We start from the raw sequence: 144,179 nt of genomic DNA on the forward strand, positions 1-144,179 counted from the left end.
AATTATTCCACAAAAGAAAGCTGCATGGACTTTCCCTTGAGTAAATCAATACAAGTATACTATTCACAATAGAATATGCTTTGAGAAATACTAGGCAAGTTTTCAAAAGCAAAAGGAAGTGATAAACTGAAAGGGATAGTCGGACGTTCCGAGAAAATATAGTGCATTTCGTTGAAAAAGAAAAGTATAAACAGAAAATAACTTGGTTTTACACTAGTTGTGATATCTTTATTTCAAAAGTTCTGACAAAAATAAAATCAAGGATAACATTTTTCAAAAAGATGTCAGTTTATTTTTGAAGTATTTTTTTTTCCTTGTTTAATATTTATTTTATTGTGCCACTAAATATATTTATTTTCATTATACATATATTCATTTTAGTTACTAGTTAATGACAATTTATATGAAATCTATTAAAAACAGTTATCTATACTGGTAGCCCCATTTCAAATAAAATTAAAATAAACTCAACCACAAATTTCCGTGCTGTCCCTTAATGGCCAACAAACTTAGATGTGCGTTGGGACATTTTTGTCCTATTTTCTCAATTACAATAATTGATAAAGAGATTGCATGAAGAAATAAATCAATAAAAAATTATATAAAGAATTTTAAAGATTTCTTTTCAAAAAATATTTTCCTGGAAAATCATTTTTCAGCATTACAAATAACGAAAGAATTTCATCTCAAGCATAAACTTAAAATTATTTTTAAGGTAGTATAATTTTTATTGCTGTTGTAATTTTCTTAAATTACGGAAACATTCAAATGTCCAATAAATAATTTATGTGGTAAAATTACAAGGAAAATTTAAAAAAATCTTATAAAATGTGTGATAGATACTCTCCCACCACCTCTAAAAGGGAACCTTAACTTGCTACTCCGAATCGCCGATAAATCTGAATGACCAAACCTCATCGACAGAAACACTGGCTGCAACTATGATCGAGTTTTAAGGGCCATCACCGGCCACTGTACAATTCTTCCCGTGGTATGTAGGTCGCGTCATCGAAAGGAGGTAGCCTACCCCAACCATTTTTGTACCCACTCGGGTAACTTCCATACAGGAGGCTTCTCATCCCCATTTCTGAGGTGCCTTCCGATGGAATACCTCTAAAAAAGGAAGTGATTTTTGTACTTTTTTAAGAATTTTTTAGAAATAAGATGTTTGGTTCCAATAAAAGTAGTGATGTAATCATTTTAAATTCGCGAACGAATTATAATGGTTTCCTTGAATGGTTTATAATGATGGTTTACAGTGATTTAATTATTTTATAATGACTTTTGATGTTTTTTTCCTAAGCAATTAAAAAAAAGTAACTAAAAGGTCATTTCAAATAAATCTAGATTATGCATATGTCACACCAGTTTGATTGTTTATCAAATACTTTTTCTTATGACTTTCGGTATCCATTTGTCTAAGATTGGGAAGAGAGGAGTGTTTCCATTGTTTCTATGATATTCAGTTCTTTTCCCTTATGTCAAATGTGACAAAATGAATTACTGTCAAAAAGGATTCGTGTAACTTGAAATCCGTATTCAATCCATCTAAATACATTGTCATCGCCCTTTGCACAATTTTTTCCGTTCTCGGGTTCCCTTTCCGAATTCGGAAATCGTTTTATTCTCAGTCATTTTAAAAGATGGACCCTCTGACGGTGCAATGGAAAATTGACGAACATTGACGGTGAATTTTCTATCTAGGAATTGAATTTTCTTTTTTAAAACTTTGAAAATGTTATAGTCTCGAAAATATTATTTTCCAAAATAAGAGGTATTTCACGTATTTTTCTGCCAGTGTTTTTTTTCAATCTCTTCTTAGTTTTTATTCAAAGAGAGTAGATCTGAGAAACTTGTATTAAAATAAAGGTAGTAGTTTTCAGTTTATTGTTGTTGTAAAATAATTTGCATATTCACTTACACGATTTTGATTTTGAAAAATAATTGATCATATTTTTAATAAAGAGTTAAAATTTAAATTTTTAAAGAGTAGAAAATGAATAAAATAAACTAGTACTAAATAAAACTAGTGATCAATACTCAATTTAAAATTCCTATTTATAAAAGCGTGTATGTAAAAACTTTTATTTACCAGATTTATTTTAATTAAGAGTTTCACTTTTATAACACACACACACACACACACACACACACACACACACACACACACACACACACACACACACACACACACACACACACACACACACACACACACACACACACACCATTCGAATTATATGTATTTGGGTGGGAGATTACATATAGAATCAATGTCACTATTGCTGCTTTAAAGGTAAAATATAATATCTTGGTAGAGCATGGAGTAATTTTGTTATTTTTATTAAAACTCGGAGTAAATCAAAACTCCAAATTATCAAAGATTACATTAGAAATTTCTATATGTTCCTCTCTATCTTGGTATATTTTTAACATCTTGTGATATCTGCCACTAGTTAGCAAGCATACATTTCAAAATTTTAACTATGGTGATATTATGTATTTAAAACATTATACAAAAATCAACAAGCATTGTTGGCTCTTAACTTACAGCAAACAGTGCGGCAATATTTTTTAACTAATTTTATCAAAAACTGTCTCAGAAAGCAAATGTTTAGAGACTGTTTCATAAAACAAATGCAGTGTAAATTGCTGAAACGAAATCTTTTTATAAAGAAAAAAAAATATTTTCTTTTGAAATTTAAGTATCTTAGTTAAGCACAATAGAATTGTCAACATCAGATACCACTATAATAAATTTAAGTAATAAAAGCGTGAAACTTCGAAACCTTTTAGGAAGATATAATCAGAAGTTTCCGTTCAATCTTAATTTGATTTCGAAATTTTTGCATTAACTAATCCTCCGCTAAGTCGTATTACATTTAACTCGGAAGAAAAGTAAAAATCTAGCAACCCCAACTGGAATTCCTTTTAAAAATCCTTTGTTATCTGGATCATTAAGAATTTCCAGACGACGAAGAAGGAATTTTTCCATTTGTATTCCGCCTTCTTCGTTCTCATAGGCGAGAGAAAGTTTTTTAATCATTGAAATTACTTCTCCCCCGATTCTTTTTAAACGCCTTCATTTAATACAAGCGCATCATTACGAAACTCTGACACTTGGCTGCCAAACATTCCTCTCAAACAACAGTAAGACGATCATGTGCTATTCTAATCGCAAGATATTTCCTTTGAACTTTTAATCAGGATTTTTATTGGGAGGGTAAATTAAATGGTTAGAAATCAAATGAAAGGCTGAAATGACGAATGTTTTCTCTTGGATAATTGGTTGAATAGTAGTGTTTCAAGACGGCAAAATGTGCTGAGAAATGAATTTTACCATTTAATGTAAGAATTTAATCTCATTTGTTACAGCATATCCATCCTGCTGCAAGAATTAAGGACTCGTGATGAATGGGAAGTTTTGATTGAGGAATCCTCCGTTTGTTCGAAATGACCTTGTAGCTCTTTGGTATCACCTAAGGTAATTGCTTTGCGTATCCATAATAATATGGAGTAGGTTGCCGTCTTAGAAAACTTTAAAGGAGAACTGGTCCGAATTTGTGTTTCGTTCGGAGAAAACAGAAAAACCTCGATCAATAAATTCGACCCTAATGAGAGATTTGCTACCAAAATGCACATTAAGAATTTTGGAATAATACTTGTTATGAGTACCATCAAAGAATAGAACTTATAACTTCCAATTCACTTTTTTCTGCAGTAGCACGTCATGTCTTAACTTACTAATCACTGACGAACAATTCAATACAAGAAGTTATAAGAAGAACCAGAAAAATTTTAAGAGAATGCTGCGTTTGTCATGGCGTGCATAGAATTTTATTGAAAATTTTACACATTTATTTTAATTAAAAATCTATTAACATATTCAAGGACAACATTATATTTTACATTTGGAGTGACTGTCAAAAATTTCAGAACTGATAAAAAAAAAAGATTCAAGATGTCAAAGTACAAATTCATTTATGTTTTGTCAGATCAGACGATTTTATAGAATAATGGCTAGCATAAAACGTCCTAAATTATTTCAACGCAAGTATAAAAATTGGAAGTGTGATTTAAAATTATCTGGAACTTACAATACATTTTATATTTTATAGATGATAAAAAATTTCAACGTAGTTAAAAGGATGATATCTCTACTATCGAAGTATTATAGTAAGCTCATTTTTGAAGCTTGCCCACTTATATATTCTTACTACTGACGGCAATTTGAGGGTTATAGGCAATAACTATGCTAATTTCAACTTAATTAAACAATGAAGACTTTCTGGGAGACAGTGCTTCGTTTAAAAAAACTATCTCACCGTATTGACCAATACGTGAGAACTTATACTTGTTTAAAGACTCCTTAGCAACACAAGATCAACTTTTGATAGAATAGAATAACATTTCCCACATAAAGATTAGATTCGGTTGAAAAATCGCAGCTATTTAGAATGGGTTTTTTTTTGGAATTTTTCAGATATGAATTTAATTAAATATAATTTTTAGCCTTCAGTTAAAACGGATATTCTCTTTTTTTTGTGAACTAATTTTTTTTTCTCTTCTGAGATCTTTAAATTTATAACATCATGTGACAGTTCAGTTTCAAACCATTTCAGTACTCACAAAATCTAAAACAAGCATCTAAGATCATTCTGAATCTATGTTACATCATAGATAGACATAGCTCTATGAAGTTTTAGTACATTTCCTTAAAAACAAATGGCGTTAGCTTCTAGGTTAATTTGAAATTCACTCACTTTAAAACTGGTGAGGACGACCGTGTGAAAAAATTAAGAAAATAAAAATACATTTCGTCATTCTATCTAGTACAGTTAATTGTTTCACGACTAGTAGATAGTGTAATTTTCATTGTTTTGAGCAAGGGTTACTTAGTAAATTTAATAGTTCTGGCATAAGAAGCAAATTATTATTTGTATCATTTTTTTCATTTTATTACTAAAATTTCGAAAATATCAGATAAGCATATTTTATTTGATTATTAGATTTATTATCAAGATAGCCGGTATAAGTGACTTTTAAAAGGTTGAGAAAATGTTTCCTATTTAAAATTATTCTAGATTTTACTTAATTTTTTATACTTTAATTTATTTTATACGGAATTTATGGCAATATTTAAAAGTTTAAACTTCAGAGATCTTGCATAAAATGATCCGACATATGCAATAAAATCAAAAGTAAGTCTTACAACTGATGCCAGCGTTGGACACTCCAAAAAAATATTACTGTAATCATTGGCAAAAAATAATTCAAGATTATAAATTCAATTTTTTTTGTTCATAATATTCTGCTTTTGTTTAAATTACTTTTTAACATGCTTGAGTTATTATCAGCATTTCTTATACATATCTGTCTTAAAATATAGGGTGTTCATCAATTATTGTCGGGGTTTCCATACCTCATAACTTTCGAATAAAAAATATTACGCAAAACCCGATTACGTATTCGTAAATTACAACTCAAAGAATTTTATTAATGATATTAAAAAGATTAATGAATTTGCACTTGGCTGCCCTTCGTGGCTCGTAACACATCGAGACGAAATTCGATTTCCCTCCAAGTGTTCTCCAGCATTTGTGGGGTAACATTTTGTATCGCAGTAACAATTCTGCGCTTCAATTCATCAAAGGAGGGCACAAGGGTCTTGTACACAATGTTCTTGACAAACCCTCATAGAAAGAAGTCCAGCGGTGTTAGATCTGGTGATCTTGGAGTCTATGGGATTGGTCCACCTCTTCGCATTGTTGCCACGTAAAATTCTTTGAGTTGTAATTTACGAATACATAATCGCCTTCAGCTGAATGCCTACAAAGTGCAAATTGTGCAAGCTTTACACTTTAATATCATTAATAAAATTCTTTGAGTTGTAATTTGCGAATACGTAATCGGTTTTTGCGTAATATTTTTTATTCGAAAGTTATGAGGTACGGAAACCCCGACAATAATTAATGAACACCCTGTATTACACTTCTTCTCTCATTTAATGACTGATTATGACGTGTTTAATTTTTTAAAAGCCGATACCTTCGAAAATAATTACCTCACCTGAAAGCTCTAAAATTTCTTTTATCGCAAACTAAAATCTAATCTCTTCCTTCCAAAAATGTATCCTGTTAAAATGCGTAAATGTAGAACAAGTTTAATTACAATTTTTCTTTTCCTTTTTTGAATTTCAAGTTATTTTTAGCAAAAATCCTATAGTTTCAGATTTTTTTTCTATGTATATGTTATTACGACGATGAGTACATGTAATAAAATAAAGTAAAAAGAAAATACATTCTTCTATCCAGCCCAACTGTGTAGTGTTGTTTGGATTTCAAATGAATTTTAAAAATAAAATAAATAGAAAAGAAAAAATATCGTATTTCGAATTCAAGTAATTTAAAAGTTTATTTAACTTTCAATCAGAGGTGCCTTAAAGGTCAGAGATATCCTTTTTCATATCATGTCATTAAAATCAGTTTTCATCAATCGAGTGGAATTGCAATTTATTCATATGCAAATGACTTTTCTTATTCATTTCCCATCTCAAGTACGATGAGTTTAAATGTTGTAATTTCATACAACAATTGATTCACGTTGAGAATTTGTATTTCTAGTTTTCTGTTTCGTAAATGGGGGTATAAGCGATAATATATAGTTGATATGTTTTTCTGATAGCTTATTGGTTAGCTTATTGATTGTTTAAGAACAATTTTAAAATGAAATTGTCCTCTTTACATTCGAGTTATTGAAAGTTTAACAGTTATTAATAAAAGAAATCAAAAATTTTACTAAAAATATTGTTTTTAGTATAATTTTGACTAGTGAATCAAATATCAGTTAAAGGTATAATATTGATTTTTGTAATTTATTATAGTACTTAAAAGTACCTTGATAAAAAAAAATCTATTTGAATCTCATCAGTTATGATATTAAGTATGAAATAGAAGAATTTTAATGTAAAAAGAAATCACTAGTTTATTTTTCAGTTTTCATCAGCAATTTCTTTGAGTCCCTAAATTTAATTGCTGATTATTTTTGTAATTGAAAAACTTAAACTTCATTTAAAATAATTTATGTATAGCTTTTTGAAGAATAAAATTCGGAATTATTTTTACATTTTCGTGTTCGGTTTTTTTCCTTCAATTCAAAATCATGCTCCACAAAGCATTCTTTTTCTGCATTAAAATAATTTTTATTCAAAATTTAGAAAGAGTTTATTTGTTTGTATTGTTTATTGGTGCAGCAGGCATGTTGTTTGGCTATTCTGTGCGAGATTGCTGAAAAAAAAATGAATAAGTTTTACTTGCGTTTGTTTTTTGAAAAATTCCTATGAAGAAAAAAAATCATATTAATTAAAATTCATATTGTTTATTAAAGGGCGTATTAATAAAAATAGTTCTTATTAATAAAAATTTGCATCATTATTTCTAAAAATTCATATTAACAATTATCTATTAAATCCTATGGCTGCTATATATAACTATCAAATGAAAGCAATCAAATTTCTGAAACTGAACAATCTATTCTTGTTAAAGGTTAGCCTAATTAAACATTTTGAAAAGTATTATTTAAGAAAGTTCTTTATTAGTTTATTCTAGATAAGAAATCTTTTAATATTTCCTAGTTATCAGAATTTCAACTTCGAGATAGAACACTCATAAGTTCGATACTAGTTGCTACCGAAGAAACGTTGGGAGCGCATAAAAATTGTCGTCTTTAGTCAAATATGCTGACGTGGATGAAGCATGCATGTCTGAAGAAAGTACTTCTGGTCCAAGGGTCACCATCGTCTGACCTTGATTATTTATGAAGTCCGTTCCTAAATACTCGTGTTACTTTTTTTGTTTTGAGGTGTTGTGATAATATTAAATAAACAACGGCAATCTAATTTTAGAATCCATTGCGGATTTTGTAAAATGGGGAAGAGACATCTAATGTGACTCTGAAATTAGATGCTAGACGACATACGTAGTTACACTTATTATGTAATTGTAATATCACTCCGGCATGCACGACACAGAAAAAATAAACAAACATGTTACTTTGAAGGAGTACATTAAATATATGTAAAGGAATATGATTTAGTATGAAAAGAAGAATTTGAAGCAAATAAAGGTAAAATTTGATGTTCTTTTAATTTTATTCATTATTTTAATTTCAATTAAAAATCAAGTGTCATTAATAATCTTAAAAAATAAATTCTCCAACAAACAAAACAATAAATCGTTAATATATATGATATATAATATATATATTATTATTATATTAATATATTATATATTAATTATTAATTTATTAATATATACGCTTTGATATAATCTTGAAAATCTTAAGAAGCTATAAAACACTTTATAAAAACCTAGTTATCCTTCAACTTTAAAATCGTAGTTCACAAAGACCAACTATCATACTTAAATGGACTCGAATGAGTTTTGCAATCAGTAATCTGAATTAGTGGTTGTTTATTATTTACTGATATGCGAGATGAAAATTTCTTACACCTCAGCTAACATTTTATAATTTTTACACAAAATACATATTATAAAAATTTCACCTATTACTATAATACTATTATAAATGTGAAAGTTTGGATGGATGGATGGATGGAAGGATGGATGTTTGTTAGTCAATCACTTATGTTGTAAACATTCGACAAATAACAATCATTCGAAATAAATAAAAATAGCTTGGTTTTGGTTTACTTATTAAAATAATTTAAAATCGTGTAATAAAGATCAGAATTGGATGAAATTTAGCTGAGAGATAGATTATAGTCTGGAATAGGACATAGGCTACTATTTATTCTGTTTAATTGAGTGGTTAATTGTTTATTAATTAAAAACTAACTTTCCCGCCAAAAATCTGCCAAAAATCGCCAAATGAGTAAAGTTTCAGTTTTTTTTTTCCCACGCCAATGAGATTAGGCGTAACATGATTTTGACTATTATTTCAAACGATTTTGTTTATTTTCTTAGTGTTCGATACATTTAAAATTAAACATCATTAATTAATCGATCATTCGGATTCATTCTGAAGTACTTTTGAATTAAAATAAAACAGCATAAAGGAAATTAAAAATTTATAATCTATATTGCGTTACCCCAAATGGCGTAGAAAATTCACGTATTTGTGTTGCCCCAATTGGCGTTGAAAATTCAAGCATGCATAGGAGTAACAAAAGATAAAGCCATTGATGCTATAAATTCCGAACTATTTCCAAGCGTACGAGTCGCGGGTAAAGGCTAGTATTTAATAAAATATTGATCATAAAAATAATTTTATAAGCTTAAGATCTTTTTAAATAAAATCCTAAATGAATCAGGTTGGAATAAATCAAATTTCATAATAAAGTATAGAATGCATTGATTGAAAAGTGTTCATACAAAGAATCTAATTTATATGTATGAATCGAAACACGTTTTATATCGTGGTATCAAAATATCCATCTTTTGTGAACATTGGAAAATTTCTATTTCAATGTGTCGAAGGGCATGAATCTTTTCGTATGCAATTCCATTAATATCTTACGGTGGTGGAATCTTTCGAATTAAAGTGAAGTCTAAGTTCTCTATATTTTTCTTTAACATTCAGCGAAAATCAGAGCAATACGTTAACATTGGGAATGACTTTTACAACACTTCGAAATAACAAAGCCCGGAGAAACGTGATGTGAAAACGAGATGTTTTGGATGTGATGAGAATTCCTTAAAAACTCGCAACCTTTTAAAATTTCATTGAAAGAAATGTTCATTGTAAGAAATCCATCTGTCAATTCCAACTGAGAGGAAATTTTGAAAAATATACGAATAGAAATTGGAGTAAATGATACTTTATCTCCTTTTTTTTTCTTCATATTTTACAAAACTTTTACTTTGGGAACTCATCATAAAAGCTATAGTTTCTCGGTGGTAAGATTTCGGCTTTGGATTTGAGGTGACAAGAAGGATTGATTTTAAGAATCAATTTCTGTTTTTATCAGTGTATCATGAATTGGCTTTGTAGATGATAATTTGTCACAGAGAGTAGTTTCCCGGTCAAATGCTATTCTTTTCATCCGTCCGCTGACATAAAATCCTTTGCGCTTTTGCGCATGCGTCAGGACGTGTTTATTTAGTCAAAGGGGTGAGAGGAAAAATGAAAGAAGATATTTACATTTAACAATAAGGTGAAGTCGGATACTACGCAGGCCTATTAATTGCAGGTAACTAATAATTTTGTCAGAAACAAAGATACTAATTCACAATAAAATACTTTAGAGCAATTTTTATTTACTATGAAGGGTCTAGATGTTAAATTATGAAGAATAAATGGAAGATTTTTGTTTTTAAAATTTAATTCACCTTTTTACAAAGTAATAATTTTTTAGGTTAAAACACTTTTAAAAAGAAAATGTTATTGAATTTTTTTGATATCATTTTTAGATAAACCATGATAGATAATCTCAATCACATTTAAAGACAGCATATAAATTTTGGTTGTCCCATTCTGACATTTTTTTTATCGTTTGAACTAGCCATATAAGCAATGAATATGCAATTTTGCGTTACAACAAAATGCGATCAGAAACGATTCCATTCTTGCATGCACATGGAAAAAAATAGAACAGAAAAGTATCTAAACAGGTCGAAATAGAGATCGAAGAACTGCGAAAATACATTAATCCGTCCGCATCTCACTCTTTAGAGAGGTAGTATCGAAAAGTAGTCGAAAAGAGGTAGTCTCTGGATACTGAAACCTACAGTAAAAATACATCCCTCCCCCTAAAAAAAAAACCTTTGGAAAATGCTGGCCTAATGCTAACATATCAGCTGGAGTTAGTTTACTGTACATTTATATAATCTATTATATAAATGTACTAAATAAAATGTACTAAAATAAAAATACTATGAATTTATATTTTTCTTTAAAATTACGAATTACAGATATTGCAATACATTTCAGATGATTTTAATCCAACACAACTCGTTGAGATATATTTGAATCAGATATAATTTTAATTTTTTATAATTATAGTGGAATTTTTTATAGTTAAAAAATGAAATAATTTACTTATCAAGTGTGACTAGATGTAGTATTCCCACAGTTCACTCATTTAGACTCATTTACTCATTAACAGGTTGAAAATAAAATTAAAATCTTGTAGTTTGGAATCAATATGACACATCTTTCCCAGTTTCAGTTTTAATTACCTTATATATTTAAGTTTTGAGAAAATTAGTAATTAGTTAGTTAGTTTTAGTAATTTAATTATTTAATTCATTAATTAACTATTCTAAATAAATTTTGAAAATGAAGGTGATGTAAATGAATAATGCTTATAATGTGAGATTACACATTTTTATTAGATTTGATTTGTTTCATGCTTGTAAAGAGAAAACTTGTAATAATTTTCCTCTCATTTCTGGATGAACTAGAATTTCGAAATTTTACATAAGTGCGTGTTCTCGACGAAAATGCATTGATAATATTTTCAAAACTTAATTATGATTTAATCGATTGTTAAATTATACACAGAAACCATATTTTGAATTCCGAGAAATCTACAAAACCATTCCAAACGCATTGTATCGTTTTTAGATTGAATTCGAATTAGTTTCTCACATTTTCAATAAACAGTTCGTTTCTTCAAAATCGCCCTTCACTAGAACGAAAAATAATTACAATGTATGAAAATAATGAATTGAAAATAATTCAGCGTAGTTCAGTTACTCCATACCATTCAAAAAGCATTTCAGTAAATGTAATATATTTTTTCTTTTCATATGTATGGCTTTGAAAAAATTTCAAAATGTCCTTCCTACAGCTTTCCATTTAAGCGTTTTCAAATGAGTTTTGGAGGATTTATCTCATATTTTTCATAAAAAGGAAAAAACAAAAAGATGAACAAATATTGGAATGAATTGAAATTGTTTCGAATATCCATTAGTTAAAATTTTCTAGGATATTTGTTCTATATTCACTTTTATTGACTTTAAAGCTCAAAACAATTTAAAAGTTACTGTGGAATTGAATTTATACAGTTTTGATTTATAAATATCTCATCACTGTTCTTTTTTTTCAGTTTGAAATTGTTTTGAGATGGACAACCCGATTATTTAAATGAAACTGAAGTTTATTTATTTTTATTGATATATTTAAAAATTCTTACGATTTTAATAGTCTGTCAATATATCTATTATGATACATTTTTATCAAAATTAAATAATTTCGTGTTTTTGGAAACAGAATTTTTAAATCGATTTTGCGTTTATTTAATGGTAAGCTATAGCTTTGAAGTTTTATATATTTGGATTTAAGAAATAATTTAATTCAAAACTTCATCTATTCTGTAATAATGAATTATGAATTAAGATTCTAAAGGAAGAGAATAATTAAAGTATAATCCTTTTCAATTTTCAGTATACTAATAAAAACTATTTTATGAAAATAAATTTATTTCCATAACATTTCTCAAGCCACAAAATTGTTGATTTTTTTTTCTATTTTTTTTAGAAAAAATCACCTGAGATTAGTGTAAATCAAGATATTTTTATTGCACTGTCCACAACAGACATTTTTTTCGAGTAAGTAATAAAAATTCAAATTCTAATCTAATTTAAGCAATGATATAGCATTAAACTATAGTTGGATAAATTTGAAATTTCTTAACGAAATGGTATCCTTGTTGACTCAACTGCAACAATAGAATGTTGGATTTCTTAAAACTAATGCCAGCGTGTATACAGGATATCTGAAAACAAAGGGTTTCAGAAACAATGGCCTACACAGAGTGATACACATGATTAGTTATGAATTCCAGTTGCACTGAAGAGAGAAACTTCTCACTTTCCTTTGCAGTCTAATGAGGCTCACTAGAGCACCATTAGTGGCTCTGCAGATCCTTCAAAGTTAATTAATCGCTTGCTCTTTTGAAACCAAAATTCGCTTCTAAGTGTTATCATACTATAAACTGGATGCGAGGCGAGGAAACCTTCAAACATTCAACTCGGCTTGTACACGGGATTTAACGCATATCAGCGATTAAAAATCAACCTCCTAAAGTATGTACTGATCCTTAGATTTTGATATCCAATTACTAGTTAGTCTGAGTGTGACTATTGCATGGAGAATTAAAGCGTGCTTTACTGGTGCAGACAACTGCTAAAAATTCGTTTTATGCATTGGATAAAAAATAACTTAAAATAGGGCCATATCAATGAAGTAGCAATTTAATAACTATATATGCTGGGAGTCCACTTTTAAAGAGGCGTATACGTTTTCCTGGAAAAATGTTCTAAATGATATAAAGGATTGTGTTTTATGATGTTCGAATCTATAAATTACAGATAAATTAATATGTCTAATTTTTTATCTTGTTGCCCTGACAATACATTGCAAAATGTATACTAGAACACAACAATCTTAATATACAAGCAGTGGAAGAAAGTTTCAGTTGTTTGAGAATAAAACTGACCGAGTTGTGAAGCTACGAGTTTCATTATTTTACGACAATAAATGGCATCTCCGAGACAGAATTGGAGATCTTTGAGGTGGCTATTGAAAGGGTTTAAAGCAATCTGAAATAATGATATTCTTTGCTTCAAAACTCGGTTAGTACTAGTACCAGAAAAGTGGAATTTATTTTTTTTATAATGATATATATTTATTTTTAAGTATTAGCGCATCAAAAATATTTTACTAAATATTATGAAAAAGACTGAGAAACAGTCTAAAAATTTAGAAATTATAATATTTTCAATATTATACCTATTGATTCAAACAACATTAAATATAATTTTTAGAATCATTAAGAGATTTTTTTCCCAATTGAAAGTACATATTCATCTTTAATGGTGTAGATATTAGATATCAAACAACAATTAGATTGTACATCCTTGTGTAGTCATGTTTAGTGCAATTTTCTCTGTATAAAATAAGTGTTATATATATATAATATTTTCTATAATGAGAATACTATAGGACTTTGAAACATATTTTAGTTCTGTCCAAAGTACAATGAAAAGAAATGTTGACATTTATAAGAAACTTTTACTTTTTCTCCACTAAGTACTACTTTATTACACTTCATAATGAAATAAGTTTAATATATAATAAAACGATTCTTTAATATTTTATTTAAATATTTAAATAATCTTGGAGGAAAATTAAATTATTTTCAGACAGAAAAAGCTAGGAATAATGAAATTACGAATAAGAAAATAAACTTGTATTTTTACTTCACAAAATTATTAGAACATTCAATGTTATTTAATTTATTATAGGTTCATTTGAAATTTATTTTAAAAATTTATTTAACATTTTCTTTTCTTTATCGTTTTTTTTGTGTGTATGAAACAAGATCTAAGATAAAAGCTGTAAGATGTTGTTTTCGCTATTCGCTTACGTTTGAAAATGTGATGTCAGGATTTTCCTTTAATTTTAAGATGAATGAAATTGCAAAAAATACTGCTCTTCAGATAATCAGCTATATGTTATTGTGTGCAGAAAGTAACATGTAATGAAAAATAAAAGGAAATATTTTTCCTTATTACACAAAGAAAAATTTTCTATTATTAAAAAGCAGAAAAAACTATTTTTCATTCAAAGAAGTCAATTAATATTACTTTTAAAACCATTCTCAGAATCTTTTCGCTAAATAAACGAATTCATGAAACTTAATTAATATTGAATTATATTAAAATTTTTAAAAAAATCTTGATTTACTAAAATAAATTTCCTTTTCTATCACAAATCATAAGATGCTAATTAATTCTTACAAATTTTAAAGATTCAAAATTTATTAATTTTTTAAGGTTTTATAAATTTTATATATAATTTCTTAAGTTTAATTAGCCGAGATAGTAGTAAATTAATATGCTTTTTATACATTTGTGTTAGATGTTTTAATGGTTTGATTTTGTATAATGTTATAACATATAAACTTATAATTCCCCATACGTTTAAGTCTCTTTAGTAAAAATTTAATAATTTATCATTCAAAAGAAATCACATTCTTATATATATTCAGACATTTCGATTTAAATTCTGACGTATTAAAAATTGTCGTACATTAATTAATGAGACTGATTCCTATAAAAAGTGATATTATTAAATGAGGTTTGTAAAATTTTCTGTTTCCTTAATTAAATAACTCTGTTTAATTATAAATCTATTTATAGAAATCTCTATTTAGCTCCGTTTATATTTTTAGTTCAAAATGACTTTTAATTTTTAAAGTCATAATTTTACTAGCTTGAATTTTACAAAATGCTTCTCAATAATATATGGGTGAAGAAATTTTATTTTAGTCATACTTGAAGCATTTATTTAGTTTGTTAATTATAGTTTTTGTTTAGTGATTGATTCCTTGTTTCACCGGAAAACATTGTACTTTGTAATTCTTTATAAAATATATTACGTTATATTATATAATAAATTATAATACCTTACTTTTAAACCTTAGTTTTCTGAACTAAAAATTGTACTGCATTAAAAGCATACATTTGCTTTATACAGTTGTATTATAAAAAGCATACATTTGCTTTATACAGTTGTATTATAGAAAGCATACATTTGCTTTATACAGTTGTATTATAGAAAGCATACATTTGCTTTATACAGTTGTATTATAGAAAGCACACATTTGCTTTATACAGTTGTATTATAGAAAGCACACATTTGCTTTATGCAGTTGTATTATAGAAAGCATACATCTGCTTTATACAGTTGTATTATAAAGTAATATTGTAAAAACCGTTTATTGTGTAGAATATTAAGATAATCAAGTTAGCAAATGATTTTTTATAGATTCAAAATAATATTTAATGTAATTAAATTATTAATTATATTAATTAAATATTTAAAATAATTAAATTATCTATAATTAAATTATTTCGATATTGCTCACTAATGAGTATATGAACTGAAATAATCATCGTATAGTGCTTTGTAAGCAATGAGTTCCTGTTTATTACTTTTACATTAGAACGCATTATAAATTGAAAATATATTTTGCTTAGATGTTACTACGGATAACTACTAAAAATAAGACACTTAGAATAATTAATTACTTAATCCTTGAAGAAATAGAACTTAAACTATTTTTATAGATATTTTAGATTTTGTAGCTGCTATACCCAGCATTGCTCAGATTAAAATATTTTCATGTTTTTTTTACTAGTAAAAGTTATTGTCTTCAAACCTTTATTATGCCTGAGTATTTATGAAGGAAATTTCTAGTATTAAAATTTTAGTATGATATACTTATCAGATGTTGACGGTTAAGTGATGTAAAATTCATATTCAAGATAGTAAAAATATATTTAATACTACCATTTGACGGAATGTCAACATGCACGGTAATAAAAGTGCATTTTAAAAATGCGTGCAATTTTTAAGTTAAGTTTTTAATAAAAGTGCAATTTTTATTTAATATATTATTATAGAGAAACTTTGTTATTGTCTTCCACTTTAAGAAATATCAGTTGCAACAAGCAATTTTGAAATCTCGCAGTTTCTCGAAAAATTTCAAATAAATAAACCCAAACAAACAGTTTTTTAAATCTGTCAAAAACTAATCTTTTCCGTAAGTTGTTGAAAATTTTTAATGAATGATACGAAATTTTGCTAAACATATAGAAAACAATCCGGACTCAAATAAACAGGTTTAAGATTATTCAAATTTATTTGACAATCATGTCAAAATCATTGCGGTTTGCCTTATGGCATGCAGTAATTCCCCGAGTATTGCTATATCCTTCCATATATGCTAATGGGAAGCTCTCATTATGATGGTTATTTATTGCTCGATGGAGGGCTCAATAATAGTGTGGTGCTCGCTATTCCCACTCCGATGATGAGACGCACCTGTGAATAAGAGACGAACGTATCAGCCGGGCAGTAAAGGGGACTGAAATGAGCTGACACCGTCCCGCGATTCGGTCACTCAAATTATTTTGAATGCTAAAGCAGAGAGGCTTGGCTCCTTAAGGCAACAGTAAGCTCATTTCCTTATGGCTATAGTGTGCAAGAGTGAGCTGATTTCCTTATGGCTATAGTGTGCAAGAGTGAGCTGATTTCCTTATGGCTATAGTGTGCAAGAGTGAGCTGATTTCCTTATGGCTATAGTGTGCAAGAGTGAGCTGATTTCCTTATGGCTATAGTGTGCAAGAGTGAGCTGATTTCCTTATCGCAATAGTGTGCAAGAGTGAGCTGATTTCCTTATCGCAATAGTGAGCAACAGTGAGTTCATTTCCTTATCGCAATAGTGAGCAACAGTGAGTTCATTTCCTTATCGCAATAGTGAGCAACAGTGAGTTCATTTCCTTATCGCAATAGTGTGCAATGGTGAGTTCATTTCCTTATGGCTATAGTTTGCAACAGTGCGCTTAGCTGTTATATCATTATTACAAATAAGCAAAACATGAAAGCTTGATCTAAGTTTGTCCTTCCTTATAATGTATGACTTAATGTTTATAATAGTACAGACACATTTTTGGAAAATCTTCTCATAGAATCTTGCGCAAATGCTAATTATGGGGATTTTATGATAATTATTTCGTTTTAAATTACTGGTAAATTTATTACCAACAAAATTAGAAGCATAATTTTTGCAGATACGCGCAATATTTTGTGAAGACATTCGATTATAATCTAGCAAAATATGCACAATATGTCTAACCTGCAACTGCTTCTCTCCTTTTCCTAAAGTATTTGTTATGAAACATTTATTTTATCAATTTCTTATATGATGGCTGTTATTCATGGCGAGCTTCAAACTACCTTTGCATCTGTTATGGTGATTTCATCTTAATCAGCCACATAATACTCGTTGTGTTTTTTCTAGCAGAAGGCATATTTTCAAAATATCAGCACTAGTGCATCTAGTGATAAATTTTTAAATTGATTTTACACAGCTGGAAAAATTCAGCGATTAATCCACCCAAATATTTTCGGGAAATGATTGATTCAGATTTTTGAGTAGATACCGAATTTAAAGTTCAACTAAAAGGTTAATTCTGATAATAATTGTAAAAATAATAGAATTAGGATCCTAATGGTCTACAATAAAATTGTTAACATTTATATTAATCTTTATAAGCATATATCGGGCCCCTTTTATCTCTGTTAAGTATTAGCATTAATAGAGATAAAAGGATAATAAGTATCTAGTATAATCCTTATAAATTGGTTGATTAAAATCTTTATTACACGATTTTAAATTATTTTAATAAGTAAACCAAAACCAAGCTATTTTTATTTATTTCGAATGATTGTTATTTGTCGAATGTTTACAACATAAGTGATTAAAGATTCTCGAATAAATGTATTTAAAATTTAGATGTATTCATAAAATTATTGGCGAAAGTAAGGAAAGTGTTTTTTCACATTTTATGCATCGTTGTAGCAAAGATGATACATTCCTCTGTATTCAATTGCCTCTTTTCATTCAAATTATCTCAGATCAAGTTGAAAATGAATTTATTTGAAAAAAAAATTAAAACACATTTCTAGTAATATTCTAAAGAGCAGAAATTATTTTATATTTTAATTATTTTCTATTTATTGTTAACTTTCAAAAATTCAATATCAGGTGGAATTAATGTGGAATTTAATTTATTTATTAAATGATAAATTAATAAATAAGTATTGAAAATAATAAAATAAGCATTATCATTTAGAACACAAAATTCTAGCCCACCAGCAAGTAAATGAAAAATGGCATATAAAATTATTTTGACAAATATGAAACAAGCAAAATTATTCAGTGTTTAAAATGATAATAAATATAAATTAACAAACAAGATTTTCCTGATCAACACTTCCATAAAATTTTATTTAGAAATTCATACGATAAAAATTCGAAAAAGCTGTTAAAAAAGCCAATTATAGTGTTCCTAAAAACTCATTATATGTGCTACGACAAATTGAACAAAATAAATAAAATTTACTGAAAGAATACTCTTAACATTTCCTTTGAATTATCAATGTGTGAATGCAATTCAAAGCCTCGTTTAATGAAAAAACTAAATTAATTTTTTTCGATCTAGGCTCTTTATTTTTGCTTTCAATTCTTTGCTTATAACAGTGAGAAGGACAAAATACATTCATAAAAAATATTAAAGGATTTTACTGTTTCATTTTTTATACACTTCAATTAATGAAACATAAAATGTGTAAAAAGAAACACATTCTTGGAAATGAGCGTCGAGGCAACAACTAAAATGCAATTTGATAAAAAAAAATATGTATATAAATAAAATATTCTCTCACCTTTTATAATTGAATGGAAATAATTTCTTGCGAATAAATTTTGTTTAGTGTTTTTTTACCTGTGTTTCTCTTATGCATATTGAGGAAATTTTCTGCAAAATAAGTTTCAAAAACATAAATAGTTGAATTCTTGTTAGAATGAAATATAATTGGAAAAATAAATTTTCAAATAAGCTTAGAGTGTATTTGTTTCAAAGTGCTCTAGAATTTGAAAAAATCTACTTATTTTTTGTATTCAGAGAGTTTTAATATTATTTGAAGGAAATATCTATTACTTTATATTCTTTAATTTTCATATAAAGGATATACACTCTGATTGTGCTTGAAAATTTTTTTTTTTAAAACCGTTAGGGATAAACGCTTTGTTCCTGTTGGAAAAATGCTTTAAATGACGAAAAAAAATTGTATTTTATATCGTTTCAATTAATAAATGTACGAAACAATGCAAATATAAATAAATTTTATATTTTGCGTTGTTCCGTACATTTAGACCGTAGTCGTTGTTTCTGAAATTTAATGAATTAATTTCTAAATTTAAATTTTTAGACTATCCCTGAACCTATTAATTATATTAAATATACTTTTGGTGTACTAACATTTTAAATATAAATATACCACTCTTAAGCTGTCAAAATTGGCCAAGTTATGAAACATAGACTCTTTATTTTAAGCCAGTCAAAGGCAATTTTTGTTAGCGCCACCATTAAATGGTGGATTTTCTTCGAGGAAGCAGATGAAAATGTTCTAAAATTGTCAAGAATAGTGATATTCAGAGTTTCATAATTTGGTCAGTTGAAATCGTATAAGAGTGGAACTTTTTTACTTTCTGGTATGCGAATCATGCAAAGAGAAAGTATTGTAATAGTCATAAAATTTGAACACGAGATTTTGACGAATCTCCATCTTTCTGACTTTCTTGAGTAAGAAAAACACATTTTTTTTTCATGACATCTGTCTGTTTGTGAACACCATAACTAAAAAAAAATTTGAGCTAGACGAATGAAATGTGGTTTATGGTCTCTCCACCAATTTTGTAGAATTTCTCTCAATTTTTGAACGAAATCCATTCCAAAGAAGTATGTCTAAGCAGCTGTCCAAATATAAGTTAACGATAACTAGGAAATTAAGAGAGCTAAATGGATAAAATTTGGTACGCACAGTTAACATTTGAATGCCTAGTTATGTATTAAATTTGGAACCAAATATGTCAAGGAGTTGTCCGCTTATCAGTCTGCTTTTTTGCATGTATATAAATGCAATGATTCAAAAATTTAAATATTTAAGTAAATGAAATTTGTTTCACAGTTTTAGTATCTAAAGTGAAGAATTGTCAATTTTTGAACGCCACTTGTCAGGGGGATGACTATCTGTCGGTCTGTACTTTCATAATAATCTAAACGTGGTAATCTCACTATATAAAAACGTAAATGAATGAAATCTGAGATGTGATCTTATGATTTTAATTGTACTTCTGTGCCAAAATTTGGTTTCAATTTGTTGAAAAAAAAAAGCGTTCCAAATACATATTCAAGTTTCTGGTACTTGTGTTTTAACCACATCCCAGTGATTAATTGCCACAAGAATCGTCAATGATCGCCAGCTATTAGGTTCTTTACCATCTATTGTTCGCCAACGATACTCTGTTAATTATAAATAAGTATATTTATTAGAGATTATTCGATAAAGTTCCGGAGAGATGACTTCCTTGATTTGTTTGAATTCTTATCCTGTACAGAATATTTAATAAAAATAATTAATAGGAAATAGGGATTGTATAAACATTAAAGTCTTGAATTTTTTTCAGCAATACTTTTATGAACTCGAATAGCATAAGATATAATTTACTATATCACTTAAAGCATTTTTTGAATTGTTAATATATGCCCAAATCTGAAGTTTTTGAAATTATCTGTTGGACTATAATTTGATTGGCACTCTGTGTCTGGTTGTTCTAGAAAACAACAAATCTCAAATTTTACCAGATATATTAATCGAGAATCGGAAGCATATAACAAGATTTTCTTTATCAGAAAGATAATTTCTTTCAATATAAGAGACTTTTCTTAGTTGGAATGGTTCTGCTCATGCAATTCAAACCATATACCAATATGTACTTTTCAAATAAAATCTCATACAGGTCTTAAAAACATAAGCCAAGTCAATACCAAAATTTATATTCTAATATTTGTCTAATATATCCAGAATATATTCTACATTTACATGCCAAACTTCTCTTCCTTTCTGAAAGTTTATCAGATCCTAATAAATAAATTGTTTCATACCCGTATATTTAATCAAAATTATAGTGTAAGTTTAAACCATGCTTTCAATGCTTAGTAATGTAAAACAAATAGAAGTGTGCACTCTGTTTTTTCGCCCATTGAAATTTTGAATTAAGGAAAATTCCCACTCCTGCTTTCATAATATTTTTTATTTTATTAGAACTTTCATTATCGAATTAAATATTGTATTGTGTGGTAGAAAAAAGAATCCTGGGGAAATTTCTATGCTTGGGGAAAATTGTGTAATATTGGATAATTGGATAAAATCCCGATAACATTGAATATATAAAATTTCACATAATACAAATATTTTATATATTCACAGAATGTAAATTTATATATCAAGAATTTAAGCATATTTCATTTATCAAAATTCCATAGAATGCATCTGAAATGCTTTAAGATATCACTTGATGCACTTTTTTTTGAAAAATGCTTGATTTTTTTTTTATTCAAGCGATTAGCTATTAAAAAGACATTTCACCGTAAGAAAAAACTAAAAGAACATCTAAAGATATATTTAAAAATCGCTTTATTTTCTCCTGTGTTTTTTCTAAAGGATACTCAGACAGCATAATCGATTATCAGGAGCAATAGTGATGAAAACAATTAATAATGTTAATTAAGCTTATGTGTATCTACGACGTTTGTAAAAATGAAATAACAACAAATTACCTAATTAATTGGAGTTAAGGGGACTATAAAATGGTTTTTATAACGCTACAATTAATATATGCAATTACGAGGAAATTATCAAAGAAAGAAGTTAATTCTAGTGAAATCTGGAAAAAATTTACTTTGAAAATATCTACTGAAATGAGGTAACTTTAATAAAAATTATTATTAAAATTGCATATATTAGCGTAATAAAGATATAATTATATATATTTTAGAATTTATTTTATAAGTCATTATTATAAATATTACAGAACTTTTCGTCAATGATTTGAGTAATTCACTGCCAGATGACACCTCTAGTATGGAATAAGAATTTAATTAAACCAAGCGATTAATTATAATATCATCGAGAAGTGTACAAAATTTGAAAACTCTAGAAAATAAAGAAATGAAAAAAATTGATTATAATATTCATCTTTTGAAAATTTGAATTAAGTGAATAAAATTGGGCAAAAGTATCAAAAGGGCATCTCTTAAAAATTTAATTTTAAATTAAAATGAAGAACAATAAAACGCCGACACTTTATTAGTCTAACAGAATGCCTTATCTGAAAAATAAAAATAGTCTAATGCATTATATGTAATATTTACTGTAATAATTCATGGTTTTGCTAGAAAACTACAGGATTAATCAACAAAACTTATTTTTTATTTTAATATTTTTACTTTCAGTGCATTCCTGTGCTCGATCCCTACGCCACCCCATACAGTTTTTTCATTAACCAAAAAATGCTTCAAGTCATTTGCTGAACGCCCTTTCATAATCTCTGCCATTTTTGCCTTCACTTTTCCAATTTCCATCTAGTTCCTTTTAATACTGACTTGGCAATGAAGAATAAAAATGTTATACAGTGTGAGAAAGTCATTAGGTCTCTACGATAACAATTCGGTATTTGATCAATAATATCTTGACAGACATTGAATTATGGGATGGAGCATTGCCCTGCCCTTGTGTGAGAAACCATGATGTGCTTCTTCCATAGATCGGACCTCTTCCTTCGTATTCAAATAATTAATGTTAATTAAGCTGCCTGCCTCTCGTATTCTTCGTAATAGCAAGGGCATTTGTTGCCTACCTGTTTAATCTTTAGTACTCACTCAATATGCATGAGTCTTCTAAAGAACCTCTTGTCGAATTTTTTCAATTAGGGCACAGGCCGTCATCAAATCTCTTTTTAATTTTCTTTGCAACTTTTAAACCAATCAAAAATTTACGAGGGAAACAAGAACGCATTCATGTGCCCTTGCTGCAATAGCAAACTAGTTTTGTCGCAGATTTTCCGAATAGAAGCTTCGAAAACACTGCTAATTTAGAACACTTAACATTTATATTAAACGTGGTATATGCGAACAATTCCCTTCTAATCAGTATTAGAAACGAACACAGTGATACGTGGGGTTTAACTTTGAAGGTGGCTACCCAAAGGATATGGCACAGTCATTGCTGTTTGATCCTGACTTGCTTGTGGCTCTACTGTAATGCGAACATTCCAGTTATTTTATAGCAACATCCCGTATGTTCAAAGAGTGAAAAATTTAGTTATCATAAAGAAATTTGTTACACTGGTTTTTGAAATAGCATACAGGCACATTTAAATTTATTCTATATCAATTTTGGAACATGTAATCGAAAAAATTATCTGTATAAAATATTTCGTATACACATAAAAATCCAATTATTATTTCTGTTTCTTTTAGAATTACGCGCTGGAGAAATACAATATTGCATCATTTGAATCTTCGAACCTGCATCTTTTTAAATATCACTCTGTATTCTATAAACTATATAATTCTATCGAAATCATTTATTTGAGTTCTATCAGAATTCTGATATTCTGATAGAACTAATAATCCGACAAAGGGTTTTACTAAGAATTTTTTAAATATTTCATTTCAAAAGTCAATGCAAAGAATTTGTGACAAAATATAATAGAGTAAAAATATATATTTTAGTGATAAAAGTTTCTTTTTCTGAGTCAAATGTGAATTTTCGAAATCCAAAGAAGGCATATTGATTCTTTTTAAAAAAATTTTTTATGCTATACTCATTGTTATATTGAAAAGATTTAGGATAATGATGCTATTATTTCGTAGACTTTTAAAAATATGTTTCAGTTTCATGCTTTTTGTTCCAATGGTTGTTTTTAAAATAGTATCCTTTACGAAATTATTATTGTTCTGCATTAAAGAATTTTGAGAAAACATTCTCATTAAATAGCAATAAAAGACTGGCCTGTCTGTAAAAATTGCTGGTTGATATTTGAAGGAGCTAAACTGTTATGATGATAGCTGTAAATAGGTGTTGTAAGTTTACTCAAATTGCATTTAGATTATGAAATTTCTGTAGGTGTTTTAATATTATGCAGCCTACATCTTCCTTTTACTAATATACTTCATAACTATTTCTTTCTTCAGCTAATAATTTGAAATACACGAATATATCATTATCTCAGTGTGTTTAGAATGCGAATTGCATTGAAATTTATTCATGACCAGAGTATATGTATTTTTCTATTTTTCTGTCTCATCGATTTTTCTTATTCGGAACTCTGAATCAGTTTTTGAAAAAAAAATGTGATCAAAAACTAAATTAATGATGGCTTGGAATCGAAATACTTAATTCATATTTAGGAAATTCTTTATTTTGTTCTGAATGTTGTCCCCTGTTATTCAAAATAAAACTAATGAAAAGGTGATATCAAAATAGTATCTTTAAATGATTTTGATGTGTAATTATAATACACACTTTCGATGTCACAAGAGATGCATGAAAATCTACGTGTGTAATGGTTGAACAAATGGGTATTAACCAATTATAAAAACTTAGGTTACCAGGTCAGATCCTATCTAAAATACTACTTCGATTCATGATTCATACCATATAGGCTGTCCTAAAAAAACAGACCTAGTGCCTATTTGCTTAAATATTGAAACTAGACGATTACTTTCAGTTACAAAGTTTCATTAAATAAGAATTAATTGTATTAATATTTAATTAACTACGTGTGTAATGGCCAATTTGTCCTTCCATTATAAAGTAGATTTCCATGTATCTCCTGTGATATATATTGATTCAATATTGGATTCTTTGGAGGTTGCTGATAAAATGTTGAAAAAATTAATATTTTATACAGCTTCCACAATGTAAAAGTGTCATTAGCAAAATATTTTTTTTAGATTCATCTATGTACACACAAGGTTAAAATACATACTATATAATCTACAAAGATATTAAAAGGAAAATTTATTTATTAAGACCATTTTTTCGTATTTCTGATTGGTTAAACGAATCTTCTGTTATTCTTTTCTGGTATAATACATATATAAATTATTAAGAAGGCGGAATCAAGGAATGATAAAACACTTATTAACTCTTCTTAAAATTCAAGAAAATGTCAATAATGATATATTAATGGAAATGTTTACAAAAAAGTTGTCCCTACATTTTCGATATCTCTATACAATTGCATTGTTCTAACAATACTTGGCACATGCTCTCTTCTTCATCGTTTGTGACGGGTTTCTTAAATTTCTTGGTTGATTGACCCATTATTTCAGACACAGTGTTATAAAAAAAACTAACTAATCGCTGCGTACTTCTGTACAAAAGGGGGCTATTCAACGAGTTCTTGAAAATACTATACTACATAATACATTCTGCATATGAAGAATTTCTTGTACAAAGAATGGATTTAAATTCTGATAACAAGCATTTTGATGACTAATGCTAACATCTAAATTATAGCAACATTCGTGTGCCCAAATTTCATTTCTGAGAACAGAAGGATATTATTCTGGGCCAATTTTAAAAATTTAGACTTTGATAAAGATGTGCGATAGCTGTCCATGGAGTCCATAAATGCTGTATGGATGCCAGTTAGTTCATTGAAATATTCTCTGCACTATCATTTTTGGAATGTTGAGTTCTGAATTGACTGTTCATATGCTAGTATGAGAATAATTCGAAAAATAATCCAAAATGTCAATTTCTGTATAACTTGTATAAAGCCTCATCCACTCTGTTTCCACCTGGGGAAGTTAAGGATCCTATAGTTAAACCGTTTTCTTAATACACCCCCTAGAAGAATGCCAGAAATTTGGTAAAGAACTCTTCACACAGCTTCAGCAACATAGGTGGTATATAATTTAGAATTTACTGAGCAATGTTCCAGAAGAAACATTTTCTTTATCAAATGGCCAACACAGAGTACGACGTAGTACATTTCTAGTTCGCTGTTGCATAATTTTAAATGGCTTGTAAATCTTATAATGAATAAGTTCTTTGAAAATGCTATTTGTTACCTGTTCCTGGGTAATAAATCGATATACATATGGTAAATACAAGTGTCGAAAAGAATATCAACAAATGAGTGGTTCTTACTGCCGATGAAACAGCATCATACTGTATATGAGTAATTACAAACAGGAAAAATTCCGCTCGAAACAAGCCTATTGTATCAGAAGAATTTCGAAAGTTTTTGAAAATACAAAATTTCACTCCCTCAACCAGTTTTGGCAGATATATAGATCGATAATATCTGGAGCAAAAAATCATCGATGGGAAATGCATTTTTAAATGCTTCATTCCCTTTTAGTTTCTAGTATACAAAGTAAAGAGGAAGTATTGTAATCGTCAATAAAATTCGAACTATTCGAGGGTATACCACCTAAAAATATATACTTTTAACCGACATCTGTCTAAAAGATCACCATCTATTGCTCTGTATTAACACATGCATGTAAATGCAATGATGTAAATCTGTGAAATTTGGTATGTGATCTTGTGATTACAACTGTAATTCGGTGTCAAATTTTGGTTACAATTCGGTCAGGAAAAAGGCATCGAAAATGCATATTCGATGCTAGATTCATATCAAAAATCTATAATTTGTATTGTTTGCCGAAGCCTTGGAAGGCATTTGTGACCTTGCCAAAATCTATGATTTTATGCTGGAGAGAGGGATAAGAGGTTTATTGGAGAATAAGCGAGAAAGTTTTGGACGAAAACTTCCGCTGGTTTACTTGGATGAAATTTTCTGAGGATGACTTTAACGTGATTTAGTGAAGGAAAATTTTGAAAACATGTTTTTTCCTATCAAAGGAAATATCACCGACTGTCATTTTTTCTTCATTTTTTTTAAATTATAGATTTGTTTCAAAACTTCATTGGAATTCTAATGAAGTTTTGAGATCTGGGTTCATGATGGAGCTGAAAAAATGGAAAAATAGGCACATCAGCTTTGCGCAATTAAACTGTTCATGAATAAATTTCGTTAAATTTTTTTTAACAAATAATAAATGTTTTTTAACGAATTTTTTTTTTTATTTCTCCCAATTGTTTTTGGTGAAGTAACAATGTCATCGTCTATTCAATCATTTAGATGTAACTTGTGTCAAAATTAAGCGTCTTCTATATCTTTTAAGCAGAAATAAATTATTTCATAAGAAATTCGCACTATTATGATATTAGAATCGAATCATTGTTTTTTTTATTAGATTAACAAGTGTCAAATTATTCAGTTTCATAATTTAAGGAACATTAAATATTGCAAAGTTTTTATGGTGTTAGAGAGAAATGTGTTATTAATCTTATAATTTTAAACGAGCATTTCTTGTATAATTTATTTCGTGCATATCGGAAAACGGCACTACCGATTTGAATGAAATGTTATATTTCGATAAGGTTTTGCTTTTTAGGCTTATCTGTTTAAGTGTCCTTCCGGAAAAAAACCCCGCGATTTTACACACGGACGCAAGCGCACACACAAAACTTTTTTTATAGCTAACTTTTAGAGCCTTTATCTATTTGCTTTCATGATGACGATGTTACATAATGCCATCTTGGACCGGATTTCATCATGGTAAAACTGAATGTAAGTTTAAAAATATTAGTAATGATAGATAAACTGTAAAATGAATACTGTAATATAGCAGATTGTTTCGAATAATATGTTAAACTAAGTACATTTACGTTTTTTTTTTAATTTAAAGGACCAGTTCATATGTAAGTAAGATAGAAAAATATTCATATGCAATCAGTATGGGATTCGTATCTAAATATTTTCTCCAAAAAAAAATCTGAACGCAATTTTACAAAAAAAAAAAAATAAATAAATAAATCTGAACGCAATTTTACAAAAATAAATAAATAAACAAATAAATCTGAACGCAATTTTACAAAAAATAAATAAATAAATCTGAACGCAATTTTACAAAAAAAAAAAAAAAAACTGCCGAGGGAAGCTTGATTTTTCAGATATTTGGTTGTAAAGTAAATTAATATTTATCAAAATCACATAGAGTATAAAAACATTAAAAGTTTCGAACTGAACAGAAAGCAAATTTAAAATTTAAGGAAATTATAATGCTTTATAAGCATTCTTGTATTGCCATTGAAAAGAAATTATGTATTATTTTGATGGTGTTTATTCAGATTGTTATAGACAATTTATTATTGCAGCTGTACAAATAATACTATTTTAATGAAGTTTTCATGCAACAAAATGAAATGTAAACATTTCATCAAAGTTGTGCTAAATTTAGAATGCACAATCCTGCTTATTTTCGAATACGAATGCCTAACACAATTAAATTTAATGTAAGTAGTATTCTCTATTTGTATACTATGTTTTCTGAAAGTAATATTCTCTGATTTTAACATTCTTTCATTAACATTTATATACCAACGTTTTATTTCAATAAAAAATATAAATTTCACTGAAACAATTTAAATACACTATACCATTATAATAATACTTTGTTTATCAATCCTTTTAAAATTGATTCTCCTATTTATAGACCAACGTTTTATTTTAATAAGTAATATAAAATGTACTGAAACAATCTAAATGCATTATACGTTTATTATAATGCTTTGTTTATCAATCCTTTTAAAATTTCATCTTAAATTCTTATAAACTGCATTTGCATTGTTTTTCAAGTCCTCATAGCTAATAAACAAGTTGTTTATATGAGAATTTCGATTAAATGCGCTTTTAATAGAATAAGCGATAAAGTGTTTTTAAGAAAATATTGTAATCAGTATATGTTTGAAATAAAAATTTAAAATGAAGTGCGCTTCTAATTCATTTTTAAAATCTTTTCATTTTATCTGCAAGATAAATAATCGTATCGATGAAAAATAAATTCTCGGAATTAAAGTAGATACTAAAATTTGTGGAATTGTGAAAATATTTTAAAATATTTCATTTTTCAAAGATACAAATTTTCAAAATTAGTTTCTGCTTTCAATAAACAGTTCTTATTGCCAAAATCCTTTCACTAGAAAGAAGATGTGCAAGAATATTAAGAAAATAATTTAACTGTTCAAAATTACAATCAGTAACAACGTTCAAAGTAGATGTCAATAAATATAGCATTTGCCTAGTACTTGTAGCGTGTTTTCCTCTTGAACAAATTTCGAAGACCCCCTCCTTCAGTTTCTAGGAATATTTTCTTCATTTTCATTTACCTAGGGTGATTTATATAAATGTTTTCAAAAAATATGTTGCTCTAGAGATATGGAGATGTTTTTCTATAAAAGTAGTAACTTTATTGTTATTCGCTGTCTTTGTGTCGATTTTTGATAATGTAACTGCTAAAGAGCTAAACAATTAATTTAAACTCTCATAATATAAATAAAGTAAAATATAAAAAAAATTATCTTGTTGTAATAGTTGAATAAATATTTTTTGAAATTTTTCAGTAGATTTAATGCATCTTGCACTTTGTCCTAGACGTGAGGAAATTGCGTAAAATGATTAATCAAAAGATAATTGCTTATTTTACTTGTCGATATCATATCCTAAATTATTTGCATTGCCTATTATACTTTTACAAGAATATTACTCCTTCTTAATTTATCTTGAGTTTTTTCATTATGATTAAAAATTGTGAATAAGCCATTAATCAAACTTTTTAATCTAGAAGCCATTTAATGCTTCAACTGGTGATCTGAAGAATTTTGCGCGAATTTGCGTCAGGCATATTACTTCCACTTTTATGAGTATTTTTCAACTTTAAGCCTCATATACATTTAATAAGCCCTTAATACATTTATAGATTTACCGATGTGATATATTTATTTACAAAAATTTACGAAAATGGGCCTTGATAAAAATCATAAGTTTTTATTTTATATCTTTATACCACAGTTATTCATTAATTATTTTCATAATTTTTTAATACTATTTCTCATTATGTATTATCGCAACTCATTCTCGTTAAAACTTATTATGCTAACCGACCAATGGCAATGATCTTTTCCCCTTTTTTATTCTATAATTATATGGTTATTTAAAGTATTATTTAATATATGTGAAGCTTGTGAGGTAAATCAAATATTTTTTAGAAAAACGAATTGCTATGGACTTTGATGCGCTATGCTGTTATAACATTTCACAAATTGTATAGAATAGTTGAAACGCTTTTTCGTGATCAGAGGCAAAAGGGCCCTGTAAGATTTAGGGCTCGTTGGAACCCACGAGGCTAAGTACGATTTATGACTACCTTACTCGCGCTATTTCTCCTAATTACATAGCTTCATTGCTGGAGGTAAACATTTTAGTATCTAGCATACAATTTATATAATTTGAAAGATTCAACGTGTTTTTCTGTGTGAGAACAAACAATATATCTGTAATATGATAAATATTACACTTGATACGCTTAAATAAAATTACAATCTGTGAAGCATTCTTATTGAAATACCTATTTTCTCTTGATATTAAAGAAAGATCAAAATTTCTCTCCTGCTCATCCACCTCAGGGATTATCAATAGTAAATAATGATTTGAGCATAATATAAAATACAGATGATTTTTATAAATAACAGTTTATAAAAAATCATCTGTATATAATCTAAAATCATCACATAGATAGCTTCTAGTAGAGTACTTTTAAAGAGAAAAGAAACTTTCGAAAACTTTCATAAATAGGAAACAGCTTCCTAGAAGCTTCCCTGTTATTCTCAAATTATCAGGAATTCAAGCTCTTATGATGTATTATCTTGTTTGAATTAGCTATCCCATTCTTATCCTTAAGTAGGATAATTCTAATAGTTACAGGCACAAAATTATGGGGTGACGGTTTGTTTAAGTAAAGTTAAAGCAGCGATTTAATGTAACGTAAGGATCATGAAGGTTTCTGTCAGACCTGAGCATGAATTCGAGCATCACAGCGGAGCATAGTACACCAAAAACGAATTAAGCAAAGCTTGGAAAAATAGGGTTTTGTTACACCCGAGCATGAATCCGAGCATCACAGCGAAGCATAGCACATCAAAGAATGAATTAAGTAAAACTTGGAAGAATATTTAAAGAGTAAATTAATCTTTTATAAACAATGCTAAAATCCAGAATTGTAGTATTTTAATTAAAAGTAATTGAAATTCGAAAATTATTGTGCTTATTTAAATTAATTAGATTTTATAGCAAGAAATACCACTTAAGAAAAAACAAATCTTAGTCTTTTTATAGAAATTAAAAAAAAAATCAAATGAAACTAGACTAGCTGCTATTATTAAATAGTTTAGACTCGAAATATTGCATTTCAAACTTTTTTCAATGCTCCATTACCCTGAGGGAACGAATTCATCATTTTTATAATTATCTAAAACTTTCTTAATGATGATTAATAAATGATGATAAAATCATGGAATTCATAATTTTGTGAAATATATTTTCTGCCATACCATACAATTTTAATTGAAAAGCTTTAAAGGTTTAATGCTTAAACGATTATTAATTTTGCTGAAACTTCATATGAATATTTTCAAAATCTTTCTTTTTTGTTTTTAGTTACTGACAGCTGAACATTCTTTTTATGTACCGTTGCTAGTATAACGTATTTTATTGTTTTTTTTAATGAGAAGAATATAATAATATCATAGAAATTCATTTTTCATAACATTCTTTTTTTTTCTGCTTTCGACAGCGAAGAATAATTAAAATTTTTCTGCAAGCAATTCATAAGATTAATATGTTAAACACCATTTCAGGTAGCAATTTATTGAACAACGCTATATTTTAATCATTTCGAGTAGTAATTAAAATATATGCTTATTTTAAAGTAAATGCTAATTAAAGATATGTATTCGTTGTAAAAGTTTCAAATCTTTCTGATTACAAATGAAGTATTTATTTATTTTTACTGATAAGATATTTTCATTTCATGCAAAGTTTATCAAAAACAAAATTACATGGAGCTAAATTTTGTAAAGTTGTGATTGAAAATTTTGTTAAGAATTCATTTATCGTTCTCAAAGATCTTTTAATTGTTACTGGAAAATCATTTTCCTTAAAATCATTTCATCATTCCGTTGCTATAATACAGCAGCAAATGAAATGATTGCCTCAGGAGTTTAAAAAATGTTTAGTAGTAGTATTTAGTTTTTTACAAGTACTTGTAAATAATCTGCACATTTTCACTGTCTTCGGCTGTCAATAATATATATAGAGTATTACAGGGTAGCATTATGCCCAGTTATTCACGTGAACGAAATAAAATAATAAAACGGATCCTTACAAACATTAAAGTTAATTTGAAGTGAATATTATCGTAACACACACCTTTCAAACTAGGTGAAATATAAGTAATCTATAAAACACAATAAATTGAGATGACAGCATTGACAAGCAATCGAAACAGAATTTCTCACCCTTCTTTCGATTTCTAATAAAAACGCAGTTCACCATTTTGCAGTATGTCCAAGAGATAATTTCCATAGAATCATTTTAATATAAAATGGCAAGGTCACGGCTTCCGAGCTGGAGGGTTTCAGGTCCGATACCAGATTCCACCGAAGAACCGAAGTGTAAGCTGGCCTGGTGCACTTTAAATCCGCCGGGTTCAAACTTCCTTCTGCAGGTTTGGTACGGAAGTTCGAAGAGTTCGGTGCCAGCTCTGGTGTCGTTCTCGTCACCTGACAACGGTTCAAAGTTACGAGGTTCGTTCCAAAATAGTCCTAGAGTTGCTTTAAAACGAGACATTAATGTAATTGTGCTGAACTGTAGATATTAACAACATACATGCAAACAACAAACCTTTATTAAACAGCCGCAACAGCACAGTAGCTCATTGAATGCAGCTAGAGAGCAAGAGCCATGATTGACTATTCAGACAAATTTCATGCTTTTGTGTGAGATTCCACTTGTATAATATCGGTGACGGGTACTGAATCTTTTAGGAGGATGTATAAAACTCAGTACCTGATAGAGATATGGCCATACTTCTTGTATTTTTTATAACCGTCATTTTTGTCTCCAATTTCAGGGTTGTTGACCTGGCATTCATTAAGAATAAATGTATATCCTTTTTAGCTGTTAGACTAACATTGCAGAAAAGCAATATTAGAATTTCACAACAATGTATGTTTATTAATTGATAATTGCGTAAATAATAGTTTATAATTTGTCACTTTTTAGGACAATACTACATAAGAAAATTGATTTAAGCTCCTTTACGTTTCAGGTTCTGAAAAAACAGATGATTTACTTATTTTTGCTTAATCTTCTCTTTTCTTTCTAGGCTGTTTGAAATCGTGTATAAATAACAATAAATGCACTTAAAACACGGAAATAACATCTTTTTGAAGAATTCCGTGAGACTTAATTAAATAAGGCATATGATAAATATTTGGAATTGTAGTTGAAAGAAGTCAGTTGTGACGACACTAAAAAATCTAAATTCGTGTTATAACAACTAAACAAAAACAGCAACAAAAATCCCTCTCTCACAAGGAATTAACAACCAATACTTCCCCGAAGTTATGAATATCATGAATTACTTCAATGTAATTCATAATATTTATAATGAGAAAAACTGCATTCAGCTTCTTAAGTCAACGTTTTCAGTTCGAGGATTACATTCACTTATTTTTTTGCATTTCAAAGTCAATGTATGATGTCAGTTTCATAAAAAAAAATCACACAATTTTATTTGAGTCGCTTTCTATGCTTTTCGATTAATGAAAGCGATTTGAAAGAAAATATGCTTTGGAAAGAGCACGAAAGCAACAATAAAAACAAAAGTGGTGTTTTGCAGAGAAAAATTCATTCTCATCTCTTATAATTAAAAACAAACATTGCGACTAAATTTCATTTCACAAACATATCTTATTTCGCATCGTTTTTTCCACTTAAATTTAAAGGAGGAAAAAAGAATATGACAATTTTTTTTTGCGTGAGAAAAAACTCTAAAAAGAGCTTAGAGAGATTTATGTTTCAAAACGTACTAAACATTAAGAAATCTTCATATTTTTTTATAGTTTAAAGTTTCATATGTGCATTATGTCTTGAATTTAATTTGCATTCGTTACTTTTCAAATTTAAATATATTCCTTCTGGAAATAGATGAATTTCATACTCCACGAAATATATTTATTAATATCCTAAAACATATCATCTATTATATTTAAAAAAATGATCCATCTGTCCCTTTTAAAACATATGCAATTGTAATATTGATGATAACCAGGATAAGTCTGTTTTCAAGTAATTTAGAAATGTATAACCGATTTGCTTATAAAAATAAAAATTTATATGCAACACAATGAAGCAAACTCTAACTACTGATAAATTTATATTCAAATATTTGCTACATCTAAATATTTTTGAAAATTGTTTCGTCAAAAATTAGCGTGTCTTGTTAACAAAGTTGTTCTTGAACAACCTTGTTAACAAGACACAATTTTCAATGAAATTTACTGGGATAAGTTTCAGATTCAGAAGTTTATATATGAAGTGCAGTGTTATCGATCATCATCTAATCTTTTTTCAGCATCTTGAAAGTACCATTTCGCTTTCAAAAGTCTTAATGAATTCAAATTTAAATATTAATGATTTTCAATATGAATAATGGAATCATTCAATGCCGTATATAACGCTGAGCAGAGTTTGAAAATATACCCTCCCCTTTTATCTGCATCATTATCGAATGAACATTTCCCAGGTATCAAGCAATACAGAAAGTTTTTTTTTATATTTAAAGTGGTTGATTTAACAATATGTAAATAAGAATAAGCATGAATAAAAATTAGCTAAGGGATAGTAAAATTCACGTTTTATTTATATTTTTTATGATGGATTGTTAAACAGGACAATAAGCAGAAATCTGCAAATTTTATTATTTTATATTGTTACGAATCTGTGATGCGGCTTCCCAGCATAATTGGTTCCATAGCAGGTCCCAGAGCTTCGACCATTTGGCGACTTGGCGACGAATTTGGCGACTTTGGCGCCAAAATAGATTATACCCGAAACATCGAGAATTTTCCCGATCCGTCCATTAGGAGCCGAGATACGCCTCGAACGTTCGTGATTGGTTGAGAGGCTTCTAACCTCGCCTCCTGAGACCTATAAAAGGAGCTGTAGCTGCCGGGTCGTAGTCGTGAACCAGATCGGAGAGTAGTCGGAAGCGCCAGAGAATAGTAGTCGGAATCGAAAGAAAAGTAAAGAACTGGCCTTCCAGAGATAAGCGGAGCAGCGACGGAGTGAAGCTAGTGCTGAACTAAGGTGTGCGCTACTGTCTGCAGTAGTCTGGTTGTATGCTGCACGTCTCGGCTGAATATAATCGTCTTTTGTGCTGTATATAGTTGTCGTCTTTGTGCTGTCCTGTGTGTCTTGTAAATAAACGTCGTTGTTTCATTTTCTACTGCCGCTTGCTGATTGAGTGTTCTCCACACCATATAAATCTCACTATCCAAACGAACCCCGGAAAATTTAGTAACATTTGGTGTCAGAAATGGGGTATTTCGTAACGATATTTTTGCTAATTCATTATATGATCCCCTTTGCTGATCAGTTGAAGTTATTATTAATATTTTTTCAGCATATTTTTAATTTTGCATTTCATAATCTATTTTTTATATTATAGGATAATTTTTTTGTTTCGATTCGTGATTAGTTTTGATGTGAGCGCTCTTGAAGTATTTTAATTTACAGAATTCAGGACTTTCATTTTTTCTTTTAATGTTGCTATAAATTCACATCTAAAATGCACTATAAATTATAATTTTTAATTTTTTTTAAGCACTCTGCCAGTTGCAGGAGATTCTTTAATTCAGATCTAACACTTCGTTTCCCATCTTTAATTTTGATTTATTGTATGTAGAAAGCTCTTTCTGTTTATGGAAATGATAGAAATGTGTATTATTTTATATAAAAAAGAATTTATTGAAAAATATTTCTGTTGTTTTCCAAATGCGGAAGTTATTTCGGAGATTTATCCAATCCTTTTGTTTGAAATTGCATTTTTATCGACGAGGCAGATATTTGGAAATAACGTCAAGATTTGTCCGCAGGCGATCTGCCGTAAAAATGTTGGCCTCAATAGCAATGCTAGGTAAACTATTGGAAAACGATCAGATCTACCAACTCGTTACGTTAAGTACGATGGGTGATGAATTTCACTGTATGAAAAGAGTATTACAGATTTGTAATTTAGCTGAAGTTCCTCTGTGACTCCTAAACAATTACTTTTTTATTGTCTAAAACTGATATTTCATTAATATTTCTTATTGTGAGTCTTTATTTTATCTCGTATAAACCCAAACGCAATTTTTCAGTTAAATTGTTACAATCTTCTGGTCTTTAAACTTATTTATGTCTTCAAACTGAATTCCAAAGTAAAGTAGATTTTATGGATTAAAAGCTATTTTAAGTTCTTTTCTTGTGTCCTCAATTTCCTTCAAATTTTCTTTAGTCTTTATTGTTTTGCCGATTTCGGAGAAATGCTCTATAGGAAACGATCATGGATAATTCACTGTACTCTTAATAACGCATATTTTGTTTCTTAACCCTTTCTAGGGTCGTGGGAAGTATGCTTCCCACCAAATTTATCAATCTTTGTATGAAATTATGTAGGTTGGCATAAGTTCTGACAATTTTTTTTACAAAGACGGAAACTTAGATGCTTCAGTTCTTTATCTTACACAAAATGATGTGCCTTGATTTGTTATTTAATTATTAATTAACCAAATTAATTAATTAATCAAATTAAATTTATCTAATAAGTTAAATGAATTCCTTTTCTTATTTTAATTTCAAGCCTAAAAATATTTAAACATAATATGACTAGAAAAAAATGGCCCTTTAGAGGGTTAAAGTGGCGAAAATTAATAGTTTATTTGTATTAAAATTTTTCGTTTTGGAAGTAGGCATTAATGTAAATTATTTTCTTTTTTTTAGTAAGTTTTCTTCTTTTTCTCATAAAAAAAAATCTAGAAGTATTTATTTAAAATCGAAATTTAGAAGTTTCAATTTAAAATTATCAACCGGTCGCTGTTTTTCCTTATGTGCGATAATTTCAAGACATCGAAAATCTGGAAGAGACATTTCAGAAAAAAAAATAATCCAGAGTTCTAGAAGAAAAAGGAGAAACAACCAGAACAAAAATTATTTTTGTTCACACTTTACAATAATTTGTACTCTTTTCCTCTTTCATTTATCATTGATTTTATAGCGCAAGAAGAAAAAAATTCATGAATTGTTATATAATCTAGACAATATTTATCAAATACAATCACACTTCGCTTAACGAACACATCTCATAACGAGCGATTCATAGAACTAGCAAAATAAAACATTAAAAAAAAATGACTCTCTTAACGAAAGTTGTTTCACAGAATGAGTGAAAATCACATAATTCGTATGATCTTGAGTATTAATGGCTAATTTGAGGAGAGAACTTATTTCTGGATGGAAGAAGCTTCAACCGGATAGCGTTGTCGATTGCGACTCTGGGGGGTTTGAGAAAATGTCTGTAACGCCTTCACCGATTAAGTTGCATCTATGAACAAGATCAAAGGGCCGGAGGTGGATAGAGATAACGTCGATGAGCTGGTGATAGAACATAGTCAGAACTATTGAAGAGTTTTCGGAGAGCAGTGTTACAACAAAAAGTTGTGGATGAGATTTAGTCAGAAATAATAGCCTCAGCAGAGCAGCAACTGTTTAGTAAAATCAGGGAGATGCTGCAAACATGGAAAATTATTGCATCGTACGCTGCGAAGCATCTTCCTAATCAGGCAGTAATGCCAAATTTTAAGGCGCAGCAAATGTAAATAAAACAAATGTCTTTAGAAAATTCCCTTTATAAAAAATGTGCTTTATAACAATAAATTAAAAATTAACAGTTTGTTTCACGATTTTTTTCGGAATGGAGGGCATTGTCCTAATTTACCTTTATTTGTAAAGAACTAATTGTTTTGTTAATCGAGTATTTCGCATCGCGAATAAGAAGGAAAGAACGAATTATGCTCGTTGAGTTTTCATTATACTGTTTAAATAGCAAAAATAATCTGATAATCTGTCTACTAACATCTGAAAAACAAAAAAACTCAAAATTATCCTATTAAAATTAGATTTTTCATCATATTATTACAAAAATAGAAGATTGTTTTCAAATTTTCATCTTTATCCTCTTTTAAAGAAAGATTTTAGCATTTCCCATATCAGTTATAATTTTTATATTGCGATTTTTTGTTAAATTCATCATTAGAAGACAAACATTATAAATTCGCTTTTTTTCCATTTCAAATTTTAATACTGTTCTAACTATACAATTTATACAGGTTTCGAATCTTTTATCCCACGCAATTTCTAATATTTCAAAAAGCAAACTGCGTTAGAATATGTTTTGGGAAGTTCTTGGAAATTTGTGACTTCTTTTCATGATTTCCCAAAATATGAATTATCTTTTGTAAAAATATTGACATTTTCTTAAAAATCATGCATGAGAGCACAAACAAGTGAGAATAGGAAGAGAAATGACGTGGGGCAAGTAAGAGAGCGATTTCTCAGACATGATTTTTTTTTTTTTTTTGGAACTGAATTTTTTGAAGCATTTTAAACATTTCAATTTCTGGAATCAACTTTGTTTGTGAAGGATTATCTTGCAAAATAAATCGAAAGTTGATTTTCTTAAACAAAGCTGTTAAACTTTCACTAAGAGATTTTTACAAGAAAATAAATTTGTAGAGATTTTGCTAAGAAAATAAATTTAACCTGACAAAAGAAAGTATAATGAGTAAGGCTGTATAGGACATTTTCTCATGAGATTAATCTCCTGTTTGTTTCTCTTAATATCTCTTTCAATATTGATTCTCTTAGTATTAATTTTCCTTTGTGAAGTTTTTTTTTTATTTAGTCTTGTAGTGAAAGATCGGAGACACTTGGTAAACACATCTTTTCTTAAACTGTTTTAAAAGCCTTGTTCTAAATAAATATTTTATCTTTATTAGAATATTTAGCCTCTTGCAAATTTACCTGCTGAATAAGAGAAGTCTTATCTATTTTAATTAATTAGTAATCACATTGTCTCAACCGTTGGTGAGAATTATTGAATGAAGTCCAGTTCGTTTTAACTTCCTTGAATTTACCCACATTCTAATTATCGTTGTTTCTATCTCTCCGTGTGTGTCTACCATCAGAGCTTGAGCCCCAGGGGGGGGGCACCTCGAAAAGAGGATGAGATGCCTCCGGTATGGTGGTTGGTGGTACCCCTGGTGGGTACAAAAAAAGTTGGGGATCTAGCTCCTCCCATCGATGACAGGACGTATTTCTTTCGGGAAGGGTTGTATCGTGGCTGGTGATGGCCCTTAGGACTCAATCACAGTTCTCGCCAGTGTTGCTGTTGTGGCGGTCCCGTCATTCAATTTTCTTTATCCGTGTGCCTTCGGGCAGGTCGGAGAGTCAGTGATATGACTACCATCAGAGCTTTTCGTTTAGAATGAACTTTTCCTTCTCCTGAGGATTACCTAATATTTCTCTTTGGCTAATCTTCTGTTTATGTATTTGGACCAAGCTCTTATTTTTCACGAAGGAAGGAAGGTATGTGCTTTAATGGTGAACCATAAACAAATCCTTCTCAACCTGTTACAATTCAATTGGCGCAGGCCATTTACCATATGTTGCTTAAAAGAAAGCACTCTCCCGTACAATCTATGATCTCTGGGACTTTTCATCATCAAACCAAATGGTTAAAAAAACCTAGAAATGCAACAATCGTGAATAATTTTTGAAACATTCATGGATTATACTGCTTAGTTCTCAAGAGTCATTTACCATATTTTGCTTATAAAGAAATTTCCCTTTCAGGCAATCTATAACTTATGTGGCTGCCTATCACCAAGTCAGGTGATTAAGAACTCTTAAATGCAACAATCATGAAGTTATAATTTTTGAAATAACACATTCATGGATTATAAACTATCTATATTTGTTAAATTGTGTTGCATATTCATGTTTGCTTATGAAATTTTGGCAAAAGTGTTTTGAAAGATTTTATTTAATTCCTTAGTTAAGCACTATTCAAAAATGAAAAAAAAAAGGTTTAAAAAATAGTAGTATTCCTCTTATTTACGAAAAAAGTTTAAGGGGCCAAATTATTAATCAAAACTATCCAAAAAAAATCCAGAGTGCTAGTATGCTTATAAATGTAAAATCTTGTAAATTTTCAGACTATTTTTGATGAATTCAAAACAAATCTACTTATTATTCCATAATTTCTTCGTCGGTTATAAGAGAATCATAGTATGATCTCTGTTTCTGAACCGGAAGGTCATCAGTTCAATGATCGATAATATTAATATAAACGAGGGCCAAGCGCCTTCCAAACGGTGTAGAAGTTGTATACAGCTCTTGAACTGTCAGAAGGTGTTTTCGTGCCCTGTCCATGATTCAAAATTATGATATTTTCTCCAGAATAAAACCGGTTATGAACTCCTTTGAACTTTGATATTTTGTAGCACCGTGTTGTGGGACTTTGACCTATGAGCTTCCAATGTCACACGCCGAAGCGTACCTTGGGAAATGTTTCGGAGGTTGTTAGTCTTTTACATTAAATATAAGAAAGAGTCAAACAATTGTAACAAATTAATCATTTATATGAGTGTATGGCTACATTTTGCGAATTACTTTGCTGACGTTAATCATGTAAATAAAAATTTTTATATCTCAATTTTTTTTTAAAATTAAAAAGTGGGATAAGATTATACGAAACAGCAGCACGAAAAAAAATGTAACTTAATCCACTAACAACTGACGCATTCAAACCATAAAATGTTAGATCAAATTTAATTACATTAATCATTCACTACACCGTGTAGAACTGTGCTTCTACTAGTGATAAATCATTTAAATCAAACGTTTGAATTGTTGACGCATTGTTGTAGCACTGGCTTAACCTTCGTGTAGATTAAAAAAAAGGGATGCTCCTCTGCTTTACTTTACCTTTCTGTGTTTACCATTTTTTAACTTAGTTTAAACAGCTCCGCATTTGCATTAAATTTTTTATTCCTTTAAGCTTTCCATTTTATCCCTTTCTTCTGAAATTTCTGACTTTATTCAATTAATTCTACGCTATAAAATCACGAAAGTCTACTTTCTTATTTACTTTTATTCAGCAGTATTTTGTTCCTATCAAGCCTACATTACGTAAACTGGAAGTTAAAAGGCTTGAGCTAGGAAAAGCAACGAACGACTTCAAGGCCTCTTGCAACACTCGAGTCGTAATTCAGTTTTATTACCCGGTATTTTCAAGCTGCGATCTATTTTTAAGAGCTGTCGTCAAGAAAAGAGCGTTAGAAACATTTCTGGACGAAAAGCGGAGAGATTGACCTTTTGATTATTGGAAGCAGGAGAGATATCCCGTCCTCTGAGAATTGACTGAGAAAGAGCTACTTGTCTAGGATAAATTTTCCTTCACTTTTTCTTATCTCTCTGTCATGGCTTGTTGCTGCTGTTGGATAAGAAAAAAAAAAGAATTTGAGACTAAAAATTTGTAGAATACTGTGAAAAAGAAGCTAGCGTGTTTGGGCTTATTACTTTTTAGATGATTTTTTGGACAATTTTTGATGCCCTCCGATCAGGAACAAAATCTGGCTGCAAATCGGGACAGGCATTAACAGAACATAAACAAAAAGAATTGAGAAAATGTAATGTATACTAAATGTAACTATACAGAAAAACTGACAAAGAAATTCAAACGAATTTAGAAAAAATCGTAGATTATAGCCCATATTAAACATTTAAAAAATAATGCATTTAAACGTAATGAGAATTGAAAACGGACCCATTTCATATCCATGTAAATAAATGTATTGAAAAATGACAAGAGGCAGAATTATTTATTTTACTGAAATAGATTTGAAAATGTCCCTTTCTTTTAGAAAAGAATTCATAATAAAAATGGCATATAAAATATATCAATATATGTGTTAATGGGACCATCAGTAAAATTGTTTATTTATCTGTTTTAAGTTTTAAATGGCTCTTTGTTTTATTAAGTTGGCGAACCCAGATGAAAGTAAAACTGTTGCAATGGCGATGAAACTTTCAGATTTCTCTAGTGGAAAGTTGCATTAATTAGGAAACAATCTGTCAAATAATCAAAAGGAATAAAATAATTAAAACCCCAAAATATTGTTATTACTGAATTGTGAGAAATTAGCTGGAGTTATTCTGGATTTAACCGAAATTTAATAATCTGCAATATTTAGGCAAAAATTGCATGCTAAAATTTCTCTACCTAGCCAACAAACAATTAACCAGTTGAAGGATTTTGTCAAAAATTTGACAAGGATGTATATTTTAGGTTAACAAACTATATAAAATTTTTTATCCCCTTTGTAGGATCCATCAATGTGCGGACGGATAGAGAGACAGTCTTTCCACTGACAAAATTCATGCTGTAGAATCATCTAGAGTAACTGGGAAAGATTTATCCATAAGTTTAATGATAGTATTAGATCGAAAATATAATTTATATGAAGCATATTCATGTTCTGCAGCGCTATTAAACGATGTTATTTTTTACAAATTAAGTTATTAATAAATCGAACTCTGTTTTGGAGGCGTTCATAATTACCCCGGTGTATTCCCAAGTAACACAGATACTATGGTTTAATCGGGAATGTTTGTTTTTTCTTCTAATCACGATAACGAGCTGAGTTGAAGAGAATATACTTTAAAATGATGAGAAACAACGGCATACTGCATCAGAATTCCTTTCAATGTTCTTTTTCCATTGTTCCAAATAACTGTTTTTCAATAAAAATGTTTTCAATCTCATTGATTATAGCGTAAAAGCTATTCAATCTTTTCAATGTGGAATTATTGATAATCGCTTATTTTGTCGGGGAAAATCTGAATATTTCGATACAGGGTAAGGGAATTTAAAATTTAGAAAGACCCTTTAAAACGTTTATGAACAGTTTAGTGGAAGAAAGTAGATCTCCCACTTCAATCACAGTATCCTGTCTCCGATGTAACTCTTTTTATGTTGATATTCACACACTCTAAAAAAAAATGTTTGCAATGAAATTTACTTGAGCAATGAGATCGGGTATAGTATAGTTTTTATCTGACTATTAGAAATAAGGAAGTAAAAACAAATTTTGATGTAATCAAATTGATGCTCTTTAACCCTTTATTTACCGATTGTACTTTAAAGTGCAGTTTAAATAGGGCTGATATCTTCACAATATCACTTTTTTCTAACAGCATTTGAAAGAACACGAAGAACGTATTTCTAATAGAAAGTAGTAGATATCAACTAAAAATAACATTAAAAATCTTAACATTAAAATTAATTAAATTAATTTAATAAATACAAATTTTTTTTCTTCTTTCTAGGTTTATTCTGTACGAAAACTTAACTAATGATTCAAAAATAAATTTGAAAAATTGATTTTAAAATAATTTTGTAAATAAAGGGTTAAGCCAATCGCATTTAAGTTCACCATAGTCGATTCCATCAATTCTGGAGATTCGAACTGACGCATTCGAACGTAATCGATTGTAACGATTCGAACGTAATCGACATATATTGTTGAAAAATTAACCATGGATAAGTCGAGATAAGCCCCTTTTTACATCTTCATAGTCTTAGTTTCTTGTAGAAACGAGTAGTCATTATCTTGAGATTTCCTCTCCGCATCATGCTTTCTTCTTCTTTGACCCAACTTTCCTGTAACCAAACCAAATTTCATATGTGAAAAGTAATATTTATGTAGGTCGCATGCTATATTGTTTAAAGATGTCAATTGTTAATTTGTCATAAATAATATATATTATTGGTGGGATAGAACGCTACCGCATTTCTTGTTTTCATATTATTTCTTGTCAAAAATTATTCCAAATGTATGTAAAATGTAATTTTTTATTACATTCGAAGCCTATTCCCATTTACCCGTGATGGAAAAATTACCAGGAGTAATAGGGAATACTAACCTGTTTCTCAAGAGGAAATCCAAAATGGAAAATTGAATTTTATTTCTAACCGTCATATCCTGCAGATCTAAGAAATATATAACTTAACAATATACTGATATACTTGCATATAACTGACGTAGAAAACGAATAATGTTTGCTATTCATTCTCCTGCTCATTTATAGAAAATAACACAGAAAAATAACATTCTCTAGGAAAGTTTTAGTTTCACTTTCTTTTAGCACGTTTGGAACTAATGTAAACAAGCGTTAGAAAATAAAATTGAAAAAAAAAGCGTGAGTGTTTTTCATCATACTCTAGAGTGTTTTGAACAAGGCACATGTTTTCCAGCTCTCTGAGGCCTTGCTGATGCATATTATTGCTACTATTCCCAAATAGTCTTGGTTCACAATTAATTTTCCCGATCCTATTTGATATAGATTACGAACACGGTGTTAAAATATACATACAAATATAATACATCTGCTTTGTTGAGTGTTTGAGTTTCCATGTTTTGGTGGACATGATAATAAAAATGATTTTTTCTTACGATGAAGCAGTTATTAGATGTCATCACTTTTAATAGGAAACATATTCACAAATATTAAGAAATTAAGAAAACTCTGGCAAATTATTTTCAAGTACTAGTTGTTAAGCGACTTCAGTGTTGTGAATTATCGCAATTCATATCATTCGATAATACTGTTTACTAACTCACATCAAATCTTAAAAACTGCAATTTTTAATTTAGTTTGTAACAATGTACATAACTGTAAAATGATCTGCAAAAAGCAAATGCCCTGGAAGATATGTAACCAAGTATATAAAAATAACTTGAAAAAATAGTATTATAAGGAGATTAAGAAAAACAAGTAAATATTTGCCGATATGCCTTTTTAAAAGTCAAATCTGTTTGACGGTATTTTTAAACAATTATAAGAATACTGTGAAGAAGCACCCAGTAAAAAATAAGCTCTAGCATAAATAATATTCTCTTATTTTTACTGATTTTTAGCAAAATGTGTAGTTAAATATGTAAAACTGAACACTTTCTTGATTCTTAACTAAAAATTATGCAAGTTATCAACTCTATAGTCAGTGTATTTTCTGTAAGCGGTTCAAGGTCAAATTTTTTACCACGTTATTAGTTGTCTGGTACTAGTAACTCGGTAGAAAATGTGACCTTGAACCGTCCACAGAAAATACAGACTATAATCATGTCTGAATTGCTGATTTCTAATCCGTTAAAGGCAGTCACATACTTTCGTTTGAAAAAAGGCTCTAGATGATGCGAATAATTAAATTTTATGTTGTTTGAGACAGTAAATGTATATTTGAAAAACTAAGAAATTGAAATTCTTATATAGCTACAGTCCTATTAATCTATTTAATAAAATATTTTCGACATATTACCATTTTAAGCAAAAAAAAAAAAAAATCTTCTGCATTGGAAATGAACCGAGCTATAAAGTTTTATTTCTTTGTTTTTTTAAAGGCAAGTCAGCCGTTGTAGTGAAGAAGCTCCGTGTGTTGATAGCGGATATGCCTAGTGGCAGCTATTGCAATTCTCGTTACTGGTATTCAGTCTCATTATTCTGTCAGTTTTAGTTGAAGAAAATTGAACTTTTATTGTTTAAAATATTATTCTGTGGAGGATATTTACTAATTACAACGGTTAGAACCATGGATATAAAACAATTTAAGTATCATGATTTTTATCAGTTCATTTACTGACTAAAGCAACATAAAATTATTCATTCAAAAATATATAATTATTTGAGTCATTTATATCAGTTTTCCAATTTGAACTTTGTCTATTTCGAACATGTTGAAATTAGCTGTTAAGTCCACGGTTAGAGTGTACATTATACCAATATTACAAAGATATTAAACATCTTGATCAATATTTTTTTACAATACAATCAATACAATAAAGAATGTTTAAAATCTGTTAGGCATTGTGCACTTTTATGGAATTATTTTTGAGTCTGATGAATTGTAAGATTTCGTTTGTTTTATTCATTATTTGAAAACGGTTGAAGGTAGTGAAATATATAATTTTACACATCTGCGGAAAATTCAGTTAAAAATATTTTAGAGTCCCTATTATAAGTTATAACCATTTTCTTAGTATATTTCAAGACATATAAAATATGTTATTTATAAGTTACTCAAATGTTACAAAGAAAAAAAAAAGAAAGTACATGTACAAGCAATTAGCTTTAAAGTTGGATTGGTTAAACTCCCCATCTCTGTGTTTAATTCTCTCGCAAGAAAATAAAATGTGCAGTAAGGAATTGCCATTACAATTTTTTTTCTTTCGAACAGATCAATACAGTTCTGTATTACATTTATCTTTAAGCGTGAAGAAAGAATTTACCACATACATTCATGGAATCTTGCTTCTCTGTTGCCAGAGATGAGAATATCATTAAAAATGGATCGACTTGAATAACCTTACGATGATTCAAGAATAAAAAAAAACTTCTGAAGTAATTCTTAAATCTTTGTTCTGAATGAAATCTGCAGCTATGTTAATATGTCTCAATGTCTGATTATATTTTATTTAGTTAAACCGCTTGATCTTTTAAAACTTTTATGATGTCTTCATTATTTTTTTTTAGATACTTAAGTTTAATAATATCTAACTTTAGTGTTTTAAATTTATTCGCATTTTTCCTTTGCGCTTGTTTACATTCTAGATATATGTTAATGTAGTTTAAGACTATTAAAATTGATAACGTCTAAATGCATTTTAACATAGCCACACAATTTCTCATAAATTAACTTGAATTTATTATCTGTAAAATTTATTTTTAAAAGTCCACTGTTCTATATATGTCATGCAACGTCACAGTTATATCATAAACATAGATAAATGCGCATGTCGTCTAAACATGCATGCAATATATGACATATACGTTTTGTTTAAACTTTTGTTCTACAAAGAAGTTATTATTCAAATTTTGGATTTTATATCGCAGGAAAATAAGAAGACTATAGTATAAAAACGTTTACAAAGTTTTTAATTAAGAATCTTGAATTACTGAAAGTATGATTCAGGAAAATTGGCACCGAAGTGTTTAAGGTCGCATCATACTGTTAATTAATATATGTTATTTAAGCATAAAGGGTTTCTCACTATTCTGATCTAAATATTTGTTAATTAATTTATAAAAATAACAAAGTATGAACAACCAAAGCCAAATTAATTAAGCCAGCAAAAAAAAAAAAGGAAAGAAATATGAAAAATATTTTTGCGCTGTATATGTACTTTCATACAGACTCTCCTTGTTGGTTGTAAAACAAGAGCGAACATCAGAAAGTAAGTTATTAATGTAAAGAATCTCATAAAATGTTTGGTTAAGAAAATAAAATAGTTAAGAAAATTGGGGAAACATTTTTTCTTCTATTTCCCCCAGAGAACTGATTTTCGATTCGTTCATTTCTTCAAACTGCTGAATCAATTATTTATCCAATGTTTTTATGAAACACTTGTAGAATTTCGATTAACCTCTTCTGAGATTTTTTTTTACATGGAAATGCGATTTGATTTTTTGTTTCATTATATTATTTTTATTTTATATCAGCGAAGCAGCAGAAAATCGAATTTATTGTTCTGAATTTTTATCCAACAGATTTATACTTTTCTTCTCAGAATAATTTCAAGAAAAACTAAACATGCAAGCCGGTGTTAATATCCTTTATGAGGTTAAGTAACTTATAAAAGTAAGAATCTAAGTTTAATTCCGAAAAAAAAACATTTAATTAAATTTTATTGCCACAGAAAACATTAAAAAATGAATGATTATGGGAAAAAAAAAAGATAATTTTACAGATGGCAAGAAATAATTACAAGACCCACGATAAATTCCAAGCTTGAAATGGCGGGGTGCAATGCTATTTTATCAGTTGAACAAGAATAGAATCTGCTAAATCTGGATAATGCTCATAGCTCTACACAGGGGGTAATAATTAATTTGTTTATTGAAACAGAAGAATCCAAGAAGAATATTCTGTTGAAGCATCCAGATGATGTATTAAATCAAAATAAATTGATCTTTCTATAAAAGTGCAAATAAAACCGGTAATAAAGTGAGGCTAATACTCTATTACATTGATTTTGACTTTTTACGTAACATATAAATTCGTCAAATGCATTTTAATAAATTGATTAAAATCATAGTTCTTTTTTGTCGTTCAAAAGTATGTTTTTACGATTCAGAGAAATCCAATTAAAAAAGATTCATATAATTTCGATGTATCGCAGGTTTTCAAATTTATGTGTCCATTTATTTTATCTTTTGAATATTTTTTTATCAGCAATAATGAAGATTATAAAAGGAAAACGATTACATTTTTTTCTAATTCCCCTGAATTTTCCAGAACAGTTTTGTCTAGAATATGTAATTAAAAATGAATAATTTTTAAGAGGCTAAATATATAATTTTTGTAGATTTTTACCTTTTATATTCTCAAAAAATTTCTGATATTTCAAACCAAATATCTTCTTGAATTTGCAAAATTCAAAGTTTCTGTTTTTTTTTCGTTGCAAGGACGATACTTTTTTGAAATTCATTGTGCATCTTTTCAACTGGATATATATATTTTGCATATTTCTAGAAAATGAGACTTTATTGTTAATAAATTTCAATTAACTGTAAAATTTTCTATGAAGGATTTTATTTAAATAAATCAAATGAAAGTTAATATTTTCAATACATCGTAAGTGCTTTTATTTAAACACATGCACGAAAAATTATGAATTTTAATGCAGAAAAGACTAAATTAATTTCAGAATAGTAATTAATATAGTTTATTTCTGATTTTTGAGGATAATTTAGGAATTTTTTCATATACATTAAGCGCAGTTTGTAATAATATGCTTTCGTAATAAAATTTGTAATTGTAATAACATTTTTCGAAAATTTCCAGGAACAATACGTTTTTTGAAAAGATTATTATTAATAATTATACTAAAGAAATACTAATAGATTATGAGTATTAGTATTTATTTAGTATATTCTTTGAATATTCAAAGATTATAAGTACTTCATGCGATAATTTCTTTTATCATTTCTCGAAAAGTACATCTGAAAATAGTGACATTAATTATTTGAGGAAATAATTTTTGATTAATTCTATGTATAAAAGTAACAAATTTAATTTGTTCATTCAATTAATTCTTAATATAACTGTAAGAAGAAACACATTAAAAGTATTTTAAATATTTAAAAATGAACAAGAACTTCCTAAAGTTCTAATTTTGCTTTTCCCATTAGAAATTTTCTCACCAGATTGGATATGGAATTATTTTTGAATTTTTTTTAAATAAGCCTTTTACTTTAAGACTTAAACTTTTAAGAGCATTATTAACGCTCAGTTAAGTAAAGTTTATTGTTGAGTTTTCTTTAAGAATTAATATAGAAATATTCTGGATTCATTTTTTTCAGCATTTGAATATTTTTATTAGTTCAAAATTCTGAAAAAATCTTGAATAGTTTTTCTTTTCTTTTTTTTATGTACAATCCATTTATTAAATAAAGGTAAACTGTGGAAATAAAAAGTGCCTTAAAATGATTTAAATTGCATATATTTTTTAATAATATACTTTTAATCACATAGATTTTAGAAATGTTCGAATATTAATCCGATACTATTGAAATTTCTCAAAATGCCATCAGAAAACAAAATATTTATTGTTTCTTGCCAATTGGGGAGTCGGACTAAATAATTAAACTGAATATTTCTTTCGAATGCTGATACAAATACTATGCATACAGGATATGAAAACGTTTATCATGTACTTTATAAGGTGTAGGTCTTACCTTTCTTATGGATTTTAAAATATGATACAGATATCGCATTTCACTTGCATATTAATATGAGGCACAAGTGTCATATTTCGCAAATACACTGGTGTAAGAAATTAAGAGAATTTGCATATTTTATCGAATTGCAGCAAAAGAACTGAAGGAAAAACCACTGCTTCTAGATGCAAATGTTGTACGGCTAATACGTAAGCGTACAAGTGTGTGCAGGTGGAGCCAGCAGAAAAACAGGCTTTATAAGAGCGTGGATGGTAAGACGAATTTCGTTCGCTAGCACACATCGGCGAATTTCTCGGTGTTATCTTGCAGAAATCGGTGAAATTCACATAGGAACAGTAAAAGTGAGTAACCACCAACGGTTAGATGATGGAATGAGGTGGAGAGTTGTGGGCAGGTTAGAGGCAGGCCAATCGCAAGTCCAGATATGCAGAGAGTTTAATTTAACGCCCAGCGTCGTGTTTAACCTATGGAAACAGTTCCAGGATACTGTATCTATCGGGAGAAAACTCGGGCAAGGTCATCAAAGAGCCACGACGGCCAGATAAAATCGCCATTTGTCCATTTCAGCGAGGCGTAACAGAGGGGCTACAGCTTCTCAGCTCTCTCGGGACCTGCATGCAGCCACAGGAACTTGTGTATCAAGGGTGACTTGTTCCAAGAGACTGAATGAAAGAGGATTGTTTGCCAGAAGACCGGCTGTTTGAGTCCCACTCACGTCTACGAACAGAAGAGTCCGATTAGCATGGTGCATGCAACATAGTGATTGGAGTATGGAACAATGGGCAGCTGTTCTGTTCACCGACGAGTCCCATTTTAGCCTAAACACGGATTCTCGCCGTACTTTCATATGGAGAGATGCAGGGACCCGCTACCTACCCTCCAATGTCCGTGAAATCGATAGTTATGGCGGTGGCTGTGTAATGGTCTGGGAAGGCATCATGTTAGATGGCCGCACACCTCTCTATATCTTTGACAGAGGCTCTGTGACTGGTGTGAAGTATAGGGATAAGGTCTTGGAGCGCTATGTTCGCCTTTTCCGGAGTGCACTGGGCCCGAGTTCATCTTAATGGACGATTACGCGAGGCCACATAGATCTCTTCTGGTCGACGAATTTCTCGAGAGTTAGGATATTCGCTGGATGGATTGGCCATCCAGGTTTCAAGACCTGAACCCTATAGATCATGTCCGAGACGCTCTGGGGAGGGCAATTGCAACTCGCAACCCGCCTCCGAAAACCATCCAGGAACTGAAAACAGCGTTGGTGAATGAGTGGGACCAATTGCCACCTGCACTGATAAACTGCCTTATTTCTAGTATGTCATCACGTTGCAAGGCGTGTATAGCTGTAAGAGGGGACCATACCCCCTATTAACCCATCTCTTTTGTGTATTCTGCAACCGCTGTTTCAGACCTTCAGACTTCCATGAGTGTTCCGCACAAACATGTGCGTCTATTATAACTGTTGAATGTTTATTTTGTTTGCATTATATCAACCTATGTTCACACCAAATTTTATTAAAATCTGTCCAGTAGTTCTGGAGATCGTAGATCAAAAATGAAAATTCTCTTAATTTCTTACACCAGTGTATCTTAAGGCATGGCACAGGCGTTTCAAGTGACTTTGTTCGTATCCCCTAGTAAAAACAAGAATAAAGTTTGGTGATGTAATTTCCCCCCAGTGTCAATTGTGTAGCCATGCCAAAATTGCTTTGCATTTCAATTTCATCAGCATCTGGGGGGGTTGTTTTCCTCAGAGTTTGTAATTTATGTGGCACTGTTTTTTTGGATTCCATCTCGGCAAACGATGCACAGAGTATAAAACTACATTTTTATATGAAATTTGTAGTTTTGAACTCTGTGCACCCTCCCTTTATTCATAATTTCACCTCTAGTAATGAACCTAAATATTAATGAATCGAGGAATATCAATAAATAAGGATAGTTTGCAATTAAGATAAATTTTGAGTCTTGAATTAATTAATAAAACTTGAATACCTCAATAAATAACATTTGCGAGCGACTCTGCACATTTAAAAGAGAAGATCAAAATCAGAATAAAGCAATAAAAATAGCGCTATTATGAAATCTTAATAAACATGTGGGATATTACATTCATTAATAGCATTTTAATATCCAAAATTACAATAAAGTTCATCAAGTGTAAACTATTACAATGAAATATCTGAATTTGTGAATCATAGCTGCAATATATTCGGCAAGTTAAGATGCCGAAACAATGTGAATGCAAAGATGCAAATAAACAAAGTTACAAGAGATATCATTATCTCTTGTTTGTAACATCTCTCGCAAAATCAAAGGAATACCATTAACTGTTAATTTTGAAAAGCATAGAACTTTAAATAAGCCATTTCTAGTGTTATTATATGGCATATAAATAAATTTTTAATGCCATGTCTATAAATTAATATTTTATGGTATACATTATTAAATTTGAAAAAGTATGGAAATGCGTTTTTGCTGTGTTCTTTCTAAATGTTTTAAATATTAATAAGAAAGGAAAGGCACACAATTATATTAATATTTTCCCTATATGTATAATTAGTTAATGTACTTATTTTGCTATACACAACCTCTAGACTTTAGTGCCATTTATGCTAATAGATTATCATATGAGATCAATAGTTTGCACCGTTATTAATAGTGCATGATGAGATTAGGACGGATTAAAATTAATTAGGCTTAAATTTCCCCTCGAATCTCAGTTAATGTAGCCTAACGCGTTTCATATCCAGAACATTAAAGGAATATAGAACTGAAGCATTAAACATTTTTATGACTGGCATCGTAAAGAATGCCATAAAATATAATTAAATAAATTATATGATTTTAAAGCATTTTCTATTTTTTTCTGTTTTGTTATCATTTTTCAGAATATCTGCTGCTCCAAATTCTCTGCGAAGAAAAGAAAATAACGCTATCATAAAAGTATATATCCAACGTTTTCGGTTCGGGCATTGATGATTGATTCTTTCTTATGCTCTTGGATTATAGTACTAAAGGTCGTTTCCTCTGCTATTATTTTTCCTGTATTATTTTGAAAGGAAAACTAGAATAATTGCGGTTAAAATCTTTTTTGTAATTGATCGTTTCAAAATGTTCTTTTAATTTTTTTAACGATTATTTATTTTTCCAAAACGATATTTTAAAGCTGAAAGATACTTTTACTTCAAAATTCAGTTTTCGCTCATAAACAGAATGTAAAAAGCAACGGATGTACTTAAAGAATACATCTGGAACAGACATACCCGTGAGCTACGTCCACTTGTTAGACTTGCTGAAACACAAAAGATTGGATTTGCAGATAATTCTTGAAAATACCTAAGTTTGTTTTCGATCAAATATCGCGGCATTTTCCATTTGTCAGATTTAAATTTCATAAAAAGGCTTTTTACTTTTTCGAACACCAAGTATGCAATAAATTGAAAGTATTCCTGAAAGTAACTCGGGATTTTTAGGAATCGCAACGTTTCACACTTTCCTCAGTCCGCAAAATACATCTTTGTAATTATGTCTGTCTGTCTGTGTGTAAATATGATAACGGCTTTGAGCAAGACAGATGAAATGCGGTATATGGGCTATGAAGTGAAATTTTAGATTTCGGTCAAATTTTTAACGAAATATGTTCGAGGAAGTGTGTTCGTGCAAGTGAATATGATTACTACAAAACGGAAAAGCACACGGCAGATAAAATGTGATACATTGATTTATCATTTGAAATGTAGATCTGTGTAAAATTTGGAAGCAAATTTGTCAAACAGTTACAGTTCGTGGAGCCTGGTGGTAAGGTTTCGGCTTCGGGACAGGAGGGTTTCTAGTTCAAGACCCTATTAAACCAAAGAACCACGAATACGATACACATTAAATCCATCGGGGTTGAATGTACTCCCTCTGCTGTGGTGCAGAAGTTTGGGAGGAGGTGCCAGCTCAGGTATCATCCTCATCATCTAACCGTGGTTGAAAATTACTTAGTTCCCCCTAAAATATCCCATGTATTGCATTAAATTGGACATTAACATAATTAAACTAAATTATCAAATTGTTAACCTTCTGTTGGTATGTACTTTTACATGTATGTAAACGCAATAACTCATAAACATACTGACTTAAATCAATGAAATTTTCATGAATACAACTGCATTTTTATGTCAAATTTTTATTTCAATCGGTAGGAAAAAAGATTTCTAAACACATCTTAGATTTTCTGCACGTTAGATGCAATAAAAATGTTGTATTCACGTCAAAATTGGATAGTTTGCAATTATTGGTCATCGGTATCATGCAGGTAATGCACAAGTATCTGCTTTCTTTACTATACTATGAAACACACAACTCTCGTGTATGAAATCTATACGCTTATGCGATTTACGGCAATGTCCAAGGTCCACAATTTTTTTGCAGAGGAAGAGGGATAACTTAGAGGGTATGCAAGGAAGTTATAAGAAGACCATTATGGCTGGTTCCTTAATGAGTTTATAATATGGCACATAAAATTTGAAAATTGAATTGTTAGTGAAATTGCTCTCTAAATTTTTAGAATGTGAATTGAAACATTTAATTTTGATTAACGAAAAAAAAAAATGTTGCTTTGTTTTGCAATTGTTTGCTTTTTACTGTTAAAAGTTTTAACACACAAAAAGTAAACGCTGAAAATGCCAAAGGAAAAATGCTGTAAATTAGTACAGTCATTTTTGCAGCCTTTTTGAAAGTTCACACTGCTCTTTTGAACTATTTAAAAGTCTAACAGATGTTTTCCAGGTTTATAACGTCACAAAAACGTTGCTCATTTGAGGCTTAAATGTGAAAAAAGACGCTTATACTTTCCGATTCTTGCATTAATCCTCATTATATTTTTATGTTTATAAATTATGAACAAGTATATGTATTGGCTAATAAAGAAAGTTAAAGAGAATTTGAAAAGGAATAGTTGACTGTTTTACAATATTTTATATATACATATGCGTATGTGTCTTTGATTGAAGCGGAAAACTATCTTTTCTCTATTTAAAAAACTCCATTCCCCCCTCCAACCGAACCTATATACTCATATTAGTGTGTAATAATTATAATATAAAGATCCGAATAAAGTTGATCTTGTATTTAAATCCATTTGTTTGCATTCTAGGCAGATATGTTAAGAAACATGATCTTGTAAGATTTGGAACAGTTTTATGAAATTAATAAAAAAGTGCAGATAATTACTCTTAAAAAAATTAAAAATATAATTTTATACCTTTACTGTGTTCAAGAGCTTCCAATAAGTAAAATGTTCAACTTTTATTTCAAAGAAAACCTTTTAAACAAATGAATGGTAAATGTTCTTCAAAAGATTGCTGTAGTGATCTGGTGGTCAGGTCTGGTGAGGTTGGAGGGTTGCAGGCTCAAAACCCGATTTTACCAAAGAATTGCCATGTATATGTGTCTGGCGCACATTAGTTCTTGCCAGCAAAGTAAAACTTTCGCTTGCTGATGAGTTACATAAGGGACAGGATGCTGGCCCTAGGACCATTATTGTTATCTGACCGTTGTTCAATATTATGAGGTTAATTCCGAAACAGCTATTATTCTAGTTTTATCAGAAAAGGTCACTAATGTAACCAAACAAACTACAAGGTTTATTTACGTTAGTAACAAAGGATGACAGTATTATAATTTCTTTGAATAACTTATTAGTTACCTTTGTCCTACTTAAGTATTAGTGTTAATTCACTACTCCTTGTTTTGACAGCATGTGGCAAGAAATAGAAGTTGTAATCCTAAGGGCTATCACTCGCTACATCGAAGCTCCTTCCGTAAGAAGTGCGTTCCACCATTAGAGTTGTTACAATATCCTTCAGGAAAATGACAACTAAGCCACTATATCAGTAACTTCTCATCCGCATCATGTTATGACTCTGTAGCTACATTTCTTCATATAAGTATTGTTTAACATTTGACATTGGTGTGTTCTCTGAAATAGAGACCTTGCTTCGAGATAAATTATTTTCTCATGGTTGCAAGTGATTGTCAAAGGCTAAAGATAATTGGATGCATAATTTTCTTACTTTTTATTGAATCAAACTCTTTCTAGAATAAACATTTCTGAAAATATTTCTTTAGATTCCTAGTCTGAAGCATCATACCATGATAATGCTTTAGATTTGATTTGCCTGTTTTCGCTGCAATTTGTGTGAAATTTTTTTTTACATAAGTAATTTACAGAAAGACCATCACTTTGAAGATATTACCATGTTAAAATGAAAACTCTGCTTTGAAGCTGATATCAAAAGAAAGCAATTTATTTATTATAATACTAACATTGATAAAAGCATTCGGTTCAAAGATTCCAAACAACAATAAAATTGATTTGAATTTTATTACAAGAATAATAACCATCAGTAAAACTTATTTTAAAAATATTAACTTTACCAAAAATTATTAAAATTAAAGAAAAAATATATATTCATAAATTTGGTAGTTTTAAAAAGCTTATTTTGGAATTTTAAAATTTTGATAAATAATTTTTGAACAGAAATCTGTTCCTAAATTACGAAAGAAGGACATTAAAATTTCGGTTAAATTTTGATAGTTAAAAATCTAACGAAAACTTTGAAAATATGTCTTATTGAGCATCTGCTATAGAAGAAGCAACTATGTGGTATATTTCGCAGCTCTAGATTTATCGATCTGCTCTATAAAGTGTCGCATTCTATTCAATGTGCATCCGTTTGTACGAATTTTGTATTACATAAATTACAGATATGTTAAGAGAGGGTATAAAATCATGTGATGTTAAAAGGTAAAAGGGATTATAGTAGAAAATCATGTCGTCATGTTTAAAGAGCATAGAAAAGATTGCTACATTTTTATGAGTTGCTTAGTATTGTTCTAGCTACACTGGGCTCACTGCAAAATAATTATATTACAGAGTAAAAGACCTGCTTTATATGAAGCCAGAATGCTAGTTAGCTGGGCCGCATAAAGATAAACTTTCACCGATAATTCTCATGCTAAATTGAATATAAAATGTATTTTAGATTACAAATATATGAAAAAAAAGCTGATAAATTTCAAATACTGTTTCAGTAACAAGCCAGTTCCCCGGAATTGGCTTTTCCGTTTTAACTTCAGTCGCATCTACTATCCTTTCTCCTCTGCTCTGTTAAACTGTGATATATCATATTCAAAAAACGTTTCTGACACATCTACTGTCTAGAGCTATCCAAAATAAACTTCCTAAGTGATTCTAAAATCAGAGAAAGTAGTTTCAATAATGTGACGAGCCATGTTCGCATAGCTCGAGATGGAAAAGTTGAGTCTAGAAAAAGAAAGATTTGGAAGGGAGGAAAAAAAGCAAAGAAATGTGACAAGTTGCTTTTTTAGAATTGACTTGCAACTCGATACCTGCATTATTGACTTAGTTTGTCAGTCAGTTAGTGGCATCATAAGAAGGTAGAATAAGATAAATCGAGGTTTAGTTTAATGCATTTTTGATTCCTGAAGAATTTCCAGTTGTTTTCTACAAAGGATTTCTATAATATTATCACTGATCGACTTGCAACAAATTGTAACTCTAAGGTATTTTTTGTGTCTTGATGTAATTTTCTACATTTGTAGATGTTTCTCGCTAATGCTCTTAATTTTCAAAATTAAGTGTGAGGATTGTATTAAGGTAGTATCTTTAAAATTTTATTTCTGGGTATTTTATACTTCCTCAGGATTAGAATTTTATAAAAAAATGACACAAAGAAATATTTTTGGCATTATAAACTGTATTGCATTATTTTACTTCGAAAATGTTGATTAAAACTTGGAATGTTTCCCGAAAAAGAAAGATTCAAAACAACGATAAAGATGGTTTCTTTACTTAAACTTACCGAATATTAGTACTGAATACAAATTATTATTACGATTGAATTAAAATTTATAAAGGTTGCAAAAAAGTTTTAAAATTATCTTTCTTTTAATATGAGATGAATGTTTCAGTTTTTTCCTAAAACAAAAAGTTCTTTTCGACCAAAGTTTGATTTAAATAAGGGGCATTAACGCAGAAGCAAAAACATAATTGTTTTGGGAAGGACCTCAGAATTTTGAACGGTGCGTAGATGACGAGGACGATAATTAAGATGACCCCCCCCCCCTGCTAAAATTCAGACACACACCAGAGGGATATTTGATTTTTTTATGTCAGTATTAACATGTACCAAGCCCATAAATATTTATTAAATATACATGGATATTTATTAAAGTCGGATTTTGAACCTAGCTTTTTCGATCTCGAAATCACCGCCTTATGATTAGGCCTCAGTGAAGCCTAATCATAAGGCGGTGAAACTAAAAGATTTGTGTCATATTAATCATTTCTTATAAGAGCTTCTCAGCTTTGTATTAAATTTCAATATACGTGTTATGCCACTTGTATAGTATTGAATTTTATATATTTTATCTCATATATTACATTTATACTTGTTATATTTTAGGATACAATATTAGTATAGAATCAAGGGCTTAAAAATCTTAACTAATGTATGAATAATATATATCTCTGTAATAATTTATGTAATATGACAATCTAATGTATGAATACATTAGAAGATGTGTCCATTTATACGTAACTAATGTATGAATACATTAGAAGATGTGTCCATTTATACGTAACTAATGTATGAATACATTAGAAGATGTGTCCATTTATACGTAACTAATGTATGAATACATTAGAAGATGTGTCCATTTATACGTAACTAATGTATGAATACATTAGAAGATGTGTCCATTTATACGTAACTAATGTATGAATACATTAGAAGATGTGTCCATTTATACGTAACTAATGTATGAATACATTAGAAGATGTGTCCATTTATACGTAACTAATGTATGAATACATTAGAAGATGTGTCCATTTATACGTAACTAATGTATGAAAAACATAAACCCTTTTGCATACAGAAACGTGTGACACGCTCTTCGAATTACTGTATTTTAGTTTTGTCTGCAATTGAGCGGCAGAATTAAGTATTAAAAAATGCAAAAATCACTTAGAAACGCTTTAATATCTCAAATGCTCCTGATATTATTATAAGAACAAAATCATAATAAATGCCCAAAGTAGGATGTGTCATCTAATTAGGGAGTTAAATAAATTAGTATGTCAAGGGGTTAACACTCTAAAAGATCTCCCCGTCTAGACGGACCAGTCAACAGTATCTTGGATATAATCATTACTGATTAATTAATGAAAGTTGCAATAGAAAATATCATGTAAATTAGCGAAGCGCTTAAGAATTTTGGGATTTTTTTACGAGTTATTTAAATTGCTCATGGTCTTCCATTATCACGAATGATTTGCCACTTCAATATATTTTTGATTACTTTATCTAATTTCGCTAATTATTTTTAATAAAAAAATCGAATTCACAAAAAATAGGCAATATCTTAGTAACTCCACCAAATTATGACGTTATATCGCGTTGCAGAATTTCAGATTTTGATTCGAAATTATAGTTTTACCATATAAGTTGTATTATCTTTTAAACTGAATTTATGATGAGTATTATTCTTTTAAAAATTAGATCGTTGAAGTTCTGTTTATCATTGATCATGCCCACAAGAATACCAAGAAGATTTTTTAAACTGTAATTGATAATATCCAGTATTGCCTGTCGTATATTTAAATAAGTTGTAGACGTCAGTATTCCTTATTGTAACCTTTTATGTCATTGCAGAATTCACTTTTCAAACTGTCGGCGTCCTGGCATAGAGGTAGCGCGTCTTCCCCGTCATCTGGGCTTCCCGGGTTCGAGTCCCGGTTCGGACATGGTTGTTCTTCTTCTGTGTTCTATCTGTGAGGTGTGTGAATGTCCCCCCCCCTCTGTAAAAAGGGGTTGTGCAAGCGAATGTGACGTATGAAGTAGCACTTGGCCCTAGTTGGCGCTACTGGAAAAACAAGAGACACTCACTCGCCTTAAATCGCTGACAGATAACTGTCAGCGGACTTTTAAAGTGCCATAAGTCACAACACAACACACTTTTCAAATTTATTGAATAAAGAGTGAAATGACGAATGAAAGCAATACATAACTGAAAAATGTAGTTTAAGCTATCAATGATATCTTTATAGGATTTGTAAATCAAGTTGAGCTTTTATAAAAGAACTACTTAAACCTTTTATACATTTGTAAATTCTTTATTTAGTAAGCTGCAAAGGAATGAAATCAATATTTGACATTCGGCCTTTTCTCTTTTTAAATAAATATATAAAGATGTGATATTGTTAGCCGATGTACAGTGATTCTATGTTGATTAAACCTTCATTCACTTCGACTCGATGCGATTATATTGATGAATAAAAAAAGATGAAAATGCAGATTAATTTTTTCAAGCACAATTAGCTGAAGTTTTTAAAATACTTACTCATTTATTTCAGGATCATTATACGTAAAAATATATTTCCTTTTTATAGAGGAAATAACCTCTTAGTTAACGTCTTACTAAGTATATGTTTTTGAGTAAAGATAGTTTTAAGGGTATAACTTAAGTAATTAGCAATCACATGAATCGGTTTTCTCAGTGGAATTGAAGAAATTATTTATGTAAGAAAGTTGCAGACAGTTTTTTTCAGGTATAAAAAAATATCATGATATACTTTTTTTTTACCTTGCAAAGTTTGCAATGTAATGTTTAAATAAGCATACGACAAAAAAATCGGAAAATAATTATTGAAACTATCTATTTATAGGTTGGCGTAGATTACTAAATATACGAGATAATATTTTTTTTATCATTAGCCTGCAGCTTTAATAATTTTTTGATATTAGCGATTTTTTTAATTAAAAAAAGACTGATCAAAGCTTAATTTTAAAAATCTTCTACCATTATATTAAAAATCCTTTAATATACTGAATATGGTTTACAGGGTATCATAAAAATAAAGAAAATGTTCAGAGCCCGATTATTAATAAAAAGTTATCGCTAAAGGAATCAAAATAGGGAAGCACCCTTATTTTGTCTCTGGAATTAGATAATTATATATATAAAAAAAGCAGCGGGAAATGTCTCTCCGAAACTTTCTCAGATACTTCATAATAAAAGTGCTATACCTCCCCCTGCATAAAGGCCGTGCTGGCCTGGTGGTAAGATCTCGGCTTGTAGCCGTAGGGCTCCAGGTTCGAGATCCCATTCCACCGAAGAACCGTCGTGCAAGGTGGTCTGTTGCACGATAAATCCGTCAAGGCCAAACGTCCTCCTGTTGGTATGGTGTGGTGTGAAGAGGGGGGGTGCCAGTTCAGGTGTCGTCCTCGTCATCTGACCGCGGTTCAAAATTACGAGGTGCGTCCCAAAAATAGCCCTAGTGTTGCTTTAAACTGGACGTTAATATAACTAAACTAAACTAAACCAAACCAAACCCCTGCATAAAAATTGTAAACGTTGAGCAAAACACAAATGACACGAGTGCTCAGATTTTTATTTTTGGAATCCCACATATGAGCTTTCGGAAATTCTTAAAATGGTAATGAAAATCAAATATGTGCTTTGTAAGCCCTTTTTTTCGATTTATTGAATCTAAAATTTGGCAAGAACTATGATTTTGGTATCAAGATCATATGTTAAATTTTATTTGTCGCTGCTAAAATATCACGTTTACATGATTGCAAATATACAGTAATATAATACAGCAGTAACTAGTAATATATAGTAATACAGTAGCAAATATACAATAGTAATCTACAAATCTGGTTTAAAGATCACATACGAAATTTCATTTGTCTAGCTCAAAACATTCTTTAGACAAAATACAGTTACAAAAATGTATTTTTTGGACTCAGGGAGTTCTAAAACTGGGAGATTCGTTAAAATGTCGTTGTCAAATATGTACGATTACAATACTTCCTCTTTGTATACATTATATATCAGAAAGTTATTATTAGTTCCAAATGAAAATTAGAGATATTTTGTTAATCATCATATTTATACATCGAAATAAAAAAAAATACAATTTTTAATAGCTGGAAATATTCGTATCGTAGATATAATGTGAAAAGAATACTACCTGTTTTGAATTCCTTGCTCAACATTTTTCTTGTGTGCTTCTTCATACTTAATGCTCCTTTGAGATGAAAAAAAACATGAGAACAAGTGTATGAAAATGCCTGCCTTTAAAGAAATGTTAAATAAATTCATTCATGCACGAGAATAAAAGAATGCTAACATTTGGTAACATTATAAATTATATTTTGGTCGAGATGATATGGAGAAGTGGAGGTCGATTCTTGGGTTTAGATTCAGGCAACTGTATGCAGTATTGCGATTCCGTTCTATCGTATATGAATACCTGATGCATTAAAAATCTGCCTAAAAATGTAACAATATGTGTGAAGCTTTGGAAAAGATGATATCGAATCAATTGCCGCCCTCATCATCAGAAAAGGGTTCAAAATAATATAGTGAGGTCCATTCCAAAAAATTATTCTACGCAGTATATTTATACTGCCAGTTTCTAAGCAGTATATTCATATCGCTTATTAAACATCATAGTGTACAAGATTTATCATTTGGAGGAATTAGATTTTCTCTCACAAGTAATTATGTTTTTTGCATATGTAGCCCTTTGGAAACAAATCTTTTCACCTTTTTTGCAAGTGAAAAAACTTCATTTGGTGGTATCGGAATTCTATTTTTTGGAGTTTCAACTCTTTTATCTTCTGACAGACGATATGACCGATCAATTTTGAGATGAGTTGTTAAATAAAAGTTGGACATTTTTTTGTGCGTTCAGCAGCATGAATGCTTTCAATTATTGTATTACTTGAAAATATTTTTCATTTAGGGGATAACAAAAAGTTACTACTCCTACCCAAAGTCACACAGAAAATTTAAATAATAGCAACATCTTAAAGCATAGGCTAAAGATAAATTGGGACCTAAGGGTCATCACCGGCTACAGTACTACCTCTCCCGTAGGAGGCGAATCTCTTTATCTTAGGGTCAACCGATCCCCCACCATTTATGTACTCTCTAGAGTAACAAGAACCATTCACCATACCGGAAGCTGCTCATCCCCATTTCTTAAATGCTCTCCGGAAGCTATGACTCAGGGGAAAGGAGAAATGTTTTTAAAATTTCTGTTAATTATTAAAATAAATGTTAAATATTTAAATAATTTTTGGTTTTAATCTTTTTGAAAATGTAAGTCTAAAAAATCAATTTTTTTTTTTCAAATTATAAGCAATATTGTTTGCTTAGTGGGTACTTTTTCTTTGGTTTCTACAACAATTCCTCAATAGTGAACAAACTACAAGGAAATAAATTTATTTTATTGTGATAGATTTATATGTATTTTGAATAATTTTTTTAACATAAGAAGTATATAATTTTTTTTTTATAAAATCTTCCAAATATGTTCTGCATAATATTTTACTTTTCACTTCATTGTCTTGAAAATATAACATGAAAGTCAAAACGAGACTTTTAAAATATCACTATAGAAATAACATATCATATATTTAATTTAATATTTCAGTATGTTTCATATATAGGTTTATATTTCATACTGAATCAAGTATAACTAAATTTATTTCTGAACTCCTAAAAATATTAGTAAGTAAAATCTAATGATTCAACTTAATGAAAGGGACTAAATAAGATACAATGTATTAAGACGAAGAAGCTAATGAAATTAGACAGATACAGTTTTTATACTTCGCCTATTTTAAATAATGCGCCTGGAAACTGAACGAAAAATCCTAAGACTTCATTTCATGTTTATTTACACAGTAAGGAATTAAATTATTCATCGACTGATGTTTCTAAATAAAGTGTATATAAGATTGCATATAATTAAAAGGAATTCTCTAATTAAGGCGCACCAGTCTCCTTGTCTTTAAACTTCTAAAAATCCTTTGATATGAGATAAATATTTTTATTTTACAAGAATAGTTAGATTATGTTTCAGAAATAGCAGAAAATGTGAATATAGGCTAATTTTAGCAGTCTCTTATCTTGTCACAAAGGAATGCTGAAAAATACAACATATTTTATATATATCATTCATTAAATTCATTTATATATATCATTCATTTTATATATATCATTAAAATATCATTTCTGAAATATATTTTATCCGATGAATGCATTTCTTAAGAATGAGATGATCGCAATGTTAGAATTTAAAACTTCTTATACTATAAAAAAACACAGCAAATACAGGGCTATGCAAAACGATTTCTCCAATTGGATATAGTTATTACTTCTTTGTAAACTATGGTAGACCGAAAAATTTTGAACATTATACATGAAAGGAAACCTAACACAAATTCACTTCAAAATAAGAATCAGAGGACTGACATCTACCCGATGTCGTGTGATTGCTAATTAATTACATACCGAAAAGTAGGCATATGACATATAAAAGCATATTTAATATTCACGAACACAAAAGCAATACAAGGTTTCATGATCACATCGCAAGCAAGAAGGAGAGACATAGGAAAACATAATCACCAGTTACGTCAATTTCTACTGCTCTGCAATTGGAGAAGGAAAGATGCCTTTTGCAAGCCTTTCGCAACATCCTACCCCCTTTTTGAGAAGCTGAATAGCTGCTCAAAAACTAAGTTTAAGAGTCTCTAAAATTAACTCTATTGGGTCTCTTCATTTCACAGTCGAATCTCGACACCTGAGGTAAGTTCACATCGTTGACAAAAGTTTCCATAGATGAGTCAGCAGGTGGATCTAGCTGTTTATGAAAATCACTACCACTCACCTCAAGAGAGAATATTCGTTGTATGGGACGAACTAATGCAGAATGTTGAGTTTTTACTCTTACTGTTCTCACATGTCCATCTTTTCCAGGTATCAACTCTATGACCCTGGCTAAAGGCCATTGAAGACGCTTTTTCACATCATCACCAATTAATACAATATCTCCTATCTGCATTAAAATGCAGAAGACTGTGGATGTTATCGATGGCGCTGAACCAACTGGCCAAGATATTCTTTTCAAAAGCGCTCTCTCAGCACTTGGATCATTTTTTCTCTAAATCTCAATCTTTTACGAAGATGATTACCATTCAGCACATCTAAGTTTGTTGTTTCAGATGGTGGGTTATCGCATGAAAACATAGCTGGAGTGATTGGTGTAAGATCCTGTAAATCCTTTGATTAATAAGTCAATGAACGTGAATTAACTACTTTTTCGTATTCACATAAGATTGTTATCAATTCTTCAAATGTGAATATAGCTTTACCAAGTGTTAGTCTCAGAAGCTCTTTTAACGTTCTAACAATTCTTTCCCAAAATCCACCCCACCAAGCTGCAGTAGGGGGAATAAACTTCCAAGTTATACGTTGTACTCCGGCATATCGTGAACTTCATTCCAATCAACAGCCGCTAACTCGTTATAAGCACCTCGGCAATTTGTTCCGTTATCGGAATATATTATGCGAGGACTACCTCTTCTGGCTACAAAATGTCGAAATAACAAGAATGAATCAGTAGAAAGTGAAGAAACTAGTTCATAATGCACAGCTCCAAAAAGGGCACATGTATAGATTACAATCTAAGACTTATCAGCTCACTTTAAGTACAGAGGACCAGCTAAGTCCACACCGACCACTTCAAATACTGGTGCATCTTTAACACGGTCAGCAGGTAAGGAAGATGGTTCAGCAACAAATGATTTACTTTTAAATCGACGACACTTGACACTATTATTCCATACTTTTCGAACTGTTCGTCTTCCACCTAATATACTGTATTTCTCTCTAATTAAGCTTAGGAGCAATTGAGTTCCAGCATGGTAATTTTCAATATGAAAATGTACAATAAGTCGTATTATGAAAATACAATCGCCAGGCAAGAGAATAGGTGATAAAAAGTTAGGAGTATCTATACGTTCAGCAATTCGGGTTTTTACTCGAATTATACCTTTCTCATCTTTTAAAAACACATAAATTTGATATCGATTTCAAATCAAGAAAATTTAGAATTTGTGTAGATTGAATAAGTTGGATCTCAGCCTTCTTTGTCTCATCTAAGGATAAATTTTTGTCTAAGTTTCTCTTTTCATAACTGTTTTTGGTATTATTGATAAATCTTAAGACCCATGCTACTAATCGAATAATAGAATAAAATTTTGAAAATTTTCTAGCATACCAAAGTATCTCCTTTTCTGACAAGTTTAAATTGCATAATCTAACCTTTCTTCCGTCTAACAAAATTTCGGAAGTCTCACAATCAATTAATTCATTTACAGGCCAAGTATGGGGGGGGGCTAGTAACCAAGAAGCAGCTTTCCACCAACTTGATTCAATCAAATGACTGGGGGGACACCCTCGAGAAATAAGATCGGCAGGATTCCTTTTTCCGGGTACATGATGCCAATCACTTCTAGAAAAAAGGATTTTTATTTCTTTAATTCTATTTGAAACGAAAATAACCATTCCCCTTCATCCCTCAACCAAAACAAAGCTACCATAGAATCACTCCAAAATATTGTTTCTACGTCAGTAATATTAAGGATAAGTTGCACAGAATGTGATAATCTGGCACCAATACAGCATGCCATTAATTCTAATCTAGGGATAATTACTGTTTTAAGGGGATCTACCCTCGATTTAGCTCTCACAAGAAAAATCTTTACACCTTTCGAAGCTTTGTTCTTAAAAATATACATGTAGCATATGCATCTTTGCAAGCATCGACAAATACATGCATCCGAGTTGTATCATTGATTTCAAAATAACGAAGAATTTCTATATCATTTAAAACATTAAATTCTTTTAGCCACTTTTTATAAGAGTTAATAATATCATCTGGCAAAATAGAATTCCAATTTAAATTGAGATTCCAAGTTTTTATGCAATAAAATTTTAGGGAGCAAAGTTATAGAACTTAGGAGAACAATCGGATCAAAAATTTTCTGTATACCACTCAATAGATGCTTTTTAGTAAATGCTTGCTGCTCTTCTATAAAATTGTCTAGATTTAAAGTATCTTTATCCAGATCTCGCAAAATTCCTAAAAGTTTAGTAACCTCACTACTTTTAGAAATATTATTATTCTTAACGTTGCTTTTCCAGTTTCTCAAATTAAAGCAACCACATAATAAAACTCCTTTAGCCCTTTAAATAAATTCTTCCTGTTGTTTTACATTATTAACCCCTGTAACACAATTGTCTACATAAAATGAAAGTTTCAATTTATCAACAATTACAGAATATTCTATAGGTGCATTTGCTAGCAAGTGTGACAAAACCGCATCAAATAGAAAAGGACTTGATGATACCCCAAAAACTACACGGCAATGTCGGTAAATAATTTCTTCGTCTTCTTAAGGATAAAAGAAACTCAAATAAAAATCGATCATCGAAAGCAATCCCTAATTGAATAAAAACGTTTTCTATGTCTGCAGATATTCCAATAGGGTAAATTCTAAACCTTTCTATAATATCCGGTATTTGTTCAATTAAATTTGGACTTGTATACAATAATTGACTCAAACTTTTCCCACTTTCTCAAGCGGACGCGTCAAAAACTGGTCTAATTTTTGTAGTAATATTATCATTTTTAATCACTGGTCGATGCGGCAAAAAAATAAGCTTTTGTTTTACTTCCAGCCTTTTCTATTATTTTGAAATCTTCCCACTCATTAAATACCGCTTGGTAATCATCGTGAAGACACATTTGTTTAGTGCGTTCACACATTCATTTATGCCTCTTCAAGGTCAGCTCTTTATTCGAAAGCAATTCACTCGCGTTTTCTCTCACGGGTAAACTAACTTTGTAACTGCCATCCGATAAAATTTTCATATTGTTTTGAAAATACTCTTAAGGCTTTCAACTGCTCTTTACTTTTATTTATTTTCTCAATTGGGTCATTAATTCCAATAGTTTGAAGATCCCATAATTCGCTTATCGAAGTATTTTTAACATACAAAGAAAGAGCACGTAAGGTCATATCGTAGTTTACATAACATCTGTTACATAATTTCCTTCTTCCTGTTATAACATTTCCGAACCGCGTATTAATTATAGACAAACCGGAGTCTATTTGGACAAATCCATTCATAAACAATCTTCCGATTACATCTGCACCCAGTAATAAGTTGATTTCGCATCGCTATTTCTCAAGTCAGCTAAAATAATCCCTTTATGATTTAGCTGGTTTATGAGGTTATGATCAATTAATTTTGGCACACTGCCACAAATCTTACTTTCTACATAGAAACTATTAGAAAAAGAAAATGAATCATCGAGTGATGAAATTTGAAATTCGATCATACCATGAAATTGAGTTTGTTTTCCTTTCCTCCAAACAACACATGTTGCACTTTTATTTTCTTATTTGATTTAATACCTAAGTTTTCTATTGCTTGTTTAGATATATAAGAATACTGAGATCCGCTATCAATCATAGCTCTAAGCGTAATTGATTTACCGTCCGCTTGTATTTTCAAAAATAAAGACATTAAATATACAATATCTACATTACATTTATTAGACAATGAAGTAGTTTCTATTACAGTAGTTTTACTCTTAACACTATTTCTTTAGGATTAGCATACATTAAATAATGATGGGGTTTTTTACTATATACACATTGATTCTTAATTTTACAAAATTTAGAAAAATGACCAATAGTGAAACAGGCAAAACAAGCTTTTTTGCTTAGCAAAATGTTCTTTTTTTTTTCTTCTAAAGGCATAGTTCTAACTTCAAAACAATCAACAATCCTTGGAGGAGTGTTTTTACCGCAAAAATACAAAGTAAATTGATGAGTGATATGTTACAAATAGCAAGAATGCTAGATTTGGAAGAGCTTAAAAAGTACTAGTTCAGACTGTTCAAAGAAATTAGGCTATTTCGTAAGAACATATAGACAAGAATGGCATGCGTATCTGCCAGAAGGAGTTATTTAGACTGAAGTGAAATGCGCAAGGCGACTTCTCATTGCTCAAATCAATGATATTATTAAGTAGGATAGAATTATACTATACAAAAATGGCATGTATATTTTAATGTGTGAATCAGCCTATGAAGTTGAATAAGCAGCATCGTGAAAGATTTCCAAACAGAAACTTGTCTTGTCATGAAATGCTTGTGAGTTTCACTTCAAAAAGTTGTGTATATTCATTCGCTTCAGAAAGCTCTAAAAGCTATGTATAGGTCAATATTTCACAATAAGTACTCTATATAAGGAATAGCAATGTGTTTTGAGCATTTGCACCAAGATTATGAAAGATGAATATATTACCGTATACGATTTGGTTGCATTCTGCCTAGCTATGCAAGATGAGAGACTAATAAAAATTTTGGACACAATGGCTGATTTCTAATTCATCCATGATTTAAAATCCATGGCATCCATTGCGAACAGCAAATGCGATGATCCCTCAAGTTGAAATGCACCTGTCATCAGCGATGGATCTGTTAACCAGGCAGCAAAACTATTTCTACATTCTGCAGGAAAGGGAGAACTTGCTCACTTATTCGAAAGTTTCTCATCCCTAAATATGAAGTGTCCCCCCCCCAGAGGGGTTAAATAAGTTATAAATAAAACCAAACCAAAACAAATAAATAAAATAAAACATCATTTTGATCGTTAAAATTGTTGAAACTTGTGTCTTGGAAAAATTTGGAAACCTACTAAAAATGTTTTAATAATGAAAACAGCAATGAAATAATGAAATATATTTGTAGAAAAATAGCGACAATATAAACAGCTACAATGGCAATACATGCATTATCAATTTAATATAAATTCTGAATTTGTAATTTTAAATGGAAAAACTTGATTATTTTTAGCATAGAGAGAATTATGAAAAATACAATTTTTTTTAAATCGACTTGTTAATTTTACATATTAAACCTAATTAGCAAAAAAAAAAAAATATTTAAAGGCCCTAATTATGATTTTGTAAGGCTGTTTGAAAAATTCAAAGAAAAGAAAAACAGACATGAGAAAAAGCGAAAGGTAACCAATTTATGTTTTTGACGATCATCCAAATGAGAGCATTTGACTAAAAAAAGTATCAATTATTGTTTGAAAAGAATAGAAATAGACTGATTTAAAGTTAAAATGATAATTGAAATCAAACACAATACACAGATTCTTTGTTTAACAATTCTGTCTGTAGAATAATCCCAAAAAATATTTACGTCCTCTGAGATCTTAATACGTCATTCTATCTCACAAAAGCAGTCGAAGCGGAATAATTAATTTTCTAATTATCTTGAAATCTGAGGAAAGTGATGCACAATGATTAATAATTTCAGTGTAGAAATGAAACAGCATAAACGACACCGTAAATATTTGAAACTCGAGATGCATGCTTAATACAATCATTCGAATATTTGATTAAAGGAAACGTTACAATTTCGAATATGACAGTTTCCGATTCTATTGTAACTTCGTCGGGGTCTGAAACAAAGCAATTTGATCTTGTCCATATCAATTATTGATGAAGAGTCAAATATTTGATACGATGGTTATGGAAGGGAGTTTGTTATTTAAGTTGATTACAGTTGTATTCTTGAGACCTTAACGACAGAGAACGTCAACAAATTTATCAAATTTTCTTTTGTGAGTAACAGATTTAAATCATTACAATAATAGTCGAAAATATAGTTTTATAAAATCAGGTGGACGTATAAAATAAATTTATTCTTCAAAGTTTCTTTTTAAATGATTTTATATCTGTCAATTATGGTTTATTAAGCTTATATTTATATAGTATATTTTTTCTTTGATTATATTTTTTCAAATATATATAAGTTTTTTTTCTTTTGATTACACGTAATAAAACTTAAATATTGATTTATTCCACCGATATAAGTGTTGCAATCACTGTCAGTAACAGATGGTTGCAATTGAATTAATGATATTGCACGGAGAATTATCAAAAATCCGAATTCCGGTGAGTGTGTGCAATGAACAGAGTCCAACAGGCTCAATAATATTTAATTTTAAACGAAAACAAGATACATAGGCAACAAAGCACAGAAAAAGAGTTCACAAAAACAACACTTTCAGTAAACAGCAGAACATCTTCAGCAGACTTGTAATAGCACAAAGCACTTAGAAAGAACTCGCTGGAGAGAGATTTTTCTCAAATATTCAAGTATCTTTATTCGTATGTTAATTTCAACTGATTACTCACTTGAGCTGAATTTAATTGCCATTTCATTACTGACACGATTTCAGCTCTACCTCCAAGCTATTTATAGTTTCCATGAAAAGACGAAGGAGCTTCTACATAGTCAAAACTCGTATCGTAATGGAGCTATCGTCAAGATGCTTGTAGTTTCTAGAACCGTTTTTTTTTCCGCTAAAATCGCAAAATTTATTACCAAAACCGAAAGCCATTGACTCAGCAACCATCCAGCATTCGACAGAGCTACTTGCAGAACTTTTTTTCTTAGCAGGAGGCTTATTACGCTGGAACACAATATTACAAATCAGTAATATTATATATCTAAAGGCAAAGTCATATTTTAAGGGTTCATTTCTGTCCATTCTAAAAGACTTGTAACACATACTAAGAGCAGAAAGGAGTATTTTGTTTAACTTTTGCCTCTTGATTATTTTTTTAACAAATAAACGCTTTATGACGATTTATATTTTTAGTAGCTATTATTTATTTCGCAATAGCGTTAACTTGATTAATATTTAGGATATGCCATAAATTTTAATGTTGGATTTCACACTTTTTTAATAAATGTGTGATTTTAAAGTGGTTTTCATATAAAATCCATTTCTACACGCAGAATAAGCATATCTTGCGTTTGTACCATTAACGTCAATAAGCCTGCTAACTTGTTTACTTTGAAGTTTGTATCGCCAATTGTTCTGGTCGAAAGAAAGAATTTTCGTGCAGTTTAAAATAGCTTATTTTTAAAAAGCTTTACAGTCTTAATCCTTGAAAATACCGATAAGAACTTTCTGAAACTTCTAAACTGGAGAGTCTTCCATTTTTAATTGTAGATTTAAATGACCTACTTTTTCATTCCTGTCTTGGTGTATAAAATTGCATATGAATATATTCAATATATTGCCAACGTGAAAACAACATTTCAGTCATAAATATTGAATGGAATAACTTGAGTCCTTAGAACTTGGTTTAAATTGATTTATTATTATATATGAGCAAATAATTATTACCTATAAATTTTGATTCCCAGATAAATGCTGATACGCTATAAATCATTTATTTGAAGTATTTTTTGGTGTTATCAAAGTTTGTAACTGGTAGGCTGATATTGGCCATGTTAAAAGCATATTTATTCAATGAATTAAATTTTAAAACGATATCTTTTCTTGGTGAGATATTTCTACGAATGAAGAAAAGGAACTTTTTTTATACAGAAGCAGTTGCCTCTGAAGTAACAATCACGTGATTGTTTCAAGAGGCAAAATATGAAGAACGTTTTTAAATTATTGAATTTCATATTTAATTTTCTGAAAAATGTGCGCATTTTATTAAGTCGAATGAACAACAGTCATTTTTATGAAAGTTAACGTAGAATACAATTAAGGTGTCGGAATAAAAATTACAATTAACTTAAAGAAATAGAAACTCATAAATTCAACTTTCCTTAAATGAGTGTGCTCGGTTAACGGTTAAAACTCATAAATTCAACTTTTCTTAAATGAGTGTGCTCAGTTAACGGTTAAACGGTTAATATAATCTTAACGGTTTTCCAATATAATCTATATACATAAAGCTAATTTTTTTTGGTTATAACATTAGAATAGAAAAAGAAATCATAAATTTAACTTTTTCTTAAAGAGATGGAGCAAAGTTGCTGTACCAATATAATCTATGTACATAAAGATAAAAAATTTTATAGATAACTGTCACAATTGGATAACAATATATTAAAGAAATCACCAATAGAAATTTTGCATTTTCTGGGGTTAATAATTTTTTTTCTATATTACAGTATAGTGGTACTTCAATCACGAGAATAAAGTTAATACAATCTAGAATAATTTATCTAACTTTTATCGGAATAAACAAAGTTTCGCACATGCAAATGATATGCAACAACTGCCGCAATAACTTGAACCAGAACTCTTTTCGCAATTTCTTCCGCTTTCTTTTTTTCAAATTCAGTCGTTATTTGACATTAATTTTGATACGTCGTTGTCTTTTGCAATTCATATTCGAGGTCGTTGCCCAGTAGTATCAGCTAAACGCTTACATTTGCAGAAAAGACGAGATTTTGCTGAGAATTATTCTTGGACTAGTCATTATATTGATTTTCGAAATTCTCTCTCGAGAAATTCGGAGCAAGTTTCAAGGACTCCAAGAATTGGAAGGGGAATTTCGTTTTGCGTCTTGTTTGGGATGTTTTGGTAAGTGAAATTTTAATGTTAGTAATATTAAAATTTTAAGGCAAAGTTTGTTGAAAGTTAAATTGCTTTCGAGACTTCCAAGAATACAGAATATTAGATGAAAAATAGAATGGGCAGGATTTAGTCAAATGTTGGAGAAGCTGACATTTAAATCTTGAATATTTACAAAGAATTACTTCCTTAACTTGAGTGAAATTATTTATTCATCATCAAAATTTTGCATGAATAGGCAGTTTTGAGTTATGGCGCGTTTGCTCTTTTAATATTAAATCAACAACATGAATTACATTAAATAAATTCTGGGAATCAAAAATTTACGGAACTTTTGTTTTATTTTAATCAATTGTTCCGAATTATCGAAATAAGGATAGGGGTTCTCTTTAAAGTAAGTTATTTATTTTTAATTCATCTATATTCTTTGTTCTTTAAAATGATAAAATTAAACAAGGTAATTTGTTCTTAATATATAATATTGGAAAAAGATTGTATTTTTCTAAAGAAGACGGACGAATTGCCCCTATTCGCGTAAATTAACTTATTATTTTTCTTCTGAAAATAAAATTTCAAATCTTAATCAATAATTCTAATATATAAATACATAAAAATATGTGAAATAGTTTTATCTCTCATTAGTAATTGTACATTGCATGATAGCTATATTTTGAAAATAAAATTGTAATTCGTTATCATATTCATTTCTCTTATTTCAGAGTTTCTAAATCACTGGCCTTACAGGCATGGTACATTACCAAATCTGAATAAGAAATTCTACAAGTATCCGATTCTTTCTAGCAATTCTGCATGTAAGTACACTAACGTCTCTTCTCTGTTCTTTAAACTACACGTTCTAAGATGATGGATGTCTGATTTGACACATTTTGTCAGGTTGTTAACAGTATAATCTTTTTCAAAACTTCTTTGAATGGTGGAAGGCATATTTGAAGAGAAGGAGAAGAACTGGAACTCAAAAATTGAGCCTGTTTTTCCTAGATATATGCTTAGGGAATCCGCTAAATGAATGTTATGATTTCCCCAAATGCTTGAATGTTAATAGAAACTACAATATATATGCACTTAATGACACGTCTACCCAAAAGGAAGGCGGAACGATTGCGATATCTGGTTAGTGTCAGATATTCATTGGTTATTAGGTTGAAATCCGAGTCATACTCCTGTGATATATGACTCCTATGATTAATATGTATGTTGTGCAGCTTCAATTTAATTTCGGAATTCACTGTGCACCTTACAGGAGGGAAAATTTTATGATGGTGCTACACTGTGTAAGACAACATGAAGTTTCATATTAAGTGGTTTGCACAATTATGTTTTTAATATGATAGTGACACCATGTAAAATAATTAAATTTAAGATAGTGAATATTTAAAATTATAATGGACATTTAAAATGTCCAATTTTTCTTTTCTATACTTGCAGCTCCCCCTTTTGAGGATACTCCAGAGAGAGAGTGAGAAATCTTTAGCCCAGTGATTATTCTCATTCCACTTGTTGGCTAAGTAATGTTGTGGTTTTGAGTTCGTATGGGAGGCGTTGTATTGTGGTAGGTGGTAATAATTGGGATTCAACCTTAATTGCCGCGTCAGAGCTGTCATGGCTGCAGTAATAAAACTATCCCAGATGCATAGGCATGGTGGAGGTAATTCTGTGATATACTAGTAGCTGATTTTATGAAATGTTAGAGTATTCCATTTATTAAATTCAGAAATCATTAATTCTTTTTATCCAAAAAAAGATATCAGATACGGAGGCAACTGCTTAATGCAATCTGTTGGAAAACTTGCAGCTATAATAAAAGAAAACTTAAAATAATAAATTGGCACTTTAAAGTAATAACATGAATTTTAATTACTTGAATTTTATTCAACTTCTCATTATAATAAATAATTACCAGTGTTGTTCGGCTTGGCATGGCTCAATGCAAAATTGAGTAATAAAAGTAACAAACAAATTAAAAATTAAAATTTAAGAATGTTTAATTTATCTTTACTTTGAATCGAAATAACATATTTTATTCTAATGACTCAAAGGAAAAAATAATTCTTAAGGAAGGGTCTATTCATTATCGTTTCTTGAAAGGTGTAATATAATGAAGCATACATAAGTAATAGAAATAATAAAGAAAACAATATTGTAAGTGAGATTTAAATTTATTTCTCTTTAAAATAAAAATATTCGACTAAAAATGTAGTGAAGAGTAGGGTAAAAAGAAAGAATTAATTTTTGACAAGGATGAATATATATGTTTGCCATGCCTCGTATTTCGTTTCGAAACTGTTAACATTTACTTGATTTCTTAGTATTCTGAATACACTTAGAACGTTAAGAGAAAATTGAGACAGGACAGTGAAGGAGATACTACTGAAATATCAGCTAAATTCAACTCGAGATACGTGAGAGTCTTAACTGCATCGCTCTGCGCATTGTTTCTGTATAAAATGTTTTTCTTCATGCATTTTATAGTTATTTTCCGCTATCTGTATTACATTCCATATAAAACATTTTCTTCATGTATTCTATTATTATTTTCAACCTCCCCTGTTTTCCTAGCAGATAAACAGCTGTGAAAGTAATGATGACAGAAATCAATATGATCTCCTAGTAAATTTTGAAACAATACATAAACATACTTGGTATTTATTTATATTATCTTCTTTAATTTTCATTAAAGAAAAATATATATTCTAAATCCTCATTGTATACATGTTATTTTATTATTGCCTATGAATGGAAACTTGAAACAGAGGAAAGGATTTCGGAGAAAGGCATAGCATAATAAGTAAAAAAAAATGTGGTGGTTAAGTTGAATTCTCTTTATCAGAAAGATAAAGTCATTGCTTTTCCGAATTTTGACGGGGTGGGATTATACAAAAATTAAGTAATAGAAATATTTAATATAAAAAAGTGCAAAATATTGAATGTAAATATCGCTGTTTTCTGTAAGTTATAAAAGATAATTGCAACGTTATAAAAAGAAAGTAACAACTATCAGACATTTCAACAGTATAAAATCAATTGCAAGAATTTGATTAGAAAAGAATATTTACCAACCATTTCAATAAAATCCATAAAAAATTATCCTGTAATGTCATAGCACCCGGATAAAATGGTAAATTGCATGACCGATTTACCAGTATTTCGAACTATATGGTCGAAAACAAAGTATGAGTTGTAGACGAACAGTTGACATCCCTACACCTCATACAGATGTTTAAACCCTACCATCAGTGATGGGTTTAGAAGAGCAACAGCACCATTAATATATCCTCAGAGCGAGCGAGAACCCATCACTAAACCAGCGACTTCTCATTCCTGCATCTGAAATGCACCCCCCACCCCCGATTAGATACCTTCCAATAGAAAGACTACCGCCACTTAAACAAAAATATATTTACTTGTTAATATTTAAAGAGTTTTAAGGAAACTTTTACTAATCAATCTCCACGTGCATATAATGTCACATTTATACTACTGATGCAGTTAATATTTAAAGAGTTTTAAGGAAACTTTTACTAATCAATCTCCACGTGCATATAATGTCACATTTATACTACTGATGCACTGAAAAAAAAAATGACTACCCGTCTATAAAATATCATACATTTATTTTAAAGCAAGTCACTTTAGTTTAAATAACACTAGACAAAAATTGGGAATAAAAAAAAAACCCTCTATTTCTTTCGCGGTAATCTATTCCGATGAAGTCAATTAACACATCACATCTGAAAAAACAATTTAATCATGCTTGCCATATAAAATTTATAACACATAAAAAAAAGATAACACATGCCATACAACTTGTGTTGCGATTGAATATCCTTTCTCATTCTGCGTATTGTGCTTTAGGACAAATAGTATTAACGAGAGAGAGAGAGAGAGGTTTAAATATAAACTTTTATTAATATGCTAAAAAGTATATATTTTTTCATTTCATTTGTTTGTTAGTCTTCAGTTTTTAATTTGTTATTCCTCATATATTTCATAAAATTTTTGAAGTAATTTTTTACGGATTCACAGTCAAGTATAGAAACAAAATTTAATTATATAAATCAATTAAATGATTTTTAATTAAAAAATATTGATATAATCTATTGACATTAGTAACATATCAGAGCATAAAATTTCAAATTTCCAGCACAATAGGAAATGTGTGAAAAATAGGAATTAAATTAGAAAATATTTTAAAATTCCTCGTCTTCACAAATTATGACAAAATAATTCAATGCATTTTGTTAAAAATAAAGCCAAAAATTCTGAATTTTTAGATCTGGACTACTGACTCTTTGTAGCATTTCAGAATTAATAGCATTAAAATTAAGTATCGTGTGTGACAATTATGAAATCCACTGTTATGTTAGGAATTTTATTCAGATTTCAAATAACTGTAAAAGATTCTAAAATAGCAAGATAAGTACTACATAGAGTTTCTTTCCTAAAGAATAACAATAATGGTATAGTTATCAAAATTGATCCTTTTCTGCCTTCAAAGAACGTAAAGAAGAATGTTTTTAAAAAGTGCTTGTGATTTTAAAGTAAAGGGGGGAGAGAATGATACTCTGAAGATACAGACTGCTCTTTATATATTTATCTAATAGATGTTCTTATGGTATACAGTTTGAAAGAAGGTAGGAGTTATAAAGTTTCATTTCATTAATATCAAAATCTTTGTGAGTTTTAGAAATATACTCAAAACTATAGTATTTTTTTTTGTTTAAATTAAGAATAGAAGAGGCCTGAAATCATGTTCCTGCATTGTAAACCGTACAAGGAAGTTTTTCATTAAATGAGTGCTATTTCTGTTTTTTTTTGTTGCGATAAATAACGATTATTTTATGTATAGTGCTCAATATTTTCACTTTTCTCAATAATCGTTTTAAGTCCTCTAAATATGTAACAAAAAGAGAAGAGAAAAATAGATTTAGATGATTTTAGATTTTATATTAATTTGGTGTGACGTCCTGTAAAGAATTACTATTAGTGTTTATCGAAAAATATAATTTAATTTGAAATTTGAAAAAAAATCGAAGTATAAGGCTAATAAAAAATTTAAAAAAATTAAAATGTAAATGTAACTCTGTTTTATGAAAGTTGTACACCTAATTAAAATCCAACAATTAATTTTTAAATCGCTGAGGACAGACATTTGCTTTTATTTGGGCAATAATTTAAATGAAATAAAGAATTTCTTTTTTTATTGTCTAAGATGTAGCTGAGTAAATGTGCAGCTGAGAAAATAGCGAAGCCTAAATTTTTATACAATTCCCTGAACCTATCAAGCATAATAAAATATTCTGGATGCACTAACATTTTGAAAAAACAAGAAAAAAAAAGCTCCATTCTTCTGTGACAAGAAATGTCCGAGTTTTGAAGATTCGAATGTCACAATTTTAGGCGATTTTGGATAGTTTGAACAGCCGTCTCGGAGAAGATACGCTAGTAAACGAATGGCATATCCTCCGGGACGTCAGTTCGAGGGCGTAAAATATTGAAATTTAAAGAATGGGACATTTTTTTGCTTAAAATGTTAGCATATTATAATATTTCGTAGCATATAGATAATCTAATAGAACCGGAAATCTGTTCCGAAACTAAATTTTTCTGCACATATTTACTGACTCAAACGATATAAAATATAATTTTTTCATTGTTTAAAACATTTTTCTAACTGAATATCGAATAACCGAAAATGCCACTGCCACTGTTTTCTATGTCTTTAAGTCTGTATAAGTTAGTCTGTCAGCAGCTTTATATTTTTCTGTTTGACAGATCGGAAAGTATATAAATACTTGGAAGTCTCTTACCGTCTTTGCCTTTTACTTTTTGAAAGATGACATTAAAATAAGTAAACTGATTTCCAAAGAGAGTGCTAATAGATACAATATGAAATACGCGTCCTCAAATATTCAATCAGTTTTGAAAACATTTTATAAATCATTTCATATTGGCGCATCTTCTCCTCATCTGATGAGTAGATACTAACTCATTGTACCAAGTACTCATTTAGAATTCTCTAAACATTTAGAGCTTTTATATGTTTACTTCAGAAGATAGATAATAAACTTTAATGTTGTAATCGTATGATGATTTTTCATTTTCAAATTATTTTCTTCCATTTTTTTACTTTGTCGTATACAAAAAGAAAGTAATAAAATCGCAAAAATAAAAAAAAATCTAATTAGTGATTTGATGAATTTTCACCACAATAGTTTTGCGTATGTTTTTAAAATTCACTTGAAAAAGGTGAGATGTTCTAATTACATATAAAGTGTCCCATTTTAATAGCATCTATAAAATAGAATTCCAGAGTAGAGTCTGTATCCTGAGTATGTCATCCTTTTTAACTTCTCGTATACAAATCATGCAAAGAATAAGAATAGTAATAAAAAAAATTCGAACCAGAAATTTTAAAGAATCTCCATGTTTCAAACTTCTACAAATAAATTTATGGAATTATATCTGTCAGTTTGTTTCTGTGTGAACATGATAATTCAAAAACGCTTTGATCTAGACGTATGAAATTTAGTATATGGACTTTATACCGGATTTGTAGATTTTTTTCATATTTTAAAAGAAATCCATTCAGATGAAGTCAATCTGTAGGAATTTATGCTGATACGGAAGGATTTTAATATGATAGCTACAGAATGAAGAGAACTGAGATGCATTAAATTTAATACACAAATTTAACATCTAATGTGTAGATATGTAACAAATTTGGAAGAAAAATCATTAAGGAGTTAACTATCTGTTGGTTAGTATTTTCACAAGCATGCAAATGGGATAATCCAAAAACTTAATGAATTAAAGACATAAAAATTTGGGATGTGATCTTATGATAAAAGTTGTGGTTCAACTATAAATTTTGGTTTCAGCTGATAAGAAAAAAGGCGGCAAAAATATACGATTTTCATATACTCGTTTATTAACCGCATGCCTAGTAATTAATCCCCCCCCCCGATAAAAAACGACTAAAGATCTCCTTCTAGATTGAATCCAATTCCTGCCAAAAATCGATATTTCGTAATTACTGTTCGCAATCCAATACGGGTTTTTTTACTATGCTATGAACCAACACTTCTTGTGCTGAATTCTTTTAAAAAAATCTAAGCTTTCGCGACATTTACTCCTTGCCCAAGGTCTACAATTTTATGTACGGGGGGGGGGATAACATCTTTATCAAAATATGCAAGAAAGTTTTGAGGAGATCATTTCCGCTGGTGTTCATATCTAAGTTCATATTATCCTCTGCATCTATATATTATCCTTAGTTCATTAATCTAAGTTCATATTATTCTCTGTATAGTTTAGACAAATAACATTTCTCACAAATTTATAAAACCTTGTTCCGAGATATTTCATTTCTATTTAATCAAACTATTATATTATGTAGAATTGAGGTCTTAATTTTAGCTTTATATGAATGGGAATTCAGTTTGGATCTCTTTTTATGTCAGCAGAAGATAACCTCTTCTTAAAAAAGTATAAAGAGTTATGATAAAACATTTCTGAGTGTCACCTTAATCTGCTTGAAGTAAGCGTCGGCGATATGAATCGCCGATATTCCTCTGAATTTCCTCAAAATACGAAAAGAGAAAATATTCAAAGCGATATGCGATTCGATCTCCTTTTCATTTCCTTCAAATATAGGAGTTCTACACGATTAAATCTGGAAATCTGTTATGATAAATTTTTTATTCTTTTTATTTTACTAAGACCTTTTCATTCATGATTAAATCGGGCATGAAATCGACTTTTATTGAAAATGAGAATAGGTTTTTCATAAGATTTTCCTGCAGCTATCAACCTCAAAAAATTCAACCTTTTGTCAAAGTAACACTTAGTTGAAATTACTAAAAATTAAAGCTCAGTTTTTTACAGTTAAGTCATATGACAGCATTTAATGTTGATGGTGTATTAATTAGAAAATAAAGAACTAAATTAGAAAAATATCTGTGGCATATTCTGAAAACTCGCAGAGCTAAAGACTTTGTCTTTTAACTATTTATTTTTTGGAATTTAAATAAAAATCAATTAACTGTAAACAAGATAAGCAGTATTGGATTTTCAAACTAAAAAGAATAAAGTATTCGAAATATATTTTGGCAGAAATTCTCGTGTATTGAAGGGTTTATGAGTCAGAAAAGGAACATCTTGTGCAACTAATAATATACTAACAAAAACAAATTCTCTCAGTATCGTGTCGTAAATTTTTCAACATTATCTCATATATTACAAAAGAATTTATTTTCAGCTCTCTCGGCTGTTTCCTTTTCTGTTCATTTCGAAAAAAAAAAAAAAAGAGAGAGAGAGAAAGAAAAAGGCCGAAGTGATATTTCTGGAAATACAGCTTTCAACTTAATAAAATGTCAATTCATAAAAGCACTTTGATTTGTTCTTGCTTTCGTAAATAAATTCTTCAACCAAGCAACAATTGCTCCTCCGAAATGAAATACATGCAGATTTATTTTTAAAATGTTGTCTATTATAATTTATTGTTGAACATTCTTATTTAACATAAATCCTCATTTATATAATGAATTTAATTATTTCTTTTTATATAATAAATTATTTTATATAATGAATATTATTCTATATTATTATATATATTGCATATAATAAATATTATTTGATATAACCCTTCTTATTTATATAATAAGTTAAGTAATTTACAGCATTGTAATTACAAAAGCTAGTATGTATGTAGTTTAAAAAATATTTTATTTTAATAATTTACAATTACTTTTTGATTTTTCTAAAATAAATTTCGTATAATAGTTGAAAAAAGTATTTTAGTCGGATGATAAGAAAGTTACAGTAATGCACTATTATTTAAGTATGAAAGCTAAAGTGCGTTAAAATTTTTTAAACAATTCTTATATATGTTTTATCTTTTAAAAAATTCTATATAATTTAAGACAGCTTCGTTTTACATTTAAATAACTTTGATGACACATATGTGATAAATGTTTAAGAAACAAGGCGACTAAATATTAAGAATTTAACTTAAGGCTAGTAAATATTTAGAATTTAACTTAAGGCTAGTAAATATTTAGAATTTAACTTAAGGCTATTAAATATTCAGAATTTAACTTAAGGCTATTAAATATTCAGAATTTAACTTTTCCAGTTTGCATTTTCTTCGTGTTTTGTTTTGGATATGATGAGAAATGACACGATAACTGGATACATTAATTTCCAAGAATGTATCGTCTAAAGCATTCATTAATGTTTTATCAACTAATTACTAGCTTCAATAATTTTTTCAGTCATATCTTTTTTGTTTAGGTCTCAGTTAAACTAAAAAGACATTTATAAAAACATTTATAAAATTCCATCAATTATAGTCAAGTCAGAATCTTAAATGTATACTTCATACAAATATAAATGAAAGAAAGAAAAAGTATGGTTAAAGAAACTATAGAAATAAAAAAGAAAAGAAGTACAGGGTCTTTTAAATTAATATTCTCCAATTGTGAAAACGGGGAATGTTTTCTATTAACCCAAACGATACTAAATACATACCCAAAATCGAACTAATGCAAACCCAAACGATATTACAGGCGTTTCGTATAATTCATTCGCCATTTATTAAATGAAAAAAAAGGGAATTCGAAAAAAATGTTTGATAAATCTTTAATTTAAAAAAAATCCCATAGCCAGAATTCACATAAATTGATCTTAGGTTAGTGAGGAACAGAAACTGTTGAGCTATAATTGTTGATCATAATTTCGTTTGGGAAAGTTTATCGAAACAAGCGTATAGTAGCTAATTTGGAATGGTGAACAGCTTGGTATGAATGTTGCATCCTGAATGCATCGCCATTTTGAAAATTTCAGCTCACAAAATATGCCATAGTTTTTTTGGTTTATTGTAATTTGGTGGTGAGAGTACACAACGTGCCGTAATACTGATTTGCAAGAACTTAACGGTTTTCAATCCCAGTAATTGTTGTCATAATTTTGTTTGGAAAAATTCATCGAAACAAGCGTCAAGCATCTCAAGTTATTTGGGATGGTGAACAGTTTTCCATGAATGTTGTGTCTGGAATGAATCAACATTTTGTAAATCTGAAAAGTTTTGAACATAACAGTTTTGAATCCCAGTAAATAGCACCTCATCAGAAAAAAATGTTTCGAGATATTTTAATGTATTGCGCATGAATTAAAGGTAATTTTACGTATCCGTCCATTATAGCGGCATTTATTGCGAAATTTTGCCTTATTTTCTTGTTTAGCATATGGCGAGTACGTTATCTGAAATATTAATTACCTAATTTTGTGTCATTTGGATCAATAGAATATCATTCCAGACCCTCTAAAATGATTAATGTTAATTTAAACAACACTGCACATTGTGAACTGTCGATCTCTTTTGCCAATAAATTGTTATGTTAGATGTAAATTCTGTTTTGCATAAACAAATGAATTGTCTTTTTTTTGATAAGAGGTGAATTATTTACCTTACCTCTGATGCAAAATCGTTTCCAAAAAATATTTGTATATAATGAATTATAATGATACCAGATATAAAACTTAGATGTTTGCAAGGTTTCAATATTTTTTTTCACCCAGTATTCTGATGTTTTTTAATACTAATAAAAAATGTTTATAGAATTAAAATCGACACTTGACGATTTTATATGTGAAATGTAATGCAAACAGCTTACAATGAAAGGAGAAAAGGAAAACAAGGTAAAATTAATTGATTTCTATTTTTAGAAGCGAAGTTAATAGATCTCATTAATTTAAAAACGAATTTATGAAGTCATTCTGAGAATTCCCAGAATAACGATGAATATAATCAACCAGATTTATAAAATTCAATTAAAATGAAAGATAGTTTAAGGTACGTCAGCTTAGTAAAAAATATTTTTTGAAACTAAATTTAAAACAAATAAACGAAATTGCTTTTCGGAGAAAATATAATTAGTAAACCAAATAAACACTTATGTGATATGATATTTGCTCTATTTTGAAATTTCATACATATTTTTTTATCGCAGGACAGGACCTTTCTCATGTTTGAATTTAGCTAATCAGTTTATTATTTATTGAAGAGAAGTGGAATCGATTTTAACAAAGAAAATCGTCTGAATTTTCGTTGTAAATAAAAGATAATTGTTTTTGACAGTAAATATTATATTTATTTTATATGACATTTAGATTATACAGAAAAAATAAATTCTTTTCATCATAAAAAGCATAACAAGAATTGTTTCCTAAAGTATTTGTTTTTAATAATAACTTGATTATGTGTTTTGATGCAATTGTTTTCAATCATAACCACAAGTCGGCACGTTTAGAAAGAGGAATTATGTATAAAATAACTCCAAAATTAGCATAATATATGAGTGTAGTCTCAATAATTACAGTGAATTTGTTTTCATGAAAATATACTAAAAATAAAAATTTGAAAAATATTGAATGTTATATCAATTAAAAATGGATAAAAGAAATTGTATATTACAATGAAAGGGCCTGTTAAGAATACACTACAAGACAGAAAGAAATAAAAATAAGTTTAACAGATGTATAATGTTTGTAAATACTCTAGTATAAAATTTATGACTCTATTAAAAAGAATTATATATATTTGTAAAACCTTCTTTGAAGAAACAAGCTCAACGATTTTTATTCTTCATAATTTTAAAGAAATATTCCAGTTTTTATCTATCATCAAGATTCTTTGTCAAATCTATGATAAGTCAGCTCAGCGTACTTGATGGGAAAGAAAACAGCTTGAAGAAGAGATCATGAGCTTTAACGTTTTCAATCCTAAACCCATCCTATATCTCTGTAATAAGTGAAATGTCCTATAATTTATGAGATAAAAATGAAATATTGGTATTTTGAAAGTATAAGCCGACTCAGTTCTTTTAAAGGTTTTTAAAGAACAATGAAACGAAGGGAAAAAAACATATTTTGACGGCATTCTGGGACGAAAATTATTATTATCGAAAATTCTAATGTAATAATAGCCCATATATATTTTCATTGCTTTTTTTCACGTTTTGCACACGAATAAGAAAATATATTAAAATTGTCAAAAAAATTGACATTTATATTTGAAGAAACTGCGTTTCAAAACCTCTCTGAGTCTCAAAAAAATGTGCGCGTGTGTATATTTTTTAATTATAGCTGCTTGTTTCTTTGTGAATATAGTAATTCCATATAACGAGCTGATAAAATGCGGTTTCTACAGAAAAATTGTTTATTTTTTGTCCAATTTTGAACGAAGTTCCTGTAAATAAAATTTATTCTTCCGTCTGTTTGTAAATACAGTATTCTTAAAATTTAGCGAGTTAAATGGATGAATTTTAGTTTTTTTTTCCTCACACCGAAATTGTAGATTCAAGTCTAATTTGAAACCAGCTTTCAAAAAGCGTTGACTGTTCATCTGAGTATTCGAGTGGATATGAACGTGGCATCTAAAAAACGCTTCAAACTTGATAAATGAAGTTTGGTAAATTGTTTTACATGAAACATGTAGATCTGTTTTAAATGTTGGATGCAACTAGTCAAACAGTAGAGGCCAAAAATGCTAACTTCGTTTGTTCATTTTTAGTTAATTGCAAAACGCTTTACGATTGTCACCCAAAAGAATGTTCACTGATTAGAAAATAGTATAGTCACATTATACTTCTGACTCCAGAGTTAAGCGTAGAACGAGAGGATTTTAGTTTGCTACTTTGGAGAAAATAGTTGGAATCAAATTGCATATGCTGTGCTAGTTAGGATTTTCACTATGTATTTAATATAAATTAAAGCACGTTTAACAGAGAGCATCACTAGGAAAGAATTTCATCTACTCAAGTGTTGTGACAAACATCATTAACTATGGAATTTACGAATAATGTTTATAGTGTGTTGCAAACTTATTTAGAAATGTTTTTCTTCATTGCCGTTTGTTAGATTAAAATTCTACGCACATAAAAATGATATAACTATTAAATTCAACAGGAATTTGTCACTGTAATAACAGTTCCATTGAATTTGAAAGCTTACTTTTTTTCACATCCCTGTCTTTAACCTGACTCATAAATGATCATTATCCTGGGAAAATTGGTCTTCCTGGTATTTTAAAATCATTTCGTCTTATTTATCTAAAAAAAGTCAATTTTTATGTACAAGTGTTAATGTACAGTATGATATTTTCAGTTTTCTATCCAGGACTTGTACATAAGCATATGAAAATTGTCCACTCTGATTGTGAGTCAATGATAAATATCTAAACTGTTGGATACAGACTTATATTTCCAGTTTGAGAAATGTTTTGAATGAATCAAATCATTATATTTTATGTTGTAAGAATCAATAAATGTACCACTGAAATAATTACGAAATCTAAATTTTTATGCAAACCCCTCGGTTCTTTTAGTCTTATTTAATAAACTATTCATAATTTAGGATTTTTTAAACATAAAATTTAAAGAATTGGGCAAAAAAAAAAAAAAACCGACTCAGTGATGAAAGTTTGGATTTATTGATTTAAACAATTCAAAATATTCCTCGAGGATATTCTATCTGCTGAACGATGCATCTTTCGCCAAGCAACCATTGAAATATTTAAAAAAAACTTCTGTACTAGTTTAATTCATAACTTCATAACTTTGTCAGTTTTAATATCTAATAAATGGAGCATAATTTGATAAAAATTTTAGGATATCATAATTTTTTTACAATTGCTAATAGGATCGAGGGACCGTAAATAAATATCTATTCTCTACTTTTTCCTCAACTTCAGCTTTTTTATTTATTTATTATTATTATTATTTGCTAAATAAACATAAAATACAATTTTCTGGATCATTTAGAGCATTTGAATGTGAAGAATATGTCATGTCACTACCGGTCTTAAAGACAGCGACTAGGTCATGATTAGAGTAAACATTCTGTATATTTACTTTCTGACTAGAAAGTGGATTTTTTTCCTTTCCCATCGTCAACCTGATACATAGATGAACGAAGCAATTAGCAATTTTTTTCTGCACCCAGCCAAATATGGCTGGAAAAGTCGAGTTTAATGCATCAATATTTTGCATGTAATAGCCTGTTAATAATTCTTACTCGTCTGGTGTGGGACCTTAACTAAAATACAAAATTTCTATACAAAAAAATTTCTTTTGATATTTTCTGATAATTTAGATCATTTTTCACTAATTCTCTTAATATTTGGCCGACCTGTTGGCGATTAATTTTTGTGTTGTGTTGGACCTGAGAGTAAGGACCAGTATTTTTTCCCTGATACTTTGTCTTAGATCTGTGTCACGTTTGTTAAATCAAAGTCTGCTTTAAATGTAAAAAAAAAAAAAAAAAAAGATATTCCTAGGGAAAATGGTCTGGGTAATCTCATCTGGGTTTAGTTTAGATATATTAACGTCTCGTTTTAAAGCAACACTAGGTCAATTTAAATCTCATCTGGGTGCGAACACATACCGTAACCAGAGAATGTGCTAGCCGTCAATCTTGCAAAAATTACTAATGATTGTGGGGACGTTTCGAGGGTCGCGGCATCATATTTTTTCTTTAAAAATATTTGGTTTGAAGGTAGAATTTTTAGCTGGAATATGTTGTGGAATTCAACTGTGACCAGGATGAGTATAAAAGAGTATTAGACAGAGGAATTATCTAAAACCATAATCGCTAATCGACTACTAATTTTCTTTGTAACTAACAATAGCCCTTTTTATGCCAATAGTTTCATATTCAAATTATTAAATTCGTCAGAATATCTCCTGTGGGGATATTTGGTAATGTAGAATATTTAATTTTTCATTATGATTTAACAAAAGAGTTTCATTTCTCCTCTTCAGCAGTTGCCCATACTTATATATGATGAAACACTCTCAGCAGCCTCCGTCCCCCTTTAATTCTTGATAAGCTGTCTAAAATATGAAAATTTGCTTTTATTATTCTCTGAAACTTGAAGAATAGTTTGTATTGGTTTATTTAACTACCTGGGGGCACTCTTGTTTTTAGTTTTGACTTTTTTTAGTTATTTTAGGAGCAACAGTTGGTTTTTCTTATGACATCGACTTGTAAGGTTTTATCATTTATTCTATTGTACCATGTATTGCGTTTCATTCTGTATTGTTTGAATGTAATACTTTGTATATTAATTTAATTACATTTTATATGCCTCCTAAAAGCTGGATATGAACTCTTCTCTATCGACTTTTAACAATCCATTCCCTATGGATGAGTGGTCGTAGATGGGAAGATTTTTTTTTCTCTTAATCAATTTTTGTTTGAAACATGAGAATATCTGCAATTGAATTGAAACAGTTGAAAGCAATAGGCTCTAAGATAGTTTTTTTTTATGTCTTTGTTGAATAAAATACAAAGGAATATAAAAATTTTATCACCATAAATTCTTGAAAATATAGCCATTCCAGTTTGTTATAGACAGCAATCATTATTTATAATTTTATTAAAATAAATGTAACTCATTCTTCTTCTAAAAATATTTAACTGTGAGATATTAAAAGTTACTTCAGTGCATAAATTCAAAAACCGCGTTCAAAATGATAACTTATTTTTAAAATAAATTTTCTATTTCATTCATATATATCAGAATAACGTTTAAAAAAATTAAGCCTAGGTGCAAATGGTTAGGAAACAATTAAAAACACTAATTTGACTAACTGTTACATTGAATTTTTTTTCTGAGTGGAAATAATAATTTGTTAAAAGTTAGTGTTCCCCAGGGAGGTTATCTTATCAGTGCTGCTGTGGCACGAGATGTTGTTATTAAAGAATCTAGAAAAGTGATCAATAAACGCAATTGAATAAGTAACTCAATTCATTTCTTATTCCTTTTTTTATTGATTTATTTCTTAACCACCTTAAGGGAAACAATCAAGTCTACAAGTAATGGGATTATTAGAAACAAAAGAAATAAGGTACACATGATAAAAAAATAACCATTAGAACATTGTCTCTGGTGCATTTCAGAATCATTACAGTGAAAAACAAAATTCTGGTTTAGTACTTGCAATTCACTATTTCCGTTTTTATCTGCATGTAGATAATGGATTGCTCATAGGCCTTGTAACGACTGCACTTAGGAATATATTTTCAGGAAATCAATTTTGCGTTTTGAGAGAGCTTGAAAAGTATTTCTCTATCGAAACGTATAATATTTGAAAAGTTTGTGAATAGAAATAAAACTTCAGATAAAGTTAAACTTGTTGGAATTATTTTTTCGTACTTTTTTGAGAGGGCTTATGATTTCAGATATTTTTCTCTCTCCTTTTTTTCATCAAATCACACACACACACACACTCACACACACACACACACTCACACACACACACACACACACACACACACACACACACACACACACACACACACACACACACACACACACACACACACACACACACACACACACACACACACACACACACACACACACCATTAAACATGAAAAACGCTTCTGTATAATTAAAATCGATTTAGCTTTAAACGACTTTCAAGAGTCCAGGTTTTCTTGGTGTACTTTTAAAGGGAAATTTGGAAATATGCTTATATTACAAGCGATGAAGACCAGAATATTTTTCAAACTAACACTCGTCTTTAACCCTTTAATATTCTTGCTGTCTTGTTACATAATATGCTGATTCCATTTTCTTTCATTCTTTTTGAGAAATATCACTGAAAACAGCAAAAAGTGTGTAATACAGAAATAAATTTTCCCCAATTCATATAGAAATTGGGGAAAATAGCTCCCTAGTTTTTGTCAAAAGTTTATAGATTTAAATCAGAACTCTTATTAGAAATTTATTTTTATTCCTAAAATATTAAAAAAAAATGTTGAAAATAATTCATATAATGTTGTTATTCTATATATTTCTTATTTCTATGTTGTGAATAGATTATGTAAAAAAAATTTAAAATCTAGTTATCTTTCAAATATTAGAATTTGATTTTTTTCTTTCATTTTTTTTTTATCAAATTAAAAATAATCACATATGGATAAATGTAAATGAAATATCTTTTAAAAAATATGTACAGTTATGTTTCAATCAGAAGTTGTTAATTATTAAATAAACGGATAAAATAAAAGAAAAATACATTCTGAACCGCTAGAAGTATTTGATATGTTTTAGAAATGTGAAGAGGAATCAGGAATTTCTTGCCGAGTTTTTCGTCATTCATGCGTTTAAAAATTTCTTCATTAAAAGTGTTAATAGTCACCCACAAAATTAATTTTCTTTTGAAGTTGAAATACTATTTTTAAATGTTATTGAATTTAACAGGCGTAGAAAATATTTCCATCGTCAATGAACAATTACTGTTAAGCACAACTTTATGGTAAAATATAATATTTTTTGGAAATCTTCACTTGGCAAAGATTATTTTCGGAAATTCTTACATTTTGATGAAGGAAATGAGAAAGGAACAAAGTTAAAATTCTAAACGAAATCGTTACATGTGAAGCTGAAATTTCACTGATTAAATATCTAAGAGTTCTTATTCATTTAAATGAGATAAATATCTTAAATAAACGCGTCGTCAAAGGCTGTAACGCTCCAGTTTGTCACTGAAATATTCGAGGTGGAATAAATAATTTGAATTTATTTTGCAGCTCTGTTGAACGTGATTCACATTTGACTAACAGTTTGAAGAAATTAAGCTGCGTAAAACTACTTCGTAAAAATTTTGAGACATGAGTTTTATGCTTGAAATGATCATCAAGATATAAGATTAAAGGAATCACGAAATTTTTACTATTAGAAATTCAGCTTCTGATGTAACTTAATTGGATAGTTTAATACAATGATTTTAAAATTTTATAAATGCTTTAATTTACCCTTAGATAGGCATAGGCAATCTCTTCTTGTATTTTGTTTTCGTTCTTGCAATCAGTTGCCAATTGTTTTGATGCCCTCGAGCTATTTTTTTAAAGACTTTAAAGATGTCGGTATTAATAATTTTTTTAATCAGTTGCTGTTCCACAAAAGCCGGAAAACACAGTCGCTATCTGTTAGGTCCCAGCTCCTAAAGTCGTAATTATTTTTTCACTCTGTTTATAATTTTTTATATTTTTATTTACTTTATTTATTACTCCCACGGGGGTGCCTTAGATGTGTGGAAGAGAAGCTTCCGGTATGGTGATTGGTTCTCGCCACCGAGTGGGTATGGAAATGGTGGGAATCAGCTCCTACGATGAGAGAAAATGCTTCCCATTAGAAGGGTTGTGTTGTGGCCCGGTGATGGCCCTCACGATTAAACCTTAGTATCCGCCATTCCTGTCTTGGAAGTCCGGTAAGTCAGATTTAATCCGTATGCCTTAGTGGTTGGTCGGAGTAGGCAAGGTGCGGTTACTTTACATATCAGTTTCCACAGGGAAGCACTTCAGATACGAGGACGAGACGTATATGGAATGACAATTGATTCTTTCTACCTGATAGTACAAAAATGTTGTTTTTCTCTGGGCTCATTGCCGATGACTTGTCGTACCTCTGTGACAGATGTCGGAGCATGTGTTTCTCCCTATGGTGATTGTCTGATGTTATTTCTCAATTAATCACCATTGTGAGACAGAGAGGGTGTCTCCTCTTTACGTTACTATGTATTATAACTTACCTAAATAGGTAAATTAGTTAATTCATTTTATATATTTTTGATATATTTGTTATAATATACTGCCTTAAAGGTTTATTACAATTTTTCTAGAAAATATTTATAGTTTTTGAAATCTGGCGAACGCATAATGGCATTCTATTCTTATTTTCTGATGATACGAATACGTATTCTTACTACATTTAGCCGAAAGACCGAGAAGCGATCCATGAGTTATTAATGAATGATGAATGTGCCCATTTTATGCAGAATGAAGCAAACGATTTTTAACATTTTTTTGATGATTCGTCTATTGTATCCATTGTGCGAAGAATTTTTCTTGTATACAAATGTGTAGTAGTTGTGCGGTATTCTGAATAGAATAACGGTTTTTGATGATACACGGCCGCACAGCAACAGTCGGAGAATCATGTTGATTTTTTTTTGTCTGAAACTGTTGAATCATCTGCCCAATGTCCAGACTTTATTTAGTAAAGTAAGAAAAAAGATGGCTTTAAAAAGAGGATTATTTTTGCTATATTTTGCTCTGAACGCCGTCAGAATAAATAGCCAGATTGTATTTTTACTGGAAGCAACAAAAAATCTTCGAGCTTTACTTCGCATCTTGGCTACTTTATTGGCGGCAGAATACTGAGAAATTTTAGGAAACCAGAATAATGACTTACCCTTTTGCATTATATTTTCTGTAGATGGAAAATTTATTATTTAAATGTGACTTTCATTCTTTTTTGCATGAAAATAGGCTCAATCGAAAAGCATATTGACCTGATCAAAGTTATAAGGAAAGAAGATTATGGAAATTCATCTATTATACTATTTAAGATTCTTATTTACATTAAGAAAACAGCTTTATAAAATACAAAATCGGTTACCACAGCACAATCATTAGTGAATTCGATGAGTTTAAATAAGAATTTCTGTATTTCTTTCAATAATTTTGGATGTGTTTTCATTTTTTAATATTCGATTTTTATACACATGTTTGTGTATAAAAATCGAATAGTCAGTCATATAATCGAATAGTCAATCGAACTAAGTCATTTTCCTCTGATTTGTAAATATTTTAACACTGATTAATGGATTTATGATTTAAATAACATTTTTAATGAAGTTTTTTTTTTCACCATTTCTGACATGTTTATACATTAATTTTCTGTATGATTATTGTAACATAAATAATATTCTCTAAAGTAAGTGGATTTTATCATATTAATTATAAAAATTAAAGCTGTTTACAAGCTGTTACAAAGGAACAATCATGCGATCTGACATGCTGTCGCGCTTAATAAAGGACTGATATTCTAGAATTGTGTGGACACAATATGTCCTCTTTGACAATGTATTTATTGGATTGATAAATGATTTTTCAGCTTCCTATTAAGATTTAATTGCTTCACATTTCTTTGACAAATGTAATTAAACATGAGTTTTCATTTATTTATATGGTAAAAGTGTAGTAATTAATGATTGAAACATATTTCAGATTGAAACGAATGAATGATATTTTTCAATGATAAATGTATGTAACAAATTAATCATTTTGAATCTAAAGCGCTTATTTAATACTTCATTTCTGGATGAAATCAGTACTTTAAACATAAGATTAATATGTTATTACAGATATTCTTTTTTTATTTCAATTTGAACATTTTCTATTGGTTTAGTGAGCGAAAATTTCTGAAAATGCAAGTTTTCTGTTGCACTAGCAGATTCTGATTCTTGTGTCTCAAAAATGTTAATTCATATATCTTAATTTCCATTTTTCCGACTCAAAAAATGTCCTGATCAGAACATTATATTCGTAGTTTCATTATTTCTGTATAAAATCAATCAAATAAGCTTATTTATTTTGGCCTTTCACATGCGGCTATATCATATTCCTGCAAAGGATAATTTTGAATTATTATAAAGTAATCACAAGGAGGCCATTAATTAAAAAAATATTGTCTGATGAGTCGATTTTGGAAACATTATTCTTCATTTCTTATACGTAATGAAAAACAGCTTTGTACAATATTGCTTTAAAACATATTGAATTTTATAATTTTTTGAAATTTTCATCTGAGTGAAAAGTCATTATTGTATTTTAAAGGGACGGAATAAAAACTAATTTTAATTCATATGTTTTTAATAAAATCCGGTCATTGTAAGAATCTCAATTTATATTAAATGAAATAAAATATCTGAAAAATTGGATTTCGAATGAATAAAAGATGCGTGGAAATATACTTTTTAAATTAATATGGGCAAATTATCCAACTTCAAGTTTAAAAACTTAAAATTTACAAATTTACATAAAATGTTTTGTGTTTTTTCCTTTTTATCAATTTTTAATAAACAAAGAAGATTAAGTTGATATAGCTGTAAAATAGATTTTTTTTAATTTGGTAATTATGTTACTTAAATATTGAACTGACAGTTCGAAAATCATTCATAAATATTTTGAAAGTTTTAGCCACGTGCTGCTAACCCATAATCTTTCTCCAATACATTGTTGCTTTCGCCATGAAGCAATCGAAAATAATATATCTCTTCCCCGTCAGTAGTGTTTGCAAGATTTCACTTATGCAAATGAAACTTGTCTTCTGTCACAACAATTAGAAGCGAATATCTTTTCGCGATTTCTTCCGGTATGTCTTGTCAGACTCGGTTGTTAATTTGACGCTTAGCTTGAAATGTCCTTATTTTTTTTCTTATTGTTGTTCACGGTTCGTAACATCAACTAGACGCTTATATCTGTGAATCAAATGAAATGTTTCGAGAGAATAATTTTGGACAAGACGTTATATTAGTTTTCGAAATCATCTTGTAGGAAATCTGAGACAATGTAAAATTTTTCCTTGAAATCGGCATCAGAGTAGAAATTTTGTTTTATATTTTGTTTGTGATATTCGTATGAGTGAAATATATGTATTTGTAATATTAAATTTTGATGTAAAAGTTCACTAGAAAAGACTTTCGAAGCATCAGGAAGAACAGAGCAGAAATACACAAATTAAATGTATTTCAGAGACAGTGAAATCTAAATCATGAATCTGCACAGACAAATTCTATTATAGTTGTAGACAAATATTTATTTATTCTGAAATTTCTACACTGACAAAACATTTTTGTATTAAGATTCATTTTAAAAAATTAAAATTTCTCAGCAATAAAGATTTGTAAAATATCCCGTCCCTATGGACAATTATCCTATTTTGTTGGATAAGTAATTTTGACAAAAGTATTATTGAATATGTTACAAACGAAAGTGAATATTTATGAACAAAACTTAAAAATATGGTTTTTAAGTATAAATCTTGATCAGAGTGGAAGAGAAAATTGAAAATTATTTGGAAATTCGGGATGTGCTTTTCGCGAAGTATTCATTTATCCCACGTTTAGAACTTCTGAATTCGACGGAAAAAAAATACAGTTCTGGAATCCTATTTGTCTTTCTCCCTATATTTAAATACCAGTAAAATAATTTTAAAAAATTGATAAAAGAAATTCAATGAGTTTTCAGCATTAAGAATCTCAGACTTAGAAGTTATTATAAATTCTGCTGAATGGGAGATTTACTCCTTATATATGCTAACTCTTTCATTACGATATGAAAATAAATAGAATACTATGCTTACAATATTTTTTTAAAAAATTTTCTTGTTAACATTGAAGTGCAAAGATGACAAGGTCAGAACACATCCGATAAAAATAATTCCTCAATATATACTTATCTCATCTTAAAAACATTTTTTTTTTTGAAAATCGGAAAAGCATGTCGCAATTTTATGACTTTCAGACGATTTTTTATGTATCATTTGTATGCATTTTAAGTATTTTAAATTATTTACTTTTTATAATCTAATTGAATAGATGAAAAAAACCCAACTTATTATAAAATTGCATAAAACTTATTTTATTATTGTAAATCAAGGTTTCTTTGGTATAATATCTTTAGAAGTAAGAATGAAGCTTATAAGAAGAAAAATTCAGGACAACGTTCAAAAATTTCCTGCTGTTGGTGTTGCACCGTTCGATAATTTACCTCTTAAAAAGTGAATTCGGAAAGAGAACCAGGAGAAAGAAAAAAAAATTATGATTACCGATGACGGTATGTCTTGAACGCACTGAGCAAAGAATTTCTAGTTGTGCAGATCCATTTCTACAATAACTTATTCTGTAACATTTGATATCATCGAAAAAAGTGAATGTATGCGAAATAAAAAAAATGCGCATTATTGATGATTTTAGATCAGCATTTATGATAGATTTTATTGATAATTTATAACTCATTGCTCCTTATTTTTAGAAGAGTTTATAAGAAAACTTTTTTCTGGAAACATTTCTCAAAAATATACAGGATATTCATTCTAATTCGCTCCCAGTTATTTCTTAACTGTTATTGATAGATATGCACTTCTAAAAGACAAAAGGCTTTAATTGACGAAAAGTTATAGTCCTTGAGTTAATATGTGTACTTCTGAAAAATTATGAAGTCTAAAATTTTATACATTTCCCTCGGTCATCCTATTAATTACATTTGATAAAATATACTTTTCCCGTCAGCATTTTTAAAAATTCCATTTGTCTGTGAATAATCTCTTTCTGTAATATACTACTAACTCAAGCAGCATTAAATATAATCATTTACGTCATTTAAATCTTTTATCGAATTGAAAGTATATCCCTATTTAAAGAATTAGAAATTAGCTACTAAGCTGCAATTAGAATGGCGCTTTATATTTTCGAATTTGATCAAAAATTTACTTTAATATGCATTTTGTGATATATTTAAATTAGTTATAATGCAGAATCTCTTTTATTACTGATTAGATTTTTTAAAAAAAAATTCCTTCTGTCAATTAGAAAACAAATTAATGATATTCTTCTTACTATATTTGAGATACACCTAAAGCTTACTTGCTACAAGTTTCCAACTTTTAATCTCAATTTTTGAATTTTGGTTTCTTTCATAGGACAGAATTTAATTTACATCTACCTTTCATATTTCTGATATATGAAAGTCTCTTATTTTTTAAGTGTTCACAGACTAATTCCAAACATTTTTCGGACAGAATTTTACAATGTCGGATGAATTTTTTATTGTTTTAATTTTAGATGTATAATAATATATTTTCTGTTCTACTCTGAAGTATGATATTTTGTAGGAAGTAAACACTTGAGGTACATGTAATATCTGGAATGTGGTAATATAATCTTTCTCAAGGATTGCAAAATTACAGAAAGACATATCTTCAATAATGGGATTGGGCCACATCTTTTGATGAATGATGACTTTTGATGAAATATCTAATAACTCTGTGAGATGAAAGAAGTGGGAGAAACCAAAAGAGTCGAATTTTTCCAAGAAGCTCCTCTCAAAATACCTGTAACAGGAACTCAGTTTTGCCAGTCAAGTGGAAGTGATGTTTCGCAAGAAGCCAGGAGATAAGTTTATTTCGTTTCTAATGAGTCTTATGCCATTGAAGAATTTCAATTTGTTATATTAGGTAATAGAAAAGGAACTTTTGCGTGGGATTTACAAAAGAAAAAAAAAGATGCATCTTGCAATACAAAATTCTGAAATGTTTTGTTTTCGTATTTGAGTATAGTATATTTTTGGAATTTATTTAATTTTTCTTTACTTGCATGCTTCAAAAATATTTTTTGATGCCTACTTTCATTAGTGTATTTGAAGTTTAGATGCATTTAATTTGTTTTAATTGTTTTCTAATTTTTAATATTTATTTCATAATTCATTATTGTAACTATTACAAAATCACGAATTCGTTTTTTTAATTTACTGCTAACTGGCGTCTCCCTTACGAAAATCAAAATTTGATAAAATTAATCAATTAACTAATATTTCAGTCCTGAAAATATTAAAACAGTGTACTAACAGATATTGTAAACACTCGAGCGTTACATTTATTTGAAACTGAAACCTAAACATCTGAAATTACTTTTTCGATACCAATGGTTAACAATACCAAAAGAGTAAAACATTATTTGATACTACGGTGTTATTTGATTCTTTTATCAGAGATTTAATGAAACTTTCTCCAAGAATTGTATCTTTCACATATGGGTATTTTTTCTCATTGAATAATTTTCACTCCTACGGACGGTTACTTTAAGTGTTTTGGAATTCGGTTTTACAAATTTTTTCTAATTCTCTTCTTGGTTGTTGTTTTGTATGTGTTCAATATTACTCCCTTTTTATTGCATCTGTTCAAAATTAAATATTTGGAATTCTGCTTTACAAAAAACGTTTCTACTTAACTTCGCATTCTCCGTGTTTGTAAAGATAGAATTTGGTAATCGATTTCTCACTAACTTTCTCATCTGTTCTAAAAATACGTGCAGTTATTGATTTATTATTTCGATGAAACAGAATATTTTAGACCTCCTATACAATGCATTAATTTAGCAAAAAATTTATTTTATAGAAGTAGCGGTATTTAAAAATTAGTTTTGTAAAATGATTTTTTAAAATTCTATTAAATCTTTAATTTTTATATCAACATTTTAGAATGTATTATATTGAAATCACAAATTATGAAATATATTCAAGATTATGAAGTAGAAATCAACGAAAATTATATATAAATATATATAATCTGTTTTATTCGCTTAGTACAAACAACAATAGGGAATTATACATTTTTCATAGCAAATTAGCTTGTTTCTTATAAACCTAATTTAATGTACATATTTTCTCAATTTAATATATTGATAAAGACGTTCATTAAACATAATTATGTTTACTATTTTTATTTCATTTCGTCCATACTTCTCATTCACTTTTACTCTGTGAGAGACGAATAAACACTTACTTTTTTTTAAATATCAGACTTCACAGAAGCCAAAATATTTGCATGCCATTTCCCACCTTATTTAACGAGATTTGTAATTATAAGTGTATGCCTAAGTCATTATTTAGGCAATATAAACTTATACCGCTTTTCTGAATCACCCGGTACATTTGTTGAGATTTTTTTTTCAGTCCTGCTATAAGCCATTTTTCCATTAATTAAATACCAATCGTCGGCACGCTCAGTGTTTGAGCATTGTGAAAAGTGCAGAGTCCCAAAATGCGCAGAATTAATGTAATAATATTTATTTAGTTGTAATTCCTAGTACAAAGCTTCTTGTGCATTAAATTGAGCTACTTTTCTCTAATGGGAATAATCATTTATCCCATTATTTAGAACTATGAAGCACGTAAAAAATCATAATATTTTTGAGTATTGCGTTTAAAGATTAATCAGCTGGGATTAAAAATAAAACAGTTGAACTGATATACTTACATTTTTCCACTAATTTCAATTTAAGTAGTTTAAATTGCTGGAAAAGGAATAAAATCAGCATAACTCGTAATAAATTTTAGCGTTTTGGAAAAAAAAAGTTTTAAAGTAGTGAATGTTAATTATTTACGAAAATTTGGAAAACAATTCATAGATGTATTAAAGAACGTAGTGATCATTTAATTCGAATATCTTACTAAAATCAGCATTCAATAATAAATTTAAATAAATGTTAACATTTCTACGAGAAGGGAAATAAATGAACCAGAAGTGTTTTTAAATAAGAGAAAAGTAAATATTTCACCAAGCTTAATATATGTTTTTAAATCATTAAGAAGCCAAAGAATGTAGAAAAAATAATATAGTTTTAAATTTTGGCAAATGCGAAATTCTTTTTGATCGTATAAACTTTGAGACTACATACGCCTCCGCCTTTAAATAATGTTGGTAATTAATGTTTAAAATTTAAAACAACATGTAACTAAAAAAAGAAAAGAAAGAAAATAAATTCCATGAACGTTAGATGAAACAATTTATTTCGATATTTCTATAATGACATCGATATAAATTTTCCTTTTTCATATGCGTCATAGCTTAACATAAATGATTTTTTACATTTTTATCGTGGGCTTTCGTGTTTTAAGGTCAAAGCAATTTTAAATGAGTGTATTTATTTTATAGTGTTTTATAGGTTATAAGCATTAAAGAACCATTATATAGAAATTTTGGGCTCCATTTATCATGAAATGTATAAGTAGGATTTGCTGTTTCTGCATTTTTTTCTGTAATATTTCCAATAAATAAATACATAATAAAAAATTTTTTTTTAATGGAGTCCGATTGCAAAAAAATTCAATTGCCTTAAACCGATATTTAACTCTCATTTAGATCTCAAATCGTTTAGATAAATTCTGTGTTGTAATTGAAATCAATCGGCATTATTATTATTATTGAAAATCTTTATAGACATTTTATGAGTGAGATTAAAAAAATTTTGGCATCATTCACTCCTTGCTAAAACCAAGAAAATCCAGTTCCTACTCTTCATATCGATGGACCCATTGTAGCAAAGCTTTATTTTCTTACTATTTATTGTTTATAAATTTTAAGTAGTATACTATTATAATTGTCTATAAAAAGGATTTGGAGAGAGATAGAGAGTTTCTCTAGATATCTTGAATGATTGCTTAAAATTTAGTCTGATGTTAGCGCTTTTTTTCTTGCTTAGCGAAATCTTCAAAATATACGTAGATTAGCCCAAAATTATCTACAGTTTCGCCATAACTCATCTGACATAATGTGCACTGACATCGATTTTCGATTATTTTATTGTTATATTTTTGTGGTAATGCTATGAAAGTTTAATCCAATTTCCGCCCTTTATCTTCCTTCTTTTGCGGATATATCTTGGCCTCTTCATTAGGAGTTTGTAACGAAGAGAAATAAAGAGATGTGATCCAATATCTCTTATCGGAAGATTTCAAAGGCCCCGAAATTTTATGTACACTGTTGTCATGCTCGTGTAACTCGCCTGTTCATCATAACTATTTCTCGAAATTGCTGAATGTTGTCAACTGTAGTGGAGGTTGCTGTCAATCCATGAGTTACACTTTTAAGTACACTTGTATTATGAGTTACACTTTTCTTTTTTCTTTTTCTTTCCATGAGTTACACTTTTAAGCTTCTCAATCCACATAAACACAGTTCTATATGATAGTGAACTGCCGCTATATGGGACAACAATCTACTATGAATTTTTGAACCTACCAATTAGAGGAATTGGACCAACTCCTCGTTGATCCTTTTGATAGAAATTTCTAATGAAACAGCCCTGATCTGTCCCATATAGCGGCCCCTGATCCCTGATCTGTCAGCAACAGAAGGAAGAAAAATTGTGAAATCAGGATCAAACTTTTGTAGCATTATCACAGCAGTATAACAATAAAATATACAAAGATTGAAGTAACAATGTAAAGAGAGGTATGTCAGTAGTGTAGATGATTTTTAACTTACGCTCATACAATCTTTACGCTGAAAACGATTTGCGAGAAATGTAACATTGTTGAAACAAAATAATAAGTACACAAAAAAATAAATTTTAGATTTTAACAATAAATATTAAAAATTATGAGACCTTGGATAAGTAAATAAATTGTAATATGAGAAAGTACCACGATTAATTTAATCCATATATAATAGTAAGGCCTAATGAAAGGTTGAATATATTAATAAAAGGGATTTACTGAGGTATTCAAATTTTAATTAACTCAGAAACATTTCCTATTGTTTTTCTTTTCTATGTTTCTAGTTACTGCTAGTCAGTTAAGACATAATAAAAATTAGTGAATTCTGTTCTCATGTACTCAACGCCTGGAATGTAATAATTTCTATGATGATACAAGAATTCTAGAAATTGGAATGGTCGAAAACTCACAGATAATCATTGTATTTTTCTGAAACTATGGATAGTAGTGAATTTTTGAATGGAAATTGATACAAATTTGAGTTTAGACAAAACAAAAATATCTACATTTTTGTTATTTCGACAGCACAGATGTCATTTCATCAAAAAAGATATTTTCCTCTTACGTAATTTATGATATCCATAAAAGCTGGACTTCACAGCGATTTTTTCTCAATTTACTGAATGTAGACAAATTAGAGTTCATATAAAAATAGAGTTTAAAATAAAGTTATCATTTTTGGAGCTACATGGAACTTAACATAACAAAATTCTTATAAATTATAACCTCTAAACTAATGAATTTGTTTTTGAATAAATTTGATTTAATAATTTTTAGCGGTTCATTTCGGTGACTCATTTTGAAAATAATTATAATTTAAACTTACTTCCTTAAAAAAGTTATAAGTGTATATGTGAATTCATTATAAATCATATATATATAATTAGAATATGATAGCTTTTAATATTGGATTTACATGCTTCGTAAAATTTTCTAAATTGTTATAGAAAAAGAGCGAGAGTTTTCAAATATTCTATTTACTTTTGATTGGAGCTGAAGATTTCTTCAGGTAAAAAGATTCAAAAGCATCAATATAGATTTAATATATCAAGAAATGGCTTTTATAAAAGTTTTAGTTTTCTTAATTTCAGACCTACTTTTGAAACGAACAAGCATTTACGTGCTGTAAATTTAAAAACGTGGGAAAAAAAGGAAAATTTGGATTAAGAACAGTAAATAACAAAATATTTTACAAAAACGGAATATTTATTACCTACATTCAATTGACAATATTTCTCGTATGAAATGTTGACGTTTTTCTGAATATACTGAGCAGAAACACATAAGTTAAACTTTAAACGCATAAATTAACTTATTCCAAATGGACCGGAATTGGGTGACATAATGCGGAAATTTAGAATCGCAATTCAACAATACCCAGCTATTTTCATGATTTAAAAGGGAGCTATAAGCTTACATCCTCACATGTCGTGCCGTTTCCGTTGCCACCGAAATTAGTTTTAAGTCTATTTGGAATAATTCATTCGAAAATAATTAATTTCGAGTTCACCTAGAAAATCTGAACTGCGTGATTCACGTGAATTAATTTAGATGCAGAAATGAAGCTAACTACGCGACTTTGCAATGCTTCGAAACCCGAGACACCTGTTCAAAATAATAATTCGAAAATTTGATTAAACTAGGGAGTCCAATTTCAGATATAACTAATTCTGCTTTTATCAGAAATGAGCAGGAATATTAAATAAATTTTTTTTATTTTGCTTTTGGAAGAAGGTTTTGAAGAATTAGATTTCGTTATTTTCTTAGATATAAGATAATGCTTTTAAGTTCTGAAATGCTAAGGAAATTTAATAAGAACTAATTTTGTGCGTAGGAGATAAAAAGTATGATAAAATCTTCAAACATATATATTTTATTCCATTTAGCATATATACATTTATTAAAACCCATAGTTTCCCTTTAATAAAGCTTAAATTTAAAGACAAACGATTTTGCACCTTTTCCTAAAGGTTAATGATATTATAACCTTTTGATAAAATTAAAGTAGGCGACTAGGTTAAAATGCTGATCTTTTTTTGCGAAATTAGGATTTTTTTACGAATATTCTTAATATTTGAAGAAGTTTCTTTATAAAAGCATTGGAATTTTGTTCCTAAGTCTTCTTTTTTGGGAAGTTATATTTATTTTTTTATTTGCATTGACATACGTTTTAATACTATTTTACATCTTAAGGTGCTACTTTCTTGAATTCTTTTGGTAGAATTTTCTTATGTAAAGCCTCATAAATTAAAATCTAATGCATATTTTTTGTTGAAATTTCGTATAATAATTTTTCAATATATTCTGCAGTTACTGAAGTAGGGAATGAATAATGTATTTGTTTAGAAATATTTTATTGTTGTTTTAGTATTTCACAAGGTGCAAAAAATTTCATGTTATTTATCACTCGAACCCAAATATTTAAAGAAACGAAATACAGCCTATTTTTTTCAGGAATTGGTTAATACATTTATTAAGCTATCTAGAAAATCTTCAGACAATCATTTGAAAAACCTCTAAACTAAATAGTTTTTGCTTTACATTTCTTTTTTAGCCGAAAAACACACACACTCACCATTTTTCCCAACTAAAATCTTTTACCACTAATCTGGTATATTTTGGGTTCATAGATGTTTTTTCAATCTTTATTACGCAAATATTCAAAAATATACCTATTTTCGAACGTTTTTCAAATAATTCATCCCGAATGTAGGCACGTACCTTAAATATGAAAATGCATTGATCAACATTGTGATGGCGCAATAAGTAATGCCTATTAAATAATCACTGCCTTTGTTGAAAGCGAATGAGTGATACTTTTATGACAAATCTATACGATGAATTATGTCAATAGTGAGTGGAAAATAATTATATAATGCTTCATTTCTGTTCATTTCGCTTTTGAATATCTAAACTACAGGAAATAGCATTGTTAGTTATTTAGTCCTGACCATGGGGTTTTCATATACTTTTGAATTTTTTTACTATATTGGAAGCTTTTTTCTTTGTCCCATAGGTGAGAAAATTTAAATTTTCGCTCGAAAAAAATGTATAAATTTTCATAAGCCATAAAAAAAATTCAGGCAATTCCATAATTTTTGACAATACTCCTCTTGAGTAATAATTCAAACAATTCTTTCTTACATACCTTATTATTATCATTTTCTTTTAGTTTTTCATTTGTACCTAAGAGAATTTCAGTAAAAATTAAAATAATGCTAAAAAATTAGTTTAACGTCAGCAAAAAATTTAAGTGTAAATGGTTTATTGAAATAAATGCAAAATATGTTGGAAGAGGCCCCATTAAAGAAAATTTGTAATTTAGAAAGTTCGAGTTTGTTTGGTTCTTTATCTACAAGTTACTTGCAAAGGGTATGAAGAGCAAAATAGGATGCAATATTCAACTGAATTTCATAAAATTCTATCTAAATTGTGAATTCTTACCAAGATCAGAATGAAACATTACATTACAAAATTTCAAGGAAAAAATGTTACTGAATTTTATACTGAAGGAACATATATTAAAAACATAATTCTCCAATTTTACTTCAACCAATTCTTCGGGCCACGGTGGCCTGGTGGTAAGGTCTCGGCTTCGGAACCGGAGGGTTTCAGGTTCGAGACCCGATTCCACCGAAGAACCGTCGTGTAAGGGGGTCAGTTGCACGTTAAATCCGTCCTGACCAAACGTCCTCCCGCTGGTGTGGCGTGGTGTGGAGAGGGGGGTGCCAGCTCAGGTGTCGTCCTCGTCATCTGACCGCGGTTCAAAATGACGAGGTCCGTCCCAAAATAGCCCTAGTGTTGCTTCAAACGCGACGTTAATATAACTAAACCTAAACCATCAACCAATTCTTCAATTTCTCTGTTGAATTGTTTCATGCTTTAAAATCGATTAGTTTTTTTATTGCATTTTATTAAGATTGAAGATATCAATATATAAATAAAAAAACTATTTCATTATACATCTCTTGCGATTTTAAATTAAGTTTATTGAAGTGGCCATATGCATGAAAATAAAATTAATACCTTATAATTTATCCCATACTTTTAAAATTAGTTTTAAAATCATTTTTTTGAGAATTTCAAACACATGTTAATGACACTATTATATTCTTTTTACGCAATGTTGATTCGATTACGAAGTGGTTCTAATTGTAAATGCAGTTAACAATAATTCGCCTGTCTTTCATTGAATTATCTAACTATCACTTATGCTAATGAGATGAGCCATCTGCCGTGATAACTGGGTCGAGAACTGCATTCGAAAATTCTTACGTCATATATTGTTCAGTTTGACGTGACCTTATCTCTCCCAATTCTTAATGACGGTCGTAGCTTACAGCATCAACTAATTGAGGATGAAAAGATTTTCATGAGGCATTATTTTAGAACAAGTTATCAAACTGATTTTCGGAATTAACTTTTTTGAAATTTTTTAAAAAAAAGTAAATTTTGGACATTTTTTGAAGTAATTGAAATGTTTTCCTAGGAATCGTATTAGGATTGTTATTTAATGATGTATTGCTGATACGTAATTATAATATTAAACGTTTATTCACATTTCTTATCCTCTTAGATATTTTTTGTAATATCTACTATCACTCATGAGTATTTCAAAATGAAATGCAAAGGAGGTTTTCAAATGTGAAATTTAAATATTATATGTTTTTTCGCAAATTATTAATTGATAAATGTTTATGTGCAGAAAAAAAGTTTATTTAATATTTAGATAACTGTATTGATAACACGTATTTAAAAAATTAAAATTTAATCTCATTTCTTATCATATTAAATATTTTTTGTGATATCCACGATCACAGATAAAAGTTTCAAAATGAAATGAAAAGGAGTTTTCAAATGTAGAACTTTAGATGTTTTCCCAAAATTATTAATTAATTGGAGTTAAAGGCTTATTTTCAGGAAAATGCTACATGCACAAAAATTTTCTATAAAATCTCTTTCTCCATTTTCAATAGCTGATCAGCTTTAAAACATGAAGGTTAAATAATCTTAGTGAATTATAAGGTAATCTTTGAGAATCTAAGGTTTCTAGAAATTTGAATTTTTTAACAGCGATCGCAAGGAATTTATAATAAGATAAATAATATCAAAATACAAAGAACTGAAATTTTTTTTTGCATATTTTTCATATTATCAAGAAAATATTGCATTATTAATAATAACTCTTGACTGAAATTAGTATTTTATTACACAATAATTTTTTTTAACTAATTACGAATTTACATAAATTTAACTGGTGTATCTTAAAAAAATACCTTAGATGTGATTACTACACATCAGTCTGTAACATTATTCAACGCCGTATGCAATGCTGTAAGGTTTTAAAAATATTCCTGCCCTTTTGTTCCGTGTCGTCATAACTACGAAATACCAACTTCTGTTTTACCTCATCCGCCTACGAAATGAGACTGGGTATTTTTTAATTGTTTAAATTATCAGATTTTTAAATGTGCGAAAGAAAGAAAGGCATGAATAAATATTAGTCATCGAATTGTATGCCACTCATTTTATTTCCTATTTTAGCAAAGGTTAATGAACTGAAGTCTGCATTTTTTAAAATTTTATATTTATTCTAAATAACTCCTCTCAGAATTTTTTAAATTTTCTAATTGGCGTTACAATTTTTCTATTACTGAAACACTGCTTGTTTCAATTCGTTTTTAGATGCTAGTTTTGTTTTGCGTGTTCATGAAGTTTTTTTATCTCATAAAATTCCGAGCTTCTATTGTTTACTTTAATTGTTAATCTCAGACAAATTGATTCGATATATTAAGAGGATAATAACCCATCTAGACGAGTGCATCTTCTAATTAATATATAAAAGTCTTAAAAGGAATTTATTTCATTCTGCTAAAAATACAGGTATATCCATTGAGAATGTCTTCTGTTCTCCTTTTTCAGAAATCTTTCTCCCTTAGTTCTTTAAAAGATTTTCTTGATTGTCCGAGGAAAAAGATAGTTTCAATTGATTTTGCTTCATACATTCTATAAAAGATATTAGATTTGATAACCTCAAGCATTTTTTACAGTCTATTCCTTCTTTAGTTTTTATAAGCTTTCTTAATAAAAATATTATGTGAGATCATTCAAATAAAAGAAATTATGTATTATCATTCAAATATATAAACTAGGAATCATTCATAGGAGGAATCATTCAAATATATAAACTAGGAATCATTCATAGGAGGAATCATTCAAATATATAAACTAGGAATCATTCATAGGAGGAATCATTCAAATATATAAACTAGGAATCATTCATAGGAGGAATCATTCAAATATATAAACTAGGAATCATTCATAGGAGGAATCATTCAAATATATAAACTAGGAATCATTCAAATATATAAACTAGGAATCATTCATAGGAGGAATCATTCAAATATATAAAACTTTAGTGATGAGTAGGAGCATGGTATACATCATTATTCTAATCCTAGTATACATGGAATATCTAACATATTAATCCTAGTATTTTATATTTTTAAATAGGAAATCATATATGATATTTAGTATCTTTTTTTAATGTTTTACTTAATAAAAGTCTCTGATTTTTTATTAATTTTTCAAATTTTGTGCCACACCTGATTATGACAGTTAATTGAATTCCTTACAACATGACACGCTCTGTTCATCTTCAGTAATTTTATTTTATACTTATTAAGTTATTCAATTCCAGGTCTGGTTTCATGAGCAGATCTGTATGACTAAAGCTGCAGTATGACTAAAATTTACCAAAATAAAATAGCATTTCTTCTTGAGACTAATTGTAATTAATTTTTTTATTCTTTACATTTTATTCGAAAATCAAAGGTATATAGAGAATTTTTGAGATGGTAAAAAAATTTTCTAATAAAATTCCTTTTTGATGAATTAATATTAAAGAACAAAGGAAAATTCTACAAAAGTGAACATTTTTGAAACTGCTTGAAATTCAAAATGGTTACAAATGGAGTTCCATCCCATTTGTAACCAAACTATTACAAAGAACCCGCTTTTTTCGGAGGAGTTTTCAAAACATACGAAAGAACTATAGATTTTCTGTTCAAAATGAGGAAAAAAATTATAGAGCAATGTATTTGTATTGTAAAAAGGACCATAAAAAAGAAGTTTTCTCTAAACATTCTTTCTGTCGAAACTTAGGGAATGGATCATTAGTTTTATTGTTAGTTTTTTACGACCAGTGAAGATTATTTTAATGCTCTATGCTGCCATGAAGCTGTTCGCTGCTTCCTTTGAAAGAGTAAAACATTCTCAAAATATATTGTAAAAAGTGAGAGGAAAAATATTATGGTTTTAGAGCGAGAAAAACCATTTTATTGTTGCCTGCTATAGCTATATTTTTTCAAGTAGTTTAGTTTTTGGAGTGAATTGTTGCTTATAATTTAATATGTAGATGTAAATTAGAAAAATGCAGCTTTCAATCAACATAATTTTGTATATATGGAGGATGCATAGAATTCATTTTCACTTCAAAAATTAGCTTTGTTCCTTCTGCATTATTTCCTTAATTGTCAGGTGAATTCAGCCGTTTTGAGAGCATATGTCTTGAGCAAGGAATAATGGTCACAAGAAATTGGTGGCTTAATTTTATTGAACATAAAATAAAAATATTGAATGCGTAGATTTACATAATGGTTTTACAAGCATAATAAAACTTAAATAAAACTCACCACTTCCTAACGTTGAAAACAAAAATAACCCAAACATTATCACTCCCAGCAAGAATAGTGATCATATGATAAAATCTATGGAGAGATCTTAGCCCGATGGGAGTATGTTGTAATCGTTATAGTAGGATCGCAATTTGGAATTTCTTCGCATATGTAGAACATGTATGATAATTTTAGTGCTTGACATATAAATATTAATTTTAACGAAAGTTTTTAAAATTGTTTTCATTTTCAGTTTCTTACGAAACATTTGATTAAGTTAATTTTGCATTATATCATGATTATATATTGCGTTTATTTTTTGTTTGAAAAGTTATTTCCTCCCGTTAATATTGTTTCGTAAAATGTTGTTTGAGATTACAATGGACTTGAAAATAAAATTTTGGTAGAATGGTTTCATATCTGGCATTGAAAAAATCAAACTCCAGGATTAAATTTATTATTACAGATGCATATTCACTGTGACGAAGCAAAAGCAGCAGTAATTAAATAAAATACATAGGTATTCCTTAAGCTAAATATATATCATTTCTCCAAATGATAGTTTTTCCTTTACCATATCAGCGAAGTGCCAGTATATTTAGAGAGACCAGGATATAAAAAAACCACGATATTGTTGCTAATCAGTATGATCAAAATTCATAAAAAACCCCAAGAAAAACCCAAAGAAGAAACCCCTCATGATAACTGATTGTGACCTAGTGGCATTGTCTTGGATTGGCAATAAAAAGACTGAATTTTGATGCTAAAGAAGATTTATCAATAGGTCGTATCCATTTAACCTCCCCATAACCACCAAAAGTCTTTGATGAATGGACATTTAAAGGAGAGTATGGATTCAAATGTTGTCAACATTAAATGACTACGGACAATTATTGTCAACTTCATCTACAATATCTTTAATATAGCTTAAAAAAGGGATTTTTAATCTGGAAAAGGAATATTTGCTGAGTTAATTCTTGCTGTTGGCCACACTCAAATATTGATAGCTATAGTTGAGATGCTACTAAATGCATACTTTGGGAAAATGTATTAAAATCTGCACTTACTTACTCACCAAATTATTTAAAAATTATCAAAGGTACACTTTTCACTATGAGTTAAATGCTGATCTTCAACGTTTTCATAAAGACTGTTATCGAAGCTGCAGAATATATTCAATAGTTTTCAATAATAGTTTACAATAATTACTGCAATAATAAAATGTTTTGTAATTAATCACTTATAAATGAGTACGCTGAATCATCTTATTTGTCAAAATATGAAATAAAATTTAGTTTATTATAGATTTTACAATTTACTATAAATACGACGTGTTATCCATAAACAATCTAGCATCCTAACTGTTAGTAGAATTAAAACAAAAACATATTTCTACAGTATTTGTTGTCATCTAAATGGATACTAGGAGAAACGGAGTAGTAAATAATTAATCAGAGACAAAAGGTAATTTAGAAATTATTTAGCTGCATTAAAGTAACTAATAGAAATGATAGTTCATATGTATGTAACCGGTTTCTGTGAAAACAGGTCTTAGTTACTACCAAAAAGGCGTATTCATGTATATCCGTTTTACAGCCGAATCCCTTTTCGAGTGAAACCTAAAATCCCTTAAGCTATGATAGTGATAAGCTCCAAGAGGAAAACAACTCTTTTGTATTCTATTTACCTTTGCATTGATCCCTAATGTAGACTGGTTTCATTTAAGTACATGCTGTAACCTTTACAGACTATTCTGAAGAAACAGTATTGGCGTAGGTTGAATTCTCCCTTTATGCTTATAAAGCCTCTTATTTAAAAAAAAGTATGCAAATGTTTTCTAGTTTATTCAAAGCAGATCACTTTATTTTTTTGTGCTAAAACATTATTTTACCTTAAAAAGACTTCATGAAAAAGTGTTAATATTTATATCCTTGCAGTTTGTTTCCTCGAAACAATACTTTTTTTAAAGTAGCAAAGACTCACCAGTTTTGAATACTTTCTCATGGAGCTCGTTTCGGTAAAACTATTCAAGAGTAATAATGCTTTTATTGTAAGTACTTTTTATTTGAGTATTTCTTAATTTATTTTATTTCGATTTGATTCTCGCAAAGGGAAGGATGTAAATTTTCGAATAAAGATGTCAACAACTTCATTCAAATATCAAAGCATAGAAAATAAATTTACAAGAATTATGTTTATTAATTAAATGTTAAAATTATTTTACAAGAATTATGTTTAAAATCAAAATTAAGCTTTTGTTATTATGGTATAAAATGTAACATTATAGCATTATATACATAAAAGAATACCTCCGCCTGGCAGATACTAAGCCTCATGGAGAAATATGATTGATCGCCGTGAATAGGAACATTCAGGATGTGTTTTTGATACGAGCAAATCATGAGTCTATCATTCTTATAGATATACGAACCGTCTTCGCGGATGTCGTCAAACAGCAATACTGACAATCCTGTACCTATCAGGAAAGGGAAATAATCAACCACCACATGCGAAGCTTTCATCCTCATAATCGATGTACCTCTCTTTGGGGCTATATAGTATCAAATATATATTGTAGAAGACAAACAATGTATTTGGCCCTATAACCTATTTAATATTTCTGAAAAACTGCCTAGAATTTTACATTTGTACCCAGAAGTACGTCATAGAAGAACGCGAAAAATTGGCTATTCCAAGCCAGCATGTGCCCACGTTTCAATCTATTAAGTATATTTACTTACAAAATTTCCACTTTCATTAAATCAGGCTTAAAGAAATCTGTTACTTTTCAATTTACCGTATGTTATTTGTCTATAAGTTAACAAGATGCATATTGTTATTTTTTAAAGATTCTTTGTGTTAGAATCTGTTTGCATATATTTTAATATATATTTCTTTAATATGTCATTGACAAAATATATGTATCTGCTACTAAATGGCTATGAGGGTAATGACGTTTCTTGATTTTCTTTCTTTATAAAATCCTTTGGTATTTTTTACATTGTACTGTTTGCGATCACGTAAAATGTATATATATCTATTTTAAAAATAGATTTAAATGGGCGCAGTGAGAAATAAAATTAATTAAATAGAATAGTGTAGCTCCAAGACAGATATTTTATAAAGATTTATTTATTTTGATTATAATATAACAGCGCTACTCATTAAAATTAGCTTAATGAAAATAAAAGGTTGTTCGTAACTATTTTTCTTCAGGCAGGTCAACAGATACTTTTTTGTAACTTTTTTTTCTTTTTAAAGCATTATTTATTACTAAGTTAAGTTTTAGACTCTTTATTTTTATTTTTAAAAGTAAACATTTAATTTTTCTCCACCACAGAATACGCAAAAGTCATATATTTGCCTTCTTAAAAAGGTCGAGAGGAAAAATAATGGCTTTGTGCCAAATTTTCATTTTTTCTTAACTCAGGGTGACTTTAAAAAATTTCCATTGACAAAATAAAAATAAATTTATGTTATTTCTTTCATACGTGTATTTACTAAGAACATTATTTTTCGAATGAGATTTCAATTTTCATCACTTAGCCTGTTTTTTTTAATACTAAACTAAGTTAAACTATAACGATTATTTTTCTTTAATTGCTTTTTTTAAATTTTTCCCACAATTTTTTTAACAGCAAATTGAAATAGATTTAATTAAAAGCATCAGTTACATGCTAGAATATAAAATAATAATTACATGTTTATAATGAATAAAACATTAAATAAATGTTAGTGAATTCGACAGGTTTTTAACATTTTCATTAAATGCTATGTTATATAATGTAGGATTCTTGCATTTAAACAGATTTTAATACTTTTGATTCGGAGTTTCATATGAAGATTATGATCTTAAAAATGAATTGCAATATACTTATCATTTATAATTTTTTCTATAATTTTTATTACATTTTTAAAATGAATTTAGATTGCAAACACGTTAGATTTAAAAGAAAACTGTAAATTGCATATTGAGCAAAAAATGACAAGCCTTTCGACTTTCTACATGCACGATATATGCTTCAATGATTGTAAAGTATATTCGTCACAACCTTATTTCGCATTATGTTATTCACTGGAAGTTGGATAAATATTATCGTGGCTATTTTCAAAAATTTTTATTAATGTGAGTTTCATAGTTTAAACAACCTACTTTTACCGCAATATTCCTTCACACTTCATTCAATAGTTCTCCAAAAATTTGTTATTATCATAATTCTATGCATCAAAGATTTTCCAGAAACATTATCTCTTATTGACGCAGCATTCCTTAAGATAACTATAAAACTCTGTTCCTTACGATGAAACTAACTAAGCTGGAAAGCAATATTACAGATTCGTAACAATATTATCATCATCACTTCCACATGGAATAAATGTTTTTAATCAACCAAAAAATACACTTTGTTGAAATGGAAACAATATACATAGCCCATGAACGAATGGATGCCCCGCAGATAAGATATTAGAACAAATTATCTGCTTTTCCTTTTTCAGATTAACATTTTTTATCAATAAGAATTTTAGACTGTTTTCAAATTATATATGACGAAACAATATATATTTTTTTTAAACTTGAAACTATTGCTTTAATTCTACAACGTAAACTGGATATGTTTTAAATGGAGCCTAAGGTTTGTCTTAATCCCACAATTCATATTTCCATAAAATTTTAAACATTTCTTTTTTTAACTTTATTGTTACCACAAATATAAAAGATACAATCTGGGAAATTGAATCATTCCTAGGAAACAATTTATCTGCATTGTAACAGAAACTAAAAATAGAGAGCAGTTCTACACAAGCCTTTGAATTATATGCACGTGACCATCATTGACAGGGAGTGGGACAAAGGGTATTGAAAGGAAGAAGAATGATGAAAGGGGAGACTATAAAAGGGTTTGGGGAAGGAAAGGGGGAAAGATTGACATTTACCAACAAATTAGTGATCCGATTTCAATACGTTTCTCTGGCTTTAACCTTGTGTTTAACGGACAGTTTACTTGTTTAGAAGAAAATTCTAATCGTGTTTCCTTTTTCTGCTTTAGTTAATTTAAAGAAATTATTATTTAAAATCTACATATATATTTCGTTTATGTTAGAGTTTGCATTTAAAATAATTTAAATTTTAAATTAATTAAAATTTTAAAAAAATTAAAATTATTAATTAAATAATTAGCATAAAAAGATTATAAAGGACGCCCATTATTTTTAAGGTAATTTTTTGATCATCGGCCTATATTATTAATTTAAAGATTTGCTTAATTTTCTGTTTCAGCTTAATGATATCTTTTTTTTCCCCTTTCCTATTATTAGTTCTCTCACATTCTCCCTATATATATTTATATATCTTGTTCAAATTTTCAATCGTTAATAAAATACTTTTTATTCATCCACTCAAGTTCAAATACATTTTTTAAACTTGTAGTGGATGACACTTGATGTTAATACAATTTTTTCAAATAATAATTCATTAATTATTAAATTTAATTAATTTTTAATACTTTAAATAGAGTTTTAGCAGTTTGTAATGAAAATTGAAATCAACAGGCAGTAGCTCAATCGGTAAAATGCAAGAATTTCAGTATTTTTCACATGAAGGTGAGGAATGCGAGTTCAATTTTTGCGAAGGTAGGAATTGGCTTAATTTTTTTTTATATTTCTTGTTTTTATTTAATCCATTTGTTAAATTTCGAAATCCTCAAAGAAGAGTGAAAATGTTTAAGTGTATATCTTCTGGCTACTGAAATTCCTGAAATTTTGTACAGCGGTGCATGTATTTCTTGCTTTTCGATTTCTATCGGAATTTTTACGTTTCTGTTCAATCATATAAAATATAAATTTGAAAATTATTCAAATTGAAAATATTTCCTTAAATTTAAAAAAAAAAATACTTTTATGGATGTTATGAAGCAGTTTTATATAAAGAAAAAAAATATCATTAATCCATTATATCTAGGAATATGTTCATCCATCATCTGTCGCAACCTTCATTTAACACTATGTCTAAATTTCTACTGTCCATAATTCATGGTCTGTTTCTTTAAAACGGAAACGTTTCATGTGCATGTAAGCTAATTTAAATTAGAGGATTTGGATAGGCATTGAAAAATGGTTATTAAAATGCATATTTTATTAAGAATACGACCGCTTTCATTAATAAAATTATATATGCTTTTAAAGAGGGGTTTTTTAGAAGGAATTTTTTTTTAAAATTACGATCGTTAGCCCCTAAGCAACGAGAAACGCTCGAATACTTTTTAAATGGGTTGTACATGGCATATAGAGTTTCTTTCAAAGAGTACGCCAACCTCTTTGTTCACGTTTTTTGCACGCATGCATTTCAATTGGCGATCAATTTCTAGTAAATGTTGGATACTGTTTTTTTTTTTTTTTTTTGTGAATATCGAATGACGTCCACATTTGGATTCACATTGGATTTGACGTTCACATTCGATCCACTTTACATTATATTACGATAATTATTAAATTTGCCGTATTTGATTGTCTCATAAATTGTGCCAATGTTATTTGCTAAATCTTATATAAATATGTTTTATCATGATAGACATTTTAAAGCAACCGAGAAATCAAGTTAGTTCAGAATTTATCAGTGACCCTGACGTTCATAATAGCATAAACTGAATCTGAAATTCTTTGCAGTGTATTTTTGAAATATGAAAAGATGACTGGTCTCTAATTTTCCATCAAAAATGAAGATGAATTATCCAGAGAGTATTAAATTAAAAGTATTTTTCAATTTTTACTTTTTTGTATATGAAATATGAAAAAAGAAAGTACAAACATTATAATTGAACGTTCAAATTCCGAAGAACCCCCTACACTTTAGCCCTTAACTGGGTACTGCGGTCTGTGAGACCGCTAACGATGGATTTTCGGTCACCCCTATTCTATTTTTAGCTCAATTAAATGGATTGACCTTGCAGCTTCCTGTTTTGTGACCTTCAATACACGTGCACTTTTTCAGTGGATGCTTTTTAAAATAATTCAGTTATTTCTTTGAGCGCAGTCTCTAAGACCGCAACTCCCTGCTAGTGTCCCAGTGATAAACAAGGCTTAGCAGATGGTGTTAAAACTTGGGACTGAAATATCATCCAATTTAATGAACCTATTATGAAGCAGTGCTCCAGTCACTTTTAAATGTAGCAGAAAGTGATTTTAGTGATAAAAATAATTGTACAAAAGAATTTTTCGATGAAAGTTCACATTTAACTGATTCTGATATGTATGTTCAAACATAATTAATTTTTCTAGTGATAATGTATTTCGAAAAATTTATAAAATATATTAATATACCAAGAGATATATATGCATAATTTATAGGTTGATTTTTATAATAGTTCTTTACTTGTATGTTTAAATACTACAAGTTAAGAACCTAGAAAACCATGCTATGAAAGTCATACAAGCCGATAAAAAAAAGATCCAATTTTACCCATTGTCAATTTTTTTAAAAAAATTTCATATAATTGCTCAATTTTACTTTATATTGTCTTCTATATACCTTCATATTCTGTAAAAATAAATATGATTTAAAAAGTAATATGTTTTTTCACGAATATTATTTATTGTAACATGTAATTTGAGAAGAAATTATATGTTCCAACGCATTTACTTTTTTCAATGATAATATATTTTGAAAAATTTCTAAAACATATTCTATATATCAATAAAAATATCTTCAAAACATATTGGCAGTTTTTCATACTAATACATTCATTAGAAAATTTAATTTGAGTGTAAAGGAAATGCGGTCTCGTAGACCGCACCTCCCCAGTTTAGTTCTAAAATTTCACTTCCCCAGTTAAGGGTTAAACTTCATTGATTCCGAAATACTCATTTTTGGAATTTTGTCTTTTTGTGTGTAACTTCATATGTTTGTGAACATAATAAATCACATGCATTTTGGATCACATCATATAAATCACATACTAGACGAATGAAATTTAGTGTGTGATGCTTATACACGCGCTACAGATTTCTATCAAATTTTGGATTAAATCTTTTCGCGAGGTTTGTCTGCCTATATGTCTTAGTAAAAGTGAATACAGTTACAACAAAAATACAAAGAAACAGATAAATAAAATTGAGCACACAGTTTTACTATCAAAAATCCAAAGATCAAATCTCTATCTAATTTTGGAACAAATGCCCTAAAAGAGCTGCTTGTCTATCAGCAAATTTGATATGATTGGTGCAGTATCGGCTATTTTTGGCTTATTTAACAGCCAACCAACTAACCAACCATCAGCAAATTTGAGTTACGTAAGCATAATGACTTAGATAAAGAAAATATTGTTTTAATTGATTTTAATTTTAAAACTGTAGGTCTGCATAAAACTTTGCTTTGAATGTATCGAAAAGAAAGCCATCAATATCCTTACTCGGCGTTCTTCTCTAGTCTACGAAATACGAAACACTTTCTTACTTTATACAAGAGTTGGATTTTGCATACTCAGTATTCTTCTCGATGTTATGAAGCACAAAACACTCTATCACTCTATATGAGAGGTGGAAAGAACGGAGAGGGAACCCTGCTTACTTTTTTATCTGCCTTCCGCCATTTTCTGGCTTGTAATTTCAGTGGCAATTAAAATTTGAGTAATCATTGGATACACGGCCTAGCCTAAGGATACCAATTTTCATAATGAGGGAAGGGGGATAATACGTTAATTAGAAAGTATACTGGTAAGTTTCGGGGCAACACTTCCGCTGGATTCAGAAAACGTTCCGCTGTGCTGAAATTCAAAATTTGATATGATTGTTCATTTATTATTTCAATTCCATTCCTTAACAACCCTCCAAAGCTCATTACCAAACTTGAAGAAAAGCACAAGTGGCTGCTCCATTAAAATATTAAATTGTCGAGTTCCGACATTGGAAATTGAAAAGTCTTATTTGTGAGTTAGCTGAGTGAAAACGTCAACCAAAATGAAAACAACTCCTAATCTTTAGTAGTTCTATCACATGTCAAATTTTTAATATTTTTATCCGAGACTAAGTGCCGCAAATGCCAAATGATGGTGCCATTTGGTGAAAACGAATGTAGTATTTCGCTAATTTGATCAAAACTGCCTTGATGAAATTATATTAATATTAATTGTTTAAATATTTTTTATTGTAAAAATAATTTTTGTTCTTAAATTGATGATTGAAAGATAAACGTTAATCATATGCTTGAGCTGTTTAAGCAGCTATGGAATAAAAAAAGAATGCAGTCTTATATGTGAATTAGCTGAATGAGAACATCAACCAAAATGAAAACAACACCCAATATTTAGTAGTTCTATCCCATGTCATTTTTTCAATATTTTTATCCGTGGTTAAGTGCCTCAAATGCCACATGATGATGCCATTTGTTGAAAACAAATGTAGTATTTTGCTAATTTGATCGAAACTGCCTTGATGAAATTATATTAATATTAATTATTTAAATATTTTTTTATTAAAAAAATTTTGTTCTTAAATTGAGGATTGAAAGATAAAGGTCAAGCTTGAGCGGTTAATGCAGATATGGAATAAAAAAGAATATAGTTTTTCCCTATAGGTTTTGTAAATTATGATTGCACATCCGAAATAATATTTATATTTAAGGTAAATACTAATGATTGCCTGAATGAATGATTTATTACGAAATATTCCAAACCATTAGGCCTAGAAACGTAAAATTTAGCAGCTAGTTAATTTGTGGATAGTAGGTACTCAATGAGAAAAATTTTTGAAGATTTTAATTTCTATTTTAATTAATTAAAATTAACTGATTAATATTTTTTTCGATAACTTTGGTGTACTTTATATTACAAAACTATTTTTGTAGGGTTTAAATTTCTTTAAAAAAATTTCAGCACAATTTTTTTTTTTAGTTTTAATAAATGTTTCAAAAAGCTTTAACCGAATTAATAAAAATGTGTCTGATTGTTATAAGGAAATTGTAATCCATTTCATTATTCCATCAAATATTTCATCTATTGCTCTTGCCTAAGTTGACATTATGTTAAAATAACTGCTTACTTTGTATATTGAATCCAAAGCAAAATTTTCACTTTGCTTTTCTTTCAGGGACATAGGCACCTTTAAATATGCATGAGTGATAATAAACTTTCTAAGCACTACATTTTAAGATTGTTTTAATTTCCTTTATTATCTGTTTAAAATGGTTAATATTTTCTCACATTTTATTGCATTTAAGCTTCAGTGCATGAGTTGGATAAATCAAATGCTTTTTTACTACCCATCTTTAAATTCATTGAGTTGGAAATTGTTCAGCATGTTAATAAAAAGAATTCGATTCATTTTCTATTGTATTCGTATTAACACATTTTAGAACATGGCATTTGATATTTTCTTTTACTTTGCATGCAAACTACAATCTTTTGATGTTTTTTTATTTCATAATTCTTTTTCTATTAAATAATAGACCCAAATATTGATAATTCCTTTTCATTCGTTCTTAAAATATCAGAACATCTGTTTTTCTATAGTTTATAGTTAATATATAAAAATTCTGTCTTCCATTAATAAATTGGAAAATTTCTCATTTTTTTTTAAATTCTGAGATGCTTGAAATTGATAAAAATCCTAAAACAATCTTTTACGCTATCTTTGTTATTTAAAACTTGAATTCTAAATTTAAACTTTTCAAATAAAGTAAACAATAACCGTTGCCAAATCAATAAGATTTTGCGCATAATTGTGACGAGTATTCGTGACGTGCTATTTATTTTATGGATTGGAAAATAGGCTTTTAACGCCATAGTAACAACTCCGAAAGTGAGAACTGATTAGATTATCACCTATACGTTTCTAAACACAGCTATTTTTTCCTATTACTTAATTTGGCGAATAGAAACCTTTCAGGGCTCTTTCAGTATAATAATTTAATTTTGGATTGAAGATAATTAGTTTTTATTGCATCTGTGAACAAAATGCTTTTAAGATATAATTAAATTATGATATGTATACCCACTACATACAATTTTCCATTGCTTTTACGAATGTGTTTCAACCTGCTGACAGCAATTCAATTTTGCATTATTTCAGTTTCTGTATTAAAGTTAATTTTAGGAAAAATCGGTAAATAACTAACGGAAGAAATATGAGGAAATTAAAAGGCATAAATTCTTGAAGTTGCTTTAGTTAAATTACGGGTCATATAAAATCTGAAGCTTTGATTCTTGTATTAAGGAATTTTAAAGCCACAACCAGTAAAGGATATTCATAATATGAAACATGATCATTATCCCTGTATAGGCATTGAGAAAAAAGAAAGCTTTTGTCGGGTTATACCGGGTAAATAAAGGTCGGGTTCTTGGTAGAATGCACGCATGTTTGAGGTCCTACACGATGTAGTTCAGTATTTTTACTCATGTATTTTGTTGCACATACAACAGTGTGTAGTTGAGTATTTTTACTCATGTATTTTGTTGCACATACAAAAGTGGTATACTCATAGATAGAAGGCATCGTTTATCATGGCGAATTCTCCCATCTATGAGGTCTACTAAGGTGAAATTTGACACAGAATGACTTCTAAGATAAGAGATATTTCTTAAGATAACTATGTCGAAAGTTTTTTCTCTATATACGAAGGTTGTTCATGTAAATTTACTTATTTAAATTCTTAACATAAATATCATCAACATAAAACAATTTTCTACCTATGAAATAATATTTTATTTTGGGGGGGGGATTATTAACGGCGACTTTTGGAGATAATTATCCGGCTAAGTTGCGAAGACAAACTTTCTAGATTCTAAAACAGTCCTTTAATATATATTTACTATATAACTTAAAATAGAACTATAGATGGCAGTTTAAATAACACACAACAAGATTATTGAAGCTGGAAATAGTGATATTTTAAAGCGGAAATGAAGCATTTACTTGGTTTCTATCATGCAATTCTCCAGAAATTATATTTGAAATTTTTATATTTTCTCATTACTTATCGAACTTTAGTTTGCTTATTTCAGGTAATTCTGTTAAAAAAGCTTGAAGACAGCCTTTGTTTTTGGAGAATATTTAAATAAATTTACATGCAAGTAAGCATACAGTTTAAATGAACTAATATGCAAAAAATTTTTCAGCACTTTTAAATAAACTAATTTGCAAGCATATCTTTAAATGTATTTATGAAGAATGAATACTTCTTTATGATTTATTCTCGGAAAATATGATATAAAAAATTCAATAAAATGTAATGAAATTTGCTATGCATATGGTAAAAACTTTTCAGGTTGTACAAAATAACAATTTTTAAGATAGCTTCATTTAGTCTTGTTTTACCATCATTTTCAGTTTAAAACGTAGAGAAATTTTAAGAAAAAAATAACTGCTTCAGATGTTCATACAATATATATTTATTGAAATGATTTCTATCTTTTTATCTATTACATACTAGATAGTTTAAAAAAGTATATATGTCAAAAATTATATATTTAGATTTTTTTTACTTATGCTCTTTTTATTAATATTGAGTATTTATCAAAAATTTCGTTAATTAAGCAATTGTTTTCAAATATTAATGGTTACATATCTATCTATATATTAGAATTGTGACCTTTAAGGTTATTTCATGTATTTGGCACTAAAAAGATATAAATGATATGTAAACATAAAAAAAAATGTTTACATATCATTAAAAAATTTCCCTTCAAACCTAATCGAATATCTTAAATTAAGACTATAAATCTGAATTATCATTCATGAAATAGGCGATGAGAAGGGAAAAATTTTCATCTTGAGAATTCCTTTGATCACGCCAGACAAATGCTTCTAAATCAATGGCAGTAACGAAGTAAAAGTTTTCTATTGCAATTCATAAAAATCAGAGACAGAATTTAGAAGTATCTTGAGGGCAGAATCCATTGCTTAATTTGTCTGCTTTACAGTAAGCTTTGACAGTTTTATCTTTTACCAGCCTGAATAAGAAACAAAGAAGTCTTTAAGAAACAGTTATATTCAGTTATACATTTCTTTTATTTTTTTAACTCTTTATGAAATAAAATTAAAAAAATAATACTTTTTCTTCTTTTTTAGCCAATTTTAATTCGCAATTGGTAAAGAAGAAAAAGTTGAGATGGAATATGCTATTTTGTGAGTAAAATATGAAATATCTTAAAGAATTTGACTATATTATTAAAACGTTAAATATATTTTTTTGTCATTTTTAAACGAATCTTATGCTAAATCGTGGTCACTGTTCCAGATGCATCCATTTCCCAATAAATCCAAATTATACGTATACTTTGAAGGACAAAACGACATTTAATTATTATAAAAAGTGAATAAATTTCCATTATTTTATGATTTTATTTTAACTGCTCATTGAATGTTAAATTTATGATAATCTAAATATTTATGATTTATTTCTAAGTAAATCACCAATTTCTAAACCTTGAAATTCTTATAGATATAAGCAAATTATGTTTAATGCAAAATTTTTATATCATGTTTAATATAATACTTAAAAAATATTTTGAGTAAAATTTCAAGATAGAATTGAACTATCTTTACCAAAGACCAGTTAAATCAATAAATTAAAATATTTTTTTGTTTTGTTTTATATAGCAAAATAAAATTCAAAATATTTTTTATTTACAATGAAACAATTTTTATTAAATGTTCGAGCTCAACCTCACATTTTAATCCCAAAAATGGTTGTCGTTCTTTAAAATAATTTGAGTTATATTTAAATTATTTTCTACTTTTATTCGTTAAATCTTCTGAGAATATTGCATAAGAAAAAACGACACTGTATTTCGATGAATTCCAAGCTGTGATTGAAAATTTTGCTCGTCATACGTAGTTTTTTCTTTTTCTTTTTATGACTGACAAAAACAAGTAAAATGTTAAATCTTATGTGTTTTTTGTAGCACAATTGTGTTAACTACATTACTTGATCACTTGTATCAATTTATTTAAATGTACGCAATACGAATTTCTGAAATGGTGTTTTCTCATTAAAGTGTAAATGACACGACTGATTATTTTTTTAAGTGAGAATATTCAACTTTCTGAGTTTTTTCCCTCAACAATCATGAAATTATATTTTGTTCTAGAAAAGATGTACATATTTTGAAAATTTCTTATTATATTTTATTAGTTTCGATAAATTTTACAGTAAAATTATTTCGAAGAAATTTAAAATGATGAATGAACGGCTAAAAAATTGTGGCTTCAATAAATAATCAAAATGAAAAAAAAAAAAAACAGGTTTGTAATAAAAAGAACTGAATATTTATTAAGTGCTGTTGTTGAAAAATTGTATCTAATTATCTTTACTTGCTTTTAAGAATCAAATTAAAATAGGCAATGAACAGTATATTTGAAACACAAGGTATATTAATTTACTATCAAAGGAAAAAAAGTAAGGAATCTATAATTAATACTTGTTCGTTTGAGAAATTATTTGGACAAGTTTATAAAAACTCTATGAGGCAGTTAGGGAACTAATAATATACCGTTGAAAAGAATATTCTCATTTTACATATAAAAGATTCTACACACAGAGAATTTTTAATTTGTTTCATGCATTTTATATGATTTGAAAAAATATTTTGGAAAGACAATCCGGATTAAGGCGTAGAAGTAATTTATTTAAAATTTAAACAAAATAAAAAATAATGAGGTATTTTTTTTGCTTTCTTCCGCAGTTTTGTTATTCGAATTATTTATCATTAATTTTATTATTCATTACGTTTCTTCAAATAAGGAGTCTTTTTTTTGGAGCTTTACTAATTGTATGTCACATGCGCTTTTATTTGATGCCTGAACTCATTAAAAAAATCTTAATTAATAAAGTGCAAAAAAGTTTAAATTAAATATATTTTTAGCCCTTCCTATTTGGTATAAAGATATTCTATGATTTTTATAAACTGATTTTTGAAATTGAATACAATGAATTTTTAATCATATTCTTGAAAAAGTCTGCGGTAGTTTCTTTTTTTGTTCATTGAACATTAGATGTAATAATATTTAAAATACAAAACTCATATTTGTACTTCAAGTAATAATTCAACCTTGTAACTTCAAGTAATAATTCAATTCATTCTTGAAGACAAATAAGTTGAAACATAAATTCTTCTAACAAAATTTAGAGTGGATCAATTTTTCTTTTATTATCTAAACTTATTCACATTTTTTTAAATATGCAAATAAAAACAACTCTGATTTACGAGATACAAATTTGGCTTGATTCAAATTTCAAGACCAGTTTGTATTAAGCCAGAATTGTATCATCAAACATATAAATTTTACCTCCTATTCGAAATTAAATCTTTCATTCCTTATAAAATCCTACAATACATTTACTTTAGTTAGGAGAAATTCACAGAAAAAGAATTCCATTTTACTGCAATTTGATGTTAACTAATGTCTGAATTTCGTCCAATATTAACCGTTTAATTTCTTTGAATTCGGCAAGAAAATGAAAATCTACAAATTGCTTTTCTGTATTGACAAAAATATGTTGCTGATCTTTCTGAACTGAAGTTAGAAAATAAGCAAATCATTTTACAAAATGGAGATCGGTTCATATGTTTCAAAAATATTTGAAATTTAAATAAAAGGAATCGTATTAGAATATAATAACACTGTACAAATAAAGTAGGGGCATTAGAATATTCTCTTTTATTGGGAATATTAAAAATAAATCTTTCATGTATATTTAATACAATTATTTTATATTGTCAAAATTTCTACTAGATTGTAGAGCTTTCTTAAAAATTATATAGTTTTGGATGCTCATTTAGAAAATTATTTCAAAAATAAAAGATAAACAAAAACTGATTTCATACATTATAAGTTTTCTGCTATTTACGATTCTTGCTTCTCAAGAGCCATTACCATTATTAAACAGAATGCTGAAATTAACACAAATTTTTGTTAACCGCTTCCCTGATTATCCCGAATTATCTCGGGCTCGTATATTCTAAAATTAATTAATAGTCCGAGAAAACTCGGGCGTACAGAATTTGTCAGTACGATTTGTTTTATTACATATTTACTCGGTCTGATTTTAAAAAGAAAGGAATCATTCTACTTTGAGTGAATTTATTGAATTCGGCAGTATTTTTAGTTTTATTGGAGACTTCACTGTTTGATGGAAAGTATGTATTTTGTACGTACATGTATGTACGATGGCTGCTGTATAAATATGACAATTATGTTGAAAAAGAGCAAAGACAAAATAATGGCAATTGAGTATGAAAGCAAAAACGAAGCAGGTAATTTTTAAGATAATAATTATGAAGAAATGGATTTTGAATGTAGTGCATTGTTTCATTTACCCGAGATAATTCGGGAGAGTAAATTGGTGTAAAACTATATGCACTCACACTGTAAAAAATTTAAAATTCTACTTAAAATCCATACGTTCTTTTATTTTCAGTTTTCTATTTTTAAAAATGGAATTTAAAAAATGATTTTTTACATGTTTTTTTAAAAAAAGTGGTGAGAGAAGTGGTTAGTAAGAATTTTGGCTTTGGATTTTCAAAACGATCATAAAGTAATTATAAACTTATATACGAATAAAAGATGCCCACTTTTCAGAAAATATACTTTGTTTTCTATAAATTTTTGAATCAGAATTCAGAATTCGTTTTGAAAGATAATACAAAAGTAAAGAACATTCAGGTTTGTGTTGGTTTAGCATTCATTATATATTCTCTTTCATTGCAACACTCATTTTGCTTGGATAAATAATATTGGAAAATCAACTGGTATTTATTAAACATAAATATTACATTCGCGGAAAAGTAAAAGATGAAACAAACGTAAAGATTTAAAATTGGACAGAATTCAAGTTAGAATGCAACTGAGCAGAAATGTTATTCTTGTAATTGAATTTGTTTCATTAAAACATAGTCTTACTTGCAGAATTATTGTATTTTAATTTTTATCAATAAATGAAATTTTTATTATTAAATTAATTTTGTATTTATTTAAACCTTTAAAGGGCTATTTTTTTCTAGCCATATTATGTTAAAATATTTTTGATTAGATAAATTTAATTTGATTAATTAATTAATTTGTTTAATTAATAATTAAGTAACAAATCAAGACACATCATTTTGTCCGAGATAAAGAACTGAAGCATCTAGGCTTACTTACTAAAAAAATTGTCAGAATTTATGCCAACCTACATAAATTCATACAAAGATTGATAAATTTGGTGGGAAGCATACTTCCCATGGCCCTAGAAAGGGTTAATGAAAGTATTTGTAGATTTAAATAATATGAATATTTTTTATATTATGACCGTAATATTATGACCTTTTGAAGATTGTTCTTAATAAGCGCACTGAATTCATTTTTCTTCACTTCTGAATACAGTTTCTCGTGTCATCTGTCAACAAAATAGAGACTAAGTGGTAATAACTTATTAGAAATTTTCTATAATGAATATCATTATACGCAAGTTCAAAAGTGTATAATATTTTTATTTGAATTAAACACTTTGATTCTTGGTGGATTAACAGATGCGTGTCAATCGAATTGGAAATGAAAATCATGTTCAAATATTGTGTTATCTCCTTGAAAAGAATCATTTACTCGGTTTCTTAACAGTCAATGATATCATGAAGAGGTTGGAAGAGGACGCTTACGGCTCAGGGATTGCCCTTTTCGTCTGATCATGGTTCAAAATTATAACATTTGCTTTAAAATAATAGTCTTCATGTTTTTTACAAACATGATATTAATATAACTGAACTATAATGCTGCTTAAGGATGATATAAATGATAAACTACTACATTTTTCTTTCTTTGAATACGAGTTGGCGAACATACAGTAGCCTCCAGCCAATTTTTACTTATATATCTTATTGTATCTCCAAACATGTGAATATTAGTTATGTTGTTAGAAGGCAATTAGCAGAATAAGTAACAATTCGAGAGAACATGCCTTATCTTCCAAAGGCCTAAAAATGGGATAATTGCTTTTCTTGTTCCAAACAAATTATTCTGGTAAATGGATGAAATCTTATCAAGTCGTAAGCTAAACATTTAGAAAACATTTGGTCGAAAGTATAATTATCTGATAAAATATTTATATTTGGTTATTTCTGCATTAAAAAATAATGAAATGAAATGACAATCGTTTGGAATCGAGCGGAAATTGAAAACTTATTTTTGAAGTAGAAATGCTAACTTACATGGAAAGAAAAAATTAGCGGAAAAAAGAGTTTTTGACCAAAGAAATAGTTTAACGAATTTCTATATGAAACATAATAGCATTTCTGACTGTAGCTTGGTTGAGAATAGAATTTTTTTTTCCTCTTCAAAATATTAGTAGTTTTCTGTAGGTTCTTAAGAAAAGTGCTTACGATTATCAGGCAAAAGGAAGAAGAAATCAGACGAAAACATGAATACGTTTGCTGACTCGCCATTTAATAATACCAAGAGATTTTAGTGCTGCAAAAGCACTTTTTAAATGCTTCACCTTCAAAGGTTATGATGATCCACTTTGCCATCGAAACACTCAAGATAGGATAGTTAAAGTTGAATATTTTTTGAAACTTAGATGAGAGTGATTCGCTTTGATTAATCATTTGAATGTAAGAATAAAATTGAATAAGCGACTTCGCAACATTTGAAATCTGAGATGTACGTTTGAAATAATATTTCAAAAACATGATTAAATCACAGATTTTTTTTAGTATCGCTAATTTATATTCCATCGCACTTACGTAAAAATGCTAAGTATAATAATTAGCAATTAAATCTTAAAATAGTTCGATGTGAGTTGAATTCAGGTTTTGATAGCAATTTACAAGTTATTTTTAGCCTTCAGTCGTGTTCTTACGAATTTTAGCGCTTTAATTTAACTAATTTCTTTTCTAAGTAGGAGTTTAAAAAGGTATGATAAAAATTAATATATAAATCCAGTTAATTAATGTGCATATATTTCTATAATTGTTACTAAATTTTCTGTTTGATGATGTATATTGGGCAAATGAATGGATTCACATCTTCCCAGTAAGGGTTTAATAAATTTTAATAAAATTGTTTTATATGTATATTCGTTAATTCACATGGTCAAGACTTGGTAATAATTTTCTACAACAAATAAACCATTTAATGGCTCATTTTTTGCTTTCTATTTAATTGCTCATTTTTTGGCAGATGGGAAACCATTCATATTGGGCATATGAATGGATTCACATCTGCCCAGTAAGGGTTTAATGAATTTTAATGAAATTGTTTTATATGTATATTCGTTAATTCACATGGTCAATACGTGGTAATTATTTTCTACTACAAATCAACCATTTAATGGCTCATTTTTTGTTTTCTACTGTTCAAGGCTTTCATTTAACCGTAGAGTTATTAAATATAAATATTCTATTGCGATTGCATGTCTATATTTTTTTCAATGCTTTGAATAGTCAGAAAGTTTTTATAGAATTCCTAGAAACGCGAACTTAACAATGCTAACATTGCGAATGAATGAAAGTTTGACGAAAATTATGAACATGAGTATGAGTAATGTCTTTTTAGTAACAATCCCTCAAAGGCGTAATTTCCTTTGTTGAATATTTGGCATGTTGTTCTGTAATTAAAATATAAATATTATAAAAGAAAAGAAATACTAATATGACAATGACATTTTTTAAATAAAATGATGAATGGAAGCGAAGTAGAATATTTCAAGGTATTCCACGACACTTAATAAAGAATTCAACTACTTATTAGATATTTAATTCTGTCCTATCGATATCTTTTTGTACTTTTGTAAATTGATTTGACTGTATTACAGTGATTCTGCTGTAAGTCTAATTGAATACATATCTGAGGAGAATTATTTGATTTGGTGCGTTATTTATTTTGAAATAAAGAAGAGCTTAAAAATCAAATTTCGTATATATTAAGGCTAACATATTATAAAACAGCAGGCTAAAAATTATGAAAACCTGCATATTGCAGGAATGCGGTTACAAAAATGTTTTCTAACCGTGTGGGGACAAGTAATAATGTTCAAAATTGAGACCTGAGGGTACGGAGGCTGTTAAAAGAAAAATTTCATTATAAGAAAAAAAGCATTATCACCACCTTGTGGTGGTCCTGTAAATAAAATCATCACTGAGGAAATAAAAAAAAATAGCATATTAATATACTTAATACAATAGAAAGCAATAAACTAAGGAAAATAATCTGTTATCTATATGTGAAGAGGTTGACGAAGACAGTTAAAAATACTCAATGAAACTTTTAACATTTGTACACATTTTTTTAAAACCTGTACTATTTTATTGTGCCAAATAATAAATTAAATTTGCAATCTTCGAAAGAATTAAAAGCTGAAGAAGCGCTTTTGTCTATGAAAAAAAAGCAAAGAGCATGTTTCAGAAAGAATAGATCAGAAGTAAAATCTTGAAATTTAACTAAAACATTGTTTTTGAGGAATTTTAAATATTGGTAAAGTCTACATGTTTAAAATTGGAATTTTGAGATTTTGCAATTGAAATTAGTAACAATCTGAGCACCATGATTGCAGCTTTGATTTATAATTATTTATTGCCATTGCAGTTTCGCACCTTTTTACTTTTTCACAGACAAAATAAAAAAAAAGTATTACAATTATAAAAAAAAAATCGTACACAATATTTTAATGAATCTACACGTTTCAGAACTGCCTGAGTTCGAAAAACACATTTTTTTTAGCATTATGTTTTGTATGTTCGTCTGTGACAAAATGATTCAAAAACGGTTTGAGCTAGATAGATGAAGTTTGGTTTACACACTTGACACCAAATTTGTAGATTTCTGTTTAAACGGTACGCCATTTATGGTTTTTCAATACGCTGACCAATCTACGCAAGGGAAAGGTGGGTGCTGCCATTAGAAAGTTTTGAAATTCTTTCACTGTAACTCTGAGTTCAGTGCTGTTTAGAATCATCGCAATCTCGAGCGTATACCTATAAACAATCGTGTTTAAAATTCTGGTTCGATTGGCTGAGGAGAGGATAAGAATTCATTGATAGGGGAAGATTTTTTGAGCCATCCTGCATATATATATATATATAAGAATATTGGTAAAAAAATAAAAATAGAAGAGGTTATGCATATTTATGATTCAAAACAAATACTTGCTTTTAAATAAAAATAAAGAAAAAAAACCCTTTTAGATACGAAATTTTATTAGATTCTTAAAAGAATTTCTTACTAAAATTATGTTTTACTTTTTAATCTTTAGTTAAAAATTCCTTTTTATTAATATTACGAAATCTTGAAACCAATTATTTGTTAAATTTCTATTAAATAGCACCAACTATAAAGAAACAAAGTGTAATTAAATTAAACTATTGTATGATAATGAGCACTGCAAATACTAAAGAATTGTATTGCTATCGAGAATATATAATGTCAAAAGCCTGGAACATAAAGGAATGAGTGGAATATGGATGTCAAAATTCACGATTTTTAAAGAAGACAAGTTAAATTAAATATATAACAAAAATGACTGATATTCAAATCAAGATATTCTTCAGAAAATTGGAAGAAAGTGTTTAAAATATTTATTCAGTTCCTCGTTTTAGTTTCTTGCATGTAATGGCAGAAATGATTATTACAGAAAAAAAAAAGGCATTTTGAAGGTGTTGGAAAATACAATTCAATAAAATTAGTTTTAAATTTCCTTTTTTAAAAATTATCAGTTTTAATAGTGATAAAATTAGTTATAAAATAAATTATTTATAAAACAATGGTTAATAAAATTTCTTTATTTTATTTAAAAAGAATTTGGATAGTTCTAAATTGATGAAAATATAGTTAATATTTCGAATTCTACAAAAATTCAAACTGCGTAAAATATATGCCTATAAATGAGTACAACCACAGAAAAGTACAATCCTTTAAATAAATTTAATTTTAAATAATTGTTTTCATGATGCAGTTAAAAAAATGCAGATGTAGTTAAAAATAATATCCTATTGATAAATAATTTTTTGATCATGTATCATTTAATATTTATAAATTTTTAGTGGGTGATTGTTATTAAAATTATAATGCTTAAAATAAAGGTTTCAATAAATAGTTAATAATTTTAGTGCATAAACACTATATAATTTTAGGAAAAAAAACAACAACTGTAAATTTAAATTTTAATCTAAACAATACAATTCACAATTAATATGCGCAATTTTCCTTTTTGAAAAGTGAGACATTTGTGTAGCTTTTTAAAATTGAGTTATAATTCATTAGTGAATTAAAAGCTTAAAAAAATTATTCACTTATATTCACTGCCAATACAAATTTTAATTTAATGGAAATGTATCAGGTATAAAAACAATTTTTCACAAAATTTTGTTTTGGCTTTTAATTAACTAAAACGAAATTCAAATTATTGGAAATATTTTAATATATTGTTTATAAGAAATACAAGAGAGTAGAGATGAAATAAGAATAGCAGAAGAATTTGAATTAAAAATTTTCTAATTAGCCAAGATTTATCATATATTAAAAAATCAATATTTAATTTCTATGCACAAGAAATTTATCTTTAACAGAATGACAAGTTTTTATGGAGACACTAATTTGAGAATCACCTTTTCCTCTCCTCTGTCGGTCAATTCCATTAGCATTAGTTCAAATATGCATGTCGAATAACTTATATCAGGAGCAGCTTTTATGCTAACATTGAAAAAAAAAAGAAGCAGAAGAAAAGGAACAAGAATTTTGCGCATAAACTTCAGGTAGATTGGAAACCAAATCCGATGGAAAAAATAGTTTCTCTAGAATCTTTTTTCTTCTGAGTAATATGTCTCTTCATAGAATTTATATCATAAATATATTTTGGGAACTCAAATAAAGCATACTGCGGAATAAATTCGGTGAATTTAAATTTATCCTTCTGATTACTTATCTTTATTAAATTTGTCATTTTTCTTGTGCATGAAAATTTGATGTAATTGCATGAATTCTTGATTTAAAAGATATATCTTCAAATAAATTAATATTGCAAATGAAATTTAAGTATTCTTGGATAAATAGTTTGATTTAGAATTTTCTGGAACGATTAATTTTGATTTGAATGCTTATTGACATTTTGACTCTATTTTGAATTACTGAATTATTCTAGGTTTAATAAAATATTTTTAGAAAGTGAATATAATATGGATAAAATTAAATTTTATCTTTAGTGTCCTGCAAACCAAAAGACTGTGCCTATAGTAACGTTGGAAACAGTAAGCATTTTGAATATTTTGTTTTGGGATCATAAAATTGCCAAGGTTAGAAATTTACGATTTGTTTTTTATATGTGGTTCGTATATTTTCTTATATAAATTACTGTATTTGGAAAGAAAGTGGAAGAATCATTATACTTTATTCAAATAGTACAAAAATCTACATAGTTCATAATTTATTTTAATTTTTTGTTGGTCTCTTATATATTAAATTATACATTAAATGCTTCATCAATTTTTAATGAATGGAAATATGTGCTAATTTTCTTCTAAAAGTGGCAATTTCTTTTGCATTATAATGTTCATTACATAAACTAATTATTTAGAAATTTGTTATTTCTTCAAAAGGGAATGAACGCTTTGTGACGGAAGAAAAAAATAGAAATTAAAGGAATGATATAAATTAAATAAAGAATTTCTTCCAAGTTAATGTTACCTAGAAAGAGTAGAAGTTTAAGAGAAAATAATTTTAAAATCAAACAAAATGAGAAGAAAATGATGACCTTGCTCCAACCTTGACCTGCAGTGAAAGCACGTATTTAGAAGTTTATGAACATCATATTTAATTCTCCGCGCCTCCTGTCCATGTTCATTAAACAATTTTTGTATCTTGTTTTTAATGCTTTTCTGTTTTGCCAAGGGTTCTGATGAGTTTGCTGGTATGATGTAAGAATTTCATGATATCAAGCAAGTTTATTTGGATAAATTAGATGATTAACGTGAATAAATATTTTCACATCTGGATGTGTTTTTTTAGAGGCATAAAAGAATGATCAAACAAATCGAAGCGATTGAAGCTGTATTATGACGAGTGGGAAAAAAGTGCACAAAGTTCAACACAATTGTATTTATTACGACTGTATTATTTCAACTCTCTGTTTCAAGCTTTTCTGCCTCCCAACAGATGAAATGGCCTACTTGAGTTCCAAGGTCAGACTTCAACTCGTTTGTTGCATTATATTTTACGACTATATATGCAATTTTATTATTTTTATTCATTACTTATCGAGCTGAAATAACAAAAGAAAAAATGATTTTTTAAGAAACTTTGTATGCGCTACTATTTTTCAACTCTGCTAGAAAAGGTGCTATGGTTTGTATTTGAAAATTTGTATTGCTAATATAAGGTTTTCCTTATGAATAAGATAACTAGCCAAAAATTGAGTATTAGCATTCAATAATTTTATTTATTTCTTCAAAGTTTTGTCAATAGTGTAAAATATTTTATGTAATATGTCTTATTGAATTTGAAAATATTCTGTAGGCATTACTTTGGGAAATTCCTCTTAAAATTTTTTAAGTTTCCAATTTTCTTACATTATAATTTGCTTGTTAAATATTCAGTTTAAAGTTCCTTAAAATTTATATTATTCTCAGTAATTCTCATAATGAAAAAAATTAGTGAGCCCTAAATTGGAATTCTTAACCGCAACTGAACTGAAATGATAATCATGATTTTATTGAATCGTAATTAATTAAATACAATTGTTAGAGTTACTGAGATACTTTTTAGCAAACCTGGTAATTAAAATTCAGTTAATTCAAAGCAAAAATATCGGTGTAGTTTAAAATTTGTTTTGAAAATTTAAGCTGTACAATTTTCTTCAGTTTAAATAAATTAAATTTGTTAGGCTTAAGACTACTTATTGGCAACTGAGGATAATTTTGAACCATGCTCAGATGACGAGTACGAAATCTTAGCTCAGAAGATTCTCTAAGCTTCTTCCTTCATGGGAGAGAAACCCTTAACCTGACATATTTTAAGGATTAATTAGTTCTCAGAATCGGGACCTTTCGGTTTCGAAACCAGAAGTTGGTCAGTAAATATCTAACCACAAATTTAAAAAAACAAACAAACTTTGGAGGCCTTATTTGAAAAGAAAAAAAAATGTGCATCAGTAACAATCAGTAATAAAAAAACAATGTTACCTTTCGGTTATTTTTTATGATAAAATTTATTGTTTATTGCATGAAATAATTATTTCAATAATATTTAGGATTCTTTTGAGTAAATTTGTGTAAGTTTTCAAATTATTAATGCACAGAAGATGGATTATTGGCATTTAGATTTTTGAGACATATCAATTCTTCGTGTGCATTAAAAAAGCTGAAGTTTCTAATAAATGTGCATTTTAAGATGTTTCTTAATGTCTTTGATAGCATTCTGATTTTAAATGATGGTTAAGGAATCTTATACTACCAGTAAAGTGTTATTTTAAAGTTCTTCTATGTGTGAACATTTTTTCTTTGATAGTAGAACTGAAAAGCAAACAAGTTTCGTAAAATTGGGTGTCTTTGTAGACTAGAAGAAAAACTTCTTTAGAAAAGAGTTAAAATGGGAATGATCCTTTTAAGGATAGAAACACACTCAGGACGCTAAACAAAAAAGTACAATTCATGAGGGACACATTCTGAATGTAAGTAGTAAATGTGAGATTTCGCTTCACTAATAACAAAACAATTCCTAACCAGCAACATTTTCTCGTGGGTTTTTATAATGCCCGCAAACTAAGTATATTTTCTTCTGAAACAAGAAGAAAAGAATACACAGTCAGGATTCAATATTGGGGGGGGGTATGACATTTTTTTTCTAAACTATCTTTATGCTAAAACTTAGGCAATTTCTTATTAGTTTTATCGTTACATTTTATGACCAATAAAGATCATATCATGTGATGAAGCATTTTTATAGTCTCTATAAATGACTCAATCATCCTTAAAAAAATGATATGAAAAATATCATTGTTTTACTCTACGAGAAATTATTTTGTTGCTCTTTGCAGCGAACTTATTTTTGTTTCAAATAATTGAGTTTTATTTCTAAATTTTACTTGAAATATAAAACTTTATATTATTTATTTCTCCCAAAAAATTTATAAATAACTTGTTTTCTGTGTATGCTTCTAAACAAGTTTATATTACTGCTTGGTAATTGTATATATTTTTAATATCTGATTTATGAGCATTATTTATAATTTTGTTTATAATGAGCACATCGGTTATAAATTCGTAAATCAACCGATCCAGAGATGTCTGTTAAAAAAAATACTGGGCAAACATTTAATAACATTTATTCAAGAAAGAATATGGGATCTAATCGATATCCAGTCTAGAAATCCAGATTCAAAATCTAGCCCAAGATTTGTTTCATGCTGAGAATTGAAAGCCAGCAGATATTAGTTAGGAACATATTTTATTTTATTTTGCAAACATGGAAAGAAGCCATTAGATTGAAGGATAGCCCTTTTCTTATAAAAAATATATATAATTTATTTAATGCAATTGAGTTTTTTATATAATTCCTTACTTTGGATTTAGTCCCATTTCAATTGCATGTCAAAGAACAGGCAGTTTCTGAAACTTTGGAGGAAATCATTTAATGAATATGATACATAATATTTTGCGCCTCATGAAGAAATATCCTTTCTTTATTATTTTGTGAATTCGGAAGCAAGTTTTGCCGTTTGGAGTGCATTTAACTTTGACAGAAAATGTTGCCACCAAAAAAGGAGAGCGATAATTTTTAATTAACTACAAGAAAAAAAAATTGGAGAATAACAGTTACTGAAAAAAATCACCCTTTCGCAGCATAGAGCAATTCACAATATTCGTGTTGAACGAAAGATTTCGCACCTCATGCATCTTCATCTACTCATAGATCTTGTTCTTGGGGCAATATCTCGGACTCGTGACTGGATGACAAGTCACGGAAGTTCTGTTAACCGATAAGGTATCTTGTTTCCAAAACAGTGCGATAACACATTTTCACCGCTTCTTATATAATCGCATTCCATTCTATGTTAATGTTTCCATATTTTCAATTGAATACTTTTGTCTGGTATTAACCCTAAAATATCTAGATATCTAGAATGATCTTTTATGTTTGCTTTGAATAGTGGGTAGTAAATACACCATAAAAAAACTGCCTATTTTTTATTTCAATGATGTTTTTATTTATTTCTAAATTTAGGTTATTTTTACCTAAACGTAATTCTTTACAAACATTTGGAGTATTTTTCTAATTGGAAGTAAAGCCTGTCTTTGTGGTTTATCAGGAATTTTAACCAGTCTTACATTACAAGATCTTATCATATATCCAAAGAGAAATCCTTTCGAAGATATATTATCAGCAATGAGATAGTTTCAACGAATGAATGACCTAGGTAAGTTCAGAGCTCTTTAATCAATGAGAAGTTAAATTCCATCACTTCAGCAGGAAACTTTTCGTAAACCTGATAAAAGGTAAAAAATTATTGGACCTTGAATAGAATACATTGCCGCAACCGATATACTGGACTTATTTAGAATAGTAAAACTTATATTTTTTATTTTTTAATGTATTAAGGATTCGTTAGCAAAAAAAGGAGTGTGTACGAGTGGATTAAAAATAAAGACGAATAGAGAACAAAATGCATTTATTTCTAAAAGCTATGTGAAAACATTGCTCATTTCTGACATATTGCTGTCAAGATTCTGACATCTGTCATATCGGCGGACCGGATTTCCAATCGTCTTTTCGAAAGCTGTTACTGCTAGTAATGTAGGATGGACTTACAGTTCTTTTGAAGCCTCTCAAGAAGTTTTGGTCTCTTCAATGCAGTGAAAAGATGAAAATAATTCACCTCTTAGTCGCATACTTGATGAAGGAGAGCGATGACGTAAAAATGTCGTGTTAAATGAGTTGATGAAGTGATTCGAAAAAAATGGAAGATGTTGGAGACCCAAGCAACAAGCTGGCCACCCATTATTCCAAAATTGTCACTTTAAAAGGAGAGAGTTTAGATATACACTTTTTTTAGGCTTTCCTTAAAAGAAAGCTCAAACTTCTGAACTAATGATTAGCTTCAAAGAAAGTTAAGACTCCACTTACATCAATGATAGCAATGTTTCTTGAAGGGGGTATTGGAAACCTGGTCCACTGATATGAAGCCTGAATTTTTATGGCCATTATATGGAAAAGTAACCTCTTTGTGTATATCTTTCTTTCTACTCTAGTCTTTTTTTACTGTCCATCGGAAGTTGAAAAAAAAAAAAAAAAACTGATGTAAAATGCTTTTTGTTCTTTAAGAAAATCGAACAATTAAGATGAAATAATATTTCAGTGCTGTGTTCAACTTACTGGTAAATATATGCTCTATTAAGATATGATAAGATTATGTTTATTGGAAAATGGGTAAAGGTAATGGATAAAAACTGGAAATATATCGATTCATAATCGTTCTTAATAAAGATAAATAACCTTCAAAAATCTACTTCATGACTTTTCCGAGATCCAAAAATAACCCTTGACGGGAAAAAAAATCCTTATTTTCTTTTATAAAAGAAACATTCGGTCTTTCCAGAAACAAAGCAATTTCCGAAAAATCACTTTGGAAATATCTCTGGATGAAAGATCTTTGGTTAAAATAAACAAATCGTTAAAATATTTTTGAAAACCTTTTGATCGGGAATTTTAAAATAATCCAACTTTGAGTGTATAGTTAAAATCAGCTCTTCATGAGCACACACTTTAAATTCAATGTCAATAAAGGACTAATTAAAGGAAGAAAGAAAGATCAAAAAGCTGAATGAATTCAGTCTAATTTTAGAAATAAGTTGAAAAGGCATTGCGTAAACAGAAAAAAATAATAATCAAAGGCTTTCTGAGAATAACTATTTTAAAAGTGATAATAATTAACCTAGTTAATAAAACTAGGATTAAAATGGAGGAGTTAATTGCTTTTTTGCATGATTTAATTTTGGAAAATCGATTTTAAATCATATACACCAAATTACTACACAGAGTAAATTTAGTCCAAAATGAATTAAAATATATAGTTTGGTAAAATTACATAAGAATTTTTCTGCAATGTGCTGGTAAATTTAATCAAATGACATCTTATTTTCATGTAACAAGTTTTCATGTTTACAATGCAAATTATTCTTAACATTGAGGGTTAAATATATCTTATAACGTGATAATGTTTCCAAGTGTGCATACTTTCTACAAACTGAATGATTCATAAATAATTTAGAACTCTATAAGACAGATATTTGGGCTCATCGCTAACAAATTCTAGTTATTTCACGAGCAGTAGAGTTTGGGAGATTAGATTTCTAATTAGTCTTTCCTTATAATAAATATGAATGTGTATGTATGTGTGTTTGTCTGCATGTATTTGTTATTGTCAGCTCTTTATAAGCCAGACCGTTTGATTTAGAGCTGCCAATTTTGGCACAGATATATTTTAGAGAGAGGAAATGTGCACCTCGGAACAAATTTTTAAAATTTAATTAATTAAAAGTAAATTAGATTTTGATGTTTTTTCGCTATAATTTTCGAAATTATTCCCACTCAAAAAAGATTTTTTACACTGTTTCAATGTCCAAAAATTATATGTTCAATGACGCCAATTTATTTGCTGTAAAATTCTTTAGCCTAGATTTAATTGACATTTAATCATATTTTTGAGTATATTTAACAACAATATTTTCATTGCTGTGAATAAAATCGAAGTCGTTTTCATTGTTTCATCAAATATTTGATCATGTGATTTTCTTCCATTTTTGAAAGCTAAAGAAGGGTTCTGTTAAATATTTATGTTGTTGACAGAACGAATAAAAAAAAAGTGTGGTTTCGATGCCGTTTAATTTGGAAGTTATATAAACCTGTCAATAGCACTGTGTTGTCATGGAACTAGTTTCCATAAGAAAAGTTCAGATACACATTGAATAGAACATATTTAAGTCTATTAAAATGACACGACTCTATAATGTCTGACATTTTGATGGAATCATGGACATGAAGTTTCTCTAAATAACATCTGAGCGAAAAAAAAAAAAAAACTTTCTATATTACCTCAAAATTTAAAAAAAAAGCAATATAGTGATATAAATTTCAATTCACTAATGTTTGTTTTTTAATTTATAAAAGAAAATCAACATTCAGTACACAAATGTTGATTCAATAAGTTTTTTTAACATTAACTGGCTGTTGAAATATTGAGTTGCTATTGTAATTTTGGAGTCGGTTTTAACAGGAAAATTTTTAATTTAAAAATTAAGAAAATTTATATTACAAATATATTTAATTTGAAAGATTTCTTGCTTGTGTTTCTTATTTATTTGAAGTAACTTGCATATAATTATTATTTAGATATATTTCTATAATTTTATAAATTTGATTTACAACAGAAGAACAATTAGTAACATACAAATGCAGATATTAAAATAAATAATATCTTTAATAGTACAAAGTTTTAAGGCTGGAATTCTTTTCAAACTGAGTGATGAAAATATCTTTACTCCGAGAATTCAACGAGAGGGTCACGGTGGCCTGGTGGTAAGGTATCGGCCTTGGAACCGGATGATTTCAGGTTCGTGACCCGATTCCATCGAAAAACTGTTGTGTAAGCGCGTCTGGTACACGTTAAAGCCGTCCGGGCCAAACCCCGGAGGTTGGAGAGGTGGGTGACAGCTCAAGTGACGTCCTCGTCATCTGACCGCGGTTCAAAGTTACGAGGTCCGTCCCCAAATAGCCCTAGTGTTACTTTAAAAACGGGGCGTTAATATATAACTAACTAACTGAGAATTTCAACGACTGATGCAATCGAGCCGGACGAAGACAAGTCAAACTAGCCAAATCTGAAATGTTATTATACTAAAAGGTTTTGTAACTAGAATTCCATTTTTTGTTTGTTTTTATTCTAATTTTATTTATGAGCTGTTTAGTTCTGACTGTAATATATAAAATTTCAGATGAATTATTCTAAGTAACTGGGAAATTAGTAATTAAAAAGCCTTGAAGTTCTCTCACAATTTGATATAATGGAATTTATTTAATAATAAAAATGCACAACCATTGTTTTAAATAATCGAATATACTTGAAAATGATTATACCTTTGTCACATCTTATTGTAAGAAAATAAATAAATTTCGCATAGTATTGTGAATAAAATTTTCTTAAGTATAGAAGACAAATGAAAACCGTTAAATTGCTTTTCATTCTTCTGCGAACTGTTTTCTCACCGCTCTAAAATGAATTTATATCGCAATAAAAAATATTCATTAAAATGATAAAAAATATGTTTAAAAATGCTTTCAATAATATAGTGAAAGGAAAGAAATATTTTTTCTTTCCAAAAATTGAGAGATTAAAACAAATATTCAATGTAAATTGGAATTTTATTCCTATTTAAATCATAATTTAATCAGTTCTAGATGGTCATTAATTAACTTTCTGTAATTGTGTTTTAAATAATATTTCTTTTAATAATATACTGTTTCATTTCCGTATTTTATTGTTTTCATCTCCTCATACTTTTACGATTTTTGTTTTGTCCTTCCAAATTTTATATGATTAATTATTATCTAATTTTAAGTGTACGAATTATTTTAACTTTATTATTTTCTTCTGTTTAATATTAACTTTATTAATATTTATTTCAAGTCTGAACTAAATTTCCTAATTCCTCATTATAAATAATATGAAACTTGCGGCAAAATCTTTCTCAACTTCACTAATTGATGAGGCCTCTGATATGAAATCAGAGTCTGATTAAAATTAATCTATGAAATGATAATTATATTCCCAAAATATTAAAATATAATCGCACTAGCGGGAACACACAACCTTATAAACTTTCAGACCTCTATTAGAAAATGAATAAAAAGAAAATGAATTCTATCTATATAAATAGGGAACAGTTAAATTGAAATAAAGGCTTGTAATAAAATATATTCTAATTTTTCAAAAATTAAAACAAACAAACAAACAAGAAATAACAATATTATTAGTTACCTAATAAGATAGACTATTTATTTTCAATAATTATAAAATATAGATATTATATATTTTCTCTTTCTTTAAATCTCTTGTAATTAAAACACAATAAAATAAAAAAAATTACGAACATCCGCAACATTTTACTTTCAAAAGCTAGTTAATTCAGAAACTAGTACATTCTGCTAGGAGAGAAGAGAAATTAAATCTGACAATTAATTGAATTCAGAAGACATGATTCGTAAATTTTCAGATATACTGTTTAATAATATTGAGTTAATTCAGTAAAATGGAATCCTAAAAATATTTTCAAAGATTAGAAAACCCAAATTAATTACCGAAATAACTTATGCGAAATCATAAATTTAAAGATATCAATAAAATTTGATGAGCGCGATTCATTCTGATTAATAATATTACCGAAGAAATGCGACTTTAATTAGACTTTTAACTAATTTAATTCTATAAGAAGAATGTTAAATTTAACCCAATAAAAGCTTAAAACTTGTATCTATCAAATAAATGTGGAATGCCATAATAAAATATTTTTTCCTGTTAAATAATTTTGTACCTACCTGTTAATGTTTAATAATGTTAGACTACAAATTTCAAATTGTTTTGAATAATTTTAAAACATTTTCCATACATAAATTAATGATGACATTTTCTGGTGAAGAAAGAAAGAATACCTTGTGATCTACTTGTCAGAAACATTGCAAATGTGTACAGCGTGAGTGTAATTCGATATTACAGATATTCAAAGCTTCTTCTTGATGGGGAGGGGGGGGGGGGGTTACGGGATTGGGGCCAGGTATTTTTATTATTAATTTTTTTTTTTATTACAAGGGAGTTTTTATGATGCGTCCTTTCAACACGATCACATAGTCATTAATGAAGGATACATTAAAGTCCTTAAACGGCAGTATGATTCAGTGATGCGGAAGTGATCAGAACATTACAGAGTCAACCTGATACGATAATGCGCTGATTCCCAGAACCCTCCTGATATCTAATTACACGTTAGAATATCGTATTTCGGTACTTCCACAACCAGTTCATTCTCCTGATTTCGTACCAAGTGTCTTTTTCATCGGGTAAATAATTTATTTCACCCTTTCGACCCGACTTGGTAAAAATGGTTCTTTCTACTATAACTCATGACAAAAAATAGCATTTATTTACCCAATAAGGAATTCAATTTGATTTCCGGGACGTATATGCCCATTTGGGCCGAAAAGGCTAAGGAAAAACGATTCTCAAATTTCGAAGATGTGCTACGAGCTACGACGAATTCACCTTTTGAATTTGCACCTTTGTTTGAACAATAATGATAATACATAGTTGCACAAAGTAGTAATTTCCAAGGAAGCAGGTGCCATATGCAAACATTATTCTATAATGACATTCGTTTCGGAACTTTTTAACTATAGCAATATGTTTTTGATGCTCAGCAGTGAATTCGTGAACTAGAGACAGTTATATGTAAAGATAATGGATCGTAAGGTTATGGGTTCTATCCTTTCTGTGATTTCAAGCAGCATTATTATTAAATTTCTAGGTCAATGACTACCTAGATTCTTCATATCGTTTGACCAATAGAAGCTGTCACTATTCCTCTTAGATATCGTGGCTCATGAGTTAGACTAGTCACGCCAAGTGGGATTACTCAATAATATATTATTTGGATAAAATAAAGTTAAAAGTAAGTATTTACAGATTCACGTGGTTTAGAAGTAACAGTTAGTATGTACTGCATAAAGCTGAAAGTGATAGAATCATATATTTTTGTAGTTAATCTGTGAAAATATACTATTCTAATACTTTCAAAACTTAGTAACCAGTAAATCGCTGAATGTGATTCAATTTTAATTCCATACTAATGATAACTATTTGAAAATATGAGAACAAATTGTTTCCAACATCCTATAATATATATTGCGATGAGCTCAAAGGTAACTTTCTGGTAATTAAGCTGGTACCTCTTTCTTGCCCAGCTGGAGGATATTTGACCCCGATGGACTTAGAGCCCACCTTGCCGCTTACATGATTCCGAACCACCAGACCACTGCAACCAAAAAATTAAAAGTTTTAAATTTATTTTACAAAGATATTCAAACAAAAAACGAACATTTCTGATATTTTTTAAAAACTATAAACGTTTTGCTTCATTTCGCTCCAATATATATGTATGATAACAAGATTTTAAGGAATTTTTACATAAATTAGTTAGTTCAGTACATTTCACAATCATTTTATCAATCCAGTTATTTCTAAAACATTCCTTGGATAATAAGAAACAATCAAATCATTCACATATAAACAGAACTGAAGTAAAAGCGTTGCATTTTGAGAGTTTATTATGTCAAAAGAATTAAATACCAAAATAATTTTACCTAGATTTCTTTAAAATTTTTCAAAGTATGCTTACAACAATAAATTTATTCTCAGAATTTTTGATATTGATTATTTAACAAACACATATACATATATAGGGATATGAATATTTGGAGATTAGAATATAATATTTCTACAATTTAGATATGTAAATTAATATATGATTAAATTAATAATAATTATTATGAATTTAAAAACAAAACCTTCGTTTTAGGAGTTGGTTGATCAATTAGTTATATTTGATGTAAATTTATACTCTTTGTAAATAATGCGTCTAACATCGAAAAGAGTAAAAGCTCTCAAAAAACGAATTAATTTAATTCGTAACTTAAGATACGTGTTGCGGCAGAAATTATTTATTCTATTATATTAAAGTGCTTATTCTAATGTTATTTATTTTTACTGAAAATTATTGTTATTGAAAATTACGTCGTTTCATTATAAAAGAAATATCTTTTATAATGATAGAAAAATTTCCGTAAGTAGCACATTTTGTAAAATCATCAGCAGAAAATTGTTTCTTGACTACAACAATTATTGGATGGACAATAATTTTCTGGAATGGTTTGTGATGAAGATTAAATTTTATTTTCTGACGATA

Source organism: Argiope bruennichi, chromosome X1 (assembly GCF_947563725.1).
Source record: "Argiope bruennichi chromosome X1, qqArgBrue1.1, whole genome shotgun sequence".
NCBI lineage: Eukaryota > Metazoa > Arthropoda > Arachnida > Araneae > Araneidae > Argiope > Argiope bruennichi.